The 120068-nt window shown below is 43.8% G+C and overlaps 5 protein-coding genes and 1 long non-coding RNA gene across 20 annotated transcripts; 3 read left to right on the top strand and 3 right to left on the bottom strand.

Moving 5' to 3' along the window:
• Positions 1 to 4331: 4331 nt before the first annotated feature.
• Positions 4332 to 12179, top strand: LOC112262408. The gene is made up of 3 exons (XR_006084525.1): positions 4332 to 4720; positions 10765 to 10850; positions 11079 to 12179. It is a non-coding gene; the product is annotated as an uncharacterized LOC112262408 (long non-coding RNA).
• Positions 12180 to 13672: 1493 nt separating this feature from the next.
• On the top strand, positions 13673 to 16104 carry LOC112261395 (coiled-coil domain-containing protein 86). The gene is made up of 4 exons (XM_024436692.2): positions 13673 to 14730; positions 14868 to 14997; positions 15265 to 15339; positions 15598 to 16104. The coding sequence occupies exons 1-4, from the start codon at positions 14177 to 14179 to the stop codon at positions 15736 to 15738; spliced, it is 900 nt and encodes a 299-aa protein (XP_024292460.1). The 5' UTR covers positions 13673 to 14176; the 3' UTR covers positions 15739 to 16104.
• Positions 16105 to 16184: 80 nt separating this feature from the next.
• LOC112261394 (oxysterol-binding protein 1) lies at positions 16185 to 32720 on the bottom strand. 7 transcript variants are annotated; one of them, XM_042329758.1, is made up of 16 exons: positions 32462 to 32720; positions 31239 to 31417; positions 27999 to 28207; positions 26187 to 26355; positions 25745 to 25856; positions 25200 to 25398; positions 24927 to 25041; positions 24659 to 24716; positions 24357 to 24527; positions 23626 to 23871; positions 21204 to 21324; positions 20987 to 21090; positions 20514 to 20794; positions 20080 to 20339; positions 18739 to 18771; positions 16185 to 18008 (listed from the first exon to the last, which is right to left on the bottom strand). In XM_042329758.1, the coding sequence occupies exons 2-16, from the start codon at positions 31373 to 31375 to the stop codon at positions 17866 to 17868; spliced, it is 2358 nt and encodes a 785-aa protein (XP_042185692.1). In that variant the 5' UTR covers positions 31376 to 31417; positions 32462 to 32720; the 3' UTR covers positions 16185 to 17865. The 7 variants fall into 7 exon arrangements, with proteins under 7 accessions (XP_042185692.1, XP_042185691.1, XP_042185693.1 ...); XM_042329757.1 differs by having other exon boundaries at positions 32529 to 32720; XM_042329759.1 differs by lacking the exon at positions 32462 to 32720 and adding an exon at positions 32319 to 32439.
• A 14574-nt stretch (positions 32721 to 47294) lies between these two features.
• On the top strand, positions 47295 to 86009 carry LOC112261391 (pericentriolar material 1 protein). 8 transcript variants are annotated; one of them, XM_024436681.2, is made up of 40 exons: positions 47295 to 47469; positions 51917 to 52035; positions 52868 to 53119; positions 53455 to 53778; positions 54447 to 54617; positions 55331 to 55450; positions 55795 to 55975; positions 56124 to 56233; positions 56608 to 56887; positions 57164 to 57353; positions 60785 to 60991; positions 61312 to 61475; positions 61566 to 61786; positions 62772 to 62902; positions 63031 to 63160; positions 63344 to 63529; positions 63806 to 63981; positions 64165 to 64353; positions 67614 to 67884; positions 69973 to 70118; positions 70690 to 70922; positions 71890 to 72067; positions 72604 to 72923; positions 73297 to 73461; positions 73627 to 73683; positions 75078 to 75250; positions 75540 to 75671; positions 76479 to 76614; positions 76735 to 76887; positions 77224 to 77327; positions 80365 to 80499; positions 80954 to 81178; positions 81305 to 81364; positions 83153 to 83270; positions 83563 to 83678; positions 83777 to 83852; positions 84132 to 84328; positions 84461 to 84553; positions 84746 to 84866; positions 85110 to 86009. In XM_024436681.2, the coding sequence occupies exons 2-40, from the start codon at positions 51931 to 51933 to the stop codon at positions 85133 to 85135; spliced, it is 6372 nt and encodes a 2123-aa protein (XP_024292449.2). In that variant the 5' UTR covers positions 47295 to 47469; positions 51917 to 51930; the 3' UTR covers positions 85136 to 86009. The 8 variants fall into 8 exon arrangements, with proteins under 8 accessions (XP_024292449.2, XP_024292446.2, XP_024292445.2 ...); XM_024436678.2 differs by having other exon boundaries at positions 63803 to 63981; XM_024436677.2 differs by having other exon boundaries at positions 52850 to 53119.
• Positions 86010 to 86014: 5 nt separating this feature from the next.
• On the bottom strand, positions 86015 to 91197 carry LOC112261393 (acid ceramidase). Its single transcript, XM_024436682.2, has 14 exons — positions 91047 to 91197; positions 90875 to 90921; positions 90391 to 90481; positions 90199 to 90285; positions 89993 to 90071; positions 89805 to 89879; positions 89637 to 89682; positions 89242 to 89386; positions 89050 to 89104; positions 88872 to 88953; positions 88530 to 88661; positions 87670 to 87793; positions 87409 to 87465; positions 86015 to 87277 (listed from the first exon to the last, which is right to left on the bottom strand). Exons 1-14 carry the CDS (start codon positions 91110 to 91112, stop codon positions 87188 to 87190), a joined length of 1176 nt encoding a protein of 391 aa, XP_024292450.1. The 5' UTR covers positions 91113 to 91197; the 3' UTR covers positions 86015 to 87187.
• A 1828-nt stretch (positions 91198 to 93025) lies between these two features.
• LOC112261390 (protein FRG1) lies at positions 93026 to 109663 on the bottom strand. Of its 2 annotated transcripts, XM_024436673.1 has the most exons (9): positions 109520 to 109663; positions 109241 to 109308; positions 109008 to 109130; positions 99506 to 99563; positions 99097 to 99211; positions 98714 to 98818; positions 98407 to 98498; positions 93612 to 93722; positions 93026 to 93305 (listed from the first exon to the last, which is right to left on the bottom strand). In XM_024436673.1, exons 1-9 carry the CDS (start codon positions 109576 to 109578, stop codon positions 93269 to 93271), a joined length of 768 nt encoding a protein of 255 aa, XP_024292441.1. In that variant the 5' UTR covers positions 109579 to 109663; the 3' UTR covers positions 93026 to 93268. The 2 variants fall into 2 exon arrangements, with proteins under 2 accessions (XP_024292441.1, XP_024292442.1); XM_024436674.2 differs by lacking the exon at positions 109241 to 109308 and having other exon boundaries at positions 109520 to 109649.
• Between the last annotated feature and the right edge of the window lie 10405 nt (positions 109664 to 120068).

Below are 120068 nucleotides of genomic sequence, written 5' to 3'. Positions count from 1 at the left end.
TATCTTATGGCTTGGGGGTAGAAGCTGTTAAGGAGCCTTTTGGTCCTGGGGGTAGAAGCTGTTAAGGAGCATTTTGGTCCTAGACTTGACGCTCCGGTAACGCTTGCCGTGCGGTAGCAGAGGGAACAGTCTATGACTTGGGTGACGGGATTTTTTGACAATTTTTTTGGTCTTTCCTCTGACTCCGCCTAGTATATAGATCCTGGATGGCAGGAAGCTTGGCCCCAGTGATGTACCGGGCTGTACGCACTACCCTCTATAGCACCTTATGGTCAGATGCCGAGCAGTTGCCATACCAGGTGGCGATGCAACCGGTCAGGATGCTCTCGATGGTGCAGGTATAGAACTTTGTCGATCTGAGGGCCCATGCCAAATCTTTTCAGTCTCCTGAGGGGGAAAAGGTGTTGTCGTGCCCTCTTCACGACTCTCTTGGTGTGTTTGGACCATGATAGTTTGTTGGTGATGTGGACACCAAGGAACTTGAAACTCTCGACCCGCTCCACTACAGCCCCGTCGATGTTAATGGGGGCTTGTTCGGGTCGCCTTTTCCTGTAGTCCATGATCAGCTCCTGTGTCTTGCTCACATTGAGGGAGAGGTTGTTGTCCTGGCACCACACTGTGAGGTCTCTGACTTCCTCCATATAGGCTGTCTCATTGTTGTCGGTGATCAGGCCTACGACTGTTGTGTAGCCAGCAAACTTAATGATGGCGACGGCCCGTCTGGAAGTCGAGGATCCAGTTGCAGAGGGAGGTGTTTAGTCCCAGGGTCCTTAGCTTAGTGATGAGCTTTCTGGGCACTATGGTGTTGAACGCTGAGCTGTAGTCAATGAACAGTATTCTCACATAGGTGTTTCTTTTGTCCAGATAGGAAAGGGTAGGGTGGAGTGTGATTGAGATTCCATCATCTGTGTATCTGTTGGGGCAGAATGTGAATTGGAGTTGGTCTAGGGTGTCTGGGATGGTGCTGTTGATGGCTACCGAAGTGAGTGCTACAGGGCGGTAATCATTTAGGCAGGTTACCTTTGCTTCCTTGGGCACAGGGACTACGGCAGTCTGCTTGAAACATGTAGGTATTAAAGACTCGGTCAGGGAGAGGTTGAAAATGGCAGTGAAGACCCTTGCCAGTTGGTCCGTGCATGCTTTGAGTACACGTCCTGGTAATCCGTCTGGCCCCGTGGCTTTGAATGTTGACCTGTTTAATTAAATGTCTTGCTCAAATCGGCTACCGAGAGAGTTATCACACAGTCGTCCGGAACAGCTGGTGCTCTCGTGCATGCTTCAGTGAAAGGCATTTTGCTCGTCTGGTAAGCTCGCTTCACTGGGCAGCTCGCGTCTGGGTTTGTAGTCCGTAATAGTTTTCAAGCCCTGCCACATCCGACGAGCATCAGAGTCATGTAGTAGGATTCATTCTTAATCCTGTATTGACGCTTTGCCTGTTTGATGGTTTGTCTGAGGGTGTAGTGGGATTTCTTAAAGCATCTGGGTTAGTGTCCCGCTCCTTGAAAGCCACAGCTCTAGCTCAATGCGGATGTTGCCTGTAATCCATGGCTTCTGGTTGGGATATGTAGGTACTGTCACTGTGGGGACGACGTTGTCGATTTACTTATTGATGAAGCCGATGACTGAGGTGGTATACTCTTCAATGCCATTGGATGAATCCCGGAACATATTCCAGTCTGTGGTAGCAAAACAGTCCTATGGCGTAGCATCCACGTCATCTGATCACTTCCATATTGAACGAGTCACTGGTACTTCATGCTTTAGTTTTTACTTGTAAGCAGGAATCAGGAGGATATAACTATGGTCAGATTTTCCAAATGGAGGGCAAGGGAGAGTTTTGTATGCGTCTCTGTGTGTGGAGTAAAGGTGGCCTTATACAGCTCGTTGAGTGCGGTCTTAGTGCCAGCATCGGTTTGTGATGGTAAATAGACGGCTACGATTAATATAGATGAGAACTCTCTTGGTAGATAGCGTGGTCTACAGCTTATCATAAGGTAATCTACCTCAGGTGAGCAATACCTCAAGACTTCACATTGCGCACCAGCTGTTATTGACAAATAGACACACACCCCACCTCTCGTCTTACCAGACATAGCTTCTCTGTACTGCTGATGCATGGAAAATCCCACAAGCTCTATATTATCAGTGTCGTCGTTCAGCCACGACTCTGTGAAACATAAGATATTGCAGTTTTTAATATTCCTTTGGTAGGATAATCTTGAACGTAGATCATCCATTTTGTTTTCCAATGATTGCACGCTGGCCAATAGAACGGGTGACAGTGGAGGTTTACTTACTCGCCTACAAATTCTCAGAAGGCAGCCCAACCTTTTTCTCCATCTTTTCTTCACGCAAATGATGGGGATTTGTGCCCATTCCCGAGAAAGCAGTATATCCTTCGCATCGGACTCGTTAAAGGAAAATTCTTTGTCCGGTTCGAGGTGAGTAATCGCTGTTCTGATGTCCAGAAGTTATTTTTGGTCATAAGAGAATGTAGCAGCACATTATGTACAAAATAAGTAAGAAAATAAGGTACAAACAATGCAAAAAAAGGAGCACGTTAAACTGCAGCCATCCCCTCCGGTGCCATTATCCCTCGGCCAATCTGTGTGCTATCATGTCCTGGATGTGACCGACTCATTGAAGCCCTTTGTCATGACCAAGCACATTGGGGTGTGGAAGAAGGCCCTGTTGGTGATTCTGAAAAGTAAACATATTCAACGCACCCGTGTCCCTGGGGTCAAACACCTTCTCCAGGTCCTCGGCCATCTCCACAGAGTCCGTGTCCATGCTTCTTTGCTCTTACTGTCAATCCATTTATAAAGCTGATTTCCCATGTTAACCAGTCAACTTCCGGGACCAATCTGGTGCCAGGGTGGCAGCTGTTTCAATGCAACCTATTTAGAACTGATGAGACCTATCTGAGACTTGATTCAATTATATTTTGCTGACTCACATGGAGAATATTTTGCTCATCATTTTGCATTTATTGTCAAAATGTATTTTACTTTTCTATATTTCAAAGGCAAACCAAAAAGCTTTTGTATCCATCAAAAGGTACTGTCTGGAACGTTCTGGATCTCTCCAGATTTTTGGTTTGCCTTTGATGTTCACTTCAATCACATATTTCTAGGGGAGGATGTAAAGCTTTGGTGTTTATGTTCAAAGAAGGTAAAAACATATATTTTGTATCAGTCACTGATTGCTAACCATGCTATTTGCTGTCAGTCTTGAGGTGTTTTGATGTTTGTTGTTTGGGTCTTAGAAAGTGTCCTAGGCTGCATCTCAATAGAGGCTTTAGATTTCCTCTACCTGAACTTATCTGGAAAGAGAGAGTGAAGGAAACATTTTGCTTTCCTACTAGATAATCTTTCTCACCTGCTAAAGTTAATTTCAGTGCAGATCAACGTAATTAGACGAAGAAACTCCTTAATTGAGATGCATTGTACACTTTCTTTTCCATTACTTTCAAGATGTGGATCAGACACCTGCCATCTTTCGTCATTACCCATTCTCGATGAATCTGCACAGCAAGATAAACATTTTTTAACGCATTTCAATGCCGCACTCACAAACGTAATGAAACTTGCTTCTCAATATATATTATTATAATATACAGCAGATAGTATAAATCAGGGTGGCTAAACCCCCTACTGGAGACCAACTGACTGTGTATGCAGGCTTTTTCTCTTGCCCTGCTCTAACACACCTGGTTCCACTAATCAGCTGCTCACCAGGACCTTGATTAGCTGAATCAGGTGCGTTAGAACAGGGCCGGAGCAAAAGCCTGCATTCCAAGCAGCTCCAGAATGTTGACCGCCACTACTGAAGAAACCAACCATATTTCTTAACCTTTTTGATGGGAGAAACTGGTTGAAATGAATACCTGTCTTGTACTAGAAGAGCACTGACTGAAGACTTAATATTGTACTGTATGCATTGCACAATCCCCCTGCTCCGTTCTTTGAGCTGAGGCTGAGGAGAGCATCACTCATCGAACACACTTTCCATTTAGGAATGATAGCTTTCCAATGATGAGACAATGTTTTGAACAGAGAAGGGCTACGCCGAAACGTAGTGCTTACCCCTCTCAGGTGTATTTCGACGAGGATGCGAAGTTGACAGATGTCTACAAAAGGGACTTCTTCCTCCATTTGTCTGATAGGCTGTTGGTACCCGAGTCTGGGATGTTCATGTACAGTGACACCAAGACGCTGGCCTGGTTCCCTGCAAAGGTGACGGCATGTTTAGGGAAATCACACATGGATTATGAGGTTGTTCACGCCTCACCACATTATTTTATGATTATCAATAATCATTGGACTTTCAAATAGCTTCAAAGGTGCTGGTAGTGAAACACTGTAATGTTATGTTCCTAGAGAGGAACTACTACAGAATTACTACTGTATTACTAGCCTACTACTGTATTCTAGAACCCACATTACCTTCCCTTTACTGCATATCAAGCAGGTTATCAGGTTATAAACAGCATGTCCTATACTTTCACTCATGGTGTATTTCTTGTCTCTTGTCCAACCCATCCTCACTAACAGCCTAGAGTGGAGGAGAAGCGTGATTTCCTGTTTGGGGTTCTCTATGGGATGGCCCTGTACAACAACAACATGGTGCACTTCCCCTTCACCATGGCATTCTTCAAGAAGCTGGTGAACATCAAGCCCTCTTTAGAGGACTTGAGAGAGTTTAGCCCCATTGAAGCAGGGTAAGTTTATACCATAACGTATTTTTATCCTTTAGTCAGTAATGTATTATATTACAGGCAGTTGTATTTGATTCATAGTTGATTCCAAGATGGCGTAGCAGTAAGTTGTCCTGTCTCGTCGTGTCCCTGTATATATCGTCTATTTTTCATTTTTTACATATTTTTCTTCAAAAACATTTTGCTAAACCTAAGCTTCCAAATACTCTCCTGCAACCCGCCTCACCCAATGTAGCTATTTTTCCTAAAGTATTTATATTTACTGAACCGGAACCCCTCAACTGAAGCTAGCCGGCTAACCACCAGCTATGCTAGCGGTCTTCAGCTAACCGGTCATCAGCTAAGCTAACCTTTAGCTCGGAAAGCTCTCGCCAGCTCGAACAACGCGACTCTAACCAGAGCATAACGGACCTATTTATTTTTCCATCCCTGGACTCATCCCTGGATTCCCACCGCAAACGGAACATTTCAGCTGGATCTTCACAACTAGCTATCTAGCTAAACCGCAACCCCGGATGATTACTCCTGGCTAGCGCTTCCACCCACTTAGCGTGAAGCTAGCCCGGCCAGCGCACCTGTACCACCACCGTAGCATACTCCTGGGCTACAATACCCGGGCCCACGACCGGTCTATCGATGTCACCGCATGAAGAGGAATAAACAGACTCACCCCATCGCGACGTCCCCTAAAGGCCAACTCTCTAGCCCTCGCTATCTCCCTGCTTGCTAAACTCGGCCTGCTAACTGCTAGCTTGTCTAGCCCCGGTCCGCTAACTGCTACCTTGTTTAGCCCGGGCCTACGAACTGTTAGCTTGTTAGCACAGGCCTGCTAACTGCTAGCTTGTCTAGCCCGGGCCTACGAACTGTTAGCTTGTTAGCACAGGCCTGCTAACTGCTAGCTTGTCTAGCCAGGGCCTACGAACTGTTAGCTTGTTAGCACAGGCCTGCTAACCGTCTGAATCGCCGCGTCCCAAACACTCACCGGACCCATATTTACTTTCTATCTCTTCTTGATTTTTAATCTGTTTCTACCTTTCCGGAAACCTGCCTCACCCAATGTGATACGGAATCGCTATTATTTTTAATTTTTAGAACACACTCAAGAACCTCCAGAAGCTAACCAGCTAACTAGCTACAAGCTATTTAGTCATTGTTAACTTTTTTTTCCCAACCTGGATAACACTCGCCAGTCCAGCTTCCCTGCCCCATCCACCGCTGCCCCCTGGACACTGATCTCTTGGCTACATAGCTGATGCACTCTGGACTGTCCATTAATCACGGTACTCCATTCTGCTTGTTTATGTTTTATCTAACGGCCCCGTTGCCTAGTCAACGCCATTTTACCTGCTGTTGTTGTGCTAGCTGATTAGCTGTTGTCTCACCTAATGTTTAAGCTAGCTTTCCCAATTCAACACCTGTGATTACTGTATGCCTCGCTGTATGTCTCTCTCAAATGTCAATATGCCTTGTATACTGTTGCTCAGGTTAGTTATCATTGTTCTAGTTCACAATGGAGCCCCTAGTTCTACTCTTCATACCCCTGATAACTCCTTTGTCCCACCTCCCACACATGCGGTGACCTCACCCATTACAACCAGCATGTCCAGAGACACAACCTCTCTCATCATCACCCAGTGCCTGGGCTTACCCCCGCTGTACCCGCACCCCACCATACCCCTGTCTGCGCACTATGCCCTGAATATATTCTACCATGCCCAGAAACCTGCTCCTCTTATTCTCTGTCCCCAACGCTCTAGGCGACCAGTTTTGATAGCCTTTAGCCGCACCCTCATACTACTCCTTCTCTGTTCCGCGGGTGATGTGGAGGTAAACCCAGGCCCTGCATGTCCCCAGGCACCCTCATTTGTTGACTTCTGTGATCAAAAAAGCCTTGGTTTCATGCATGTCAACATCAGAAGCCTCCTCCCTAAGTTTGTTTTACTCACTTCTCTAGCACACTCTGCTAACCCTGATGTCCTTGCTGTGTCTGAATCCTGGCTCAGGAAGGCCACCAAAAATTCAGAGATTTCCATACCCAACTATAACATCTTCCGTCAAGATAGAACTGCTAAAGGGGGAGGAGTTGCAGTCTACTGCAGAGATAGCCTGCAAAGTAATGTCATACTTTCCAGGTCCATACCCAAACAGTTCGACCTACTAATTTTGAAAATTACTCTCTCCAGAAATAAGTCTCTCACTGTTGCCGCCTGCTACCGACCCCCTCAGCTCCCAGCTGTGCCCTGGACACCATTTGTGAATTGATCGCCCCCCATCTAGCCTCAGAGTTTGTTCTGTTAGGTGACCTAAACTGGGATATGCTTAACACCCCGCCAGTCCTACAATCTAAGCTAGATGCCCTCAATCTCACACAAATCATCAAGGAACCCACCAGGTACAACCCTAACTCTGTAAACAAGGGCACCCTCATAGACGTCATCCTGACCAACTGGACCTCCAAATACACCTCCGCTGTCTTCAACCAGGATCTCAGCGTTCACTGCCTCATTGCCTGTATCCGCTACGGAGCCGCAGTCAAACGACCACCCCTCATCACTGTCAAACGCTCCCTAAAACACTTCTGTGAGCAGGCCTTTCTAATCGACCTGGCCCGGGTATCCTGGAAGGACATTGACCTCATCCCGTCAGTTGAGGATGCCTGGTCATTCTTTAAAAGTAACTTCCTTACCATTTTAGATAAGCATGCTCCGTTCAAAAAATGCAGAACTAAGAACAGATACAGTCCTTGGTTCACCCCAGACCTGACTGCCCTCGACCAGCACAAAAACATCCTGTGGCGGACTGCAATAGCATCGAATAGTCCCCGGGATATGCAACTGCTCAGGGAAGTCCGGAACCAATACACGCAGTCAGTCAGGAAAGCTAAGGCCAGCTTCTTCAGGCAGAAGTTTGCATCCTGTAGCTCCAACTCCAAAAAGTTCTGGGACACTGTGAAGTCCATGGAGAACAAGAGCACCTCCTCCCAGCTGCCCACTGCACTGAGGCTAGGTAACACGGTCACCACCGATAAATCCATGATTATCGAAAACTTCAATAAGCATTTCTCAACGGCTGGCCATGCCTTCCGCCTGGCTACTCCAACCTCGGTCAACAGCTCTGCCCCCCGGCAGCTCCTCGCCCAAGCCTCTCCAGGTTCTCCTTTACCCAAATCCAGATAGCAGATGTTCTGAAAGAGCTGCAAAACCTGGACCCGTACAAATCAGCTGGGCTTGACAATCTGGACCCCTATTTCTGAAACTTTCCGCCGCCATTGTCGCAACCCCTATTACCAGCCTGTTCAACCTCTCTTTCATATCGTCTGAGATCCCCAAGGATTGGAAAGCTGCCGCAGTCATCCCCCTCTTCAAAGGGGGAGACACCCTGGACCCAAACTGTTGCAGACCTATATCCATCCTGCCCTGCCTATCTAAGGTCTTCGAAAGCCAAGTCAACAAACAGGTCACTGACCATCTCGAATCCCACCGTACCTTCTCCGCTGTGCAATCTGGTTTCCGAGCCGGTCACGGGTGCACCTCAGCAACACTCAAGGTACTAAACGATATCATAACCGCCATCAATAAAAGACAGTACTGTGCAGCCGTCTTCATTGACCTTGCCAAGGCTTTCGACTCTGTCAATCACCATATTCTTATCGGCAGACTCAGTAGCCTCGGTTTTTCGGATGACTGCCTTGCCTGGTTCACCAATTACTTTGCAGACAGAGTTCAGTGTGTCAAATCGGAGGGCATGCTGTCCGGTCCTCTGGCAGTCTCTATGGGGGTGCCACAGGGTTCAATTCTCGGGCCGACTCTTTTCTCTGTATATATCAATGACGTTGCTCTTGCTGCAGGCGATTCCCTGATCCACCTCTACGCAGACGACACCATTCTATATACTTTCGGCCCGTCATTGGACACTGTGCTATCTAACCTCCAAACAAGCTTCAATGCCATACAACACTCCTTCCGTGGCCTCCAACTGCTCTTAAACGCTAGTAAAACCAAATGCATGCTTTTCAACCGATCGCTGCCTGCACCCGCATGCCCGACTAGCATCACCACCCTGGATGGTTCCGACCTTGAATATGTGGACATCTATAAGTACCTAGGTGTCTGGCTAGACTGCAAACTCTCCTTCCAGACTCATATAAAACATCTCCAATCGAAAATCAAATCAAGAGTCGGCTTTCTATTCCGCAACAAAGCCTCCTTCACTCACGCCGCCAAGCTTACCCTAGTAAAACTGACTATCCTTCCGATCCTCGACTTCGGCGATGTCATCTACAAAATGGCTTCCAACACTCTACTCAGCAAACTGGATGCAGTCTATCACAGTGCCATCCGTTTTGTCACTAAAGCACCTTATACCACCCACCACTGCGACCTGTATGCTCTGGTCGGCTGGCCCTCGTTACATATTCGTCGCCAGACCCACTGGCTCCAGGTCATCTACAAGTCCATGCTAGGTAAAGCTCCGCCTTATCTCAGTTCACTGGTCACGATGGCAACACCCATCCGTAGCACGCGCTCCAGCAGGTGTATCTCACTGATCATCCCTAAAGCCAACACCTCATTTGGCCGCCTTTCGTTCCAGTACTCTGCTGCCTGTGACTGGAACGAATTGCAAAAATCGCTGAAGTTGGAGACTTTTATCTCCCTCACCAACTTCAAACATCAGCTATCTGAGCAGCTAACCGATCGCTGCTGCTGTACATAGTCTATTGGTAAATAGCCCACCCATTTTCACCTACCTCATTCCCATACTGTTTTTATTTATTTACTTGCTCTTTTGCACACCAATATCTCTACCTGTACATGACCATCTGATCATTTATCACTCCAGTGTTAATCTGCAAAATTGTAATTATTTGCCTACCTCCTCATGCCTTTTGCACACATTGTATATAGACTCCCCCCTTTGTTTTCTACTGTGTTATTGACTTGTTAATTGTTTATTCCATGCGTAACTCTGTGTTGTCTGCTCACACTGCTATGCTTTATCTTGGCCAGGTCGCAGTTGCAAATGAGAACTTGTTCTCAACTGGCCTACCTGGTTAAATAAAGGTGAAATAAAAAAATAAAATAAATTTGTTATAAGGACACCAAGGACAGATTAAGAAATTGCATCTCGAGGCATTTTATTGCATCTCAGGGGCATGGCTCTTGCTCTGTGTGGATAAACAATGATGACTTATTTAGATAAATAGTTTTTTATTGATTAATGATTTATTGATTGCCCATTTATAATTGTCACATCTATTGTCACATTATTTTCAATGCTTTTTAAGGACTTTGCAGTACATCTTGGATTATCCTGATGATGATGTTGAAAATATGGACATGACTTTCTCAGTATGTAATGCATTTAAACAGTTAGATCAATGAACAAATAATATGTAACATAATACAGATGTAGGATCTTAATTTGATCACTATTTTGTTGTTGTTTCCCGTACAGCAGGAAATGCAAACTTATAGTGTATTCTAGGTTTTAAAGGTCTGGGGCGGCAGGTAGCCTAGTGGTTAGAGCGTTGGGCCAGTAACCGAAAGGTTGCTGGATTGAATCCCCGAGCTGACAAGGTAAAAATCTGTCATTCTGCCCCTGAACAAGGCAGTTAACCCACTGTTGTAAATAAGAATTTGTTCTTAACTGACTTGCCTAGTTAAATAAAGGTTAAATAATAAAATAATAAAAAAGTAATTACAAGGCTTCTAAAGTTAGTCATTTCCACTTTAAAATGACAGACTTGATTTACCCTTACGAAAAAATGAATCAACCCATACAAAAAATGTCCATTAATATAATACACATAATAATTCACATTTCCTGTTGCTGCAGGATTATTTTCATGCTGTATCAAATTGGCTCAAATTAAGATCCTACATCTGTAGTTAATTGAAGTGAAGCGGTATGAATAACTGAACATAAGATCAATTATATTATTTCAGTGTGTCTCTTCCAGATCACTCCCATCTATTTGTCCATACCCTCAGTCTGCAGTGTTGTCATTGTTCATTTACCTCACTATTTTCATTACTCACTATTTATAGGTGATGTGGGGTGACATAGCGGTGGACCTCGTCACAAGTGCTAACAAGCAAGATTATAGCAATATTTACAACTGACAAAATACAAGGTTTGCAGTATGACACATTTTTCCATTGCTACAGCTACCAGGGTTGGGGTCAATTCCATTTTGGCAAAAATCATCTCAACCTGAAATGTAATTGTATGAATGGAAAAACCATAATTGAAAGTAAATAGGTCTTCTCATTCCTTGAATTGACACCAACTGGAATTGACACCAACCTATACTAGCTACAACTCAATGGATCGCTGACTCGGTCTGTCATTCTTTTGACAGGAAGGAGTTTGTTGACACCTATGTGAACTACATCTTCAACCAGTCAATAGAGAAGGTGTTTGAAGAGTTCAGGAAAAGCTTCTTCAAGGTGTGTGACATGGACGTGGTGGAGTTCTACCAGCCAGAGGAACTGAGGAGAGTGTTGGGGAAGGAGAACGTCGACTGGGAAACGCTGAAACAGGTCAGAACCATGTGTTGTTACTACATGACTGAAGCTCAGTCCCAACTCTGTCCCTAGCCAATTGTCTTCATCTGAGAGCATTAGACAAGTAAAAACATATAAGATATGGTGAAAATGTCACCTAGCCTGTCAGAGAGCAAGAAGGAGCCTAAAAAAAACAAGTGTCCTTGGGGTTGATTTGAGATTCATGGTGAACATGTTCTGTGTAACACATTCTGCAACCTGGCTAAAATGTTGTTTTTAATACATTGATTTGACAAATGGTTTGAATCGTGTCAAGTGTCTATTGCTTCACCATATTATGGGCATCCCAACATCATCACACTCTGGGAGGTGTTTGAGGAACTGACAGGAGATTAAAAGAACGCTTTCATGTGTAAGTGTGCAACATTTTCATTATAACAGATGAACACATAAGTAGGCTACTGAGAATTTAAGTTATATTATGTCATTTACTGCCCTTCCCTCTTTTACCACCTGTGATCGTGTGCCCATCCTGGGTATGAACCAGACCAGGAAGAGGGTCCAAACCCTTCTCAACTCCTCCCAAAAGCATTTCCCAGAGGCACTGACCTGTCACTCTTTGTTGCAGCTTCCCATATACCCCTTCAAAGAGACACTACAGAGCCAGCTTATAGAGCCACAACAGAGGCTTCTGGAATGAATAAGGGTGTATAATGTTGCTGCTCTATTTTACACACCTCTCCTGTGTTCATCTTTTCATTGTTCCATAGTTGGGTTTAAGATTTGGATTGTTTTAATGTAGGGTTAATCTTAACTTCATCTGTGCGGCACTGTGTCATTTGTGTGTAATCATATAGCATTCACATTTTATTAAAAACATTTTTAAATCAAAAAGTACAGAATGGTTCATGCCTGCACATTAAACAACACTAACAAAAATCACAACAACCAAGAAATCCCAAAGTATTTGAAATAATTAAATTGAGCAAAAGAAGCAGATGAGGTTCAGTTGAACACAATCACTATTCATTTACAAGACACCCAAAATGGTTCATTAGAGAAATCTATGAAAGCATAATATCCCAGTTAGGTGGCACACAATAAGGCACAGACCATTTGGCTCACATATTCACAATAGAGGGCAAGATTTAATGGAAGGCGCTCTATAGCGCAGCGCACTATAAGAAACTTTTAAAGGTAATTTACACTGGAGCAGACATGCCAGAGTTTACCATGAATGTGATCTCTGTGAACATCGGGGAAAATGCCTTTAAAAAGGGGCATTGTCAGCTGCATAGAGCACTGGCATAAAAAGAAAACCAGCAGTACTATGGACCTCCAGGTTCATGATTTGAGCACCACTGACCTCAAGTTCATATCCCTTCTAAATGACTCATTTTCCTTAGTGAACTTGATTCAATTTCCAAACATACATACTGTTCAAATGACACATACTTAATTCACCTTTGAATACAGATGCTTGTGTAAACAAAATCATGTAGGGTTTTAAGACCCTGAACTGTCAAATAGAGGTAAGAGGTACAGCCTCCCGTGATTCATTTATAAACATTACTTTTTTATTTAAAAAAAGGTCAGTGCAAATAGATCGCATACAGTAAGTGCATTTTTCATCAGTGCTCATGAGAGATCCTCTTTATGGAACAGCGCCCTCTGGTGTTTGTGGTCAGACAACCGTGGCGTTCAGGACTAGTGTTTTGGCGACCTCCACAGTACAGGGCCCGGGGGTGCATGGGTCCCCTCCAGCTCCAGGACGGTCATGTGCTCAGGATGCTAGCGTGCACGTACAAGGTGATTTGTGGGCCGCGGATTCAGTAATGTCAGGGACCATGAACAAGTATGTTGCACCAGGGTATATGAAAGTAACGTGGTTCAGTAAACCACGCTTGTGTGATGACTAACCTTGCCTGAGATCTGAAGAGGTGTGTCTAAGGCTAATGCCTAGGCTTTAGCTCAGAAGCCTAACACACCAGTCTTGTCAACGCACAGATGACACAGGTCAGTGATATTAGCTATAAGGTCATTTGCAGTTGACTAGTCAGTCACATTATCTATAAGGTAATTTGCAGTTGACTAGTCAGTCACATTATCTATAAGGTAATAGATTATGTTTACGAACACAATCCGCTACATTTTTATTTACTTGACGCTATGCCAGCGTTGAAAAGGCCTACTTCTCGATTAAAATGAATACAGATACAGAGTGGGAAATAGGTCATTGTAATGTACATTTAGGTTATTAATTTCTATAGCTTGCAGTAGATCAACTGTGATAGGTAATGCCAGCTAAGCAGAGTTTGAAATGTTGCTAGCTTACTACTATACTTTGAAAGCAATCAATCCAGATATGCTAAATCATTGCACTAGCGGGTAAAACTTGTTCAAGGAACATGCGATTAGTTGAAGTTATAGGCTAATCTAATCATCATTCAAGTTAAGTGCATTCCAAAAACAGGCTTGAATTCTGATTAGGTAACGTTAGCTTGCTGTATGTGTCTGTTTTTTCTCTCCAACTAATTTAGACTAAGCTACTACGAAATTAACTATGTAAGTGTACTTGTAAAGAGGGAACAAAATATGACATCTCCAACCCGGCATGAGCAAGCCATATTTGAATGTCGTGATGCACTGAATGAATGACTGACTGCCTTACTGGACGTCAAGAAATGAGATGCGGAAGTTGACGAAGTCATGTGACGATGTGTTATGGCAGTACCCACGCCTTACCGGTAGGCGGCAGTCTCATGGAATGCCCAAGGCACAAACTGTATGCTCGTACTTCCTGCCATCTCTTCTCCCTCGGTGGTAGTAAGTGTCATAAACACACACACGTGGGCTTCCGAACTCTGCTCATGGTGTCGTCTCTAAAAGGTCTGTAAATAACAACACATGTATTTGATTAGTTGTGGTCACGCCATCATATAATTTTGACAACATGTCGACAAGTGAGAAAACAACACCAAACGAAGGACTGGATGCCGAAGAGGACGAGTTGCCTCCTCCGGTTGGGACTCGGACTCGTAGCGGGCGCAGAGTACTAACCCCAGCGGTGTATCTTGACTCTGAAGTACCGAAGACTCCAACACGCCGAACAAGGAAATCTGTCATTCAAGAGTTACCGAATGAGAACCAGACGGAACCCAAACCAGCGGTTGTAGTCGTGGAACCCGTTGCCGAAGAGGCTCTTTCGAAAAAACTTCAAAGCAGGGAGTCCAAATCAAATGCATTGGCAACAGCTGAGGCATACCCAAAACCAGTCAAATCAGACAAACCTGTAGGGAAATCATTAGGTACATTTATTCAAGTTGTGTCACATCATTGCACCGAGAAGGAAAACAAGGTTGGTCCCGTACCAATGGAGACGGTTCCAGACCGCCCAAATAAAACAGCCAAAAAGAGGACTCGTTCAGAGTCAAATGAGAAACTTGACCTGATACCTTTGGGGAAACCGAAATCCGGACGTGTATGGAAGGACCGCAACAAGCAGAGGTCAGTAGGGGCAATCGCCTACAATATATTAACTGCTTGCATATGCTATTACTAGTCAGCCCAGCCAATGCAAACACTGTGCCTATGGTGTCCATAAATTATGAAATGTACCTTTTTATATGTACCTTGTTTTTCAGGTTCTCTGCTCTTGTAAGAGACAAGCCACTGTGCTCCTCCTGGGAGAAGAAGATGGCAGCCAAGCGAGAGAAGGAGCTGGTGAAGAAATATTCCCTGCAACTGAAGGAGGACAAAGCCAGGGAGAAAGAGGTCTGTCACCTGTTCACATGAGTGCACTAACATCTTAAGTAGTAGTGATTAAACTGCGTTCAAAACTGGAAACTCTGACTTAAGAACGTTCAAAACAACTGGTAACTTGGGGGGTGGGGGGGTTTGAACTCTGGCCTCTTTCTAGAGCACTGACTCGATCTCGTATTTTTGAGTTCCCAGTTCTTTAACACAGAGGTTGGCAGTGCAACTGATTATTTAGGCATCCCCTAATGATGTAACTGTTTGGGTATCTTTCATCCCATACAGGAAAAGAGGAAGCGGCATGAGGAGAACTTGAAAAGGCGAGCTGAGAATGAGAGGAAGGCCGAAGTTGTGCAAGTGGTAAGTCAACACACGCAGCCCCAAATGATGGCGTCTTTGTTTCTCACTGTAACCTACGTGAGCCAGGCATATCTCTATTGCTGACATCAGGGGCTGTATGTGTCAATTGTCACGTTCTATGATCAGGTTCCCCCATGTACATGTTATCATCATTCTTGATCTAAAAGGCAATAATGATCCTAAATCAGTCCTGACGCTTGATACATGTGGCCCCAGGCTAAAAGCTACATCTTATTTTTTGTGACGTCTCCATCCCAGATCCGGAACACAACGAAGATCAAGAGGATGAAGAAGAAACAGCTGAGGAAGATTGAGAAGAGGGACACACTCGCCATGCTGCAGAAATCACGGCCCAGGAACCCAAAAGCTGCACAGAAAGGTGGCAAAGGGGACAAGTAGAGGGAGTGCTCAAGTTGACTGATGGGACATTCAGAAGCACCCCATGTAGATATGAGAGAACTGGTCATCTGCTACATGCAATGACCCGGTGTTGCAGTTCCGCCGGGATAAAAAGGTGGTGGAATTTACCATATTACTTAATCTTTCGGATGTGCCTAGGGCTGACATGGCTATGCTAACTGTGTGAGGCTGTTGGGACTGGAGAGCATGAGCAGAAAACCCTTTGAAAACAATTAACCAGCTGTGGAGCATTGCCGATGCAAAAAGTGCCTCCTGTCTCTTTTGTGGAAATCCAAACGTGAGCTGGAAGAATTCTTATCAACTTGTAATGCAATGTTCCATTAAACAAACCACATTTATACCACATCCCAACCTTTGTGGGGTCATTAGATTATGCTTTTTGCCCACTTAAATGTTGCATTAGAGGAATAATGTTAAAGCAAGTGTGCACTTCTCCAGTCAGGCTTTATTACAATCACCATGCGATGCTGTTACACTCACAGTGCACTGACCAAGATCCATAAGAGAATGAATGGGCATAAAAAGATAGGAAAGTATGATGAATGGAGAAACAGGACAGAATTATTGAAAATAAAAGACAACCAATATGGCAGTATAAACTCTGGTACAACGCATGAATGGTTTTGATACTGATATTTTTGTGAAGCAATTTTTGTATTTGCACTATTTTTTCACAACCATTGTGGTCTTCACAGCAGTGTAACTTGTGCAAACAAACTTGGGTCACAACTGTTCAGTCATGTTGTACAGGGCCAGGGATTAGGACAACAGAAGTGATCGGACAATCTCGTTTTAGGAGAAAAACTCATGTTCTCTCTGACCTTAACGCACTAATTATTACTTCATTTGATATATATACACATATTAGCGTTTAGTTTTTCCTCACACTCAAACATTAAGTACACTTGAAAATAAGATTTATTTTTGGAACTTGCACTCAAGCGCACATTGTGTACTAGCACTGCACACACACTTTAGTTCATGTAGACGAAGAGTGGCCTCACACACCCTGAATCCCTATTAATTTATAGTGCACTACTTTTGAACACTGCCTATAAGGGGTTGAAAGTAGTGCACTATATAGGAATAGGGTGCTATTTTGGACACATCCACCCAGTAAATTACTAGGCCACTATTCCAATATGTTACGATCAAGTCTGCTCCACACACTAATCCTTAAAAAAAAAAACTACAGCTACGCTAGATTGCTTTGCTGTTGGAAGAGGTGGAAGTTATCTTTGGGATGTAGGGTGTAGTAGGATCTGTTTAAATAGTATTATGGCGATACATCCTTCATTTAGACCATTACGCTGCTTTGAGATGGAAAACAGGCTCCAAGCCTAAATTATCCTTGTGCCAAGCAGCAGAGGAGCTAATGTGATGTCACCAAGTTCTGGAGGACACACACCTCTTTACAGCATTTGTGAAACTTTGAAAATCTGGCAGCCTCAAAACAGACATAAGCACCAACCCATTGCTATTATAACCCCCCTCCCCTCTTCACATACAAAACTGTCAATATCCTTTGGAAGAGGAACAAGGTAGAGTTAGTGTTAAATCACTAGAATCTATCAACCAGACCACCTATCTGCCCCCTGTCTTTTCCACAGACTAACATAGCAAGAGATGAAGTGTGAGAGAAAGAGAGCGGCAAAGGAAGAGACTGAAAGACAAAGGCCTAGCCAGTGGCTCTAAAGGGAGATATCTAATCATTGTAGTGAAGCATCGGGGGTGACGCTTTCCCTAGCTACAGATCTAGGATCAGCTTCGGCTCCCCCAATGGTGGGAAATGCAAAACAGACCCCAGATCAGCATCTAGGAGAAATGGACCCTACACAGAAGATGAAGGCAGAAGAAAACAGGTCTGTCCCGCTGTCCGGTTGCACTGTCCTGCAGGGTCTCACTGCCCCTGTGCACACCATCCCCACAGAGAGTGATAGGGGAGAGGTTGGGGGCATTACAACCCAAAATCTATCCTGAAAGAGGGTTGGGGTTAAACAGGGTCGATACCCAATGTTGCCCCTTCTTCAATTGGGGAAAAAGGGCAGCTTGTGGCCTTCCATATTCCAAATGCCTGGGTTAGTACAATTCGCTAGATGGGGGGTGTCAATATATATCGGGGCACACGTCCCAGCTGCCGTGGTCCTTCGCTTCCCAGTAGCCCCCCTTGTAGACGTGCATGGACTCTCCCGTGACGGCATCCTCGGTCCGCTCGAACCACAACGCCTCATAGTTGTCCTGGTGGACGCCTGACGGGAATAAGAGAAAAAGAAAGCCATTTAATCCATTGAAAGAACCATAGATGTTGAGGACCTGCCATGGAAGCTTTGGGACAGGGACTTCTGCATCAAGACCATATAAAAGAAGGATGAGGTCAGGAGTTTTTCAGTCACTGCTTGAGCAATGATTATGACAGTATTGGCTCATCCCTCTTTGGTATGATCCTGGAGAAGCAGAACATTAGAACAATAGGATGACAAGGACAACATTGCAGCAGTATGGTGGTGTCTAGCTACAATAGTTACCAGAGTTATCATTTCTAGTGCTATAAGATTTGACATATGGCCACCGCAAGACTTTGGGAACTAGTATTTCTCTGCAACTACTAGAGCTTCTAAGAGGAAGGAGACAAACTACAGACAAATAACAGAAAGAGACAGAAGGAGAGAGAGAAAGAACAGCACTGGTGTTACTTGCTTTTGACAGCAGCTCCATAATGACCTTCCATGTCATCGACTGGGGGGGGGGGCAAATGGAAATATGAGGGATGGTGGAATGATGGCTGATGTGGAAATTGTATCTAAAAAGGTGCAAGAATTAAATCATGGTGTGCGTGTCCCGAACAATGAATACTTGCTTTGATACTCTGAGAGGGGCGGACCACGTGGGGCTGCAAAAGGGAAGACTGACAGATGAGTATGTGAGTGTGTGGATAGAAAAACAGGGATATAGAGAGGAAAAGAGTAGAGGGCTACTTGCTTGGAGTGTGAGGTGGAGAATCGTCGGGGTCCGCTGAAGGGGGAGAGAGGAACATGAAAAATTGACAAAGGAATGAAGTTATGAAAAGAAAAGAGGAGGGGGGACCTGCAACCTAACCAAATAAATGTATTTAATATACTATGATACTTACTGGTGTGATGTGAAAAATTAAAGCTAGCCTATTTTAACTACGCTACTGAGCTGTTTGCTACCACAGGACATTGCTGCATATCAATTTAAACATTCCTCGGGTATTAGAATTCAAAGGTGAATTTCACAGCACAATAAGTCATTTCTAGGCATAGCCTGGAAATCTGGGTCGTATTCACTAGACATCTTAGGTAGACAAACATTCCAAAACAAGGGACTACCTGAACTTCTCAAATAAGAGTTTTGTTGCAAAACATTTTGTTACATTGTGCACTAATGAACACGGTATTGATTGACAAGCATATTTGCGACACAAAAAAAGCTAGCTAACTACCTTTGTATACACACACTAAACGGAAAGTGATAGCAGGATCAAGTGTCAGAAGGAGAGGGAATAAGAGAGCGAAAGGGTGGAGAAAACGAGGGAGTGTGCTAGAAGGACACAGATGGACGGAGGAAAGGGGGGAGTTTGTGGTACTTGCTTTCGTCCGAAGCCTGGCTCGCTTCCGTACCAATCTCCACTGCATCGGCTGAACACAGCACAAACCAAGGATGGATAGATGAATAAAGAAAGTGGGATATGATGGCTCGTCAGAATTATTACATACACCTACCGTGTGAAAAGTGGAACGGATTGTGTGTGTGATAGTAGTGAGACAATAGGGGGAAGAGAGGAGTACTTGCTTTTCAAAGGCGAGTCAGTGATGAAAGAGTCCTCAATGACAGCTTGGGGGACAGAGAGACAGACAAACGTGTGAAAGACAGATATATACAAGAGGAGAAAGGGACAGACAGGTAGACTATGAAAACAGACAGCTTTGGGACGACACACTCACTTTGTCTTTCCTCCAACCTGCCTCCATCTCCTTTTCCTCTCTCTAACTACAATAGAAGCCAAAGAGACCAGACTCCTCATTCAAGTTAATGGCGAGTACTTGCTTACAAGCACAATAAATGGATCTTGCTCCCATCTTGGGCATGTTCCAATAATATCCTCAATTGTGCACTTGTTTACTACTTCAAATATTGGATTGGTGAGACATAGGTTAGTGGGTGTCTCCACCATGTTTCTTATACCAGTCATTTCCTTTCAAATAAGTACAGGAAAGTGAACACCTTGGAAGGAAGGAGATAAACTGGGATATAGCCCTTCTTGCACCTCCTTCCCTCGCCCCCCTCCCTCTTTCTCACCGTCCTCCGCTACTTCCACCCCCTCTGCCCCCTCCTCAGGCAGGTTGGCTGCCTGCTGGGCCTCTCGCTCCCTCTCGCGGCGGACGCTCCTCTGCTTCTCCTCCAGCCGTTGCTTCTCGGCATTGGCCTCGTCCCACCGGCCCGCCTCCATCAGCTGCTGGTCGGGCCGTCGCCGGCTGTCGGTGGGCGCCACGCCCTCCTCGGGCTCGTTGAGTGTCAGCGCCAGCGACGAGAAGTAGTACATGGTCTCCGCACCCTCACTGCAGATGAGAGGATGGGAAATAAAGAAGGGAAATGAGAGAGAGCGAGAGAGACCAAACAACAGAAGTGAGATGATTGAAAAAGCCGTGTTCTTTGACACACCAAATGTCTTTTTCGTTTGCTGCACTTCAGCAAAAAAAAGAAAAACACACCCTCACCCACCCCCTACTCACGGTAGTGGGTTCTTCTTCCAGAGCTCCTTGGCTTTGAGCGTCTGGTAGACGGTCTTCTGTTTGCCCTCGGTGCCGTTCTCGCCCTTATTACTCTGCATCACCCTGGAGAACTCCATCTTCTCATCCCACGTCCCTGACAGCACATAGTGGGCCTTACCCTCCTTGTCTGCCACCACACCAGTCACCTTCCTGGCCACGTCTCTGGAGAAGTAGCTGTACGGGGCGAACTTGAGATGGCAGCGGTCGCCGGTCTGGTGGTTCACCACGTCTATCTCGCCCGACTGAGAAAAACAGAGAGAGAAAATGGAATTCTTTGTGTGTGTAGATCAACAAAATACATCTTGAAAGTTTTTTGGGATTGGTCTAAAATATCCTAACACCCACAGTAGGTACTGCATATGTCTATTCCAAAGATTGTTTCATGATAATGTCACTTTAACAGATATAGCCATCGTGTGTGATATTTTTCTTACCTGGTCGATCCACAATTTGCCCACAATGATGTTGTGTACTGTTGTAGTAACTTTCTTCCACGAGTAGTGATTGTTGCTCTTCTCAAACATACATTGGATAGAGCCTGTGGAAGACGGTTACACCACAGTAAAAATGTCAAATGCCAACTAAACAAACAAAGATTGAGCGTGATGAAAACATTGGCTGGCAACTATCAGTCCTCACACACTGCCTTACCCAGAGGCATGATGGAGAGGTATTTTCCCCTGAACTTGCTGGCGAGGGAGATCTCCTGTCGGAGGGTCCAGCCTCTCTCTGAGATGGCATGATGAGCCGCTGCAGGCGGGTGGTGACTCACCTGGATGGAGGAGGATTGGATAGGGCAATATTACAATTGAGTCACTAAGCACAGTGTTTTGCAACTCCGGTCCTGGGGACCCACAGAGTACCATTTTTATTTTTAACTTTGCACTAAAAACACCCGATTAATTAATTAAGACTAATTAATGAGTCAGATGTGGTTGTGCTGGGCTAAAACAACATATGTAAAAATGTATGTAAAGTGTAAGTGTGTGAATAAAGAGAGACGTTGTTTCTCACAGCTGACACTAGGGTGTATTCCTCTCCGTTTTCCTCTTTCCCTCCCAGGGAATTGAGTACCACAGTATGAGTCATAAAACCCAGAAATGGTTCCAATCGGGTTTTTTTAACATTCATTTTTTCCATTGGGATTTTATAACTAATTCCTAAGGTTTGTGTTTTGTGTAGGCTTACCCTGGCGTGACGTGTTGATAACCGCGCAAATGTCTTGGACAAGGTAACTTTATCAATAATTAGCCTAGCAATACTTTTTTTGTCAATTGAGGCAAATATTGATAAAACTCACGGCTATCAAAAACATCAAGCAAAAGGTAAGCCTACACCAAACACAGTTAATTCAATTTTTTTGTAAAACACACAATGGGAAAAATGAATGGCGGAAAAACCATTGGAACCATTTCCGTGGTTTTATGGGTATTATGTGGCGTACTGTTGGAATGTGCTACAGCAGAAGGGAACGTTTCAGCACCACAGGTGATGGACAGTGCTGGAACTCTTGACAGTTCTCTGACTAACTGGCTGTTTCTAGAGGTACCACTACCCATCGATGCCTTCCCTGTAAATGTACTGTGAGAATTGTAATGGGAAATGATATGAGTCATTCTTTTCCTGTATTTGATTTACTGTTGATATGGATTGATATGTAATAAACATAATTGTATGTGCGGGGAGACACAGACAGATGCATTACCTTGGGGAAGGGAAACAGGAATTAACCATGTACAGTACTAGTGAAATGTTTGGACACCTACTCATTGCAGGGTTTTTCTTCATTTTTACATTGTAGAATAATAATGAAGACATCAAAAACTATGAAATAACACATATGGAATCATGTAGTAAGCAAAAAAGTTAAACAAATCAAAATATATTTTATATATTTGAGATTATTTAAAGTAGCCACCCTTCGCCTTGACAGCTTTGCACACACTTGGCATTTTCTCAACCAGCTTCATGAGGTAGTCACCTTGAATGCATTACAATTAACAGGTGAGCCTTGCTAAAAAAGTTCATTTGTGGAATTTCTTTCCTTAATGCGTTTGAGCCAATCAGTTGTGTTGTGACATGGTAGGGGGAGTATACAGAATATAGCCCTATTTGGTAAAAGACCAAGTCCATATTATGGCAAGAACAGCTCATATAAGCAAATACGTCCATTACTTTAAGACATGAAGGTCAGTTAATCTGGAAAATTTCAAGAACTTTGAAAATCTATTCAAGTGCAGTCGTAAAAAAAAAACATGAAGCGCTATGATGAAACTGCCTCTCATGAGGACCACCACAGGAAAGGAAGACTCAGAGTTACCTCTGCTGCAGAGGATAAGTTCATTAAAATGACCAGCCACAGAAATTGCAGCCCAGATAAATGCTTCAGAGTTCAAGGAACAGACACATTAACAGTTCAGAGAAGACTGTGTGGATCAGGCCTTCATGGTTGAATTGCTGCAAACAGGACAATTACCCAACACACCTCCAGGCTGTGTCAGGGCTATTTGACCAAGGAGGAGAGTGATGGAGTGCTGCATCAGATGACCTGGCCTCCACAATCTCCCAACCTCAACCCAATTGAGATGGTTTGGGATGAGTTGGACCGCAGAGTGAAGGAAAAGCAGCCAACAAGTGCTCAGCATATGTGGGAACTCCTTCAAGACTGTTGGAAAAGCATTCCCTGTGAAGCTGGTTGAGAAGATACCAAGAGTGTGCAAAGCTGTCATCAAGACAAAGGGTGGATACGTTGAAGAATCTCAAATATATTTAGTTTAACACTTTGTTGGTAACGACATGATTCCATGTGTTATTTCATAGTGTTGATTTCTTTACTATTATTCTACAATGTAGAAAATAGTAAAAATAAAGAAAAAGCCTTGAATGAGTAAGTGTCCAAACCTTTGTCTGGTACTGTATGTTTAAGTAATACATCTAATTAAGTAGTTGTCACTTGTTAGTTTATATTTATCTGTTGTAACCAAGTACTTGTAACCTGTAGCCCTCACTCCCCCTTCTGTTTTTCCAATTTCCTCTCTTACCTACCAGTCTCCCCCCTTTTTTTTTTTTTTACCTGTTCACACAGTGAGCGGTAGCCGCTCTCCCTCAGCCGGTCCAGTTCGTAGGTCTCGCCCAGTAGGGGGTTGAAGGGTTTCCCTGTGCGGTGGACCGTAGTGGAGTAGGATGATACGGTGAAGGCAGCCACGTAGCACAGCTGCTCCAGAGAGCTCTGGCATTTAGCTGCCTTGTCTAGGAGCTCGTAGTACTCCAAGTCCTCGGATAGACGCTGGAGCATGGAAATTGGTTCGTTGAAGTTCACCTGAGAAGGGGAGAAAAAGGAAACTTAGAATGGACGAGTTAGGGAAAAATACAGGTAACTGCCAAAATAAAGGAAACACTGACATAAAGTGTCAATGCGCCTTAGCATTGATTCTGCAAGTGTCTGGAACTCTATTGGAGGGATGCAACACCATCATTCCATGAAACATTCCAACATTCGGTGTTTTGTTGATGGAAAACGCGGTCTCACACACACTTTAAACCTCCATGCTCCTTAACCGCTTAATAAACTCAGGAACCATGCTGTGTGGAAGCACCTGCTTTCAATATACTTTGTATCCCTAATTTACTCAAGTAGAGTGTTTCCTTTATTTTTGGCAGTTACCTGTCGATGCATTTCATTCCAGAAAGATGTTCGCTCCCGATTGCCCTCGTTCAATACAATGCACAGAGCTGAAAGCAATGCTTAGAGTGTACTGCAGTAGTCTACAGTCACACACACACACACAACCACGTGTTTCTTACAGGCATGGGGATCTTGGAGAGCTCCTTGCCGATGCAGTTCTTCATGATGCTCCAGAGGTTCAGAGAATAGTTGGGCTTGTCTGGGATTTTGGTCCGCCTCTTCCTCACTGGCTCAACCTCCAGGGACTGCGGCGACTCCGGATTGGACCCCAACGACTGCTCGTCACAAAGCTGTGGGCGGCCAAAGAAGAGGGCAGAACACAAACACATAATTTTTTTTTTTTTCAAGGGACATCCTATGTACCGTAAAGCAAGTAATAAAAAATAAATAAATACATTTCTAAACACATTTACACACTCACTGATTGGTCATCAATCCCAGTCTCAGTGCTGAGACCACTGACGTTACTTCCTGACCTTCTGGGTGGAGGAGAAAGAAACAGAGATATATATAGGAGAAAAATAAATGCATCTTACCAATTACAGTTTGCCTTCTAAAAGCTCAGTTTAAAAATCGCTCATAAAATGCCATGCCATTTGTATTGTTAAAAAGGAGGTTGAGCGAGAGAAAAAGAAAAGAGAGCGAGAAACGGAGAGCAAAAAGAAAAAAAGAGGTAGAGGCGTGCTGACCTATGATACTTGGGGTCGGCCGGTACAGTAATGAACCCCGCCGGGTCCTCCATAGCGTCAAAGAACTCGTTCTCATCATCCTCGTCGCTCGCGTCACCCTTTACTGAGCCCGAACCTGAGAGAGGGGGAGAAAACAAAATACTATAAATGAGAGCAGGTCATCGATTCAGCGGTTGACTTAACTAGCAGGCTAACAGCCAGATTGGCGTTAAGGTTCAGGGGTTCAAAGAGTTTAATGTAACAGATCGTTCGGGGTCAGAGGTGATGCCTTACTCTTGCTGTCCAAGGCGGGGTTGCTCTGGGAGAGGGGCAGTACGGTGGCCCCTCTAAAGGCCCTCTCCAGGTGGTTGTGCTGCTTGGCTAGCTGCTCCAATGTTTCCTCCAGCCTTATCCTCTGGTCCCGCTCCGAATGCAAGGCTTTCTGCCACCGTTTACTGTGGGCCTGGGCCAGGGACAGGAAGTCTCTGCACGCCTGGGGGGAGAAACGTTAGGGAAAGGTTAGAGAAACATTTTATAAAAACACCAAAAACAGTACGGTGGGTCTGGGCCAGGGAGTCTCTGCATGCCCGGGGGAGGGTGGGGGTACGTTAAGGAAATGTCACAGAAACGCTTTTAGAACATTCAGACTATACTACAAAGCCTTGTAAATGTTTGTGTAACAGTCAAGATACAGATGGCTCGTACGGTGGGCTTCAGCTAGAACGAGGTCTTTACTAAATTATTACACTGATTTATTAGACCTCGACTGTATTCTATGTACGACGCTTTGTAAACCAGTGTCGTCCTTCGCACACTACAAAAACAATAACAACACGTACGTTGATCATGGCGTTGGAGGTGATGCGGAACAACGTTGCTCTCTCCGTCACCTGCCGGATCTTGCCATCCGTGTCGCCTCCCAGCCGCACCCCCTCCAGCTCTGACAGGGACCTAGGACAGAGGAACAGCTAAGGAGAGTCAACCAGTGCCTTCAACCCATCCCATCCCTTTTGTATGTACTGTTTGTAATTTGTTTATTCACTCAGACGACTCTGCAACCAAGACACATATCTGGTCCATAACAAAATCTTAGCCCTTAGTTGGCCAACCAGTTACTATGTGCTTGTAAGGATAGAACAAAACAATAGCTTTTTGCATCCATTGATGTGTTCTATGGATGTGGGCAAAGTTCTTGTTGTACTACCATCGGTGTCTATACATGGGGATTCAACCAGTTGTTTATTGTAAGGTTTGTGTGAGCGTGATGGGTTGACCTCTGACCTTTGGAGGGCAGAGCCGTGCTTGGCGATGAGGTCGTTGCAGGTGCTCAGGTCTTCCACCTTGCTGCCCAGAGTGCGTAGTGTGGACTGTACCTCTGAGTTAGAGTTACGAGCCCCTCCGCCCTGTCCCGAGGTAGGGGGTGACGTGGGACACTCATCACCAGAGTCGTCTGGAGAAGAAGAAAAGAAAGGAAAGGGATTAACACACACACACACACACACACACACACACACACACACACACACACACACACTATAATATACAGTACCAGTCAAAAGTTTGGACACCTGCTCATTCCAGGGGTTCTTTCTTTTTCTACATTGTAGAATAATAGTTACGACATCAAAACTATGAAAAACACATATGGGAATCATGTAGTAACCAAACATGTGTTAAACAAATACAAATATTTAGACTCTTCAAAGTAGCCACCCTTTGCCTTGATGACAGCTTTGCACACTCTTGGTATTCTCTCAACCAGCTTCAACTGGAATGCTTTTCCAACAGTCTTGAAGGACTCATTGTTGGGTCATTGTCCTGTTGAAAAACAAATGACAGTCACACTAAGTGCAAATCAGATAGAATGGCGTATCGCTGCAGAATGCTGTGGTAGCCATGCTGGTTAAGTGTTCCTTCTAAATAAATCAGCCAGTGTCATACGCAAAGTCCCCCCACACCACCTCCTCCATGCTTCACGGTGGGAACCACATATGCAGAGATCTGTTCACCTACTCTGCGGCTCACAAAGACACGGCGGTTGGAACCAAAAATCTGGACTCATCAGACCAAAGGACAGATTTCCACCGCTCTAATGTTCATTGCTCGTGTTTCTTGGCCCAAGCAAGTTATTATTGGCATCCTTTAGTAGTGGATTCTTTGCAGCAATTTGACCACGAAGGCATGATTCAAGCAGTTTCCTCTGAACAGTTGATGTTGAGATCTGTCTGTTACTTTAACTCTAACTATTTGGGCTACAATTTCTGAGGCTGGTATCTCTAATGAACTTACCTTCTGCAGCAGAGGTAACTCTAGGTCTGCCTTTCCTGTGACGGTCCTCATGAGAGCCAGTTTCATCATAGTGCTTGATGGTTATTGCGTCTGCACTGATATTTTCCAGATTGACTGACCTTCATGTCTTAAAGTAATGATGGACTGTCGTTTCTCTTTGCTTTTCTGAGCTGTTCTTGCCATAATATGGACTTGGTCTTTTACCAAATAGTGGTGGTGTTCAGAAGATAGCCCATACCTTGTCACAACACAATTGATTGGCTCAAACGCATTAAGGAAAGAAATTCCACAAATTAAATTTTAAACAAGGCAAACCTGTTAATTTAAATGCATTCCAGGTGACTACTACCTCACGAAGCCGGTTTAGAGAATACCAAGAGTGTGCAAAGCTGTCATCAAGGCAAAGGGTGGCTACTTTGAAGAATCTCAAATATTTTTGGTTACTACATGATTCCATGTTATGTATAAAATAGTACAAATAAAGAAAAACCCAGGTGTCCAAACTTTTGACTGGTACGGTATATGAAGAAAAAAATAGATTATGTCAGAATGATAGCCACACCCCCTCACTCTAACTGGGGGTTATACAGTAAACCGTAATTCTTGAGAAGAAAAAAAACAATGTTCTCTCGCCATAACCACCTCTTTCTCAAAGGAACATGAACAAACACATACAGTATACACTCCACTCAGACACACCCCTCAACCCTTCTTCCCTTTCCCTCTCTGTACCCATCACAGACCGTTCTACCCAGACAAATCCCTTCCTCTCCCTCCTCCTTTTTCCTATCCTCCCTCCCTCACCAGACTCGGCCTGATTGCGGACAGCCTTGGCCTTGGCCAGCTCCAGGGCGGTGATCCAGCGCTGCCGCTCCACCTCAGAGCTGGCCTTCAGGTGGTAGGTTTGTGCCCCGCCGTTAGAGATGACAAAGTTGCACGAGTCCTCCACCGCGATGTTGGCCGTGGCCAGGTTGATGGTGCCCCGGCACGTGTGGCCCATCTCTGCCTGTGTCCTGGGGAGAAACAGAGTGAGAGAGAAGGGTGGGTTTAACCAGCTCAAACTCCTGAACCAGCTCCAACTCCTGAACCAGCTCCAACTCCTGAACCAGCTCCAACTCCTGAACCAGCTCCAACTCCTGAACCAGCTCCAACTCCTGAACCAGCTCCAACTCCTGAACCAGCTCCAACTCCTGAACCAGCTCCAACTCCTGAACCAGCTCCAACTCCTGAACCAGCTCCAACTCCTGAACCAGCTCCTCCTGAACCAGCTCCAACTCCTGAACCAGCTCCAACTCCTGAACCAGCTCCAACTCCTGAACCAGCTCCAACTCCTGAACCAGCTCCAACTCCTGAACCAGCTCCAACTCCTGAACCAGCTCCAACTCCTGAACCAGCTCCAACTCCTGAACCAGCTCCAACTCCTGAACCAGCTCCAACTCCTGAACCAGCTCCAACTCCTGAACCAGCTCCAACTCCTGAACCAGCTCCAACTCCTGAACCAGCTCCAACTCCTGAACCAGCTCCAACTCCTGAACCAGCTCCAGCTCCTGAACCAGCTCCAGCTCCTGAACCACCTCCAGCTCCTGAACCACCTCCAGCTCCTGAACCACCTCCAGCTCCTGAACCACCTCCAGCTCCTGAACCACCTCCAGCTCCTGAACCAGCTCCAGCTCCTGAACCAGCTCCAGCTCCTGAACCAGCTCCAGCTCCTGAACCAGCTCCAGCTCCTGAACCAGCTCCAGCTCCTGAACCAGCTCCAGCTCCTGAACCAGCTCCAGCTCCTGAACCAGCTCCAGCTCCTGAACCAGCTCCAGCTCCTGAACCAGCTCCAGCTCCTGAACCAGCTCCAGCTCCTGAACCAGCTCCAGCTCCTGAACCAGCTCCAACTCCTGAACCAGCTCCAACTCCTGAACCAGCTCCAACTCCTGAACCAGCTCCAACTCCTGAACCAGCTCCAACTCCTGAACCAGCTCCAACTCCTGAACCAGCTCCAACTCCTGCTTGTATGGCTGGTCTGAAAACAACTCCTAGCCCCCTAACCTGATCCTCTTCAGTGTTTGCTCATCTGATGGAACCATATAGGAAGCAATACGGCAGAAGCTTCTCTAAGCCTACTGGAAGCCAAGATGAAGACATCACTTTAATTATGCCTAACTTGTTTCTGTTGGTCTGCTAACACCAGAAACAGGGAAAGAGGTTATGGAATATGTTCAGACTGAGAAAGCTTTAGGCTAGTTGGAGTAAAATAGAGTAAACTAATTTTGGACAACAATGCTCTCTGTTCCACATTGCTTTATTTTACATTCCATTAGGTAAAGGTCTCTGATTTACAACCAGTTTAACCAGGAACCATTATGATTACACCAGAAAAGAGGAGTGGGGACCCAATACTCAGATTACAGGGAAGTGTGGCAATAGAAACCAGCTGACTCTGATGACACTGCCGAACTAATTTGTTCATATGGAACAAAGGAATCTGCCCAATACAGCTATGCTATGTCAGGGACAATCTAGCCTAGCGTTGGAAAAACATTTCATATTTCTGGTTTGGCAATTTTGCATGATTGCAAAAACCTTTGAGCAAATGTCTCACTAAATGCACTCTTGGCAAGTTATTTGAGAGAAAACAAGACTCAGAGAGAAGAACATAAAGTGTGTGAAAGTGCTTATCACCGGATTCTAAATTGTTAGGCAACCAGTACTGTTCACAACACACAGCATGCTTGGAGTGAGAGGTGAATGGTACACAGCAACATGTGTCTCCAAAACTCATTAAACAAACACGACTCATATTACACAGCCCAGTGAAGACATGACTCCTCCACAGGGCCGAAAACAGGCCAAGCATTCAGACACACATCTTTGTTGCAAGCAAAACGAAGATGAGTCATGCAATATTGTGACACCATTAAATGGCAAAGAGTTAAACAGGGACTCCACGATGACCTCTAGCTTCAATTTCTTTATGATACTGTGCGCCATAGTCAAAACTCATGATAGGCATATAAAAGGAGCAAGTTGTATTCACCTTATAGTGCAGGAGAAATGTCAACACAACACAGAGCAAATCACAGCTATAATGTAACTGTCTATACATTGACAGTGGAAAAATGACCCTAGCCATATCCCTGGATAACAATGACATTCTTCTAGATTTTTCCAATAGCGTGTGATTGCGGCCCGCAATTCAGGACGTTTCTGCATGGGGGCATTACGGCATCTGCAGGAATGCCCCCACCTCGAGCACGACATCGTCATACTTGCGTGACACTTTTGTTATGTGGGATTTCCATTGATTGTCTAGGCGATTAAAATGTGGGTCAAATAAAAAATAAAAGTATTATCAGAGTTTGTCATGGGCTAAGGACACTGTCTACCGGTATCCTATGACCTAGCTACCGGTGTCGCCCCCGCCTGCTGTGTACCAGAGTCCTCCTAGCTAACAAGCTAGCTTGCACAGTGTCCTTCGCTCCCACTGGCACAAACACCTGCCCTTGTTAAACAGAACTGCTGGAAAGCAGTGCCTAACAGGCGGGGTGCAGTACATTGTTTACTGGTGTGCTAGCTAGCTACTTATCCCGCCTGCTGTACCGGATTCCTAGCTAGCTAACTAGCTAGAACAGTGTCCTTCACTCCCACTTGTCGAACACCTGCCCTCGCCGTTGTTTACAGAACTGCGGGAAAACAGTGCCAGACAAGCAGAGGCGAAGGACACAGACTACCTTTGTCCTAGCTAGCTACCGACGTTGTCGCCCCCGCCTCCTCTTCTGTGGGGTTAATTGGCGGTTGGCATCCAATGTTATGGTGCATTACCGCCACCTACTGTACTGGAGCACCCTACCTCCTGCCTGTGTACTGGAGTCCTAGCTTAAAAATTGACCAATAGAAGTATAAAGAGGGGTTCCTGCAGATGCAGGAATGCCCACAAGCAGGAACGGCCCTGAATTACAGGCAGCAAAGATTGCTGGTAACTGTTAGTCTTATCTGTTACAGAGGATGCGAAGAGGTACTATATCATGCCACCCCATCTCGCCCCGTTCTTACCTGTAGTAGGATAGTAAACCGTTGCTCAAGACAAACCATCGTCGCTGGTAGCCCTTGATGTAATTTGTCCATTTGAATAGCCATCCTTTGTATGTGTCTCCAGCCGGAGTCGGGGTGAGTGCCTTGGGCTCCGACATTACGACAGTCTGAGCCTCCACAGTAGGCTAGTAGATTGGAGCCTAAGGGAGGTGAAAAACAGTAAGACAACCTGGAAATGGCATGGGAAAATCTACAGACTATTTACTAGCCAACTAATCCATACATACTTGGGATACATACTAGAAGACCACGTATGCTGTCAGTGTCAAGTCAGAACAGTTTCGACAGTCACTACAAATCAGCATAACCCAAAGGCCGGCAGATGACGATATTGAGTCATTTCGATATCGCCATCTACCGGCCTTTGGGCGACAATCAGTGACACTAGCCTACCTGTCAGTGTCAACTGCCTGGCTTTGGTTAACAGTATCATATTGCGTAAATTGATATAGCAAGTCATATCAGCAACTTAGCTAGCTAGCTAAGCTGGATAAGTTGTTGGAGACCAACTGCTGCTAGTGATTTTAACAAGACTTATCTTCCTAGCTAGCCTGCAAACGTCGCGCTAGATAGGCTAAACAGGTAGCATTAGCTAAACTAGTTACAGTAGCTAACGTTAACGGCATAGCCAGTCTTGTCGAGAGCAAGAAGATAAGAGCAATAACGTTTCCATCCAAACTTTGGCACGAAGCTAGAGGGATATTAGTTACTACTACACAATTTGCAATGACTATACACTTTACACATTCAGCACTGTCAGTGCAAAATCAACAATAAGCTACTAGCGGCCTAACACAGCACAGCCTGGCGCTAAAGTGCAGCATCACACACCGCACTCACGACAATGACAGGCGGATCCACCTCGGCGCTAACGACCGTCGACCGAGAGTCGATGCCTTGAGCAGCTTATCAACTCAAGTTTTGCAATAAAAATACACTTTATTATGCTCGTATAGCTAGTAAATTAATGAGCCATACAATCAACCAACCTGTATCAATATGTCGAGGAAAAACTGACGCAATTTCCTTGGGCTACTATACCTTGACAACTTCAACATCCGACTGGACATTTACTTTTGCTTAAAAAAATGAAAGTAGCATGACAAACGTAGCTATCAAGCCACCACCTTCCCAATCAAAGTTATTATTATTTTTTTTTACAAATCTTCCCACCTAACGTTTACCTTGTATCAATGGGCGGGGTGTGCACATTGTAGACTTCATTGGGACCTAAATTAAATAGCCACCCACCTGGGGAACCGGTCCATGCAAAAAGAACTAGTCCACTCACTGGTACCACCTGTGTGCGGCCAGAGACGTTCAACAAAGTACACTCGCTTCAAAACGTGAACACAAAAATAAGAATCATCGTCAGAAACCTTATGATTTTTTTTGATTTTTTAAGGAACTCATGTAATATTTCTCAACTCTGGTGGAACCTTCAAACACAGTCATTGGGTGGAACACTGGGTGGGGCGTACAAGGGTGAATTCATTACGGAAACCGTTAACCGTTTTTAGAACCAAACAGAGCAAAACTAGAGTTTCCATTGGACAAATTCGGGAAGGTCCCGCCCCGCTTTGTTCCTTTTGCTCCACTTAAGAAGCTTTTTGCAACATAATCGGCATAATGAATACACCCCTGGTGTTTTCTGGCTCTTTCGGGGTAGCAGTTTCCCTTAACCACAGATCTTGGAACAGATTACCATAACCCCAATTCCAGATATTTTATTGGTGATGAAAAACATCTCACCCTGTATCTTGACCAGCCTCCTGTCCCACTAGTCTGTGCCATGGGTCCACAGTCTGTTAGCAGTGTCAGCTTCAGTTGACCCGTAGTGTCCTGTTCTAGTCCGAGGCACTACCGTATGTCTCATGCCCAGTTAGGTTCCAAGTCGCAGTTTGTGGCCTTAGTAGCAGCTGCTTTGAGTCCCCTGCCATGTAAGGCCCTAGGACTCCCACCCAGCTAGGGTCTCAGCCACCTGACTTGGGGTACCCACCACTTCCTGACCCGGTGGGCCTGTTGTCTTCAGCTATGCGGGGGGCACGTCTGCCACCTGCCATGGATGCGCCTCACACCGGGGAAGCCACCCAGCCTCACCTCAGGGGCGCAGCTTTCCTCATGCTCTGGATACCTTATAGGCCTTCTTCAGAGCAACGGTCCCCTGAATCTTATCTAACCTGGGAGCCATCTCCAGCTGGTAAGGTACTATGTCAGTTGGATTCTGCTGGAGCCATGCCAACTCACTAGGAGCCAATCCTCCCAGTTCGAGCATTCAGAGGTCGAGAGAGAGAGGAGGGAGAGGGGGCCCAGGGTCGAAACAGCAGGTCTGGGACAAGGTGGCACGTCCAGTGAAAATAGGACACTGCTTACGAGCTGCCACTCTAGTTTTATGTCCAGACGCACCTTGACTGGTCCCTTTGTTGCTCTGCCTACATGTCCTGACATTGCCTGGATGGTTAATAGATTTAATGTTGAATAAATTAATTTGAAAATGTATATTTATGAATCTAGACATCCGCCATATGTTTGAGCACATTATTAGGTGTATAATGACACCAAGATATTGTCTGTATTATGTACGATTCACAGATCATAAACTCTTACAGGAGGCATGTGCAGTATGCTGTAGGTCTAAAAAGAGCCTAAAATGCCCACTTTCATCATGATTTTCAGAAACGTTTTTGAAGTTTCTTTGTGAGAATTGACAGCAACATCTGATACCCAAAATATTTTCCGCTCCCTCTGGTCTGGAATCGCCCCAAAGGGATGAGGGTGAAGTCCACCTTTAGGTAGTGTACGTTTGTCGTTTTGAGAAGAGAACGCAAACCATTTTCTCAAGGACCAGAAATGTGTGTGTCCTCTTCCTCTTGGACAAGAAAGAAATACAAGTTTTGCTGTATCCACATTTTAACCATTTTATGACAAGCAAATTCACACTCTCCATCTTTTCCTCTTTGTCTTTCCTCCTTTCTAGGGTTAATCATAACTATGGAGACACTGAACTAAATGGGATATCGCCAGGCGTCTGGCTTTGGTAGACCCTGGCCCACACAAGCCTTCATCTCCTTCACTTGTTCTCCCACAACACTGAACAAAACTATAAACGCAACATGTAAAGTGTTGGTCTCGTGTTTTCTTGAGCTGAAATAAAAGATTACAGAAATGTTCCAGAAATGTTCCCTATATCCCTGTTACATCCCTGTTTTTGAGCATTTCTCCTTTGCCAAGATAATCCATCCACCTGACAGGTGTGACATATCTAGAAGCTGACTAAACAGCATGACCTTGTGCTGGGGACAATAAAAGGCCACTCTAAAATGTGATTTTTTTTCACACAACACAATGCCACAGATGTCTCAAGTTTTGTGGGAGCGTGCAATTGGCATGCTGACTGCAGGACTGTCCACAAGAGCTGTTGCCAGAGAATTGTATTCTCATTTCTCGACCATAAGCTACCTCCAATGTGGTTTTAAAGAACTTGGCAGTATGTCCAACCGGGCTCACAATCGAAGACCACGTGTATGGCGTCGTGTGAGCGAGTGGTTTGCTGATGAACAGAGTGCCCCATGGTGGCGGTGGGGTTATGGTATGGGCAGGCATAAGCTATGGACAACGAACACAATAGCATTTTATCGATGGAAATTTGAATGCACAGAGATACCGTGATGAGATCCTGAGGCCCATTGTTGTGCCATTCATCCTCTGCCATCACCTCATGTTTCAGAATGATAATGCACGGCCCGATATCACAAAGATCTGTGCACAATTCCTGGAAGCTGAAAATATCCAAGTTCTTCCAGGGCCTGCATACTCACCAGACATTTCACCCATTGAGCGTGTTCCAATTCCCACCAATATACAGCAACTTCACATAGCCATTGAAGAAGAGTGGGACAACATTCCACAAGCCAAAGTCAACAGCCTGATAAAACTCTATGCGAAGGAGATGTGTCACTCTGCATGAGGCAAATGGTGGTCACACCAGATGCTGACTGGTTTTCTGATCAACGCCCGTACCTTATTTTTAAGGTATCTGTGACTAACAGATGCATATCTGTATTACCAGTCATGTGAAATCCGTAGATTAGGGTCTCATTTAGTTATTTAAATTGACTGATATCCTTATACGAACTGTAACTCAGTGAAATCTTTAAATAGTTGCATGTTGCGTTTATAGACAGCGCGAAACCCTCACGATGAAGGTGTTTTGCTCCCACCGCTTCTTCAACAACATAGAAGACGGTGATGGCCAATGTTACCAACTGCTCCTAGACCAGGGTTTACCGTACTAAGAGGTGGGCAATCTGAATGAACCAGAAGTCTGAGAACCTGCCAGATTGTCAACAAAAACCACACAAGACACAATGACTAATATATTGGTAGCACTCTGAAGCGGAGGGATACACCCCAGGCGAGGATTTAGAGATTTACTCCCGTGTACACCTGTATCACGGCTGGGGTCCGCCCCATGTATAGACCCCATGGCCTCGACACACGTTCTCTACATCATTTTTGGAGGTGCCTCTAGTATCAGAGGAGGAGGAGCAGAGGATTGGAGTGATCCATATAGCTCACGTAACCGTGGTTCCATACGTAACCTTCGTTATGTTTCACTATATTGGGTTACTCCAATACATTGGTATATCCGTACCAGATTTAGTCGGTGCTAGAGGGACATGGCCAGCCAGCGCGTCAATATGGAAGGGGGTTCCCGGCACAGTCCCTGGAAGGGGAGGCGATGCCCAGGCCTGATGAACCAACCGCAGAGCCAGGGGCCACATTTACCCGATAGTACCTAGCAAAAGGTGCAAGAGGAAGCCCAGCTGGCCGCAGCACAGATATCAGTGTGGGGCACTCCTTTCAGTAGAACCCAGGAGAAGAATCCATCCCTGGCCAATCTTGAGCCAGAGTATCCAAGCCCAGAGGCCCTGGTGGCTCCGACATGGAGTACCACAGGGGGCAGTGTGCATTGTCCAGGGAGACAAAAAGGTCCACCAGCGCCCTCCAGAACATGTCCCACAGGTGCTGCATCACCTGGGGATGTAGGCTCCAGTCCCAAGGTGGCAGGCCCCCCTCAAGAGAATATCTGCTGCCACATTCAGGATGCCAGGTCCGTGCGCCGCGCGTAGAGACACTAGACGTCCCTGAGCACAAAGAAGGAGCTCCCGTGCCATAAGATGGAGGAGGTGGGACCTCAGTCCACCCTGATGGTTGATGTAAGCCACCACTGTGGTGTTGTCCGTTCTTACCAGGACACACCTTCCCTTCAGATGTGGAAAGAAAGACTGCAGGACCAGCAGCACAAGTCCTTAAGGAAACATTTACAATAAAAGGATCATATAATGATTGAGTCTATGGCGAGGTTATTTTTAACTGCGCTTTAGTAGAAGGATAACCATAGGTTCATTGTCATCGAATACACAGAATTAAGCATTTATTTACAGAAAACCATGTTCTCAATGTTATTAAATAATGTTAGTACTCTAGAGGCAAAAAAAAAAATCTTTCCGCAGGTTTTCAGCAGAAATCGCAGCATAAAATAGAAAACAAATCCCTACACATTCCATTTGGGTTTGATCATCAGCCTGCAGTCAGACCTGGTGTTGGACAGGATCTACGTGACCCAACATGATCATCACAGAGGTGCTTTTGACCCCAAGCGCACCTATCACATCAGTAAGGGGTATGTCAGTATCCCTTACTAGAAAATAAAATAAAAGCGAGCCGCACACTCTAGGAGCTCAGATGCAAAACTTTAATTACCAACGTTTCGACAGCCAAGCTGTCTTCATCAGGGTATAATCACAAACACTGCGGGATGACTTGTTTATATAGTGTCAAAAGACACAGGTGTCTGTAATCATGGCCAAGAGTGGCCTAATATCATTGGTTAATTATCAAATATTAAAATGTCATACAAAGAACAGCATACAAACAACAAATGGATAGCATACAATCATAGTCTTTTTGCGAGACTGACCTTGAAAAAGGTCATGTCTCGTTTTGTTTTGAATTTTCTCAATGGCAATATTAATCGGATCATTCTTGTAGCCCCTCTCCTTGAACTTTCTTTGCGTCTCAGCAGAAGAAAATGTTCCATAGCTTCAATACCACCCTCGTGTGGAATATTAGTGTATAATGACTCAAAATCAAAAGTAACTAACAAGGTATTCTCAGGGAGAGGATCAACCGATTCAATGATAGAGATCATACTGCTGGTGTCCTTTACAAAGGAGGGGAACTGTTCTGCTAGTGGTCTAATAAAAAAATCAAGAAAAGTAGATAGAGGGGCCATTACTGCATCAATGCCCCCTACAATAGGGCGCCCTGGAAGTTGTGTAACATTCTTGTGTAATTTCGGCAAAGTATAGAAAGTGGCAATTTTAGGGTGTTGAATAGCCAAAAAAGCATGTTCTTTTTTGGTTATCTGACCAGAACTTAAATACCCATCTAGGACAGTAAAGATAGTATTCTGAAATTGGGAAGTGGGGTCACTTCTGAGTTTCTTGTAAAAGGTGTTGTCAAGCAGCTGTCTATGACACTCATGTACATAAACTGTCCTATCCATGAGTACAACCGACCCACCCTTACTAACCTGGAGCTGGATTAACTCCTGGAGCAGACTGGATCCTCTTAAGACTTTCTCCTCAGGCCAAGGTCATAAAGACAGAGGCATCAGTACACTTAATTTATTTTGAGACTAATATCCGATGGTCAAATTCAAGATCTTTAAAATGAATGGGTTTTTTTCTTGTTAAAAATTGATAACAGGCATGGTTCTGAAAAAAATGTGGGAAATTTTGATAAAGGGTCTTGTTTTCAGATCTTTGACATCCTGCCACAGTTAATGTTTTTTAGTGTGTGTGTTCTGATAGGCGTAAGAGAGAACCAGATATAATTTGTAACGGTTTATGCTCTTTAAAAAAAACTGATCTTAAATCAGCATTTGGGGATAATTTCATCCTACTCCATACAACACTCAGCTGGAGGGACAATGCTATTCCACAGACCCATGAGACAAATTAACGGTGATATGTTTCATGGTTTTTTCAAGTCAATAGAGATACTGTGGATTGCTGGCAGATTCCTATGGTAAAACTACCATCCTAGACTCTGACGTATATTGTTAAAGGCCTAGTGCAGACAAAACTGTGATTTTCTGTGTTTTATATATTTCCACATTGAGGTTGGAATAAAAAAAATAAAAAAAATAGTGAAATTGCCCTTTTAACGTAAAAGCGGTTTTAAAAGGCCACCTGAAGTTTGTTTTGGTGGGATGGAGTTTCGGCCTGCCTGGTGACATCGCTAGTTAAGAGCCCAATAAGAAAATCAGTTCCAAACCTCTCTGCCAACAGCTCGTCTTCAATTTTCCCCTACCCACTCAGATCACTCCCAAACAGTCCCAGCTAAATTCTTGCATGAGAAATTGCTCTTTGCTTGAAAGTTATTTTTGTTTCTTTGACCATTTTAATTGAAAACAATCACAGTAAGGTACTTAATTGTTACCCTAAAATGATTTGATATTGAGATGAAAACATCTACATTGGGCCTTTAAATCTAGACTTGAGAACATAATAGAACAGTGGTCCTAAAGTCATTCCCAGGGGACCCACAGGGAGTGCACATTTTTGTTTTAGTGCAGCACTATAATACATGTTTCTAATACAATACTTTATTAGTTCATTAGTAGTTTAAAAAAAAAAAATGTTGAATGTATGAATAACATCAGTCTCACCATTCTCTCATCACCCCGAGACCGGGAAACTCCTGTTTCTAACAACGTGAAAACATCCATACCATTCTTTAAACAATAGCATGTACTGTGTACTGTTTGATCATTATTCAAATACAATCTATCTTTATTTACATAGAACATTTTACAAAAGTGAATGAATCACATATCCATGTATTTGAAACCTACAAGATTAATGATTTAGAGTTGTTTCGCTAAACAGTTTTGTCCACATCCTGCTTCTCATCTCCTGACAGAAGATCTGTCTTACTTTTCTTTCTTCTTTTCACCATCTTCCTATTTTCTTTCTTTGTGGATGAACAGTATATGCCTGTTGAGGTTAACCTTGTAATTGAAGCTTTTTCCACATTCTCCACATTTAAATGGTTTCTCTTCCATGTGAATCATTATATGTTTGGTTAAGTCACTCTTTTGCTTGAAGCTTTTCCCACAGTCAACACAGCTAAATGGTTTCTCTTCTGTGTGAGTCAGTAAATGAGAAGTTAGGTTCCTCTTCCTATTGAAGCTTTTCCCGCAGTCGCCACAGCTAAATGGTTTTTCTCCTGTATGATTCTGGATATGATCAATGAGGGTCTCCTTGCGATTGAAGCCTTTCCCACAGTACCCACAATGAAATGGTTTTTCTCCTGTGTGAATCATTTTATGTCTGTTCAGGGTCTGCCTACGAGTGAAACTTTTCCCGCAGTCACCACAGCAAAATGGTTTCTCTCCTTTCGTTGTTCCATTTTCGTACTGTGTCCCTTCTTTGTGGACAAGCAGTATATGCCTGTTAAGAGTAAGCTTGCGATTGAAGCTTTTCCCACAGTCACCACAGTTAAATGGTTTCTCTCCAGTGTGAATCACTATATGTTTGGTTAGTTCTCCTTTCAGCTGAAATCGGTTCCCACAGTCTCCACAGCAAAATGGTTTGGCCTCTGAATGAATCCTCGAGTGCATCTTCAGTCGGCTAATCTGAGTGAAGCATTTGCCACAGTCAAGGCAGCAATGAGGTTTTTTAGACAGGGTGTTGCTTTTTGTTGGTTCTCTCAATGGTGGGCTGCTGTCAAGTCCTAATGGGACGCTGCTTACGGCTGAGCTGTGGATGGAGGTGTTGCCTTCATTATCCGGAGGGTCACACGAAATGTCGAGACCCTTTATGTGATCCAACAGTTTAAAGTCACTCCCTCTGCCATCCACAGTCTGGGTTTGGGGAAGATCACATTCACTTTTCACACAAGGGGTGAATACGAACTCAATGGTGTCAGATTCCAGGCCTTGGAGCTGCTCTACCTCCTGACTGGTCCAGGTTTCCTCCTGTTCCTCTTTAATCTGTGTGGGCTCTGGTTTCTCCTGCCTCAGACTGGGGCTCCACTCCTGCTCAGGGGTTTCCTCCTCTTTTATCTCTGTTGTGATCTGCAGAAGTCTCCGTAGCCGGTCGTTCTCCTCTTTAGAACGGGAAATTTCCTCCAGGTACTCGGCTACCACTTTCTCTACAACGTCAAAAATCTCCACAGCAGCCACTGTTAAACGCTCATTAACAAATACACTCAAAGACTGTAGTTTAGCCATTCTCAGAAAACTGAAAATTCCGTTTTAAGTTTCGTGTCTTCCTTGGTCCACACAATGACTGTAGGAAATCAAAACAAACTCGCTTCCAAACCGATTTCCGTGTTTTCTTTTACTTGTTTCAGCGGGTGCCGAGCACAGAAACGGAAGATAGCGCCGCCAGCTGGATGGAGTTCTGGGCTGCAATAGGTGATATGGTGAGTGTGATTCAATGACTGCATAGAGCAACACAATGGAGGTGTCCTAATACCCGTATTCCTAGCGATCAAACAGTGAAATGGTTCCAATCGTTTTCGACCATTCATTTTTTAGAATTTTAGAAACAGTTAAAAGAAGGGCTGTGTTTTGTGTAGGCTCTCTAGGACAAGGGGACAACACAGCACCATCACCAGGAGGAAAAGTAATTGATATTGGCCGTTTCATGGTTATTTCTTTGTAAATCAACAGAGATACATGAGTGCACATTTTTTGTTTTAGCCAAGCACTAGACCTGTTTAACATTAAGGACTTGATGATTGGTTATTTTTTATATATATATATTTTAAATGTCTTTATTTTTGCCTAAAGTATACAATATTTTACACCAAGAACATCAGTATCACCATTATCTCATCACCCTGAAAGACATTCCAAAACAAAGCATAATTCTGGTTTCTTTAAAAAAATCAGACTTTATTATGGGAATTATTATTTTTTGTTTGTTTTGATTACAAATCAATTCCCAGATATTATTAGATTAAAGCATGAAAGGGATATAAAAAAAGAGCCACCCCACCCCCTGGGAAAGCAGAGACTATGACCCCCGGCCCTCCGACCCAACCCATCACCACCCCAACTACCTTCATTCCCATCTCCTGACAGAATATCTGTCTTAAGTCTTAATTTTCTTTCCACTTTCATCCTGATTTCTTTCTTTGTGGACTACCAGTATATGACTATCCAGGTTCACTTTATGTCTGAAGCTTTTCCCACAGCCAGAACAATTAAATAAAGTCTCTCCTGTGTGAGTCAGTATATGCTTTTTAAGCCTATATTTGTGTCGGAAGCTTTCTCCACAGTCACCACAGCTAAATGGTTTCTCTCCTGTGTGAGTCAATGTATGCACGTTCAAGTGCTCTATGCGATTGAAGTTTTTCCCGCAGTCACCACAGTTAAATAATGTTTCTCGTGTGTGAGTCTGTATGTGCCTGTTCAGATGTCCCCTGTGTCGGAAGCATTTTCCACAATCGCCACAGCTTAAAGGTTTCTCTTCTGTGTGAATCATTAGATGTTTGGAAAGGTCTCCCTTCTCCTTGAAACTTTTCCCACAGTCACCACAGTTAAATAATGTCTCTCGTGTATGAGTCAGAATATGCCTGTGAAAAGTCCCCTTGTGATTGAAGATTATACCGCAATGTCCACAGCTAAATGGTTTCTCTCCAGTATGAGTCTTTATATGCTCATTTAGGGTTCCCTTGTGTTCTTTAGATGTGGTGCTGGGTTTCTTCAATGGTGTGTTGGTATCCAATGGTGGGCTGACGTAAAGTCCTACTGGATTGCTGCTTGCGGCTGAGCTGTGGCTGGATGCATTGTCTTGACTATCTGGAGGGTCACAGGGATTGTCAAGGTGGGTTACACTGACAAAAGGTTTTAAATTCATTGGTTTCGAGTCACTCTCTCTGTACTCCAACGTCTGGGAAAGAGTCAAGGACTGAAGTTGATCCACCTGATCGCATTCACTTTTCACACCGGGAGGAGTGAATATAAACTCTATGATGTCAGCCTTCAGCCCTTGAAGCTGCCCTACATGCTGACTGGTCCTGATTTCCCCCTGTTCCTCTTTAATCTGTGTGGGCTCTGGGTCCTCCTGTCCCAGACTGGGGCTCTCCTGCTCACAGTGCTGCTGCTCAGGGGTAACCTCCTCTCCAGAGACAGCGAGCAAGAACTTTTGGGAGTCTGTTCCACATAGTTTTATCTCGGGTGCGATCCGCAGAAGTCTCTGAAGCCGGTCATTCTCCTGTTGAGATCGGGAAATCTCTTCCCGATACTCCTTTATCACTTTCTCTACTACGTCAAAAATCTCCACTGCAGCCACCATTAAGCGCTCACTAATAAACACACTCAAAGACTGTAGTTTAGACATTTTCAGAGGACTGAGAGTTCGGTATTCAGTTCAATGCGTCTACGCCAGGTGCCTTCTACAAAACAAAACAATGATCAAGTATACTTCCGTGTTGTCTTCTTCGTTTAAGTTTGTCAGCGGTTGAGTCCCAAAACAGATAACAGCGCCCCCAGCAGTTGTGAACTGGGATAGATAAGAACAAACATTTGGTTGGAAGGTTACCTTGCTGAATGCATTCAACTAAAATGTATGCTCATGTAAAATATGATATGTCCGTTATACAGTAATATAAATTTAAACATAAGGCTAAGATAGAGATACCGTTCAAATAAAAAATATTGGGCATAAAATAACCAGTGGTGGAAAAGTACCCAATTGTCATATTTGAGTAAAAGGTAAAGATACGGTAATAGAAAATGACTCAAGTAACTCGAGTAAAAGTCTAAAAGTATTTGGTATTAAATATACTTAAGTATCAAAAGTATCGCCATTTTTGGTAGCTGCCGTTGGACGTGATGCAGCGTGTGCTCTCGAGTGGTGCAGCGGTCTTAGGCACTGCCATTTTGCCATTTTGGTTTAAGATTCACAATCATGAAATACCCCTTAAACATATTACATAATGTTCTCACTACAATTTAGGACTTACAGTGGTGCACTTTTTAAACTTTTTTTTTTTTAAATAGGCCAATAGGCTTTCAGCTAGAGTTGAATATACTCGTCAGTAAACTTGGGAACGCCTGAATCACTACATGGGCAAAGGTTGAAGATACTCATCATATATGCCAGGCTACACATATTCATATACAGCATACATAGGCCTAAAAATTGTAGGTCAAAATAGTTTTAGGTCAGAGGCATGGTGCCGTGAGGTGTTTACTCACTTGAAGCTAACGGCTGTTCGCCTGAGTGACCCGTGATAGAAGGGAGTTCTGTATGACCATCTGAACTCTATGTATGACCATCTGAAATGTTCAATAACAGGCAAAGTTGCACCTCATTAGCTCATTGTTATGGATGTCACTAGAAATGTCTCTAGAAAACAGCTTAATCCATGCTTTTGTTACTTCTAGGTTAGACTACTGCAAAGCTCTACTTTCCGGCTACCTGGATAAAGCACTAAATAAACTTCAGTTAGTGCTAAATACGGCTGCTAGAATCCTGACTAGAACCCCCAAAATTGATCATATTACTCCAGTGCTAGCCTCTCGACACTGGCTTCCTGTTAAGGCAAGGGCTGATTTCAAGGTTTTACTGCTAACCTACAAAGCATTACATAGGCTTGCTCCTACCTATCTCTCTGATTTGGTCCTGCCGTACATACCTACATGTACGCTACGGTCACAAGACGCAGGCCTCCTAATTTGTCCCTAGAATTTCCAAGCAAACAGAGCACCATTTTTATGGAATGGTCTGCCTACCCATGTGAGAGACGCATACTCGGTCTCAATCTTTAAGTCTTTATTGAAGACTCATCTCTTCAGTGGGTCACATGATTGAGTGTAGTCTGGCCCAGGAGTGTGAAGGTGAACGGAAAGGCTCTTGAACAACGAACCGCCATTGCTGTCTCTGCCTGGCCGGTTCCCCTCTTTCCATTGGGATTCTCTGCCTCTAACAGGGGCTGAGTCACTGGCTTACTGGTGCTCTTTCATGCCGTCCCTAGGAGGGGTGCGTCACTTGAGTGGGTTGAGTCACTGATGAGATCTTCCTGTCCGGGTTGGTGCCCCCCCCTTGGGTTGTGCCGTGGCGGAGATCTTTGTGGGCTATCTGCAAATATTTACACATGTTAAGTTTGCTGAAAATAAACACAGTTGACAGTGAGAGGACGTTTCTTTTTTGCTTAGTTTATTACTGTCCATGTTCAGTTAGTGTCTGAAGCTTATCCCACAGTCATCACAGCGAAATGGTTTCTCTCCAGTACCTTTGAGTATGCATAAGCGCAGGTAGGTTTTCCTTGAGTATGAAGCTTTTCCCGCAGTCATCACATGTTAATGTTTTTTCTCCTGTGTGTGTCAGTAAATATACAGCTAGGTTCCCCTTCTTGTTAAAACTATTCCCACAGTCATCACAGCTAAATGGCTTCTTTCCTGTGTGAATCAGAGTATGTTTGGTTAGGTCTCTACCTTACGCTTGAAGCTTTTCCCACAGTTACCACAGCTACATGGTTTCTCTCCTGTTTGAGTCCATATATGCCTGGTAAGGCTAACCTTCTGTCTGAAGCTTTTCCCGCAGTCACCACAAAAAAATGATTTCTCCCCTGTGTGAGTCAGTACATGCCTGTTAAGAGAAACCTTTTGATTGAAGCTTGTCCCACAGTCACCACAGCTAAATGGTTTCACTCCGGTGTGACTTCGGATATGCTCAGTTAAGTTCTTCTTGTGTCTGATAGCTCTTCCTGCAGACATCACAGCTAAATGGTTTATCTCCTGTATGAGTCTTTATATGCTAATTTAAGGTCCCCTTGCGATTGAAGCTCTTCTCGCAGTCACCACAGCTAAAGGGTTTCTCTCCTGTATGAGTCTGTATGTGCCTGTTCAAGGTCCCCTTGCAACTCAATCTTTTCCCAGTGTGAGGTTTTTTTGGAAGTGGTGCTGGGTTTCTTCAATGGTGTGTTGGGATCCAGTTGTCGGTGGATGTCAAGTCCTACTGGATCGCTGCTTGCGGCTGATCTGTGGCTGGAGGCATTGTCTTGATTAACTGGAGGGTCACAGGGATTGTCAAGGTGGGTCACAGTGACAAAAGGTTTGAGATTCACTGGTTTAGAGTCACTCTCTCTGTACTCCACCATTTGGGGAAAGAGTCAAGGACTGAAGTTTATCCTCCTGATCACATTCATTTTTTCACACAGGGAGGAGTTTATATTAACTCTATGACGTCAGCCTTGAGTCCCTGAAGCTGCCCTACATCCTGACTGGTCCTGAGGGGGGGAGGTCCTCTTCCTCAGATACAGTGAGAGAGAACTGGAGGGGGTCTATTCTACATCGTTTTATTTCGGGTGTGATCCGCAGCAGTCTCCCAGACGGTCATTCTCCTCTTTAAATTGGGAAATCACCTCCTTGTATCTCGCTACCACTTTCTCTATTACTCCCAAAATCTCTACTGCAGCCACTGTTAAACGCTCACTAGCAAACACACTCAAAGACTGTACTTTGGCCATTTTCAGAGGACTGATAGGTCGACATTCAATTCAAAACAAACTCACATCGACTTGCAGAATTGTTTGCATTGCCTTCTTCTTTTGTGTTTTCAGCTGGCGGCGAGCCCAGAAATAGACAACAGCGCCGCCCGCTGGATAGTGTTTTGAGCTGGGATAGATACAAAAGCTCATTTGAAGGGTTTTATTGTGAGTGTGATGTAAACGGAATCAATACAATAATATTTTTCCAGTACATATTTATAGTTCAGATGATTGACGAGGCTGTACAGCTACCGTTGAAATACAATCAATTTTATTGGGCATAAAATAACATAGAGAAGATGCTACTGTGTCATTCTGTATTCACTATTTTACAACTTGATGTTAGATGGTTCCTCACCCTGAAAGTAGTCTATGGGCCAAGAGAAACTGTAATCCATGGTTCAGTTTTCTTTAAACAGTCACTACAACTTGTGTAAAGCATTTAAGTAAAAATACTTGAAAATACTACTTAATTTTAAGTAGTTTTTGGGGGTCTCTGTACCTTACTTTACATTTTATATTTTTGACAACTTTACTTTAGCTTCACTAGATTCCCAAATAAAATGATCAGCAGCACAGGAAAATGGTCTAATTCACACATTTATCAAGATAACATCCCTTGTCATCCCTACTGCTCGTCTGTCTGAGTGTTGGAGCATATCCCCGGCTATCCGCAAATAAAATAAAAACAAGTAAATAATGCCGTCTAGTTTGCTTTCGTCCCAACAACGAATATTCAACATCAAAATAAACTCGGCAACCACTGATGTATGCTCGCCTCCAATTATATTTCTGCGTCGTCTTCTTTTGTGTTTTTCATCGGATGTGGCGAGCCTCTAGCTGGATGGAGTTGTAGCAAAGAGTGCAGTTGTGAATTGGTGGTCGGGCACATCATTCTGTAAACTTAAGCAGATCTTGCGGTGTTTGTTTTAATACTTTTCTCCAGTCTCAATGTATTATTAATATAGATTATAGGGATTTATTTTGTTTTTATGTGTCTGTGCGTTGCAAACTTTCAACTCAGATGATAAGGGTAGGTTCTATTGATTCACAAAGGGGCCTGTTTGTTTATCATATAATTAGAGCTAGTAACAGTTGGAATATTTACACATTTCCATGACACTAGTGTGAGTGAAAACTGTAAGTCGTTGGCCAATTTGATTAAATTTAAATAAACTTGATCTGTTCAAAAGGCAACTTTTAGGCAAAACACTGACATTATTGCAACGTAACGTTAGTTAACCATCCGAGAGCCCAAATAGTACCTTATTCAATCGGGGTGCCATTGCCTGTACATTTTGTAAAAAAATATTGTACACAATTGGTCACTTTGATATACTATTTACATGTGTGTGTGTTTATTTGAGGAAAAACATGACAGTATTGATGATGAGGGCTCTTGTGCGTGTCGCACTATTTTATATCATTCCGCCTCCGTGAAACAGGGACTATAATGGCTGACACTGGGCCGATAAGTGTACATTGACTGAGGGGATTAATCAACAACACCGAAACGACTTATTTGTACTTATTGAGACACAGTCTTCTCCTGGCTCTTAGAATGAGTCGTTGACCATAAAGTGTTACGATAATTTCTCAAAAAACACTCACTGAGGTAATTCATTTCTTTCCACTACTTTTGTTAGCCAAGGCAAGTGGCTAGTTCACCACCAGCTAGCTAACGTAGCATCATCACGCAGTTCGCTAGCTACCTTCCTACCCAAAACAAAACTAGGTTGGTGCTGTATTTTCGAGTAGACATTAGCTAATGTATTTAACCAGCTACGTGTACTTATTTTGAAACTGTTATAGCCAACAATAACTATCTAGGCATGCAATCTTGTCAGGCCGTGAAATCCTTTGTTTTTAGTTAGCCAGCTAGCTAGATAGGTCACGTTAGCTAACATTACTAGCAAGTTGACGTTACATACGCAAGTGTCTGCAAGGTACTGTAATTCCTAGCTAACTGTAATTCCTACTAGATAGTGACCGTACTTTCCTCTCCGAATTTAACATGAGCTTTTGTTTTGTACATCTATTTTTCAAACTTTCAAAGGGCAGTGAAAGCAACAATTGTAACGTTAGTTGGTCTTCGATGCATTTTCCATTGTCGGAATTTCACCCCCAGTTTTCGCGGGGAAGGTAGGGGGGGGGCTCATGCGTTACCATGGCGTGCAACTTCATGTTGCCAAACAGTGACCAAGCCAAATGTAAACTAGTTTAGATTTGCATTGCCACATTGGTATCCCAAATGATGAATACACCTCATCGATAGGCTATTGGAGTGTATATTGATGACGGTTTTTGTCCCCATTCTTATTTTACGTTAGCTAGAAGTTCTCAGAGGGGGGCTAACATTAGTTCTTGCTAGTGACAGTTGGCTCCATCGAACTCGCTGAAGTGGAGGGAATTTCGGAAACTTTACCGGGAATTCTAGCGGTCTACAACGCGGGTTTAACGTGAATCCCTCTTGACTAAACACTGCCTTTTGTAGGGAAGTTAGCTAACTACTGTTAGTCAGCAAGAAGTCCTTACTCAGTCCACGATCTCCAAAAGCAAACCAACAAATTATTAGTGGGTAACTGAATACACCGCACAGGTACGTAATCGATCGGTAACGTTATTGATACGTTATTGATATCGGTACAGTTGTATTATCTATGTCATAAATAAGTCATACAATGGTTTGTAGCTAGCTATGGTGTTTTGGATGATTAACGTTATGCCTCATGTTATGGTTTAGTTTACTGTAATACTTGTCATACTTAGGGAAAGGTCTGTGAATGTTGACTGTTGCTTAGTTGCAGGAACATTCCTCCAAACAAGGCACCGTTTCTGACTGGAGGCTGTTTCTGAAAGCAACAAACACCTCTAGAATCATGCACTCTGTTAATGTCATAACGATGTAGATACTTTGGAAACACACCTCTGTATATTGGTTTCCTTGTTTGTTTTGAAAACGTGTGTGTCAGGGTTTCCATTAGGAAAGTGTGGTGCCAGACAACGTGACCCTAAATATTTTAATTAGCTGTCAATTAGTAAAATGTACCTGACCCATAATGTTATGCATTGTGTGCATGATCCATTACAACATCCACCTACGGTGCTAAGAATGACAGACATTTAGATTATGGTATTCATTTTAACAGAACATCCAACGCCTGTAATGAAGCAGACACTAAAGCATTATTTTCAAACATTTGCCAAAATGCAATTTGTGGTCAAACAACACTATTCCAAACATCGCACCTGATGCCATAGGTTCCATATGTGACAGAGATAAATCTCTGTTAGAAACTTAGGTTGCTAATATAACTGGGATTGTGCCTTTGGCTTCTGGACAATAAAATAAAGAAGTATATGTTTTCAAAATGCATACTGCTGCCAGCTCACATTGCAAAATGGTGGGTGACGTGCTGATAGCATGCCTACCTTTGCACTTGATTGGGAAGCATGTTTCAATTGCCAGTTGAGAAATAAAAACAGTAGCGCTTTGTAATCGTGGCCATCAAAACTGTTTTCAGGTGACTGCTTTCAGAATTGTTGCCCACTGAGTGGTCTTATAAAAGTACATGTTTTACTTCAGCAGCAATGAGCTGAGGAGCTGCTGCGCAGCATTGTCTGACAAGCGACATTCCGCTCAAAATAGGCTATGTGCGCAAGTAAGAAATTATACATTACGACCCAGGTTCCTTCTAATTTTTTTTGTCACTGAGCAAATTTCAGGTCTGCTGAGCTCAAACTTGAAAGTTGTAAAAATTCTGTGCAACTTCCTGTGTGCGTTTACTCAACACTGAGGCTGTACCTGCTTTAAGTTAGTTTGAACAGTGGCCAAGTATGTAGGCTACTGTGGCTATTTGATCATAATGTAGACCTACGAGTGGCCTACCATCAAACAATGAAGAAAATGCACCGCATAACATTGTAACACAGAACCGCTTTTTCCATCTTTCAGCCTACAGTAGCAACCAATGTGTGGTGTTCAATGTAGGTTTACATTCCATGAGACTTTTGAAAAAAACATGCAGGGCTTGACTATAACCTGTTCATCAACTTGTCCTTCAGACAAGGTGACTGAAAATGCTGTTTGATCTAAGAAACCACTTTACAAAATAAAATACATTATTGTCATACCATTATTACAGAGCATCAGATGTCAGACTGCATCAGACTGCCTATTGGCTACTTAGCTTATTCAAGCCCATCTCAAAATACAACACTGCCCTTTTTTAAGACAAAGCCCTTTAACTGACTTGCTTTTCAAAGATGTCTAGAAATGTACAAGTTTTGTGCTCTTGGCGGATACAATCAATCACCCATTGCTGACTAGAAATGAGCTATTACTGACTACTAATTATCTATAACTGGACTAATAACTCACTAACTAGCAAAGGATATGAACACAATGTGCACACGTGGCTGCATGCAGCTCTTGCCTTGATCTCAAAACAAGCACATCTACTCACAACCGCTGTAAACACAATCCAGTTCAAAGTAAATGGCACAGATTCGTATATGGCAATGGTTTAATTGCATGTAGGTCTACTGTAGCTCACACTGTTTATGCCGCACAAGTCTGTATAGAGTTTTATTTAACTAGTCAAGTCGTTTAAGAAAAAAAATATTTAGAAAAGGGCTAGGAAGAGTGGGTTAACTGCCTTGTTCAGTGGCAGAACGACAGATTTTTCCCTTCTCAGCTCGGGGGTTCAATCTAGTAACCTTTTGGTTACTGGCCTAACGCTCTAACCACTAAGCTACCTGCTGCCCCAGGTACGGGCAGAGTAGTGTGTCAATGCAATAGAATCCTAATCCGACGAGTTCTGCCTACAACAATCTCTTGCATAGTTTTTTGCTTTGTTATGTTGCATTGAAAATGGATAATATTGCGTTGATTCAATCACAATTTCCACAGTAAAGGGAAACGTTGTTAGTGTTAACAGGGGGAAAACTCTAGAACAATTAGGTTTGTGCAGTAAACTATAGGCCCAAAACATTGTCACTGCATATTAGCTTTGCTTGAATTGCTCTGTCAACGCATTGTTGTTCGGGCCATTTGAAAAATATAAATATTTCAATTTGAGGTAGGCTATATGGTCACACCGGTAATGGAGCCGTTGACATATTACTAATGTAATTAGAATTTTACTGGGCTGATGGTGCCTGCATCTGATGGTCAGTCTCAGCAGAGGGGAGAGGGCAGCAGACTGAGCGTCCGCCTCTCAACATCCCTCCACTCTCCCTTTCCTCCACTGACCATAAAATGGACACTCTTCCGGCTGATGGTGAAACTCGAGTCACACCACATTATTTCTGCCTTGTGCACAAATTCATGTTACTCCTATGGACAGAGTGAAATATTCCTCTGTATTAAAAAAGACCCAAGCTGCTAATAATGACGCATGCCTATAGATCCACTTTCCTACTCATTCATTACTGCTGCACTGCTTGTTGTAGCGCTGAGTGGAAATGGGAACCTGCATTTCATGGCCTATAAAAGTGTTGACAGTGCTGAGTAAGAACTTTAAAATGAACTCATTCACATAAACAGCAGCTCTTTGCTGTATTCGTTGACAGTTTCTCTAGTCTGGGTTTTAAGTTTTAATCTCACAGTATCTTCTTTCTTTTATGCACAGAATGGCAACAGTTTGCCTACCCGGCGTGTAGGTGAATTGGGTGCACCTACCACCAGCAGCCCGAGACCTATAAATAAATAGGAACACAGTGCTTTATCATTGGGTTTTTTACAGAAATGTTTTAGCGATTGACTAGGAATGCATTGGAGGTCGATCGACCAGTTGGTGACAATTGTATTCCCATCAATTAATAAAAAGCATTATTATTTTTTTGGTCAATTTGGCTGACCACAATTTTATCGGCTTTTCATTTTATTTCATGTCCAAAAGCCGGCAATTACCCGCAAACGGAAACCTTGGTGTGTGCGTGAATGAGTTGTGCACAGTATGCCAGTATGAAAGAGACCTACTGTGTGCGTGTACATGCTTTTGTCTCTAGTCCAAAGCCGTTCTTGAGTGTTGACTGACTGCATGTCAACAACCCAACAGGCGCGGAGTAGGACATGGCGACAGGGGGCACTCCCTTTGATGACTGCGCAGACGAGCAGGAGCTGCACAACTGGACCGTTACCAACGGCAGCAGCCTAGAGGACAGGCTCAACAACATGGTACAGAGGAGACGAGAGAGACAATGCCTGTGTCCCAAACGGAACCTTATTCCCTATGTAGTGCAATGCACAACTTTTGACCAGAGCCCTATGGGTCCTGGTCGAAAGTAGGGCACTACTGGAATGGGGTGACATTTGGGACCATTGAGAATGGACACTAAAAGGTTGAATCCTAACTGGAGATTTGCGAAAGTAATTAAAATCTTTGATTGCATGAGTTGTTTGTGCATATAGCCCCACGGTGGAGATGTTATAAAACCTAGAGATCAGGGAAATGGTTCCAATAATTTTTCCACCATTTCATCTACACAATACACAGCCAGCCCTTATATGAAGTGTTTCTAAAATCCCTTATGGGGAAAAATGAATGGTGGAAAAACTATTGGAACCATTTCCCTGTTTGACCGCTAGGTTTTATGGGTATTATGACTCTTGCTGTGGTACTCTATATCTTTAGTAAGGATTCAGCCCCCTCACTGTCTAGCTCTAGAATTTGTTCGTCTACCTACAATGCTGACCAAAACATGGATGTGAAATGGTGTATTACAAGTTTATTGTAATGTGTCCCTTTTGAGGAACCACGATGTGCTTATCATCAAGCAAGTACAGCATTATACAGTACATGGTATTACATAAAACATGTGGATATGACCTTATGTCCTTTTTTTAAAGAGTGAAGTTTCCCCAAGGTAAATGTCAAGGATCAGCTTCCCCACCCCAAATCCCAACCTGAACCATTTGTGGTTGGGGAAATGCAAAACTGACCCAAGATCAGTGTTTAGGGGTGACTTCATCCTACACTCCTTTTTCAAAGCTTCCTGTCCCCTCTCAGGACTGGGGCATCCAGCAGAAGAAGGCCAACCGCTCGACGGAGAAGAACAGGAAGAAATTCTCAGCCGGCGGCGTGGCGGAGAGCCGGCTGACCAATGACATCTCCCCGGAGTCCACACCTGGCACGGGGCGGAGAAGGACAAACACCCCTCACTCCTTCCCCCACATCAAGTACACCACCCAGATGTCGGTGCCCGACCAGGCCGAGCTGGACCGTCTCCGGCAGAGGATCAACTTCACTGATCTAGACGAGGTGAGAGGATTCTCCCTAGAGCTTTCTTAACTAAGCATTTCTTCTTTGAGTATTCGTCTGTGATTTTTGGTGTCTGGAGGGGGGTCATAGTTAATCCAGAAATGTGTAAAGTTCACCGAAGATGTTGTGGAAGGGTACTGTTCATGTAAAAACGCACACATTTCTTAGTGTGTTGTCTTTACGAATGTGAAAGTTTTAAACTATTCAATGTTCCAAAGGACCTTCTTTCCAGCTTTTTATATCGCAGAGGTTCTGCTGCATTGTTCTGTTTCAGAGTACTGTAATTTAGACTGGAAGCCAGGTTATGACACATCCCTCGCTCTCTCTTTTCTCAGAGGAGCGTGGGCAGCGACTCCCAGGGTCGTGTCACAGCAGCCAACAATCAGCGAGAGCTGGCGGCGGAAAACAAAAAGCCCTTCAAATTCCTGCCGCTGCACGTCAACACCAACAAGAGCCGGGAGGCGGCCTCGGCCCCCACAACCCCCTCCGTCGCCGCCACAGCCAAGAAACAGAGCCCTGGCCTGGGTCTTGGTCTCAGGGAAGCGTTCACCCCCTCCCTGCCCAGCAATGACACCCCCAGGCAAGGTAGAAGGGCCGAGAGAGGGCTCCTTCACTCTAGGGAGGATGGGAGAGGAGAGCTCAGCATCGACAGTAGCCAGGTAGGTAACGTCTAGGCACTTGGGTTTACTGGATTAGGGCTTTTCAGCACTTGCATTTTATACTCTCTGTATGTAGTCTGTTTTGTTTGATCAGCCACTCATTGCACAATGCAAATGATTGAAGTTTGTAGTTTCAATACTTAATTAAAATAGAACAAACATAGGACATGCTTACAATAAAGTTTGTTTAGTTGTGGGTACATAGAGGAAAAACTGACTCAGTAACCCATTTTGGACAAATCTATAAATAGCATACCTTGGAACAGCATTTTCACCACTCAAGTCTGTGCTTGCGCTGAACTGATTGTACTGTCTGCAAACTGTCACATGGCATGCTGTGCTCTCGATCTTGTAAGAAAATAAATGGTAGAACAAGGATGGGAGACTAGGCAGGCAAGATGATGATGAAACCAGTGCTTATTTAGGGCAATTTAAAAATATGCCACCACCGCAGGTTCCCAAGTGAGTTCTGCCCTCGTTTAGCTCGGTCTGCAGTGAGCGGACTGGTATCCGCGCTCTCCCACACCATTTCTCTGTCTCGCTCTCTCTATCATTTACACTCACAGACATGCATGCACACATGCTTTCTTTCTGCTGTGCCACTATCTCATACACACTCTCACACACCCTGTCTCTCACACACCCTTACACTCTGGTGTCCCTATCAGGTGGTGAGCAAGTTGGTTCAGATCCGGGAGTATATCGGCAAAGCCAGCTCCATGAGGGATGACCTGGTGGAGAAGAACGACATCCCGGCCAACGTGGAGCGCCTCACCCACCTCATCGCCCACCTCAAGGAGCAGGAGAGGTCCTACCTCCGCTTCCTGCAGAAGATGCTGGTCAGTACAGTACGCTGGCTTATCGGGGCTTTCTCACTGTCTCTCTCTATCTGTTTTTCTCCTTTCTCTCTCTTTGGCTTGATCTGTATGTCTTTATTTTTCTCTTTCCATCCTTCTGTCATTTGAGGATGAAAGTGGCTGCTTTCGAGAGACTTTTAGTTTGAATTCACTCTATGGTATTTATAGTAAAAACAAGCTACGGCAGCCTTGGGCTTTTCCCTTTTAAAGAAGCCTGCAGTCCACTGCTTTTTTTCTCACATTGCTGTTGATAGTTCAAGGTGTTGTGCTTGGGAACTTTTCACTGCACCCTGGTCATGTATTTTTAATGCCAAGGCGTCTGAAAAGCCGGCAAGATAGTCGTGTATCTTGTTCCATTTGGCAGACAAATCTAGGACATGACACACATTGCTTCTGAACTGCTGGATGGCACGTGTCATTTTATCTTGCTATCAATATTCTATAGGTTATCCCCCTCCGGCATTTATGTGCGAGTAGTTATGACTATTTCCATTGTTGTATACCAACTTTTTCACCAAGCACTGTTCAAGTATTACATTGAAAGTGGGGTGGAGAAAGGGAAGGAAATGGTTGAAGACCCGTGTTCCCATAGCCACTACACCCTCCGTGTCAATGGAACCATAGTTCGGGCTGAAGAGGGTGACCGTGCTTGCAGTCCGTGCCTAATATTTTACTGATCGCTGCCTCTTCTGTAGGCGAGGGAAAATGAGGAGGACGAGGCGGGAACACTGGACTCGGCCTTGGGTTCAGGCTCGTTGCCAGAGAGCACCACCCTGAACTTGGAGGTGCGCTCCTCGGATGCCTCCAATGCCACCGTAAGTAGCCCTTCCTCTAGTTCTGAACACCACCCCCCCTGCTAGGTTTTTGTTTTATAGAGGAGTTTGGATTGGTCACAAACGACATCATCTGATATGTGCTTAGGGATACGCATTACAATCTCTACCAGATAGTAAGACACTTCTTCTAGAATTCGTCACCCAAGTAGACCAAGGCTAATTGTATTGCTGCCATCCCTCCCTCTCATCCCACTCCATCCCTCCTCCCCTTCTCTCCATCCCTTCCTTTGCCTGTGTAACACCCTGAAGTCTGCACTGTCAGCATCTGAGGCACAACCAGTTCTGCTTGTGCTGGAGATTTCTTATTTGCGTGTCTCCAACAGGGCCGCATTGCTGGCCGCAGTGACCAGAAGGAGGAGCTGGAGAACTTGAAGAAGCAGCATGAGCTCCTGAAGAAGATGCTGGAGCAGCAGGAGCAGCTCAGGGCTCTACAGGGCCGTCAGGCTGCACTACTGACGTTGCAGCACAGCTCCCAGCAAGCCACACAAACCATGGCTGACACCGGTGAGACATGGGTCACGTAGAAAGAGAGCGCGTATGCAGAGGAGTAAATGCGCACTGGACACACAAGCGCACATGCAGAGCTGGTAGCTACACACATACGTAACCTTATTTCATTTGGTGTGTGTGTGTGTGTGTGTGTGTGTTTCAGTGCCGACAGAGACCACAGGCAGTGTGTCAGGGCTGAGCATCACCTCGGAGCTGAACGATGAGCTGAACGACCTCATTCAACGCTTCCACAACCAGCTGCACGACTCCCAGGTACCAGCATCATAGAATACTGGGTCGTATTAATTAGGGCACACCATAGTCAAAAGTATTAGCGCTTTCTTCTGCCTGATGCCTAATGAATACAATCCTGGCAAACGTCAAAAGTTATAATAACATGGTATTGTTTACCCCTCTATTACAGACCTGGTGTATAACACTGTAACTAATAATGCTTACATTTAATGAAGGGATAACTGGGCAAAATGAAGTCTTCATGTTGAGTAATTAGAACTTGTTTCCGTGTTATCACCACTTTATCCTGTGTGGTAATGTAAAGTGCTACCCATCAAAGTAATAAATGATGAGTTGAATGTTTGTTCAACTACTAACACCTACTAACATCCTGTGTGCCTTTCCTTCCTCAGACCAAGGCAGCAGTCCCAGACAACCGCAGACAAGCCGCGAGCCTCTCCCTCTCCCGGGAAGTCTGCCGCTCTCGCTCCTCCCAGCCTTCCCATCCTTCCCGCTCTGCCTCCTCCTTCCTCCATCCCAGCCCTCTCACTTCCCTGACCTCCATCACCCCGACGTCGGCGGCGAGCGCCAAGCTGACCAAGTTGCAGGAGCTGCAGGACAAGAAGCAGACCATGGACAAGATCCTGCAGGAGCTGCACTCACTCCGCGACCAGACCCTCAACAACAACTCCTGTAAGTTATGGTTTGTCTCGGTAACTGACTAGGAGTAGGATAACACTGTCGGGGGGTGTATATATTTTTTTTTGTGAGATTCTTGCTTGTTTAAATGCCTACACATGCCATTTCCTGCAAAACATTGCCTTTAATGATGACAAACTTGTATTTATTTATTTGTATTTGTTTTTGCGCAGCTCCCATCTTACGTTCTTTGCGGTGGAAGCCTGGTGCATATGATAGAAGCTTGTAAGTTTGCTGCCGTGCATGTGTGAGTAATGTGTGTTCTGTCAGGTCGCGGTGGCAGTGTGTCCCTGTCCTCTCAGCATAGACTGGCTCTGGGCGCGGGCCCCTCGGACCGCCCCTCTGCCCTGTACCGGGAGCCCAACGGGGCCACAGCCATGAGACGGGATCCCTCTACCTACCATTCCTCCACACACACCCATCAACCCCAGCATGAGGACGCTCCAGCAGATAAACTCCGGTACTAAACTTCAACAATTATTACAATCGGTGCACATCACACCACAGTTGTATTCATAAGGAGCCAAATGGTAGAAAACTGACTGAAATGCAGAGGGACTTCCTGTACTTGCCCAAATCACATTTTATTGGTTGCATACACATATTTAGCAGATGTTATTGCGGGTCTAGCGAAATGTAGCAACATGCTTGTGTTCCTAGCTCAAACATTGCAGTAATATCTAAAAATTCCAAACAATACACACCTCTAAAAGAATGGAATTAAGAAATATTAGGGCGAGCAATGTCTGAGTCCGGCTTATGAATATGTATGCATGCATGTATACAGTACATTCGGAAAGTGTTCAGACCCTTTGACTTTTTCCACATTTTGCCTTATTCTAAAAGGGGTTAACTAGTTTTTCCCCTCATCAATCTACACACCCCATCATTACAAAGGAAAAACAGGTTTTTAGACATTTTTGCAAATGTATTAAAAATAAACTGAAATCATATTTGCATAACTATTCAGACCCTTTAGTCAGTACTTTGTTGAAGCACCTTTGGCAGCGATTACAGCCTCAAGTCTGCTTGGGTATGATGCTACAAGCTTGGCACACCTGTATTTGGGGAGTTTCTCACGTTCTTCTCGGCAGATCCTTTCAAGCTCTGTCAGGTTGGATTGGGAGCGTCTCTGCACAGCTATTTTCAGGTCTTGCCAGAGATGTTGGAGCGGGTTCAAGTCCGGGCATTCGCTGGGCCACTCAAGAACATTCAGAGACTTGTCCTAAAGCCACTCCTGCGTTGTCTTGGCTGTGTGCTTAGGGTCGTTGTCCTGTTGAAAGGTGAACGTTCGCCCCAGTCCGAGGTCCTGTGTGCTCTGGAGCAGGTTTTCATCAAGGATCGCTCTGTGCTTTGCTCCGTTAATCTTTCCCTCAACCCTGACTAGTCCCCCAGTCCCTGCCGCTGAAAAACATCCCCACAGCATGATGCTGCCACCACCATGCTTCTCCGTAGGTGGTGCCAGGTTTCTTCCAGATGTGACGCTTGGCTTTCAGGCCAAAGAGTTGAATCTTGGTTTCGTCAGACCAGAGAAGTTTGTTTCTCATAGTCAGTCCTTGAGGTGCATTTTGTGTGTACTCCAAGCGGCTGTCGTGTTCCTTTTACTGAGTGGCGGCTTCTGTCTGGCCACTCAACCATAAAGGCCTGATTGGTGGATTGCTGCCAAGATGGTTGTCGTTCTGAAATGTTCTCCCATCTCCTCAGAGGAACTCTGGAGCTTTTTCAGAATAACCATCGGGTTCTTGGTCACCTCCCTGACCAAGGCCCTTCTGCCCCGATTGCTCAGTTTGGCTGAGCGGCCAGCACTAGGAAGAGTCTTGATGGTTTACAACTTATTCCATTTAGGAATGATGGCCACTGTGTTCATGGAGACCTTCAATGCTGCAGACATTTTTTGGTACCCTTTCCCCAGATCTGTGCCTCGACGTAATCCTGTCTCGGAGCTCTACAGACAATTCCTTCGACCTCATGGCTTGGTTTTTGCTCTGACATGCACTGTCGACCTTACATAGACCGGTGTGTGCCTTTCCAAATCATGTCCAATCAATTGAATTCTACATCTGGTGGACTCCCAAGTTGTAGAAACATCTCAAGGATGATCAATGTAAACAGGATGCACCTGAACTCAATTTCGAGTCATAGCAAAATGTCTGAATACTTATGTAAATAAGGCATTTCTGTTTTCTCTGTCATTATGGGGTATTGTGTGTTTGAGTACATTTTTGTATTTAGTACATTTTACACTAAGTCTGTAATTGATCAAAATGTGGAACAAGTCAAGTGGTCTGAATACTTTCTGAATGCACTGGATGGGATGTATAGACATGGATAGTAAACTCAGCCAAATAAAAAAGTCCTCACTGTCAACTGCGTTTATTTTCAGCCAACTTAACATGTGTAAATATTTGTATGGACATAACAAGATTCAACAACTGAGACATAAACTGAACATGTTCCACAGACATGTGACTAACAGAAATGGAATAATGTGTCCCTGAACAAAGGGGGGGGGGGGGTCAAAATCAAAAATAACAGTCAGTATTTGGTGTGGCCACGAGCTGCATTAAGTACTGCAGTGCATCTCCTCCTCATGGACTGCACCAGATTTGCCAGTTCTTGCTGTGAGATGTTACCCCACTCTTCCACCAAGGCACCTGCAAGTTCCTGGACATTTCTGGGGGGAATGGCCCTAGCCCTCGCCCTCCAATCCAACAGGTACCAGACATGCTCAATGGGATTGAGATCCGGGCACTTCGCTGGCCATGGCAGAACATGGAGGGATTGTGCGTTCCTGGTGTAACTCGGGCAGTTGTTTTTGCTGTCCTGTACTTGTCCCGCAGGTGTGATGTTCAGATGTACCGATCCTGTGCAGGTGTTGTTACACATGGTCTGTCACTGCGAGAACGATCAGCTGTCCATCCTGTCTCTCTGTAGTGCTGTCTTAAGCGTCTCACAGTACGGACATTGCAATTTATTGCCCTGGCCACATCTGCAGTCCTCATGCCTCCTTGCAACATGCCTAAGGCACGTTCACGCAGATGAGCAGGGACCCTGGGCATCTTTCTTTTGGTGTTTTTCAGAGTCAGTAGAAAGGCCTCTTTAGTGTCCTAAGTTTTCATCACTGTGACCTTAATTGCCTATTGTCTGTACGCTGTTAGTGTCTTAATGACCGTTCCACAGGTGCATGTCCATTAATTGTTTATGGTTCATTGAACAAGCAAGGGAAACAGTGTTTAAACCCTTTACAATGTTTGGATTTTTACAAATTATCTTTGAAAGACAGGGTCCTGAAAAAGGGATGCTGAGTTTGTGGATAGAATATTTAGTGTGTCTATAGAATAGTATATATTCAGCAATAGTTGAATAGGATGGCATTGACTCAAATACAATATATGGAATGATTAAAACGGTATGTAAACATTATTCCAGTGTTCAATTTTCTATTGGGACTACCTGGACTTAATGAATACAACCCATTGCCGATGAAGCAAAGGAGACGAGTAGAGGGAACCAACTCAGTCTATTAGCTTGCACCCTTTGTATCTCTCTGGTACTGGCAGCTGAAGATCCATGCTGTACTGTTCCTTCATACAAGCTCTACCATCCATCACCCTTATCCCTCTTATTCATTAATTCGTCTGGTGAATGAACAATAGATCCAATTAGTGAAGTGTCTCTCCTTCATTGAATCAGTTGTCCATGTATCAACCTTAGTCTCTTTCCCCCATTCCATGTCTCCCCATTCATTCCTCCACACTCTCTGAAATGTGACTCAAAAGGAATAGACTGCTTGAGGTCTCACTTATGGTGCTTTTAAGTCGTTGAGGTGGAGACATTTTAAAACGGAATCAGGCCTAAGTCTCTCTCTCTCTCCCCCCCCGCCCACCACAGCAAGCTGAAGGAGGTGCACAAGCGTCTGAACGAGCTGCGTGAGCTGGTGCAGTACTACGAGCAAACATCAGACATGATGGTGGACACAGTCAACGAGAACGTGAAGGAGGAAGAGGAGGAGGAGGAGACTGAGGAGGACGGCTCCATGCTGGAGACCATGTTCGACTCGGAGCAGGAGAACCGCCGGCCCCCCATCACCAACATCAGGTACTTTGGAAGGACACGGACGGAGTAGGGTGCAGTCGTTATTATTTCTCATTAGATCTGTTTATTAGTGGACCATGTCCAATTCTGATTCTAAGCATCACAGACCTGGGATTCGAACCGGCAACCATGGACAGTAACGGGTTAGTTTCGAGCCATGCATATAATCTGTTCCTTTCATGTACCCCAAATTACCAGGTTAATTTCAAATATAGTTTGTTCTCAATAACTTTCCTGGATAAGAAATGTTAAAGGTTTAGATAATATAATTCCCAAGGGCAAATCACACCGGGGAGTGAAATTGAGACCTTTCCCCTGGTCAGAAACCCACAGCGTTCTGGGAACTGGACAGAAATGAACAGTCTGACCAACGGCCGAGGAGGCGGCAGCACCAACAACCACGTTGACGGGAGGCTCAACGAGTGTGAGATCAACAACCGCTCTGCAGCAGCCAACCTCCGCAGCCTCAACATCCCATCAGCCATAGGTAGCGTGACGCACATTACATGTGTGCAACCTGAATACACACACACAATCCACTCATCTCACTAACCCTCATTGTTTCTGTCTCCACCAGAGTGCCAGTACAACCGCCCCTACAACCAGGTCGATGATGACGATGCCCTGGAGGATGAAGAGGAGGTGCGGGGGGCCGGGGCCCGGGACAGCGATGGCTCGGGGTCGAGCAGAAGGAGCAGCCTGGAGAACGAGGACGCGGACTTCGCCCACAAAGTCCACCGGCTGCAGACCGCCAAGCAGAAACTACGGCAGCTCCAGGAGCTGGTGGCCATGGTGCAGGTGAGAGGACTGACTAGAAACAGAGAAACATAGCATATGAGAGAGATATAGAATCTGAAATAAATTGTAGGCCCCATAGTGCAAGTCAATAATGGGACCAATCTCGTCCAAAAAGTTGACTCAAGTTTGCCAAAAAGCACCTGGATGATCATCAAGACTATTGGAAGAATGTTCCATGGGCAGATGATTCAGAAGTATAACTTTTTGGATGATATGGGTCCCATTTATTCCTGGCGCAAACCAAACATTGCATTCCAAAGTAAGAACCTTATACCATCGGTCATGCATAGTGGTGGTAGTGTGATGGTTTAGGAATACTTTGCAGCCTCAAGAACTGGATGACTTGTCTTAATGGAAGGAACCATGAATTCTGTTCTGTATCAGAGAATTCTACAGGGAACTGTCAGGCCATCTGTCTGGAAGCTGAAGGGCAGGACTTGAAACGAGCAGTTCATGCTTGAAAACCCACAAATGCTGCTAAGTTAAAGCAGTTCTGCATGGAAGAGTGTGCCAGAATTCGTCCACAGTGATGTGAGACTGCTCGACTGCAGGAAGCGTTTGGTTGCAGTCTTTGCAGCTGAAGGTGGCACAACCTGTTATTGAGTGCAAGGGGACAGTAACTTTTTCACACAGGCATTGGGTGTTTATTAACTTTGTTTATGAAATAAATGAAATTAGTATGTCATTGTTATTTGTTCTCTATCTCATATTAGGTTTTGGTTGAAGATCTGATAACATTCAGCATAAAAAAAATATGCAAAAGCAGAAAATGGAGTAGAAACATATCAACACACACATATAAGCCAATAATACAAAATAGAACACATGCTATAGAATCTAAAATGACCATGGTGCAGCTAAGTGGTCTAGACAGTTCAGAGTGGAAGAGGACCCTTTTGCAGTCCAAGAAAATAGAGCTGGAATTTGAGTCATTTATGGGCGATAGCTTTATGGAATAGTAACCGTGTGACTTCCTGCCTCCCAGAGTGACGATACAGATGCCACCACAGCCGACGAGGGTCTCCACCAGCAGCCCAACAACACCAGAGGTGCTGCTGCTGGCTCCTCCTCCACAGGCAAGAGCCCCAGAGACCTCACCCTCACAGACAAGGCCAGGTAGGAGACTAACCATAATAAGTGTATGAAAGTACCTGTGTCTATATCTAAGTGAGTGCTTTTAAGCATGTGAATTACACAGCTGGTGATTCTGTTTGTGAATCTAAAATATTTTGTATGTGTCTCAGGGAGAAGCTGTATGAGGAGAAGCTTTGTCAGCAGCAGCAGGAGTTGCAGCAGCTTCACGAGGAACGCCAGCGGCTGATGGAGATCCAGGACAAGATCCAGGACCTGCAGTGGGCCTGCCCCGATCTGCAGGTAACACGTGCACGCACAGACACTGAGAGCTGAGCACACACCACCCTATTTCCTGATTGATTGTGTTGAAAGGCTTTGGAGTCAGAACTTATTTCTGACCCCTCTTAACCATAGTGTTCTATATTGGTAATGGGGTATTATTTGAGGCAACCTCTCACACACACTCTCCCATCTTCTCTCCAGTCGTCAGTGTCCAGCAGCACAGTGAGCCAACAGGCTCTGATGAGGAAGCCCCCAGCTGCAACTTCGACCCCGGCCCCTCCCCCTGCTCCGGCTGCAGCCCCCAAAGCCAACGCTTCTCCTGCTGCCACCGCTGTGCTCAAACCCACAGCCCAGGCCGCTACTAATGCCTCTGTCACCGACAACGAGGTGGGTTCTTTATTTTGATTTGACAGGGTCAGTTTACTGTAACATCAAGGATAGTATGCTCATCCCACAGACTTAAAGTGCTTGCTTGCCAAAATCAAATGGAACACTTGTATCACCCGCTCAGTGCAAGGCTTTTCTTGAGGGTTAACTGGTAAGGGTTAGCGTAACCGAGTTAGCCATGGCTGGATGTTAGGGAGCTGTATAGTAGTGTGGGTTATTTTGCTGATGTAACCATGAAAATGACACAGCTCATTTACCTTCGTGGTTCTCCAGCAGCTGTGGTGTGAGATGCGGCGCCACCAGATCCTGCGGGAGGAGCTGCGCCAGCGGAGGAAGCACCTGGAATCCCTGATGGCCGAGCACCAGAGGAGGAGCGGCCTCAGCGACTCCCCCTACAAGATGGAGGACCCAGAGGGACACGCCGCCTCACAGCCACTTAGCAGGGACAAGAGGTGGGCGAAGCGTTACCCCTAAATAATCTGGGAGTTCCATGATGTGAAACATTCTGAATGTTGCAGATACAAGTAGAATGACGCTTTTAGCTATTGTGTGCTTTCATATATGCATGACGTGCCTTGAGAGATCGGTTTAGTCTCTGAGTGGGGCCTTAATTGACTTGTTTCCCTCCTCCTTAGGACCATGGCCACGTGGGGCGGCTCCACCCCCTGTCAGCTAGACGAGGACGGCTACCCCTCTGAGATGGGTGCTGAGGAGGAGGAGGAGGAAGAAGAGGAGGACGGAGTAGAGTCCAGCTCCAGTGATGACCTGCATCTCTACTCCACTAGGAAGCAGAGATCCTACAGCAATAGGAAGACACTGGGCAGGTCTGTGAGAAATTCATACAAAGATACCCATTTTTTTTTTTGCCTATTCAGGATAAAGATACAGGGCACAATAGTCTTAACCTCAAAGTCTAAGCTGTGGGAGGGGACTAGGCTACATATGGAATTGATTTAAGATGGTCATACCATGGCTCATTTAGTTATTTGATTTAGAATTTTAGGACCACTTTGGGTAATAAAAAAAGATATACAGTTAGGAGTTTAAGAAAGATCAGGAAATGTTTTTTGTTATTTTTGGACACATATTTAACCCCTTATTTTTGTTGCTACTAAACTACCTCCATACTTCTATTTGTTTGCATGGGTTACCTTCAGACGAGTCCTGTGACACTTGTATAGCAAAATGGAGAAAACCATCGTAAGAGTCGCATCTTTCCATAGTCGTAGTAGTTTTGTAGGCCTAACTGTTCCGACGCTTGTAGGCCTATGCATATATGTAAACAACAGCTGGTGCATGATATCTAAGGAAGGTTTTGCTCGTCTGAGGTAGAGTATCTCATGATAAGCAGTAGATCACACTATCTACCTAGAGTTTTCATCTGTATTTTTCATAGCTGTCTACATACCACCACAGACCGATGTTGGCACTAAAACCGCACTCAATGAGCTGTACACCACCATAAGCAAACAGGAAAACGCTCATCCAGAGGATGCACTTCTAGTGGCCGGAGACTTTAATGCAGGGAAACTTAAATCAGTTTTACCTCATTTCTATCAGCATGTAAAATGTGCAACCAGAGGGGAAAAACATTCTAGACCACCTTTACTCCACACAGAGGCGTACTAAGCTCTCCCTCGCACCTCAATTTGGCAAATCTGACCATAATTCTATCCTCCTGATTCCTGCTTACAAGCTAAAATTAACGCAGGAAGCACCAGTGACTCTATAAAAAATTGGTCAGATGAAGCAGATGCTAAACTACAGGACTGTTTAGCTAGTGCAGACTGGAATATGTTCCGAGATTCTACCGATGACATTGAGGAGTACACCGCATCAGTTACTGGCTTTATCAATAAGTGCATCAAGGACGTCGTCCCCACGGTGACTATACATACATACCCCAACCAGAAGCCATGGATTACAGGCAACATTCGCACTGAGCTAAAGGATAGAGCTGCTGCTTTCAAGGACCGGGACTCTAACCCGGAAGCTTATAAGAAATCCTGCTATGCCCTCTGACGAACCATCAAACAGGTAAAGCGTCAATACAGGACTAAGAGCGAATCGTACTGCTCCGACGCTCGTCGGATGTGGCAGGGCTTGCAAACTATTACAGCCTACAAAGGGAAGCACAGCCGAGAGCTACTCAGTGACACGAGCCTACCAGATGAGCTAAATAATTTCTTTGCTCGCTTCGAGGCAAGTAACACTGAAACATGCATGAGAGCATCAGCTGTGAGGAAGACCTTTAAACAGGTTGACATTCACAAGACCGCAGGGCCAGACTGATTACCAGGACGTGTACTGTGAGCATGTGCTGACGAGCTGGCAAGTGTTTTCACTGATATTTTCAACCTCTCCCTGTCCGAGTCTGTAAAACCAACATGTTTTAAGGAGACCACCATAGTCCCTGTGCCCAAGAACACGAAGGTAACCTTCCTAAATGACTACTGACACGTAGCACTCACATCTGTAGCCATGAAATGCTTTGAAAGGCTGGTCATGATTCACATCATCAACACCATTATTCCAGAACCCTAGACTCACTCCAATTTGCATACCACACCAACAGATCTGCAGATCTCTATTGCACTCCACACTGCCCTTTCCCACCTGGACAAAAAGAACACCTATGTGAGAATGCTATTCATTGACTACAGCTCAGTGTTCAACACCGGAGTGCCCTCAAAGCTGGACCTCCTGATGGGCCGCCCCCAGGTGATAATGGTTGTTAACAACACATCCACCATGCTGATCCTCAAAATGGGGGGCCCCTCGGGTGTGTGCTCAGTCCCCTCCTGTACTCCCTGTTCAAACGTGACAGCACGGCCAGGCACGACTACAACACCATTAAGTTTGCTGATGACACAACAGTGGTAAGCCTGATAACCGACAATGATGAGACAGCCAATAGGGAGGAGGTCAGAGACCTGACCGTGTGGTACAAGGACAACAACCTCTCCCTCAATGTGATCAAGACAAAGGAGATGATTGTGGACTACAGGAAAAGGAGAACCGAGCACGCCCACATTCCCGTCGACAGGGCTGCAGGTTGAGAGCTTCAAGTTTCTTGGCGTCCCCATCACTAACATGCTCCAAGCACACCAAGACAGTCGTGAAGAGGGCATGACAAAACCTATTCCCCCTTCAGGAGATTTGGCATGGATCCTCAAAAGGTTCTACAGCTGCACCATTGAGAGCATCCGGACAGGTTGCATCACTGCCTGGTATGGCAACTGCTCGGCCTCCGACCGCAAGGCACTACAGAGGGTAGTGCGAACGGCCCAGTATATCACCGGGGCCAAGCTTCCTGCCATCCATGACGTCTATACCAGGCAGTGTCATAGGAAGGCCCTAAAAATTGGTCAGACTCCAGGCATCTAGTCATAAACGGTTCTCTCGACTCCTGAACAGTTAATCAAATGGCTACCCAGACTATTTGCATTGCCCCCCCTCTTCTACACTGCTGCTACACTCTTATTATCTATGCATAGTCACTTTAATAACTCTACCTACTTGTATATATTAACTCAATTACCTCGACACCGGTGCCCCCGCACACTGACTCTGTTCTGGTACCCCCTGTATATTCCCCCGCTATTCTTATTTACTGTTTTTTTTTCTTTCTTAACTACATTGTTGGTTAAGGGCTTGTAACTAAGTAATGTCACTGTACCTGTTGTATTCGGCGCATGTGACAAATAATATTTTATTTGATTAATCAGTTGTAGTAGTTATGAGGGGTTAGGGTTAATCCTAACCCAACTCCAGTCCTAGAGAGATACTGGGTGTGCAGGCTTTTGTTCCACCCCATAGGTTTCTATTGATATATGGTTACATACGGTATTGTTCTTCCATTTACTTGGTTGTTATTGTTGCATTGTCGAGAAGGAACCTGCAAGTAAGCACTTTGTTGGATGATGTTGACCATACGTAGCCTGTTTTTATAAGACTAATAAATCTTGAATCTTGGCATCATGAAAGTTCTGAGGGAAAATTGGGTCATGCATTCACAGCAGCACCCACAACTCGTTGGACACCCAATAATACAAATATATCACTCTCCCCCTTCTTTCTCCAGCAACGTTCTGAAGCCGCCCCAACAATTTGCATCTGTAGCTAGTGGACGACCCTCTCGAGCCAAACAACAACAACAGTCCCAAGCCCATGGCGGCATCGCAGGTGCGAGGCGCCAGGAGAACCTGCGTTGGGCGGCTGAGCTGTCCTTCAAGGAGGGTTCTGGCACTGGGTCTGCGTTAGCATCACACCACTGGCAGGAGCAGGTGGGCACACTACAGAGGCAGCTGGACTTCAGCACCAGCATGTGTCAGACCCTACTGCAGGACCAGCAGGTTGGTATAGCAGTTCAGTCACCTCACACCAATACATAGGCTTATCTAAAACATTTGACATGGTTGAGGCGTGCCTGATTTAGCTTGTCAGGTATGAGGCAAGCTGGCATGAGGAGTTTGATTTCTATGTACCTGACAAGTGAAGCTATATCAAGGGTACCTCGCATGTCAACCTTTTGGAATGTATTGATTTTAGCTTGTCTGGCATGAGGGATTTGTGTGCAATTCAGACTATTCCATTGTTTTCTTTGTACCTTCCAAGCTAAATTAAGTGCCTCCAAGTATTTCAAATGTTTGGAATACGTATCGAACCATGTCTGAATTCACCGAACCAAAGGAGGTATTTGAGGTTAATTTAGCTTGCCTGACATGAATATTGTGTATTCACGCCTGGTCTGTGTCGTGACTTTACTTTCATTAATCTGATGACTGTTATTTATCTAATCAAATAACTGTTTAATTGTTACCCAATTTAAATTCTCATTAACAATTAACTCATTAGGAATTGGGGCACCAAGAGAGCGGTTCTTGAAAGAGTTACCATCTCCCGAATTAAACTTTAAGGGTCTTTACCAATCACATTCATAAACGGTCAACATATTAATGATAACCTTCTATCATATCATTCTGAACAGTTGTAACCTCTGCAAAAACCCCAGCCTTACTTATGATTCAGTGCTACACAAATTATTTTAATTATTTACTAGCTAACTAAATACAATACTAAATATAATACTAAATAAACACAGGATAAACATACACACTTAATACATTAGCAAAAGGTCCTGAGTGGACTGACATAATATGGCGGCTTGTTACAACGGGAAGGGGGACATTATACTGTGGTACATTTAGTAACTACTCTCACAATAATCATATACTTTGCACACGAACTGCCACGCGTTTGGAGTAAAGTCATCATGAATGTATTTACGTGTAAATGTCTTGGTTCGTCATGAACACATGCTTTGTTTGTAAATTATGTTGGAATATACCTCTGGCTCTCCGTAAGTAAAACAAAACAAGAAAATGGTGCCGTCTGGTTTGCTTAATATAGGGAATTTAAGTATATTTTAGTAGTATATTTTAAACCAAATACTTTTAGACTTAGACAGTATTTACTGGTTGACTTTTACTTTAGTAATTTTCTATACATTTTTCCTTTTACTCAAGTATGACAATTGGGTACTCTTCCAACACTGATACATTTCAAGTTACAGTAGTTCCTTGATAATTTTTTTATGACATCACAAAATAACAGCCAAATGACATTAGTGGTCTTTTAGGTCACATCTGCCCATTCCCCACGTTGTATGATAGAAATATTGTTCCAGTATTTGCTTTAGAACGTGTTAGCGTTTCGGTGGGAAATGTCTTTGTAGACAAAGGCACATTCCTGTGTGAACATTGGAGAGGGATGTTCTCTCCTTGATTGACTATTTCCCCCCCCACCAGCTCCCTTCTCTCCCCTCTGTGTGTGAGAGGGGGTCCGGCTGAAGTTATTTATTGCAAAGCTTATCTGATTTTGAGTCAGGACATCAGTTTCACCCAACCTACAGAAAAGGTAGCTGCAACCTAAGGCTTTAGGCACACCGCCAAATAATGTTTGGCATTTCTGCTCGCTTTCCTTTCTGTTCAATATCTATTACATTTCACTAAGGTCGATAAAGTAAGTTAATAAAGAAATGTATTACTCATGCCAGTCTTGTGTTAGAGGTGCCTAAATGGATTTTCGCCGCATTGTCATTGATATAGCACGGTGACGGTGACACTTAACCTATAGAGCATGGTGTTGAATTTGAATTTATTCAGCGTGCGTCGCCCTGATGGAAATGCAAACACTGCTATTCCTTTTATAGACATCAGCCGTTGGCTTGAGATCCTTTTTGACTGGGTGTCAGAACCTGTATGGGGAAACCAAATGACAGACAGGTTCATGAATACCATTTTGTTCTCTTCTTTCTATCTCTTTCAAACTTTCTTTCTCCACACACACACACACACACACACACACACACTCTTTCTACATCTCTCACTCTTCTACCTGTTTTCCCTGTCCCTAACTGTTCTCCCCTACCCCCTCTCCAGATGTTGTCCTACATGCTCCAGACCCTGCTGACAGGACCGTACAATGCGCTGCCCAACAACCTGTCCTCCCCCCAGGTCCACCTGGTCATGCACCAGCTCAGCCAGTGTTACACACAGCTGGCCTGGCAGCAGAACAACGCCGAAAGGTAGAACAAACACGCAAAAAAAATCAACTAGAATCTATTGGTTTATTTTCATTTTTGTCATTTAGCAGAGTGATTTAGTTGTGTGTGTGCATACTTTTTCATACTGGTCCAACCGTGGGAATCGAACTCACAATTCTAGCGTTGCAAGCGCCATGCTCTACCACCTGAGCCACACAGGACCCATTTGCACAGATAATGTACAACAAACATTGCACCATATTTTAACTATATACTGTAGCTAATTCTCATCTGAAGTCCCCAGATACTTAACTAGTTTACTGATATGTTAATGTCACTGGCTCAATGTATGGCATGAGGGAAATGATCAGTGTCTGTTTTCCAGACCTTACAATTCAGTTGAACATTTATTCATTGCAGCTTTCGTTTGTTAGGTTCACACCCATGTCATATTTACATTAGTTTATAGCTCTAAGTGCATAGCCAATCATGGTTAAATGACCATCTGCAGTATATGTGAACATGACATCAGGTTTAAACATGACTTGTGAATACAAGAATGTGGTTAGGTTTTAACACTCGACTTGCCTGTATTTGTCCCGTTTGTCCCCAGACTGAAATTGGTGCTGAGCGACCTGCTTCGTCAACAACAACAGCAGCCGCCCTCCTCGTCCTCAGGTCAGCAGGCCCAGAACCAGGGCTCCACGTCCCGGGACTCCGGCAGTGCCTGTCCCCCCTTCTCCCCCACCAGTCTCTTTCTCCCCTTCCTCTCCTCCATTCCCCCCTCTGTCAACCAGGCCCTCAACCTGCCTCCTGGCCTGGCCGGATTCACACCCCTTTCTTCCGGTACGCCTTCCAACACCCCTTGATACATACATCTTCCATCCATTGTTTTTCGACCCTTCCTCGTTGATGTTATGACATATATTTTGTATGAGTGAAAGTTCTCAAAGGAATGTATACCAAACATTAGGAACACCCCCTCAGAACAGCCTCAGTTCGTCAGGGCATGGACTCTAAGTTGTCAAGTGTTCTACAGGGATGCTGGCGCCCATGTCAACTCCAATGCGTCCCACAGTTGTCAAGTTGGTTGGGTGCCCTTTTTTTTTCTCCGTTCAAAGGCACTTAAATTCTTGCCCATTCACCCTCTGAATGGCACACATACAAAATCCATGTCTCAAGGCTTTAAAATCCTTTAACCTGTCTCCTTTAAAGCTTTCCCCTCATCAGTCTGTCATGGCAAAAGCAGGTGTTCTTAATGTTTTTGTATAGTTAGTGTTCAAATAATGTCTCTTTCAGGGACTGTGTGTGCAAAAATGTATCAATTGATTTTGTAATAATGTCATGGAAGGCACTCTTCTTTAAATACTTGTCACCTTGACCCAGTTCAATTCAGAGGTTAGCTTTAGAAATTGAGAAGCTCTGGCACATGAGTGTTATTTAGGAATAGAGGGCATACTGGAATAGTAGGATAAATTCCTGATTTGATATGTTTGTAACCAAGTGTTTTCCAGATCACAATATACGCAGTTTGACGTTTATTGTCATCAGTCTTGTCCTGGAGGCAGAACTGAACAATTTCCCCTTAAATAAGCCAGTCAAAATTGTCTTTTGTAAAAATTCATAAAATTTAAAAGCTTTTTAAGATTAGGGTTAGCAAGTGGGGTTAGGTTTAAAATCAGATTTAATGACTTTGTGGCTGTGCCAGCTAGTGACCATGCTGCAGATTTGCCTCCAGATTCATGATGGAAAAACCACTAACCTGCACAATATACCTCTGTGTGCTCACTTCATTTATTTTTCTCCTCCACAGGGTTTAATTTCAACCCCATGTTCCCTTCTGCTATGGGGGAGTTCCCTCAGAGTACTGGTGGCCAAGTCAGCCCAGACAACCACCAGCAGCAGCTGGATCCCAACACCTCAGTCAAGACCGAGTACTTGAGCTTCCCTCCACCCCTACAATGCTCCCCACTCAACACTGTAGACAAAAGGTGTGTGTGTTAGTGATTGATTGGCAAAAATCAAGTAGTTGCAAATCGTGATATTATTTTTGGATGATATTGTATCGATTATTACTGACGTTTGACTCCAAGTATCGATTTGTAAAATCGATGTAGGCTGTACCTGTGCCAAAACTCCAGTATTTATTCATCCTATAGCATGTTCTCCGTCTTTTTAAAATAGTGAGCCAACATGCTTTCAGTACTTCTATTTCCCTGACTGATCAAAACAAATTCTCTCTTGCCCCTCTGCAGCAGATATATATATATATATATATATATATATATATATATATATATATATAGTGAGCAATATGTTTGGAACATCAAATCGCAATACAATCTGTGTCGAATCACAATACATATCGTATTGGCATCTAAGTATCGTGATGTCCCTTGCAATTCCCAGGCCTGTGTGTGTGCAAAGAATGAAAGGCATACTTCATTGCTACTTAGTTCTCTCTTACTCACACATTTTTTCCTACTTTAGTCTAACCGTCTTTCTCTGTCTGTATCCATCCCACCAGGCCCCAGAGGCAGAATGAAGGAACCGGCAGTCGTGGCCATGAATCTGGCTGGCTCAACGTCTCCCAGCCTCCAGCTCCTATCACTGAATCCCCCTCCCCTCTACCCCATAGAGGGGCTAACAACACCCGGCCCCAGGCCTTCGACCAGGCCTCCCAGGAGAGCTTCAGCAGCATGCCGGACCCGGCTGACCCCACCATCATCACCAAGGCCTTCAGGGCAGGACGTAAGGCCTCTGCCCAGGCAAGCCTGGCCTCCCGCGACAAGACGCCCAACTCCAAGAGGAGGACCCGGCTGGTCAAGGGATACCACAGGAACACTGGTACGACATGGGATACTGTGTAGGGACCTGTAATGATTTATATTGAGTGCTTTTTCTCTAGAACTTGACATTTCCTTCCTCTCCAGCAGCTCAGTTAGGAAGGCCGGGAGGTAACTCGCTCCAACCACAACCACCTGTTGATATATTTACAAGATCATAAGACTAGAGATTTGAAGACCTCTCAATATTTCGGAGACACAACTGAAACAGTATTGCTCAAGGCGACTTGGTCAACACTATCTATTCAAAAGACGAATGCACAAATAGGGTATTTTTTTTAAACATATGTGTAAATGTTTATTTTTGCATATCTCACACTTTCTCCCCTCTATTTGTTTTGTGTGTTTCTCTTTCCTTGCTTGTGTATCTCCAGGAGTGGAGAGTGACAGTGTGTCCAGCACGGCTGACTTTGTCCAGAAGAGGGTGCCGCAGCCCCATCGCCAGCGGGACCAGAACCAGAGCCTGCTAGACAAACTGACCCAGGAGAAACTGGACACCAAGACCAAGACGGGCAACAAGCCCAACGACCTCTCCTCCGGTACAAAACCTTGACCCGATCACACTACACCGTGTCCACGCACATCTTCAGTTTCATTATTATTGTTATGAGTTTAATTGGTTTTATGTCCTCACCTTTTTGTAACGTGACCACGTTTTACTTTTTTGTTTATTTATGTCGTTGCTTTTTTGATTTTCCTCACAGCCTATGCTTGGAGAACACCTTTCCTCTCTAACAGAATTGCATGCACTGAAGCGCAAGGTAAACTCACCCCTAGCACACAGCTAAGCACCAGCTAACACTGTCACTGATTTGAAGTTTGGGGTGTTTTTTTCCCCACAACTTTTGTGTAATATCGGTCATTCAAGCACCTCAGGCATGTTGTTACGAATCCCTTTTGGCCCGACAGTCTAGGGGGGATGGTAATGAGACCCGTAACATAACTCATGCAATTTATAATAGTGACAAAGTAAAAGTGAGAACGAAATAACCACGACGACTGAAATCTGTCAAACTCGGGGTTTATTGTAAAACACACGGTAATGGGGGGAGCAGGAAAAGGGGCTGAGCTGGACCCAAGGAAAGAAACAATAAGTATTCAAAAACACCCCTAAGCTAGACTAGCCTACTTTAACAACAGCTAACTAACTAACCAAAAATACAGTGGGTGGTCCACCCAGTTCTAACTAGTGTATTTAACAAAGTTTACCTACGGGTAGTGTATACCCATGGGCGACTTGTCTTGGTTCCCCCTTTTCCCACCAGCAAACAAACAAACACCATAACCAAAAACAATACTCACTGGTGAGGACAAAGTGATATGGAGGTGCTCAAACAAAAGATGGCTCAATACATAAAGAGAGTGACACAGAGAGATCTACAGACATGGCATTTACAGAGACATTGAGCTCCAGAGCAAACAACTGACAGGGTTTCTAAACCAAGGGAAAGGAACTGTGATTTGGTAGGAAACAGGAGGAGGTGTGTCTTCTGATTCATGATTGATTGGGGAGTGATGATTTTCACCTGTGAGGGGAGAAGGAGAGAAAAGAAACACTCTCACAGGATACACACAGGATACTTGTATCCGTAACACATGTAATAGTTAAACTTTTAACGGACTCAAACTAGATCCCAACCTTAGTGTAACCTTCGAGTCTCTCGCTTGATCTAATGGACTTGGCGAACAATTGAAAGAGAAAAGGGGATACCTAGTCCGTTGTCCAACTGAATGTATTCAACTGAAATGTGTCTTCTGCATTTAACCCAACCCCTCTGAATCAGAGTAATATGTTTGGCATTCTGATTGGCTTAAAAAAATTTTTTTTATGCAATTGCTTTATCTTTTACATTTAGGAATTTGTTAGAATGTGTTCCATTGTACAGTATCATTGCCTTTGATACATTACTCTTAGAGAACTACTAGGTGCGCAGGCTTTCCCTCCAACTCTACTTTAACACATCTGATTCAGCGAATCAAGGTCCTGATGAAGGTATGTTTCAGCAGAGTTGGAGCCAAAGACTCCACCGCCACCTGTGCAATACTGGATGGATATATATAGATATATCTCCCCAATAGACTGCCACATATGACTGCTTCTTATACTTGAGACAACATCTTCTTGAGTGTCTGTCTTGCATTTTAACACCTCCAGATGCCAGCAGTGACTTCTCCCTGTTCGAGGCCCTGAGGGAGACTATCTACTCGGAGGTGGCCACGCTCATTTCCCAGAACGAGTCGCGGCCCCACTTCCTCATCGAGCTCTTCCACGAGCTGCAGCTGCTCAACACGGACTACCTGCGCCAGAGGGCACTCTACACCCTACAGGTAAACACGTCCGAATGAGGATTTACTGCTGATCCTAGACCAGCACTCCTACTCTGAGACTGCAAATAGTATTTCATACAATCCATGGGTAAACCTCATAGGAATGGATTCAAGCCACAAGGAGCTGCTGATAAAGACTTGAGGTGCCAAAATGTTGTTGATAAATCCCGTAGGAGCATAGAAAAAAACACTGGATTCTTTCTTCTAAATGTACAGCTCATGATTGTAACCCTCTTCCTTGCTGTTGGATTCTCATGTTTAACCATGTCTTTTTGCTGTTGACCTCCAGGACATAGTGACCAGGCACCTGACGGAGAAGAGTGCGGCCGAGGACCAGGCCTCCACCCTGGGCCCTGTGGCCTGGGCAGCCGGCTCCCAGTCAGAGCTCACCCCCAGTGAAAGCCTGGCAACCAGCGACGGGGTGAGACAGACGGATTTACACACACACCTGCCTCTTCATTAAATCACTTGCCTGTCATATCTCTCACTCCCTCTTTTCTCTTCTCAAGCTTTCCCCATCTCTCGCTCTTTTCTCTAGCTCATGTCTCATTCCTGACACCTCTCACTTTCTCTCAACATCTCTCGCTCTTTCCAGCCATCCATCTTAAACACTGTCCATCTATTTTTATTTCACTCTCATCCATCTTAAACACTCCGTCCATCTCTTTTTCTCTCTCCCCCTACCTCCTTTGTTCCCCCCCTCGTCTTTGAAATCCAGTGCTCCAGTTGTCAGTAAGGCTGTGCCTTGAGGCCCATCCGTCACTCTGAGCGAAGCGTTGCGGTTGCTGCCTGCTGGACAGATTAGATGTGTGTGGTTGTGCAGGTCTTTGTTCTAGCACAGGTCCCCGGATGTTTTGCTAAATTATAACAATCCCTTTTGTCTTTGTAAATCACTCCTTTGTTCCCCAGTGATGGATGAGATGCCGGATTTTTTTTTTTTCCCCCCTATGTTTGGAGAAAAGGATACAAGGGCAGAAGCGCAGCCCATTGTTTTTAGTCTATTGCATCCCGAGATGGAACAGACGCAAAATCGGTCAAGGGAGTTTAGCAGAGCGGTCTCTGCAATGAATCAATGTTTTTCTTTTGTTCTCTCCCCTGTCTTCCTCATTTGAACAATGAATGATGAATGGGTTCTCGTTTAGGATTTTTTTTTTTTTCTAAATTGTGTTTGTTAGCCCCCAATGGGTGAGTGGTGTGTGACTGAATTCCCTTTTTACCTCTCTCTCAGGATGTGTCGGAGAAGAACATCCGGGTCATCAAGCATCATGTCCCGAGTAAGAGGCGGAACGACGCAGAATCGGTAGACAACGAGAGCACCCTGTCCACCACCTCCAACCTGGAGCCGTTCGCTAACGATGACTTGGGTATAATTTTTTAGTTGAGTTGAGTTTATTGTCCCGCGTTGCTCTTCTAATATCCTTCTCTTGTGTTCTCTCGCTCTCTCTCCCTCCCCTCTCCTGCCACTTGCAATGCTGTGCTGCCAGGTAACACAGTGATCCACTTAGACAAGGCTCTAGCCAGGATGAGAGAGTACGAGCGCATGAAGCTCAAGGCTGAGTTTAGCCCCAACACCACCGCTGCTACCGCCTCTGAGGCCTCTGCTAACTCTTCTGCTAGCGCTGCTCAGCTGCTGGAAGGTACACATCTCTCTCAACTTCTTTCTGTTCTACGTCTCTCTCTGGTAGAAATGCGTAACGCTTGCTCCCCAAAGCCATGTGCTTCGTCCCACTCGACGGTGTTGTGGTCGGCGGGTGTGAACACTCCCACACACGTGTTTCCAAGTGCAAAGCACTTTGGCTGTCTGCGGTCTCATGTAGAGTCCTTGAAGTGTGCAGTCGCGCCCTCACGCACTTAGTAAAGAAAAATGGGATGTGGCAATGGGGTGCTGAGCTGTTTTGATTTCTCTTGGTGCCAGCTTACAAAACACACCTCAGATGGGAGATAATAATACATCTCTGTGTGTGTGTGTAAAGGTGCGGGAGTCTGGTCAGGTGATGTCCACTGTCCCCAGATCGACACCCAGCAGCTGGACAGACAGATTAAGGCCATAATGACCGAAGTCATCCCCTTCCTCAAGGTAGGAACCCAGGACCCGCCTCAATACCCTATAGTGGTCTCCCTTTTGTCTCCTGTCCTTCATTTATACTAGGGGTGGTCAATCCTTATCCTGGAAAGCTACTGGTCTGGATGTGCCCAAGCCTAGCTCAGATAATCCCTACCATTGTGTAAGCAGTTGTCCTAATGCTTCAGCGTTGGCAGACACAATGTAAGTAACTTAATTTGTGTCCCTCTAATTGCCCTGAATGCCTCTGTTGATCCTACAGCTATTGTAGGCAGAAATCATGTACCTATGAACCAGTTATACTGTTAGCACTGAGACGGTGTGCCCTAGTAGGAATTCCACTGTGTGCAGCTCACCCTGCACTATCAGCTCAAACATAAATAACATGAGCATGTCTACTTATGCTAAGCTTCCCATTAAATCAATGAAAACAATCAAGCATTCCAGAGAAGTGCTAAAAATAGCCCACATTAACATATGTAGCCTAAGGAACGATATTCTATCTCTGAAACACACATTGATAACACCTTTGATACAGTGGCAACAATACATGGTTATAACATATACAGACATGCCAATGGTGGAAGTGTTGCTGTTTTATATTCAGAATTTATGAAATTGCTTATTCCAGTTACAAAAAAGCATGCACCCATTTTTAAGAAAATAACTAAAAAGTGTTAAATCCCCTTGGATTGATGAGGAATTGAAAAACGGTAGGGTTGAGAAGGATGAGGCAAAAGGAATGGCAAGTCTGGGTACTGAAAATTGAGAAATCATGTGACTAAACTGAGTAAAAAGAAGAAACTATAATATGAAACACAGATGAATGATAGTAAAAGGAAGAAACTATAATATGAGACACAGATGAATGATGGTAAAAAGAAGAAACTATAATATGAAACACAGATGAATGATAGTAAAAAGCTTTGGAGCACCTTAAATGAAATGTTGGGCAAAAAGGCAAACTCTGCTCCATTCATTGAAACAGATGGCTCATTTTTCACAAAACCCACTGTTATTGTCATTGTCATTGGCAAGATTAGCTAACTTAGGCATGATGTGCCAGCAACAAACGCTGACACAACACATTCAAGAGAAACTGATTTAAATGAGGAAAGACGAGCGTTGTAATTTTGAATTCCATAAAGTGGGTGTGGAAGAAGTTAAAAAATGATTGTCTATCAACAAGGACAAGCCACCAGGGTCTGACAACTTGGGAAATGACTGAGGATAATAGCAGACAATATTGCCACTCCTATTTGTCATATATTTTGTGTGTGTGCACGTTTGTTTTCACCTTTATTTAACCAGGTAGACCAGTTGAGAACAAGTTCTCATTTACAACTGCGACCCGGCCAAGATAAAGCAAAGCAGTGCAACAAAAACAAACGTACAGTCAATAACACAAAATAATTACAATTTAGCATTAACACTGGAGTGATATATGTGCAGATGATGATGTGCAAGTAGAGATACTGGGGTGCAAAATAGCAAAAAGATAAATAACAATATGGGGATGAGGTAGTTGGGTGTGCTGTGTACAGTGATTGGTAAGCTGCTCTGACAGCTGATGCTTAAAGTTAGAGAGGGAGATATAGGTCTCCAGCTAAAGTGATTTTTGCAATTCGTTTCAGTCATTGGCAGCAGAGAACTGGAAGGAAAGGCTGCCAAATGAGGTATTGGCTGGAGATCCCCTCACTAGCTTTAAGCACCACCTGTCAGAACAGCTCACAGATCACTGCACCTGTACATAGCCCATCCAACTATCTCATCCCCATACTCTATTATTTATTCATCTTGCTCCTTTGCACCCCAGTATCTCTACTTGCACATTCATCTTCTGCACATCTACCATTCCAGTGTTTAATTGCTATATTGTAATTACTTTTCCACCATAGCCTATTTTTTTGCCTTACCTCCCTTATCCTACCCCATTTCAACATACTGTATATAGACTTTTTCTACTGTATTATTGACTATGTTTTTTCCATGTGTAACTCTGTTGCATGTATTGAACTGCTTTGCTTTGTTGGCCAGGTCGCAGTTGCAAATGAGAACTTGTTCTCAACTAGCCTATCTGGTTAAATAAAGGTGAAATGAATAAATAAAAAGAGAGCAGCGCTTTATTATGGACTTCTCTTTGTCTTAACAACATGATCAACAAGGCAGGTCCTACAGGCAACAACTGTTGTGTGGTCAGGTGCCACAAAGAGGGACCTCAGAAATGTACAATTGGCTCAGAACAGGGCAGCACGGCTGGCTCTTAAATGTTCACAGAGAGAACATTAATAATATGCATGTATATCTCTCATGGCTCAAACTGGAGGAGAGGTTGACTTCGTAAGAAGTGTTGACATGCTGAATGCATAGAGGTGTCTGTTTTTAAACTACTAGCACACAGGTCGGACACCCATGCATACCCCACAAGACAAGCCACCAGAGGTCTCTTCACAATCCCCAAGTCAAGAACAGACTATGGGAGGCACACAGTACTATAGAGAGCCATGACTACATGGAACTCTAATCCACATCAGGTAACTGATGCAAGCAGTGGAATCGGATAAAAATATAAAAATACACCTGGAACAGCGGGGACTGAAGAGACACTCAGGAACAGACACTCATACGCACACACACACACACGCTAGCACACCCACTCTACACACACATACGTTATAATATTGTTGTATGGTGGTATTTTACATTTTGTATTGTAGTGGTGTAATAATGTTATGATGTACTGTTTTATCTTTGGTTTTATGTGTGATGTAAGTGCCTTTATGCGTTTGGACCCTGGGAAGAGTTGACAGCAGCTAATTTGGGATCCCTAATAAATACAAATGTGTAGACTCATGCTACATTTGGAGTGCGATAACATAAGAATATTGTGACTGACTTGAGCAATTTTACACTATTGGCAATGGAAAAGCCCTGGTTTTGACAAACAATTTGGCAAACTAGCATGATTTGAATCCAGACACAGTCAGGTACCCAGGCTAGCAATATAGGCAAAGAACTGAAAGAAGTTGTTTTTGTTCTTGTGGTCTGTCAGGAGCACATGGACGAGGTGTGTTCCTACCAGCTGCTGACGTCGGTACGGCACATGGTGCTCACCCTCACCCAGCAGAATGACGAGAGCAAGGAGTTTGTCCGCTTCTTCCACCGACAGCTGGGAGGCATACTGCAGGTATGATAAGCCTTATGATGATATAGCAAATTTAGAGGTTTTCCCCACTGTGACTCAAACCTCAGATTAGTCCGGTAACTGTTTTATTTTGGTGTAAGAGCTGAAAACGTCCACTCGAACAAGTTAACAAAGTGCAGACTAACATAAGAATTTATATCCAGAAATATTGGTTCAGCCATTTTAAAATTAGTATCAGCGAATATTTTTATAACTAAGCCAAGATAGACCACAGCCTGTTGTTTCCATGGGAACAAATGAGCTATAGTGGGCAGAACAAGCAAGGAGGGGGGGCAAGAGCCAAGCACGAGCTTGTGAATCTATTGATTCAGCCATTTTTTTAAATAAGTATGTGTGCAGCTTTCTTAGACAGATTTTCTCAACACCTATTCTATCTAGTACTGTTTTTAGCTTATCATTTTCAAAATGGAGTCCTAAGTTTCTCCCTCCCCCTCAGGACTCTCTGAGTAAGTTTGCAGGACGTACTCTAAAGGACTGTGGCGAGGACTTGCTTGTGGAGATCTCTGAGATCCTGTTTAACGAGCTGGCCTTCTTCAGACTGATGCAAGACCTGGACAGCAACCGCAGTAGTACTGCTACTATAGCTAACTCCCAGGCCATGCACAAGAACCACAAGAGACCTAATAATAACCAAGTCAAGCAGGAACACAGGAATAATGAGGTAGGTGGAGGGGATAGGGGTGTGGGTGAGTATTTTCATATTGGATTTGTGTGTGTGTGTGTCATTCAATCTAATACAAAATGAGTGAATACATTTCAAGACTGGTGAACATTTGACTACTTTCAGGAGAACAAGTCTCCGGAGGTCGAGAAGTCCTTTTCCCCAGCATATCTCGATGAAGACAAAGTGAGGACATCAACATTCAACATATGATTTTCTTGTGTGGTTTCAAGCCAGATGTCTCTTTAGACTACACTTAGTGTAGTCCAGGGGTCTCAAACTCAGAAAATGTTATTTTGTTGCTGTCGACGCTCCCGAACTGTCTAGCTTTCATTTCAGTGATTTATTAGCAAGCTGGACATTGTATGAATGTACGTCCATTATAATTTCTACAGTTTCAATTTGGTTTAGTCATTTTAGTGTGTGTATGTATGTACTCAGCAAAAAAAAAGAAATAGCCTCACTGTCAACTGTGTTTATTTTCAGCAAACTTAACGTGTAAATAGTTGTATGAATATAAGATTCAACAACTGAGACATAAACTGAACAAGTTCCACAGACGTGATTAACAGAAATTGAATAATGTGTCCCTGAACAAAGGGGGGGGGTGGGGTCAAAAGTTAGTCCGTATCTGGTGTGGCCACCAGCTGCATTAAGTAATGCAATGCATCTCCTCCTCGTGGACTGCACCAGATTTGCCAGTTCTTGCTGTGAAATGTTACCCCACTCTTCCACCAAGGCACCTGCAAGTTCCCTGACATTTCTGGGGTGAATGGCCCTGGCCCTAGCCCTCCGATCCAACAGGTCCCAGACGTGCTCAATGGGATTGAGATCCGGGCTCTTCGCTGGCCATGGCAGAACACTGACATTCCTGTCCTGCAGGAAATCACACACAGAATGGCTGGTGGCATTGTCATGCTGGAGGGTCATGTCAGGATGGGCCTGCAGGAAGGGTACCATATGAGGGAGGAGGATGTCTTCCCTGTAATGCACAGCATTGATTGCCTGCAATGACAAGAAGCTCAGTCTGATGATACTGTGACACACCACCCCAGACCATGACGGACCCTCCACATCCAAATCGATCCCGCTCCAGAGTACAGGCCTCAGTGTAACTCATTCCTTCGACGATAAACGCGAATCCGACCATCACCCCTGGTGAGAAAAAAACACAGCTAGTCAGTGAAGAGCACTTTTTGCCAGTCCTGTCTGGTCCTGCGACGGTGGGTTTGTGCCCATAGGTGACGTTGTTGCCGGTGATGTCTGAGGACCTGCCTTACAACAGGCCTACAAGCCCTGAGTCCAGCCTATTGCGGACAGTCTGAGCACTGATGGAGGGATTGTGCTTTCCTGGTGTAACTCGGGCAGTTGTTGCCATCCTGTACCTGTCCCGCAGGTGTGATGGTCAGATGTACCGATCCTGTGCAGGTGTTGTTACACGTGGTCTGCCACTGCGAGGACGATCAGCTGTCTGTCCTGTCTCCCTGTAGCGCTGTCTTAGGCATCTCACAGTACAGATATTGCAATTTATTGCCCTGGCCACATTTGCAGTCCTCATGCCTCCTTGCAGCATGCCTAAGGCACGTTCACGCAGATGAGCAGGGACCCTGGGCATCTTTCTTTTGGTGTTTTTTAGAGTCCGTAGAAAGGCCTCTTTAGGCCTCTTTCATTTCTGTGACCTTAATTGCCTACCGTCTGTAAGCTGTTAGTTTCTTAACAACCGTTCCACTGGTGCATGTTCATTAATTGTGTGTGGTTCATTGAACAAGCATGGGAAACAGTGTTTTTAACTTCATTGTAAAGGGTTATTTGGATTTTTATTAATTATCTTTGAAAGACATGGTCCTGAAAAAGGGACATTAATTTTTTGCCGGGTTTATATATTTATTTATTTTGACACCCCTGGTGTAGTCTAAAGGTTGGGATTAAGGCGTGTAAATGTTTTAACTTTTTACATCTCACTCTGTGTGCCAGGATGAAGATGAGACTGAGCAGAACGAGACCGAGAGGGGGCAGCACGGAGGAGAGGGGAAAGACAGCAGGAGCAGCGAGGCCTCTGAGATGGAGGGAGAGGGACTGCTTCACTCTATTAGTGAGTGAACACAATGCGAGGTGCCTCAATTAGCCTAAAAGCTACTCTGTAAAGTGAGTTAGTTCAACCACGGACAACCTTGCTAGTGACCGTAGCTACTAGAGGAAGCTTGTGATCGAGTGTTCTGCAGGTTCACAATGGAGGATTTGTTGTGAATCTTTATGGTCACGTCATTACAACTGTCGCCAACCTATTTCCAACAAAGTAAACTCCTACTACGATTATGACGAGTACCACACCTTTGACTTGTTCTCCTAGTGCTAACCCTTCGTTGTTTTGTGTTCTTTGCCAGGTCTGTCCAAGGCAGAGACCCAGGCCCTGACTAACTACGGCAGTGGGGAGGATGAGAACGAGGTGGAGATGGAGGAGTTTGAAGCTGAGCCCCAGGACGTCCAGACCTCCCTGCAGGTTAGCAATGATGGTGGAGAGCAACGGGTTAGGACACACACACTCAGTACGCACACTTCCGTTAGACTGTCTAGTTACCATCTTCTCCTGTATTTCAGGTAGCAGCAAATGAAGCCCCATCAAATGGAAACCGAGAGATGAAGTCTGACCAAGAAAGCTCTGAGAGTAACGATGGTAAGAACGCTCACGGTTGTTTTTCTGTCTCTTGGCTTTTAGGCAGCCAAAATAGTACCTGTTTTTCATCTACTTTTTGCTGTGTACATAGTCCACATTTTTGTAAATGGTTGCCAGATGTTTTCATTATAGCAATTTTTGGTCTGATGGATGCCTGTGTTTTCAGCCCCTCTGATTCTCTATTTCCTGTCTCTCCCTCCTTTTTCCTTCTCTCTATCCCTCCTTTTTTCCTTCTCTCTATCCTAAACTTCTCTGCTTGCTTATCGCCCCCACCCCTAGTCAAGAGCAGTAAGTCCGAGTCCATCGATGTGGTGGACTCCCCAGAGGAAGAGCGTGAGGGTGTTGAGCATGGGAGGCCGGAGGGGGAGAGCCAGGGAGGTGCAGTCTCAGCCACCACCAACAACCAGGAGGGCTCCCACGGCTCAAACAGCAGCGGCAGCCCTGACACAGAGTCACCTGTCATGCTCAACATAGATGTAACACCACTACATAGACCTATGATCCTTTTTAAACTACAACATTCTTTAATAGTTTAAATGTGTATTCCAATGTCTTTATTACTTCTCCAAACCCTTTATAATGTATATGCTTTCATTTAATTCATGCAGGAGGTGGGATCAGGAAACATGAGCCAAAAGTCCGACGAGGAAGACTTTGTGAAAGTGGAGGATTTACCCATGCAGCTGAGTGTCATATGTGAGGTGGGATGAGCCAGAATGACTCCATTTCCCCTGTTATCAATACGTTCACTTACTTTTTTCCCCATCTTCTTACAAACTGTCTGATCATTGGTCTTGTGAAATCTAGTAATGTTCTCTCTCTCTGTGTGTGTGTGTGTGTGTGTGTGTGTGTGTGTGTGTGTGTGTGTGTGTGTGTGTGTGTGTGATGAACAGGAGGCGCTCCAGAAGAGGGTAGTTGAGGAACAGCAGAATAATAATCTGTCTGTTGAGATCCTCAATGGGAACACTGACACTAGTGGACTCGTGGGCAATGGACACACGCTCAAAGAACCAGGTAGGTACATACAATATCTAGTGACATGATTCACTGTCTGGCACAGTTTTCAAAATTGTTTCATGAAACTGGTAGAGCGCAACTTCACAGAATGTCCAGGGAAATAAATGTATGTTGCAGAACCGATATTAGTCTGCCGTGTAGACATGTAAATGTTGGCTATGTACTATTGTATCCATCTGTGTTTGCGATATCTCTAGGAAGACAATGATTCGTCTACTTTTTTTCTCATCTTTCTTACAGAAATGATAGGTGCACAAAGTGCATAAAAAGACCGTCTTGTACAAACGTTGTCGAATGAACCACTACAGAATAATCCTAAAGATGTTCAGACTCCTATTGGTACTTAATGATTGGATGGTCGCAAGGGTTGGCGAGACAATGTTGTGCCAGTGACTAAGCTTAGCTCGAAACCGTTAAAAACAACTACAACTGTAATGTAATCAACACTGTTTTGTTTTGTTCTACTCCTGAGGCTGTATCTATTAAGCACATCAGAGTAGGAGTGCTGAAGATCTAAGATCAGTTTGGTATTTTTGATCATCATACATACTGATTGTTTGGACAAGACCTGATCCTAGATCAGTACCCGTTCTGAGACACTTGATACATACAGCCCGATTACTGAATGTGTTCTTTGATTTGGGGATTTAGGGTGGGGTCTCTCTCGCACTCTGCTGCTGTGTTACGTATAAAGTTTTACAAGCCTCGTTTGAATCCTCTAGTCTAGCAAGCTTGTTGAAAATTGCCTTAGTTCTGTTTTCTGCGGATATGGGATCAGTTTGGAATCGGTTTGTCATTTTGAATAATTTTATTTGTTCATCTTCTTGGCCTTGTCTTATTCTCTCTCGCTCCCATGCTTCTCAAGCATCTGACCTTTTTGAACTCTTAACTACAACACTAATGAACTACAAGTACGACTTCAAACTTGATTCAGGCTGCTTGCGAGTCATTTCCTCACCTTTGGCTGAAAAGACTACATTGACACCTAACATCTTTTCCCTTATGTCATGGGGGTGTCGTCACCTTTTACTGCACTCTTAATGTTACCTTCCTTTTTGTTTTCTCTGGGCAGTTTTCCATGTAATTAAAGATTAAAACTACATACAGTAGTTAAGAATAAAATGATGGAACTTTTCAAAACGGTGGCTTGTCTTTGTGTTTAACAAGTGTAGTTTACTGGAAGGCTGTAGACATAAGACCTAAAATCAGATTACTTGAATGCAAAAGATGTAAACTGATTGATCAATGCTTTCATGAGCCCAGTTTATACCTGGTGCTGACATGTGTCCTGGGCACTTTCTCAATTGTGTAAAAATCTGTCCTCTACTGTGTAAATAGATTTGGTAAATGGAGGCGTTTCCTCACCAATCATCCCCTACCAGCGGTAGAAAGGCTCTATCGTTAATATAAATTACAGGCTAATTCACACTTTGTTCCAAATGAACATGTATGGCAAAATGTTTTCAAAATATTGAGTTGCCATTTAACCCTTTACACTTGTGAGAATTGGCCTATTGAAATGTTTCACATGCATGAACATGGTAATTGAAAGGGAACTGTGTGGAAATTATTAGACCAAAGGGAGTACACAAGTTCAACTGAATGCAAATTTTACACATGATTTGCATTTGAGCTTTGTGTAGATTCTGGTAATAAAAATAAACTCCAGATACATCCAGTAACAAGACTATTGGGAAGTGTGGGGTAGGTGCAACAAGACATGTTACACTTTCACAAGGCAATTCAGACATTGTAATTTTGCTGCGCATAGAAAGGATTCAGCAGCAAAACAAATTCAAATGGGCTCAATTTTTTTTCAGAAAAACCAAGGGTATGACATCTTAACTGTACATCAAACCGTGATCATAAACATGAGTTTTATGATTTGGAAATGTACAGTGCACATTTGGACTCCCAGGTGTTTGGGTTGCTTGTATGACATCAAAGTGGTATTAATTATAATCCCCTGTCATCTTTAAAAATACATAGTCCTCTTAATTTACAGCATTTCTCACTCAGACAAAGTTGCCCAATTACTGGGAAGGCAACTTTGTTGCGTAATGCTCAAGTTCAGAGAACGTGATCTCTGACATGTTCAGCCCACTGTTCCAATTTTGGTGCTTAACAGTGCCCAAATCTGCCATTTTCAACCCATGTATGAGTGTTAAGGGTTAAGCAATGTTGAGGCAATATTTCGATTGGAGCCTTTAGTTACAGCGCAAAGACTTGAAATATGTATAACAGGATTCTCCAGTTGTTTCTGAATCAGTTAAGCCCATCTCGCCACCACCGTTCTGTTAGAAACCCATTTGGAGGCTTCACCAGGGCATACAGGGGTTGGGGCAGTCACGGATGTAGGATTCCAGTTTGCCCTTGTTCACGTCCATCAACGTGGTGTATGTGGTCAACTGCAATGACAAGTCAGCATTTCTCAAAAGACCGCCCGAGTGACTAACAGGACACTTGCATTAGACAGATTTATTGAATCGATAAATGCCTTGAATGGTTCATAATGATAAAACAGTAAATAAGGGCTCACCTTGTTCAAGACTGGTTTTGTCGACAGCACATCGTACACGGTCTTCAGTGAGATGTTCTGAGGAGAAAGGATAGGGGAAAAGAATCTTACCACTTTGTTTAGCACAAAGATACCTTTGAATTTGTACAGGAAATTGAAACAAACATCCAGAAATATTAAATTAAGGAGCAGAGCCAAATTATAGTTGACTTTGTATTCAGCCATGGAATGGTTGTCTGCCCAACTACATCTATATGGCTTATCTGTGGTTGTAGTACTCACTGCCTGTGTGGTCTGGTTCATACACTTCATGGCTGGAGTCCTGCGGTTGTCCAAGAACAGAGGCTCCTTCCAGTGATCGTAGTTGGTTTCCAGAACGTACCAGCGGTCCAGCTTCAGCTCAATCCTTCACAACAGGAGTACAGTGTTTAGGAATGTGATGCTTCCTGATTTAAATCAGGAATATCTAGGCCTCCTGCGTTGCGTAGTGCTAGAAGTGTCACTACAGATCCGGGTTCGATGCCGGCCGCGACCAGGAAACATGAGGCGGCGCACAATTAGCCCAGCGTTGTCTAGATTTGGCCGGCTGGGATGTCCTTGTCCCATCGTACTCTAGTGGTGGCTGGGCGCCAGCTGTACAGTGTTTCCTCCTACACATTGGTGCAGCTGGCTTCCGGGTTAAGTGAGCAGTGTGTCAAGAAGAAGTGCGGCTTGGCATGGTTGTGTTTTGGAGGACGCATGGCTATCGACCGTCGCCGAGTCCGTACGGGAGTTGCATTGATAGGACAAGACTAACTACCAATTTAACGTAAAGTAGATTTGTTTTACCCATTTCGTGACATGTATCCTTATGTAATAGAAATGTACCTGTTGGCTAGACATTTCAGATTTCCCTGTTTTTGTAGTCTGGATCACATCCCTGAATGTTAAACCATATGATTTGTATGACCAGTGTGATGCAAGGTGATCTTGTTCCACCCCAGCACCTTTTCAAATCAGGCATGCTAGTGCTGAGCTGGAACAGAACCCTGCACAGCTAGTATTTCTCCGTAACACAAGTTAGAGACCCCTGCTGCACTAGTAGTGTGTTTAGTATTTAATTTCAGTAGTTGAAATTGGATAGTAATGTTTTAGCCACTCACTCCCAGATGTCGAGGCTGAGGACTCTGGAGCGGGTGATGACACAGCCCTGGCCCGTCTGGTTCCCTCCCAGGATGAAGTAGGCCGGGGCCAGCAGCTTGGTCTGGGCCAGGAGGTTCTTTGCCTCCTCGTAGCTGGACACACACAGGGTTAAAGAAAGGGTGTGTTTTCACGAGACGAAAGAAATGTCTGTTTCATAATGCTGGTCTTGAATGTGCTCAGGTTTTCCTCCATAATACAGCACTCATTAAAGCAAGAATGTGTATTATTGCCTTCAATAACAAAACATGTCAACTGTAGTTAAATGACAGTCATTTGATACTTCTATGAAAGTAGAAAGATACCTGGTAGCATTCTCTAAGACAGAGCGAGTGAGGAAGCTCATCCACATCCCATCTCTATTCCCCAGGATCCACTCCACGATCCCTGAGAGAACAGACACACTTAATAGTCCCCCCTCCGCATTCATAACAGGTCTATAAATGTACTGATTTGAGAGACCAGGAGAGTTGGGTAGCTCACCGATGTATCCTCCATCAAGGCTGAAGCGTTCATTCATGGTCAGAGTGAAAGCATGCTTCAAAGAAAATGAGAAATGTTTTAGTCAAATTACACTTTCACAACTAACATGATGCTAAAAATGATGTCACGTTCAAAAGGGATTTGTTTTTCCCATTTGAAAATGTTGCCTGCTGAATGCAGCCCAGAGCTCACCGGTTTGATACCAGTCAACATGCCCACGTAGCCGGCGAAGTTAGTGGACTTGAAGACTGTCTTGTTGCCTCTCTGGAAGTCAATGTTGACCACCAGAGGTTTGAGTTTCTCTGTTATCAACCAGGACCTGTTCTTCATGTCCCAACTGGTAGAGAAAGAAACAAGGGGGTTTATTTTCAGTAAAGAATTAAAGGTGTAGCAACTGGAAAAATGTTTACAGAAAACCAGCAAAAGTAATTAAAAATTGGTTAAAAGGTATTGTTCACCCAAATTGACTGACTAGTAATTTGGGTTTGTAATAGCTAGTGTCCTATTAACACAATGGAGCACAAAGCAATGCATGGTAGGACCCTTGATATCCCTTTGTCACTAAACCGTAGCAGTGACATTCTTACCCCATGAATAGTCCAAAGTCCATATTCCGCCCATGGATAAGGTTACCTATGACAATGCAAGGAGAGAAACCAAAATGCTGTGTGTGCATGAACATTTCAAGCATCACGTCCTACCATGATGACATGTACATAACTAAAGTATTGATTCAAATAACATGAGCTACTTACCATTTGAGTCCTCTGCCACTAGAGAAGTGCACACCGTAAAGATCTCATAGAAGATGTTGTAGAGGACAACCTCGCCTGGAGTGAAACCAAGTGTAATAGAATAGAGGGAGGTGAGAAACTAGAAACTGAATGATAGTGCCGTTGCGGTCAGGGGTTGGAATAAGCAATTGTGGGTTACTGTATATTACCAAGGGGAACACCCGAGGCAGTCGCAACTCCTTTTATTTCCTCATTGAATGGGTAGGGTAGGGTATTCACTATCAAAGGCTGCAGAACACAAAAGACCATTAGTAATGGATTAGAAACGGTTACATTATCAAATTAAATCATCACTGAAATTATTTTATGAGATGAGGTGTAATAGTTTCCCAGTGAAATGATCAAACGCTCTCACCAAGTCCTTGTCGACCAAATCTATCAGTTTCCCACTAGGAACAAATGCGTTGGCCAAATCCTTGATAGCCTGGATCATGTTGACCAACTGAAGAAAACCAGACAAATAGTGAATAAGAAAATAGTACGAGAGTTGATCCTACAGTAAATACATTTACATAATTGATACGAACAAGACATGTTAAACTCTCACCTCAGCTTTCTTGTCAGTGATGATTAGCTTCCATCTTTCGCTGGGGGGCAAATCCAGGTCTATTGTGTACCAGGTGACAGGCCCTTTGAATCTGATCAAAATCGTGACATGAGAGATGTTAGATGGATGCATAATGACATTGACGTCACTTTACTATCCCCTGCAAGTGGTATTACACAATAGTGTCATGTGAGATTCATTTTAAGGCTACAGTAGTCACTACAGTAGTCAAAAGTTGCCCCAGTCTAATGACAATGGACAGAGGCAGGTAGCTAATGACTAAATGCACCTGGTTATACACAATACAAACACTTCTTGTTAACCTGGCATAAGTGTGCCGCTTCACGCATGAGCCATGAACTGGGACCGGCCGGGTATTACAAAACTTATGCAAGTTGTTTAGATGTTATGGACATTTGACAGCACCTTGGACAACTAGCTAACTTAGCTAGCATACTGTGACAAACTAATGGCAAATACTTACGTTGGACCTTTGGGAGGGTACATGCCCGTCTGGCATTCTTCGGTATACTGTTAAGAGGGCAAAAGAAACCAAAGCTTTCAGGTGAAAATGCACTTTCTAGCTAGAACTCAGACTAACTAATATTTGGCAGACAGTTTACGATTACAGAATATTCATTATTTGGATCACTTACCGGTGGCACAAATTGTGCCGATACTGCAGATAAGGACACCAAAAGAAGACCACACAACCTATCCATCTTGTGTCCCGTTGTTTGTGTGTAAAGCTTCTTCTGATTTTTGGTCAGCTTCAAAATACGGAAGTGTATTATTTCCTCGTGATTTGAGAGGGAGCGTACCATTACACTATGGGCGGGCGGCTACAACATATTTTATACTTGCATTTTTCTCTGATTCAGATACATTGTTTTGTTTATGTCACGTATTACATATATAAATGAACGTGTATAAATAGGATTCTACTTATGTAGAATGATATGTCCTCCCACACGATACTGGTACATTCCTGATTGTTATACTGAAGTGAAAACAAGTGCACACATGACATGACTGGCAATTAAATATCAATGGAATGGGATTATTGTAGTTAAAATTGGGCACAGGTTACTCATAAAACAACTGAAAGCACATTTAAGGGGTTGCGACAAAATGACTTTTTAAAGCTAATTCGCTTGTCAACAAATCCTGTTTTAAAACAGTTTGAAAAAGATGAGGAAAAGCTGAGGAGCCTTGTCATATTCACACGTTGACGCTGTAGGGGAGCGTGGGGTAAATTGAGCCGAACACAAAATTCTAAATTTGACCAAATATGTAGAAAGAGGTCATCATTTCATGGAGTCTGTGAAAGAAGAAACCACATGGAAAAAGTAGTAAGCAAGTTAGGTCCCAAAAAATGTAACAAGTCAAATTAATGTGTTAGAGGTTTCATGATGCTTTTATCAAAACCAAAGTAAATCATTGTTCTACACATCAGTTGGTGTCTCCTATAATCTTCAATATGAGGACATAAAATTAGCATTAAGGTACATCCTTGTAGCTGTGTGGGTTAATATAGTCAAAATGTTTGTCTTGGGATAAGTTGAGCCAATGGCAAGTTGAGAAAATTAAAGTTTGTTTTCTTCCCAGGTGAAATGCAAGGCATTATGGCTGGGATGAGGTAACAGGGCCTGCCTGGCCTATGTTAAAAGTACAACATGTTTGTAAGACTGTGTTAAAAGATACTTCAAATGATTAAAAGACTAAGCAATTGTGTTTGGGAAATAAAGATAGACATGGTTTTAAAATGGTAGTGGTGATATTTCATTCAGTAGACATTTGCAAGCAGTTTAAAGGATCCAACCCTTTTTTAAATGTTCACCTTAAAATGACATAGCCTGTAGCTCAGGACCTGAAGAAAGAATATGTATATTCTTGATACCGTTTGTGGAAATGTGAAATTAATGTAGGAGAATAACACATTTGATCTGCTAAAAGATAAAGAAAAAAGCATGCATTTTTTTTTTTGTACCATCATCTTTGAAAGAGAAAGGTTAGAATCTATTATTCCAGCCCAGGCACAATTTAGATTTTGGCAACTAGATGGCAGCAGTGTATGTGCAACGTTTTAGACGACTGATCCAATATAACCAGTGCATATCTGTTAAATGTATCAAGACTGCCCAAAATGAGCCTAATTGGTTTATTAATACATTTAAATTCATAATTGTGCACTCTCCACAAACAATAGCATGGTATTATTTCACTGTAATAGCTACTGTAAATTGGACGCGGGGGGATACCGATTCCATAGAGGTTGACTTATCTTGCCCTGCGGCTCAGTTTACCACATATCAGGGGTAAGTTGTGCCAAGAACTTTTTTTGGACAAGCTGTTTTCAAAACTAAATGGTCACATGAATTTGGATTATTTCCAGGGATACACAACATCCTGAAATATGTAGATTTCTTTGCTAGAAAGAATACTATATTTCCCTTGACGGAGTGATGCTGTAAGCAAAGACTGGCTCAACTTACCCCCCTCTTTCCGACAGTATTCCCTAACAAACAAACATCAATGGACTGTCCCAAACATCTGACAGGTCTGCTGATCTGGGCAAAACAAAGATAGTGGTGGTAGGCATGTTGGCAATGATTTACAGGAAATACAATCCAGCTCACCGTAACCACAACTGCAGTTTATTATCTGAGCGATAACGCACAGGGAAACCCAGTGAAACAAGCTAATCGGTCTTCTGAGCAGCCAGCTAGGGAAGGGGTTTAGGGATTGAAATTACACAATCCCACAAATGACTTTCTCTTACCCAAATAACATTTATTCATGATAAAAAATGAAACCCTTTTTGATTTTAACACAAGGAATTCAAAGACGAGTGGACAATCCATAAACTCTTGTATCTTCACTTGCAGTATCGGTCTGCTTTCATCTTGGCTCTCCTGTGAAAAAAATAACATTTAAAAAAAGTCACAAGTGGTTATTTTTAGTCCTTACATCACCACTATCCACCAGACAATGTAAATAGCTATCATGTGACAAGTCAACAGTCATTTGGACCAGTTCCAGAGTGATTTTATTGGAAAGGAAATTTGAATGTGTTGATCATTAAATCCAGTTTGTGTGTTGTTGTTTCGTTTGGGGCAGCTACAGCCACTGAAATAAAATGTCATTCATATATTGATGTCAATGGGAGACTAAATGAAAATTTGTTTAGGATTTGCCTCTTTATGAAGATGTTCTCCCACCTGTCTAACAGCTCTTCGTGGAACTTCCCGTCTTTCCTGGCCATCTTCAGTGTGGTGCTGTCCTCCTCGTTCACCCTCAGCCGCCTGTCCTGGAAACTCTGGAACTTCTTTCTGTAATATCAGAAATCCGTGTTCAGTGAGACTTATTGCACACGCAGTTATCATACAAAGTCTCATGATAAGACACAGAAGGACCAGTCACACCACTGTCAAACACAAAGAATAGCGTCAGTGAACAAAAATCAAATAAAATGTTATTGGTCGCGTACAGATGTAATCACAAGTGTAGTGAAATGCTTATGTTCCTAACTCCAACAGCACAGTAATACATAACGATACAAAACAAAACACACTCAAATCCCCCAAATAAAATAATTAAGAAATATTAGAACGAGCAATGTCTGAGAATATAAACAACATTGCACTCTCTGGGGCATAAACCAGACTACCATTAACAATGACAAATGTGTATGGTATATAGCGACTTACGAGTGTAAGTACTGTGCTATTTCCATTGAAGTAAACAGTCCTGAAAGTAGATACATAGAGTGCAACAGGACCGCAAACAAACACAGATTTTTACAAGGCGCGCTAACGACATTTAGGCCCTCTAGCCGTGGCTACAGTCTGTCATTGGTTTATGATTCACGGGCAGTGCTCGGTTCATGCAACACGCTCAGGGATGCTACGCACTACATCACGATGACGGGCTCAAGAGCAGCCATTATCGTCACGTCAACATGATGAGTCCATCTCCCCCGTGTTTCCCTCCAAAATAAAAAAAAACGATGGAGAGAGGGGGGGTAAAAAAAAAAAACGGAAAACGAAGTTGAAAGGGGAAGAGGAGAAACGGAACACAATGACAGCCTTGTTCACGCTTAGCCCTCAGAACTTAATGGGCCCCCGCAGGCCGTAAAAGCGGCAGCGGCGTTCCGTTCTCGTTTCCATCCCCGCAGCTTTGGCCCTTCAATCAGCCTTTTAAGGGAGTGGGATTGATGAAGTGGCGCCCCTATGCTTCCCCCACCTTCTCCTCGCGCATCCGGGTCTGTGATTTAGTTGTCAAAATCTTGCCGGAGCGGAATGTTGTCAGGTGAAAACTGGAGGGAAATCACTGTCTGTCTACGGAAGGTCACAGTGTTCAACCCCTCCACCTTCCTGGCTGTCTTTCCTACATAAAATACTTCACCCACCACTATGAGAACTAGTAGGTGAAGTTTAAAGGAAAATTCCACCCCAAAATGTTTTGCATGTCAAAAATACATTAACTCAGCAACAACAAAAAAATACCTTCCATTTTTCAGTACCCTGTCTTTCAAAGATAATTTGTAATCCAAATGACTTCACAGATTTTCATTGTAAAGGGTTTAAACACCGTTTCCCATGCTTGTTCAATGAACCATAAACAATTAATGAACATGCACCTGTGGAACTTCATTAACTTCTTGGTGACAGGGGGGCAGTATTGAGTAGCTTGGATGAATAAGGTGCGCAGAGTAAACTGCCTGCTACTCTGTCCCAGATGCTAATATATGCATATTCTTAGTAGTATTGGATAGAAGACAACACTGAAGTTTCTAAAACTGTTTGAATGATGTCTGTGAGTATAACATAACTCATATGGCAGGCAAAAACCTGAGAATGATCTAACCAGGAATTGGGAAATCTGAGGTTTGTAGTTTTTCAACTCTTTGCGTTGTTTTTCTACAGACAATGGAATTCTCCGGTTGGAAGATTTATTTATTTTTTGAATTTTACCCCCTTTTTCTCCCCAATTTCGTGTTATCCAATTGTTAGTAGCTACTATCTTGTCTCATCGCTACAACTCTCGTACGGGCTCGGGAGAGACGAAGGTTGAAAGTCATGCGTCCTCCGATACACAACCCAAACAAGCCGCACTGCTTCTTAACACAGCGTGCATCCAACCCGGAAGCCAGCCGCACCAATGTGTCGGAGGAAACACCGTGCACCTGGAAACCTTGGTTAGCGTGCACTGCGCCCGGCCCGCCACTGGAGTCGCTGGTGCGCGATGAGACAAGGATATACCTACCGGCCAAACCCTCCCTAACCCGGACAACACTATGCCAATTATGCGTCGCCCCACGGACCTCCCGGTTGCGGCCTGTTACGACAGAGCCTGGGCGCTTCATTATTGAAGATTTATGATAAAAACAAAAAAATAATTTTGAACCTTACGTCCGACTTTCGGCTGGACCTGAACGCACATTTGGATTTGTTTACCAAACGCCCTAACAAAAGAAGCTATTTGGACATAAATTATGAACTTTATCGAACAAATCAAACATTTATTGTGGAACTGGGAGTGCATTCTGATGAAGATCATCAAAGGTAAGTGAATATTTATAGTGCTATTTCTGACTACACAATATGCCAGATATATTTTTGGCTGATTTGTTGTCTGAACACTGTGCTTTTTCCGTAACATTTAAAAAAAAATCTGACACAGCGGTTGCATTAAGGAGAAGTATATCTCTAATTCCATGTATAACACTTGTATTTTCATCAACATTTATGATGAGTATTTCTGTAAATTGATGTGGCTCTCTGCACAATCACCGCATGTTATAGAACTACTGAACGTAACACGCCAATGTAAAATGAGATTTTAATATAAATATGCACTTTAGCGAACAAAACATTAATGTATTGTGTAACATGAAGTCCTATGAGTGTCTTCTGATGAAGATCACCAAAGGTTAGAGATTTAATTTGCTTTATTTGTGCTTTTTGTGACTCCTCTCTTTAGCTGGAAAAATGGCTGTGTTTTTCTGTGACTTGGTGCTGACCTAACAATCGTTTGTGGTGCTTTCGCTGTAAAGCCTTTTTGAAATCAGACACCGTGGCTGGATTAACGAGAATTCCATCTTTAAAATGGTGTAAAATACTTGTATGCCTGAGGAATTTTAAATTATGAGATTTTTGTTGTTTTGAATTTGGCACCCTGCACTTTCACTGGCTGTTGCGGAGGTGGGACGCTACAGTCCCACATATCCCAGAGAGGTTAAGACACTAACAGCTTACAGACGGTGGGCAATTAAGGTCACAGAAATGAAAACGTAGGACACTAAAGAGGCCTTTCTATGGACTCTGAAAAACACCAAAAGAAAGATGCCCAGGGTCCCTGCTCATTTGCGTGAACGTGCCTTAGGCAACTGCAAGGAGGCATGAGTACTGCAGATGTGGCCAGGGCAATAAATTGCAATGTTCATACTGTGAGACGCCTAAGACAGCGCTACAGGGAGACAGGACGGACAGCTGATCGTCTTCGCAGTGGCAGACCACGTGTAACAACACATGCACAGGATCAGTACATCCAAACATCACACCTGCGGGACAGGTACAGGATGGCAACAACAACTACCCGACTTACACCAGGAACGCACAATCCCTCCATCAGTGCTCAGACTGTCCGCAATAGGCTGAGAGAGGCTGGACTGAGGGCTTGTAGGCATGTTGTAAGGCAGGTCCTCACCGGCAACAATATCGCCTATGGGCACAAACCCGACTGTCGCTGTACCAGACAGGACTGGCAAAAAGTGCTCTTCACTGACGAGTCGCAGTTTTGTCTCACCAGGGGCGATGGTCGGATTCACGTTTATCGTCTAAGGAATGAGCGTTACATCGAGGCCTGTACTCTGGAGCGGGATCAATTTGGAGGTGGAGGGTCCGTCATGGTCTGGGGTGGTGTGTCACAGCATCATCGGACTGAGCTTGTTGTCATTGCAGGAAATCTCAACACTGTGCATTACAGGGAAGACATCCTCCTCCCTCATGTGGTACCCTTCCTGCAGGCTCATCCTGACATGACCCTTCAGCATGACAATGCCAGCAGACATACTGCCTGTTCTGTGCGTGATTTCCTGCAAGGCAGGAATGCCAGCGTTCTGCCATGGCCAGTGTAGAGCCCGGATCTCAATCCCATTGAGCACGTCTGGGACCTGTTGGATCGGAGGGTGAGGGCTAGGGCGATTCACCCCAGAAATGTCAGGGAACTTGCAGGTTCCTTAGTGGAAGAGTGGGGTAACATCTCACAGCAAGAACTGGCAAATCTGGTGCAGTCCATGAGGAATAGATGCACTGCAGTACTTAATGCAGCTGGTGGCCACACCAGATACTGACTGTTACTTTTGACCCCCCTTTGTTCAGGAACACATTATTCAATTTCTGTTAGTCACATGTCTGTGGAACTTGTTCAGTTTATGTCTCAGTTGTTGAATCTTATGTTCATACAAATATTTACACATGTTAAGTTTGCTGAAAATGAAGTTTATATGCAGCCAGAATCTTGTAGTTTGCATCATATGATGCAAAATGAATCACACCGGCTGTATTTCTGATTTTGAAAGTTACATATCTTAAATCTGATAAGATTTTGGGACTATATTAACAATAGACGAATGAAACAAATACCAAAAGATAGTTTTTGGGTGGAGTTTTCCTTTAACTGTGATGCATGCATTACTGAACCGGTATATGGTATAATTTCAGTACTGCACTGTAATTTAGGTTACAGTTCAGTGTTGATCCTTGTTGGGCATATCTGACAAAGGTCTGTCTTCAAGTTTTTCATAAATGCATAAAACATTGTTTGTCATGATATAGGGCAGGCCATTGCATTTCCTATACCTTTACCATGAATTAAGTTCATTTGGACATGACCAGCCGTACAACAGGGGTTACAACCTCTCTAGACTAGAGGGCATGGAATCACCACCTTGTATGATTACCGCTGCAAATGTTGCTGCCACTGTGACATAGGTAGACAGACGGTACATACACGTAGTTGAGCTCGCAGTTCTTCACATTGCCCCTGTCCTCGTCGGCAATGTCGTCGTTCCGCTTGACCTCCCTCTCCGCGCATGACCGGATCTGTTCATCACCATTTAGAGAGGCAGAAGGAGAGAGGGGGAAAACACAAAACAGTTGCATGTTGAATAGCAATATCCTGGCTCCCCCCTATGTTCAGAGACATTTTGTTTTTTTTCATTCTGTCACCAACTTCAGACTCCCCGATAGTGATGTAATTTCTATATTATAGATTGGGGGGGGGATTATGGAGTGACCTTGTGAAATATATACATCACCTTAACCATCTCGTCTTCCCCCGCCAACTTGCTCTTGGCCTCAATGTCCCCACTTTCACTGTAGGAGATGAAACAGCTATTTGCTGCCATGAGAGCCATTTTGCCCTTGGGAAAAAAATGGAAGACAAAACAGAAATGAAATGAAGAGATTAAGTTGACAGATGAGTTTCACCTCATGCTGATACACCATTTGCGAGGTAAAAGCTCAATTATATGCAGAGAGCGTCAAGCTTTCTCTCCGATACGCATCAACAAAGCAACAAGCTGTGAGGAAAACGAGCCTTATCTATATCTAGGGTTACAATGCAACAAATTCTATATGATATGGCATTATATCACAGTCTTTGTATGCATTGACTTTGACTGGCAGTTGCTTCACTCACTTCCTGGAAAACAGGTTCCCACTGTTCCCGGGAGCCGATGGCGTCGGAACGCCCCACCACGACCCCCTCCGAGGTGATCCCTAGATACTTCCCATAGCCAGACTTCAGGGCTACCCTGGGGGGGGAACACAGGAGAACAAAATTCATTCCTGGATAATGGCAAGTTGATTTGAGTGTCTAACAACTTTTCCAAAGTCTATTCAAAGATCATTTGAAGAACAGAAGCGAAGTTCCTTTATAACGTTGTAATTAAAATCCAATTTTGTATTTACAAAATTGTATACCTGCAGAGACTAAGTGTTCTTCCAAAGTCTATTATAACTCACCAGGATACATTCCATTCAGATTTGGGGGGAGAGGAAGTCAACATAAAATGTGCGTAGGTGATATTTACTCCTTTCATACGCACCTAGAGTCTGACAACTTGATGGCAGTGAATTGCTCCGGGGGGTCTGGCCCTTCGTCGTCTGCAAATATCAAAGAGTCACAAATCACTTTTTGATATTCTAAAATCAGAGCATTCTCTTTATCATCCCAGAGGAGCCTTCGTTTTGGTTTAATGAGGATTAAAAACAAGATGACTCTTTACTATCACTTCAAACATTTGGGAGCTTGGCTCTGCCGACTTAACAGAGTGTCGAGACGTTGTGTACGATTAGCATTTCTCATGTTCTCTCGCCAGGTTCGTGATCTTGAGAAAGAAAAACGAAAATCTGTTGCAGTGGTGCCAATACAATGCATTTTGATCACGGTGTGTCATTCTGAAAACAGACAATTTGCATAATTTCCTCAAGCTGCGGGTCTACCCTTGAGACGTACTGACGTAGAGCCTTCATGTTTTACTCATGCTTCATGGTCATTTATAAACACACAACCTCGGGCTACACGACGTTGCTGTTGGGTGCTATTGATCACCTACACCGACCCTAATCTCAGAAACCCAGACCTCAAATCTTGCGTAATTCCATCAGATGCTCGATTAGGTTCTGGGGTGAGATGTATGAGAACAGATACTATAAGACTAGAGAAGTCTCCAACCCCTTAAATGGAAACTCTCAGCTAAAGGCTCCATCCACCCTTTCAGAAATTGTTCCACCTGTAATCATTTCTTGAAATTCCCCGCCCCAATTTAAGCACCGGCGTCACACAATCCTGATCTGGCCAAATAACCAGCGACGGAAAACCAAAGCACCGGGACTACTATTGCTCGTTAGTCATCGTAGTCCATCCACATGAGATTAAACCCACCCTGACCGATGTAAAATTACAGGCAATCCTTATCCTGAGTTCCAAAACTCTTCTCTGGCTTTGTAGGCTCGGCCCTAATTTGTGTTCTCTGTCACCTGGAGCTGCATGGCAAATTGTCCAGGAACAAAGGACAATTCTCAAGGACAAGTCAGTCCTTCTCCCCCTAAGGGGCCAAAATGTATATCTGTTACAGTATCCAGAGGACTGACATTAAAATGAGTGATAGAATAATGCTTTAATATCTATGTTTGGTATCTATCTGAAACCTGTTCACTGAGGATAACTCTGATGCTAACTATATGGATATATCTTGTATAAGGTGAACTCTGAATTACTATATCCAAAAAGGTTTTATGGTCCTCTGTCTTATTTATGTTGGTCTCACCCCCACACAAGCCTTTTTTAAATGTGACACTGTGGAGATTGGGCATGGGGGTGTGGTATTCTTGGTAACTTGGTATCGTTTGATTGGTTAACGTGGTTGGTTTTTGGGTTTAAAGGTTACACCTTCAGATGTTATAAATGGAATGAAATGCCTTTGTTCTCCCTCTTATCCTGTATCCAGTCCATGGAGGAAGGTTGTATGATCAATTCTCATTTCCTAGACTTCTAGGCCCAACGTTGTTCATGCGTTGTCCTGTAAGTTAACCTTAGGATCTATATGCTTGGAATATTGCCTAATGCTTGCTTGTATATATTCATTATCTTTATGGAGTCAGAAACATTTTAATAGGCTAATTGCTTAGCATGTGATGTATAATATACTGAATATTTACATGTCAAATATTACTGCCCAATATAGCTTCATGTCCTACTGTCCTTTCTCATCAGTGATGGATAAAAGTTCTTGATGGATTTCTACCCTATTGCTTTGACCCATCATGTTTTTCTCTAAGTATAACCTTTATTTATTTAACTAGGCAAGTCAGTTAAGAACAAATTCTTATTTACAATGACGGCCTACTCCGGCCAAACCTGGACAACGCTGGGCCAATTGTGCGCCGCCCGATGGGACTCCCAATCACCGCCGGATGTGATACAGCCTGGATTTGAACCAGGTACTATATTGACGCCTCTTGCACTGAGACGCAGTGCCTTAGACCGCTGAGCCACTTGGGAGCCCTGACAGATCAGTGGCACTGATGAAAGGAAGCTAGGTAATCACACAGAGAAACACTCCGTAAGGATGTGACCATCACAGGTTCTCACAACATTAGGGAAAGTTAAAGAGGGGAAAGTCTGTCAATTTCAAGGACAGATTGATGCATATTGGGAAACCACACCGCTGTGTGCAATCATTTGGGCATTCGGATAGCGAATAAAATCCCTAGGCTCACATACCTCCATGTTTCTCAGACCACAATAGTCAGATAGACAGGTTATAGTCTAATCATATTTCATCCCCTAAAGCAGGCATACAGCTCCCTGTGACCCTTGAGTTTACTCAGAGGGCATTCACAACGTCTCCTGAATCCAGTGACTAAGCACCTCTAGGGCTTTTCTCAGCTTGAGAGGGCTAAACTATTCTAGATGGGTTTCCTTCTTACTGAAAATCCCATAAAAGTGCAGAAACATCATCTCTCTCTCTCTCCCTGTAACTCTATTTCTCTTTCATCTCATTTAAAATGTGCCTGCCTCCCGAGTTAGAGCCTCACCAAGGGAATAGGAATGGTTGATGTTTTTATCTCCTGGTGCATTTTCCCCTCTTTCTCCCTCTTCAATAAAAAAAACGTGAGCTGAATCCCAGGTCTGCGTTTCTGTCTTCAGAGGGTGGATGGGGGGTTTTATTGAACATTTCTTAAACATGTCTCGCCTTAGGGCAGAGAATCTTTGCCTGGAAACTCCCATTTAGTCTAGCTTGGCTAGTTAGGTTAGGTGCTCCACCCCCAAGTCAAGTCCTTTTGCCTGAGGCTCAGGGTCTGGTGTAATGGGGCTCTGGCTTGCTAGTCAGTGGGGCTAACTGTGGGGAGATGAAGCATGTTGTCTGTGAGCCTTTGATTCAAAGATGTGATTCCAGCACACGTTGGCAATGTCCCTCTAACTTGTCATGCACGCCAACTTGGAACGGTAAACATACTATCGAAATGAAATGGTTTGTGCTGATCTTTCCCGTTCATTTTAGATTTTAGATGACTGTTTTCACCTTAGCCTACCATGTGGGTCCGGATACTCGCAACAGATGCCATCTATCGTGGACCCCAGACACAATTCCATTTGGTGGTATGAAAACACGTGACCAATTTAAAAGTTGTGCTGCAAAACTATCCATTTAAGAGGCAAGGAATCACAATGACATTAGTTCAATGATACTCATGTGGATCTTTGCCTGTTACCTTGTTGCATTCTAACCCATCACAGAGCTGTGCAATACATTTCCTCCATGTAAATGATTTCATTGTCTGCAAGTGGATGGGCACCATAAATCGTAGCTAGCACCGGATTCATATTGATGATATCCAATAACATGCTTGAGAGGACAAAGAAATGGATTAATGCCTGGTGTGTGTGTGTGTATGTGTGTGTGGAGGAGCAATTCCAGCTTCCTCTCTAAACCATTACCCGGCAAGCTGTGCAGAAATGAATGTCCTAATAGCTTCTGGAACAACATAGTAGTTCAGTTCTCCCTTTCATTTTACATGTCCACTCTCTCAGAGTGTGATTTCAAATTGATTTAGAACGAAAACGCCACTAAATCTTATACCGTTTAGGACAAAATTGGTTTTGATTTCAAAACGCTTGGTACTTCACGCAGGCAGCCATCGAATGCGGCGGTCTTCGAAAAAGCAAGAAAATGGAGGAAACAATTAGGGAGTTCCCCCCCTTATTCTCCACAAATTAATGACACTAAAAATTGCCTGCCGCTTTGCCAGGCTATCCACGCTAATGGAACGCAATGTCCATTACAGCTCTTAAGGTTTGCTCTCTTCGTATTAGAATAGAATGGAACATGAGAGAACTAGGATCTTCCTCCATTCTCTTATGGGATTCACTCATTCCTGACAATTTCCAGCTCCATTTACTCTGCCTATAATGCCGGATTACAGAATCCGTTGCAGACAAAAAAAAATTACTTTAAAAATGTATTTTTTCTCCCCAATTTCATGATATTCAATTGGTAGTTAGAGTCTTGTCCCATCGCTGCAACTCCCGTACGGACCGCACTGCTTGATTTGCTTCTTGACAAACTGCTCGCTTAACCCGGAAGCCAACCGCACCAATGTGTAGGAGGAAACACCGTACAGCTGGCGACCAAAGTCAGCGTGCATGCGCCCAGCCGCCACAGGACATCCCTGTCGGCCAAACACTCCCCTAACCCAGATGACACTGGGCCAATTGTGCGCTGCCTCATGGGTCTCCCGGTCACGGCCGGCTGCGACACAGCCTGGGATCTAACCTGGATCTGTAGTGACGCCTCTAGCACTGCCTTTGACCGCTGCGCCACTCGAGAGGCCCTGATGCAGACAATGTAAGTAAATGCAAGCGACATGCTGGGCTGGCTTGCATTTCAAAAATGACTTGATAAGAGGGAACAATCAACAGGACCACTTCAGATTTTTTTCTCTCTAATCTTGTTAGTTTGAATTGCAAGGCTTAACAAAGTGAAATCATTTATGAATTTACAGTAATTTTAGAGTGACTTATTCTGACAACTTGAGTGACGTTGCCATCTAAAATGGTTGAACCGCCTTGACTTAAGCCATTTAAGTTCAAACAATGTGTGCTCAAGCTACCAGTTGAGAGACCAAACCTTACTATAACCATAATGTATGATGATTATAGGCAAATCAAGTTCCAATTGAAACTACGCTCCAATTAGTTTTTCTGAGGCACGAAGATGCCTTTAATTTAGTGGGCCAACCTGTTTTGAGTTGTGCAGACCACCCAAGTTGGAGATACCCTGGTTAGTAACATTGGTGCAAGTCACTTGAATCACAGTTGATTTCAGCAGCTGAGTTCCTAGGGATTCTCCAGAAACGAGGGGATTAAGAAGTGTTTCGGCGTTAGCTTGCACAACTACCCTCTCAAAGATCCTGCAACATCTGGCTGACATTTAAACTGTGTCCATGGTTACTGGCCTGGTTCCACAGCTACACCAGCGGAAGAAGGTAAAGGATGCCGGCGAATTTAGCCCCACGGTCAGAGGCCACTTCCGGTGAGCCACAAGAGGGCGTGGTCTCACCACATCCGTTTCTCCTTCACATGTCCACCTGAAAAGTTGTCTTCAGTGACACTGGGTATGCTGATGATGTGGGGCTGTCCCAAGCCATATACCACTAACCAGCATCCAGGAGGACACTTCCATGGGCTTGGAGGCAAAGCAGCTGGATGAGTTGGCTACATCCAACAACATGCCCCTGACCGGGAAAAAGTCTATGGAAATCCGGACATGCTTTTAGAGAGACCCTCCACAACCTGTACCATTCATCCCAGGAGGACAGGAAGCACCAGTGGAAACAACAACCAAGTATCTTGATTTTCATCTAGACTCTAACCTCAGTGGTGACACACACGTGGAGCAGTCAGTGAGGGGAGGCCTCAAAACACCTGCACTTTTTGACTGTTCTTGACAGAAATGGCCTACCCACTGAAGATCTGGTCACAGTCTATACTACCCTGTTGAGGACTGGTCTGGAATATGGTGGAGTGCTGTTAGTTGGATGCAACAAAAAGCAGCAGGCCCAACTGGACAGGGTGCAGAGGAGGGCCCTGAGGATCATCTCCAGAAGTGGAGCAGTCCAACCACAGCTCCAGTCACTGCAGAGCAGGCACCTGGCAAGGTACATGCACACTCAAACACACATCTGCTCCATCTAATAAATGGATGTGAGTGCACCACCAGGCTCAGAGAAACAGACTGTCCTGTAATTACTGCCCGTATTATACATTTAAAAAACACCACACTACCCACTGCTGTCAGACTGTACAATAACATGGAACCCAAACCAGCTGCGCACGTGCACAAATTTATTTTGTCCCCCCACACCAAACGTATCACGACACACAGGTTAAAATATCAAAACATTTATGGAAATTTAGCTAGCTAGCTTGCACTTGCTAGCTAATCTGTCCTATTTAGCTAGCTTGCTGTTGCTAGCTAATTTGTCCGGGGATATAAACATTGAGTTGTTATTTTACCTGAAATGCACAAGGTCCTCATCTCCGACAATTAATCCACACATGAAACGGTCAACCGAATCGTTTCTAGTCATCTCTCCTCCTACTAGGCTTTTTCTTCTCTGGACATTATATTGCGATTGGCAAGTTTCATAAATTAGGTGCATTACCACCACTGACCTCGTTCGTCTTTCAGTCACCCACGTGGATATAACTAATGAGGAGATGGCACGTGGGCACCTGCTTCTATAAACCAATGAGGAGATGGGAGAGGCAGGACTTGCAGCGCGATCTGCGTCACAAATAGAACTGACTTCTATTTTAGCCCTCGTTGGACGCTCGTTGGATCGCCCGAGCAGTGTGGACGCAATAATTGAATAATATACATTTCTAAATTTATTTTGCAACGCACGCGATGCGAGCGGTGTAGTCAGCCTGTAATTCTAGCTCTTACATATTTTCAAAGTAGACCTAATCTCTTTTTTTAAATTCAGTTTTCCATCATCAAAAGAAACTGTCCAGGAATACACTGCGTAGTAGAGGTCGACCGATTATGATTTTTCAATGCCGATACCGATTATTGGAGGACCCAAAAAAGCCGATACCGATATTTGTGATATACATTTGTAATAATGACAATTACAACAATACTGAATGAACACTTATTTTAACTTAATATAATAAATACATAAACATTGATTCCGTCTCAAATAAATAATGAAACATGTTAAATTTGGTTTAAATAATGCAAAAACACAGTGTAAAAGTGCAATATGTGCCATGTAAAAAAGCTAACGTTTAAGCTCCTTGCTCAGAACATGAGAACATATGAAAGCTGTTGGTTCCTTTAACATGAGTTTTCAATATTCTCAGTTAAGAAGTTTTGTAGGTTGTAGTAATTATAGGACTATTTATCTCTATACCATTTGTATTTCATATCATATACCTTTGATTATTGGATGTTTTTATAGGCACTATCGTATTTCCAGCCTAATATCGGGAGTTGATAGGCTTGAAGTCATAAACATCGCTGTATTCAAGAAGCTGTTTGAAAGAATGCTTACGAGCCTGCTGCTGCCTACCACCGCTCAGTTAAACTGCTCTATCAAATATCAAATCATAGACTTAATTATAATATAATAAACACACAAATACGAGCCTTAGATCACTAATATGGTCAAATCCGGAAACTATAATTTCGAGAACAAAACGTTTATTCTTTCAGTGAAATACAGAACCGTTACGTATTTTATAAAATGGGTGGCATCCATAAGTCTAAATATTTGTTACATTGCACAACCTTTAATGTTTTGTAATAATTATTTAAAATTCTGGCAAATTAATTATGGCCTTTCTTAGGAAGAAATGGTCTTCACACAGTTCGCAACGAGCCAGGCGGCCCAAACTGCTGCATATACCCTGACTGCTTGCACAGAACGCAAGAGAAGTGACACCCTTTTCCTAGTTAATATTGCCTGCTAACATGAATTTCTTTTAACTAAATATGCAGGTTTAAAAAATGTATAATTGTGTATTGATTTGAAAAAAAGGCATTGATGTTTATGGTTAGGTACATTGGTGTAACGACAGTGCTTTTTTTGCGAATGCGCTTATTAAATCATCACCCATTTGGCGAAGTAGCCTGTGATTCGATGATAAATTAACGGACACCGCATTGATTATTTACAACGCAGAACAAGCTAGTTAAACTAGTAATATCATCAACCATGTGTAGTTAACTAGTGATTATGTTAAGATTGATTGTTTTTATAAGATACGTTTAATGCTAGCTAGCAACTTACCTTGACTCCTTGCTGAACTCGCGTAACAGGTGGTCAGCCTGCCACGCAGTCTCCCCGTGGAGTGCAATGGAATCGGCCATAATCTGCGTCCAAAAATGCAGATTACCGATTGTTATGAAAACTTGAAATCGACCCTAATTAAATCGATCGACCCCTAGTACGTAGCGCGTAAAATCCGTCAGTCCTAATAAAATGGGTTTCCATGGCCGAGCAGCCATGCGCAATGCAAAGAGTCGGCTGGAGTGGTGCCATTGGACTCTGGAGCAGTGGAAACGCGTTCTCTCTGTTTGGCAGATGCCAGGAGAATGCTACCTGCCCCAATGCATAGTGCAAACTGTAAAGTTTGGTGGAAGAAGAATAATGATCTGGGGCTGTTATTCATGGTTCGGGCTAGGCCCCTTGTACCAGTGAAGGGAAATATTAACGCTACAGCATTGACATGCTAGACAATTCTGTGCTTCCAACTTTGTGGCAACAGTTTGGGGAAGGCAGTTTCCTGTTTCAGCATGACAATGCCCCCATGCACAAACCGAGGTCCATGCAGAAATGGTTTGTCGAGATCGGTGTGGAAGAACTTGACTGGCCTGCACAGAGAGCCCTGACCTCAACCCCATTGAATATCTTTGCGAGCCAGGCCTAATCGCCCAACATCAGTGCCTGACCTCACTAATGCTCTTGCGGCATTAGTCCCCGCAGCAATGTTTCAACGTCTAGTGGAAAGCCTTCCCAGAAGAGTGGAGGCTGTTATAGCAGCAAAGAGGGGCACCAACTCCATATTAATGCCTGTGACTTTGGAATGAGATGTTCGACAAGCAGGTGTCCACATACTTTGCTCATGTAGTGTATGTATCCAAGTGTTCTGCAGTATGTTTATGCCATGTATTATGTATCCAAGTGAATGTTTTCTTTTGCTATTTTCTATGCAATTTTTTTATGACGTAAATTCTGCATTTCTTTCAGTTTTTCTGTGATGAATAATGTCAAACTAAAGGCTACTCAGTGTTCATGTCTTGTGATGAGTAACCCTACCCCAAAGATTTGTGTTCACTTTCTGAGCACTTCTACAATGGGCAAATAGGTATGGAAAGTTTAGTTCAAATCAAACGGGGTGCTGTCAAAAAGTGAGGGAATTCAAAAGGATTTACCCATAGGTCTTGAATTGTGCAGACATCTACTATTTGACACCCGTGGTTTGCAATCTCTCCAACTCTTTGTGTTTCATAAGTCTCAAACAGTAATCTGTATGTAAACAAATCAAAAGTTCCACTACGTTAAACCTCCCTCACTGCTCCCTGGTAACAGGTGGAGCAGGAGAGTGAGAGCTGTAACAGGGACTCGACTCCTAACTCAAGCGGTGCAGAGGTGAAAGCCTAACGGACTGTACCACAAAAGCCTCTGGGTTGAGGCAGTACAACGCTCCCATACACCACTTAGTCAAGCATAACATTTTAGGATCACACACATCACCAACACTTCAAAATGAACCCTGTCGACAGTGGTGTATCAAAAAGCAAAATGACTCTCAAAACACTCCCCCCTTTCCAATCAAGTAGAATAACAACCTAGTATGGCACACAGCAAATTGTGTGCATCATCATCATGCATTAATGACAAAACACATGACACCCTACTCCCTATATTATTGTGCACTACGTTTGGCCAGAGCTCTACGTGGCTCTGATGAGATGTGGTGCACTATAAAGGAAATAGTGGGTAGATTTAGCTAAAGACATACTCCTTTCTTACCTTGATGTGGTGCACCAACTGTGAACAGACCAGTATCCAGGGCATGGATGTAGGAATTAGTCTGCATCTCTATCGCAACCGTTCCTGAAATCTCCCCAAAGCCACTAATACACCACCATCCACCTAGAAAGCAGAAATAAAACATAGTTGTTTACTACTTTGTGTAATATCATAATGACCATTTTAGCTACATATCTAGCTAGCTGCATAGATTGACCAGCAAACAACATTACCAACAATATCAGGTTTATCTTGCGCATCATCTCTTTTTCTCTTCTTATCCTTGTGCTTCTTCTTCTTTCTACAAGACAGTTGTGGATCAACATTAGCAAGGTCAAATTAGAAATCGGGGGGGAAAAAATAAAATAGCAAAGAGTTAGCTAGCTAACATTAGCCAGTAGCTGCCCGGCCAGTCAATGAATGATAGCTAGCTAGATAGCATTATTAGCCAGCTTGATTCGTCATATTCTACACAAACAAATATTGAATTCGATGTTGAGAAATAAACGCACCCATTGTTCAGTCCTTTCAAAACAAGTTTTGTTGTTTTCACTTTTGAATATTCAGCCATATCTTCAGATTATGGTAAACTAGCTAACAACATACACAAACGAAAACAACATGGGAGTACGGTGCCCGTCGAGGTAAGAACGAATATCACTTAACAAACGAGCGACATCTATTGTTTGGAGAATATATTACATTGTAGGTGTTCGGAAAAATACATTGAATGTGTTCAGATTCGGAATAATGCCTAGTTTGTTTTTCTTTTGTGCTATTTAAAAGTTGGTGTGTAACTAATTATGTGTTACTAGGTGTGACAGAGTGTCGCACACTATATATATAATTTCACTGTTTGTCTACATAACCTGGTTCAAACATTCATGACATTACCCTGAAGAAGGTACAGTGATGCCAAAACGTTTGTGGTTTACCCAATAAATTACTGGAAGCTTATATATAGTGTGACTTTCTTTACTCGCTGTTGGTCGGCAGTCAGCACCTCTACTAACTTTTTAGACTAGGTGTGCCAGAGACAATCACACACACACACGTGCTCTTAAACTTGCACATGCACACACTCAAAATATCACCCCAACTCACACACACACATGCATGCCGTAGTCAAGGGGCAGCTTAAGTGCCCAGTCTCACATAGAGTGGGTCTCTGTAAACTACCTGAGTCCAGGCCAAGGCTGGCAGTGTGAGGGAGATTGACTGTCTGTCTCCTGGCTCAGAGGGGTACTGGAGTTTGGCTTTTCTCTTAATAGACTGTGTGTCTGCTGTCCCTGACCAGCAAATTACTGTAAATTACTTCCCAGACGTTGGTTCTGTTTTTTCATTCACCAAGACTCCCGGAGGGGCTGAAAGAGAGCATGAACACAGACCAATGCACACACACAAATGTATTCCACTTCAACGAACATGCATATGTGTGCTGCTCAACATCACACAATGTGTCAGAAGAGTTATTCACTGACTCCACCGACTGCTAGCAGGTACATGGCATTGTGTCAAATTCCTGCACCAATTCCTCCCAGAGTCTTCGTTGAAACAATCAACCTGTGAGCCATAGCAGATATCAACCTCCCGAGAAAGGGGTGCGCTCAAACTAATGTTTTTACTAATGACACCCCATTAAGGAAGAATAGCCCAATCAGGAAGCCTGTGACGGGAGGTAATAAATCATTGGATGACAGTGTCAGGAAGTAAAATTAATGAGACAGAAGCTTGTGCAACCTGCCCTTTGTGGCAGCTGTGTTTCTCAGAGCTTAAAAGTCACACAGACAAAGAGGAGAGACTCTGAAGTCAATTAAATGCTTTCCGTGATGATAAATGGTCATTTTAGGGAGTTGTATTGGCTCCTTGTTAGTTGATATTACAATTTACAATCAATAAATCAATCAAATGTATTTTATATAAAGCCCTTTTCACATCAGCAGTTGTCAAAGTTCTTTACAGATACCCAGCCTAAAACCCCAAAGGGCAATCAATGTAGAGGCAGATGCACAGTGGCTTGGAAAACTCCCTGGAAGGCACAGAGCTATAAGAAATCTAGAGAGAAACCAGGATCCAAGGGTTGACCAGTTTTCTTCTGGCTATACCGGGTAGAGTTTTAAGTAAGACAAATCAAATCAGCAAGGACATGTCAGGTGCAAGCAATATGGTGAAATTCCCTCACACCCTTCTACTTTCCCTCACTCCCTTCCACTGTAGTTTGGAAAGAAATTAGGCAATTCGATTGGATCACAGCCCATTAACATTTCTCAAATGGTAAGATTGTAAGGGAAAGTTCTCTAGATGCCAGACTTTTAAAAATTATTCAGATATTGCAGCGATAACAAAATTCGATAATAAACATTGCTGCTTCTGAAAATGTTTTGACGAGTTTGAGTCGGTGGAGCGAATAATACCAAATCAATTTGCAAACACGAATGTTAGTCTTGTTAAAGAAGTCACCGTAGTTTAGATTTGACTGTTTTTGACACAACTATTAAATCTGTTTCAAGCAAACACACAAATGAAAGCGCTCTCTGTGGATGTTTAGATTGGCTGTTTCCCAAAATGTACCACATTCCCTTTATAATGCTCTACTTTTGACCAGAGCCCTATAGGCCCTGGTCAAAAGTAGTGCACTACAAAGGGAATAGGGTGCATTTTGGACTCAGACTCTTATCTCTTTGTAATTGAGCCCTGTGATTTTCTCTTTCTGTTCTTTGCCTCTTTTTCGTGTACTTAAAATGCATTTTATCTAATAAGTCTTCCTGCCCCATTAGCTGCCTTTCAGCTGTGAAGGAAAATTCTTCGTCCTTTACGTGACCAAGACACAAAACAAGGATAACAAAAAAATTGGTTTAAGAAATTGTGTTTCAGAGAGAAGAGAGACGTTAGTGGAATTTGGTTGAGTGGCATTTTAGTTTGACTTCTAAAAGTGAAGGGATTATGACAGTAAACTATGACAAACCCTTTGAAAGTTAATATCAAAGTGCAAGCACGCGCATGAGCACACACACACATACGTACCCAAGCACACACCACAGTAAACTATGACAAACCCTTTGAAAGTTAATATCAAAGTGCAAGCACGCGCATGAGCACACACACACACACGTACCCAAGCACACACCACAGTAAACTATGAACCCTATGATGATGGCTATGCACACAGTAAGTAGTTAAATGCCCAGGAAAGCAATCCCTTTTGTAAAATGATGAGATTGACCAGAGGTGTTCCTAAATAACAGCTATTCAGTAAAAAGCATCTTGAGGACTGAGTGCTCCCACGTCAGATAACGGCAGACAGTACGAGACGTCACAATTGATAGGAACTGACATGCAACCCTCCCTTCCCTCTCTCTCGTTCTCTCTCCCTCTCTCTCTCCCTCCTTGTCCCCCTCCTCTCCCTCCGTTCCTTTCCCCCAAACCATTAGCACTACAGTCCCTCAACTCCTGTTCAGCCCGCCTTGCAAACATTAAGTGCCGTCTACTCTCTCCCGCAACCACCTCCTTCCTCTCTCTCCCATGTCACTCAAATCCTTCCTGCGAGGACTGGGGTGGTTCGGGGTAAAGTGACTGACAGCGCCCAAGCAGGTGTCCCTGGCTCTCTGTTAAGTGACGGCGTGCAGTTATGCTCCTCTATGGGCCCCGCTGACTTTGTCAATGTCACTGGGCCCCGCTGACGGCTGCTCCTCAGGGATTACGACTGTGGTGCAGATGTACCAACTCCTGGAGTGCTCTTTGATGTGGGTGACATTGGAGAGACGGCAGAGAGTAAAGGATTCTTAAAACGTGGTCCCAAGGGGCCCACTGAGTTAAGAATGACACGGTGATGTCGTCTCCTGACTAGATGGGGGAGGGGGTGGGGGTATTTTTGTCATTTGAGAGGGGCGTAACCTCTGACCTGATTATTGAGTAACCATGTGGAGCGGTCAGGGCTTCCCACCCTATGGATACATGGCCCAGTCGGTCAGGGCTGCAACTTGTCACACCCGATCTGTTTCACCTGTCCTTGTTATTGTCCCACCCTATGGATACATGGCCCAGTCCAAAAACAACCTCTAGCCTCTAAATCAAAGGCACTTTCTGTAGATCTGAAAAAACTGTGGGAGTATTCGCACAATATGGTAGTAGCTCCACCTTGTACTCTTTGGGAATTTGGCCCACCAAGATTTACATGCTGAAATCGCCACTGCTTAACTTGTCACACCCCGATCTGTTTCACCTGTCCTTGTTATTGTCTCCACCCCCTCCAGGTGTCGCTTGTATTCCCCGGGTGTTATTATCCCAGGGTGTCCTGTCTCTATGTGCCAGTTCGTCTTGTATGTCCAAGTCAACCAGGGTTTTTCTCCCCAGTTGTCCTGCTTTTGCTATTTCTCCTTTTTCTAGTCCTCCTGGTTTTGACCCTTGCCTGTTTCTGGACTCTGTACCAACCTGCCTGGCCATTCTGCCTGCCTGCCACTCTGTACCTCCTGGACTCTGATCTGGTTTTGACCTTTTGCCTGTCCACCACCATTCTCTTGCCTACTCCTTTTTGGATTATTAAACATCTAAAACTCCAACCATCTGCCTCCTGTGTCTGCATCTGGGTCAGATTTAGACTTGGACAGATTTTGGACAGACATCAGTTCAATGTCTATTTTTGATTTACATTTGGTTGAGTTGTCAACTGACGTGAATTCAACATGAAATAAATAAAACAATTTGCCATGTCATTGAATTTAGGTTAAAAGTTGGGTGAAAAAAAATGCAAATTCCCTTACGTTAGCTTTTTCAAAATCCAATCATTTTCCCACGTTGACTCAACGTCATCACGTAGAACGTTTTAGTTGAAATGACGTGGAAACCAAGCCTCGCCTCCCTCTCTCTGTTCGTACCAAGCCTTCCAAAAAGAGAGTGGTCAGCAACACAAGGGTGGACCCTCAACCACAGACTCTATGGGCTGGGCTATATAAGCATAGCAAGCTGTAAACCATGCTTTTTCATACGTTTTTGATTTATGTTGTGTTACTGTAAATTCACTTCTGCAAATGAGAGTCCAATGAAAGAAAAAAATCTCCAGAAATACATTTAATTCAACCTTCAATCAGCTCAGACAAAGCTATCACTTTGTGTCCGTGGGCCCTGCATTTCCAATTCTGTTTCAAGATAGACGAGAGAGCACAAATCAAAAGCTAATTAAGGTTCAACTGAAGATGTGCTGCGCTGTATACTCTCAAGTTGGAAAAAATATTTACCTCGGGAAGAAAAAGGGGTTCAGACGATAAAAGAAGTAAGAAGCAGTCTAGGGGCTAATGTTTTGGAGTGAGTAGAATACTCCTCTCGTGGTGTGCTGGACTGCGGTATTACCAGACTTCATGGGGCTCTACTTCGGGAAATTGACTACAGTCTCTAGTCATTTGTGGGGCTTGTGGCAATTCCGCCGCAGGCTATGGAAGATGGGAGTTCAGCAAATGGATAAACAGCCGTGAAATTTCCTTTCAGCACCTTGTTGGAGGTAACAGACAACCCCTTTTTCTGCTTTGTTTCTCTCTCCGCCGCTCATTTTCCCACCTGTCTTTTTCTCAACGCTCACTCGGAGCCTAGAGAGGATGAGAAACGTTGCACTCCCTGGGGACGAGTGTTGCTAGCGACGCCACAGGGAGGAAAACAGAGGTAGCCACTTTATGGGTTCCACGTGAAGAGGTCGGATGTTGGTGATAGGGGGGACGAGTAGTAATTCTCATAAAGGCCAAGTGAGAGACAAGTCAACGGTGGTCTGACTTCGCTAGACATGCCATTTCACGGTGGCGCACCTGACAAAGCTGTTTCAAACAATGGACTTGATGGAGAACTGACATATGAATGGCTGCCAAACAAAGGTCCGTGGTGAAAATTGTAATTATCAAAATGGCCCCATCCACAGTCATATAAAACAGGGTCGCTCTTTATTTGAAGGATTCCTACACATTCATAATCCATACATTATGCATTCATGACAGTAGCCTACTTGAGCATTTCATAACTATCTCGTTCCAGGCGACCAAATGAGGATGGCTCATTTCATGAAGGCTTATGTCAACAAATGCATACAGATAATTGCAGTAGTAGTGACATTGATGGAACAAAAATATTAGTTGCTCATACTAAGGGGTTTGGAGAAAAACAGTGATTTGAGAAAATCCCTTTAACAATCATCCGCCATCTCCGATTCCATATAGTGCCATGGACCACAGTTAAATATAGGCCCGTAGCTGGCTCTCTGTAATTACAAATTGTGTGGTGGAGATTGAAGAAACCAGTCATTTTGGTGTCCAGTAAAAAACATGTAAAAAAAAAGAATAAAAATGTCTTCCCTTCAGAGCACAGTAATACACCATTGGACACACTAGTGACACTCAGGTTTCTGGCAGGTCACCCTGCGGTAGATGTCCTACGCATGCACACAGACAGGCACACACACACACAGACACACACTCCCCAGGTACACTTCAGCATGCCTTCTCCCTGGCAGGTGCTTGCTGTGTGGGGACTCTGTGTACCGTTGGCACACACTCCCGTTCCCGCTACACAACTCCCTCACCCTCTCCTTCTGTCACTCTCTCCTTCCCTCCCTTGTTCCACCCGCCACCTCTTCTGCAGGTCCCTCAACCCTTTCATCCTCCCAGACCTAGAGGTTGTGCTTCATCAGTTGTGAATGTTAAAGATATTAATTTAGCAGCCAAATGGGTCTTCTTGCTGCTGGGCCAATGAGATTAGGCTGTAGAGTCCAGTCAATGTGTGTGTGTGTGTGTGTTTTTTGAGAGAGTGTGTGTCTGTGTGTGCTAAAATTCAGTTTCAATATTTAATCATAGTCTGCCCTCAGCACTGTCTGTCACGTGCCAACACTAGGGGGCAGTGTCACCTCATAGATACTGTATGTACTACTAATCACTAGGGTCAGTGCTATCCGAGATCCTTGCGATGTCCCAACCCTAACCTTAACCTGGCCTTACCTAACCCTCACCTTAACCATTTTACATTTCAACTTCAATGGGGTAGGGATATCTCAAGGAATCCAAGACTGCAGAGATCTAACCACTACCAGCACAAGTCAAGTGAAATTGCTCATGCACAGTGCTTCGTGCTGCCAGCCTGCCACTGTGCCACTGAGATTTAGGAAGGATTCCAAAGTAAATCATACTGAAATTTATTTGGGCTGTGCATATCTGAATGTGTAATTCTGAGGAACATCATTATATTTCAAGGAAACCTAATATGGCTTGAGATTGGAGTGTTGTGGAGTGTGTAGAGGGTGCAGGACGAGCCACCTGGGATGAGAGGAACTGGTTTAAAAAGCACACATGATATTCATTGAGGTCATTTTTAATGACATAGGTACAGGTAGTAGGAGGTGAACACATCCATGTTGTGATACAGTTTGAGTTTGTCTACTGCTGATTCTTATTAAACGGTTAGTTCCAGACACACAATCTGATTGTTCAGTTGAGGGTCCAGCTGTGATTATATATTGCAAAAAAAAAAAAAAAACTAACAGGCCTACATACATTATTGTTGATGTCTTACGGACATCCTTAAGGTTTTGAGATAAATATTGCATAGGGTGTTCAGTAGAGCCTACTGCAGCAAAGGGTTTTGCAACAGAATGTATGATCCTCCAATCAAACAGTCCTCCACTGTAGGAGGTACTGCAATCACAAACTTTCATTGTGTGTGTGTGTGTGTGTGTGTGTGTGTGTGTGTGTGTGTGTGTGTGTGTGTGTGTGTCTGTGTGTGTGTGTGTGTGTTTGTAATCGTGTGTGTATGTTAGGGTTGAATATTTTCTCAGTATTTTCTCATTTCATCCGGGAAACCCTGTATTTCCTGCCAAAACCGGAAGTGTCATTCAAAAGCATTATCAAGCATATACAGTACCAGTCAAAAGTTTAGACATACCTACTCATTTCCGTTTTTAATTTTAAAAAACAACTATTTTCTACATTGTAGAATGATAGTGAAGACATGAAAACTATGAAATAACACATATGGAATCATGTAGTAAGCAAAAAATTGTTAATCAAAATATATTTTATATTTGAGATTCTTTAAAGTAGCCACCCTTTGCCTTGATGACAGCTTTTCACAATATTGGCATTCTCTCAACCAGCTTCAGGAGGTCACCTGGAAGGCATTTCAATGAACAGGTGTCCCTTGTTAAAAGTTCATTTGTGGAAGGAGGAACCAGAGTTACCTCTGCTGCAGAGGATAAGTTCATTAGAGTTACCAGCCTCAGAAATTGCAACCCAAATAACATTTTCAGAGTTCAGGTAGCAGACACATCTCAGCATCAAATGTTCAGAGGAGTGTGAATAAGGCCTTCATGGTTGAATTGCTGCAAAGAAACCACTACTAAAGGACACCAATAATAAGAAAAGACTTGCTTGGGGCAAGAAACACGAGCATTGTACATTAGACCGGTGGAAATCTGTCCTTTGGTCTGTGGTCTGATGAGTCGAAATTTGAGATTTTTGGTTCCAACCGCCGTGTTTTTGTGAGATACAGAGTAGATGAACGGATAATCTCCAAGTGTGGTTCCCACCGTGAGGCATGGAGGAGGAGATGTGATGGTTTGGGGGTGCTTTGCTGGTGACACTGTCTGTGATTTATTTAGAATTCAAGGCACATTTAACCAGCATGGCTACCACAGCATTCTTCAGCGATACGCCATCATATCTGGTTTGCGCTTAGTGGGACTATCATTTGTTTTTCAACAGGACAATGACCCAACACACCTCCAAGCTGTGTAAGGGCTATTTGACTAAGAAGGAGAGTGATGGAGTGCTGCATCAGATGACCTGGCCTCCGCAATCACCCGACCTCAACCCAATTGAGATACTTTGGGATGAGTTGGACCGCAGAGTGAAGGAAAAGCAGCCAACAAGTGCTCAGCATATGTGGGAACTCCTTCAAGACGGTTGGAAAAGCATTCCAGTTGAAGCTGGTTGAGAGAATGCCAAGAGTCTGCAAGGATGTCAATCAAGGCAAAGGGTGGCTACTTTGAAGAATCTCAAATATAAAATATAATTTGTATAAACACTTTTTTGGTTATTATGTGTTATTTCATAGTTTTGATGTCTTATTTTACAATGTAGAAAATAGTACAAATAAAGAAAAACCCTTGAATGAGTAGGTGTGTCTGAACTTGTGTCTGGTACTGTACATGTCTGGATTTGATTAGAGCTTTGACAATTCAAACCTGATGCTACCTGAGCTTGATGAGCCCTACATTAAATACATTTTATGAGCCCCACATTAACAACATTTAATGAGCCCGAGCCCAAAAAAGGCCAAATGATTGTGCCATTATCCAATCGATATTTAATATAGGCTACCTCACATTATGCACAAAATAAAAACATAAAAGCCCAAAGATGTAGCTAGCTATATGCTCTCTTAGGTAAATAAATGAAACTAGCTCCAGTAGGCTAATCTTTTTGAGTGTGAACTGTATTACTGTACTATTTGTATTATACTGTATTATATGGATAGGAATTACACGTTCAAACCATGACACAACAGAAGAAAACGTGATTCTGGTGCAGCACATGCGGCCTACAAAAGGTACAAGTATAGGCTCCACATTGGATTTTAATTTAATATAATAGGGCCTGTTTGTATAATTAGTAGACCGACGCATATATACTTTTCATAATATTTCCCCTAATGTTATTAGCCTACCTCCTCTTTCTCTCTATTGTTGCTTCAATCTTTCCTCGCTTTCGACAGTTAGGCTAGATTAAATACGTTTCGTTGTCCTTATCTTAATCACTCTAATGGCATCCTTGAATAGTATACGATAAGAATTGGATGCAGAAGGCTTTCACTTCTCTTCGCAAAGATTGAAGGGCTATGGGGTCTGGATAAATAACTGCTATAGCCTACCTCCATCGCGTGTTCACTCTACTTTCAAACTTCCCGTGAGTTCTATTGGCTGCTGCATTTAACATTCAGCAACAAAAGACCTTGCGTTCCTCTTCGAATAGTCTATTTGTATAAGAAATGCAACAACAACAACAACAGAAATGATGTCCAGCAAGCTATCCTAGTCTAGTTTTTCCTGCATGGGACTCCAATAGCCAAGGAGGGTTTTTAAAAGGAGAGGCCATTGGAGCACAGATGCTTGTGTATTTTTGAAGCTACAGAGGTTACAAGTTAGATGCTTATTATGCATAACCCATCATGAATGAACTAAATATGAGGCTAATACTGAATTTAATTGATTACTTGAAAAAGGCAAGCTAGGTCATCTCTCTCTCTATATATATAGGGCTATATGTCAATTTAGAACAGGATGATCTATTTTGAATGGAGTTGATGGAGAGAGAGAAAGACGCACTGATTTAAAGCAACGGTGTATGATTTGATAGGCTGTTTTAAAACTCTGCAGCAGCAATAAACTTTTCTTTTTTTTAAGTACAATTAAAAAACAAGCTGAACCCCAAAAGCCAGGGGGATTTGGGTAAATAAGACTCACATTCAATCTTTATACGACTGTAGCATGGACTATGGGTCTACCAAGAAAAAAAGTCACCAGGAGATGAGGTCCACGTAGGTCTACATGCACTGTGAACCGTGCTTCATATTTGAGATGGGTCTGTCCCCACCCTGCTGTTGATTCGTCATGCAGAGGCCGCAGAGGCCTTAGAGAAGCCAGATTTAGACATTGCATATAATTTAACAGTTCCATTTCACGCTACGCTGTTCATATAAATCATTTATTATCATTTACCGGTTCCTTGCAGTTATTTAGCTCTGGAAAAGGGAGTGGTTTTGGCCTGTAAATCTGGGTATCTGGGTCCCTGCCATTCAACCCTAGTGTGTGTGTTGCGTGCATATGTATGGCACTGTGTGTGTGTGTGTGTGTGTGTGTGTGCAAACCTGGCCTGAAGTGAAGATACACTGAATGATTAACAGTATGTCAGTCCATGGCAGCTGGAACGTGATTCACATCTCTCTGAATTATACATGTATGGAGAGGTTTGAAAGTACACAGGTTGGTGCATAATTCAGCCCCTCGCTCTCACTCCGAGTGTTTTTAGCCTGAAA

This window comes from Oncorhynchus tshawytscha, linkage group LG11 (genome assembly GCF_018296145.1).
Source record: "Oncorhynchus tshawytscha isolate Ot180627B linkage group LG11, Otsh_v2.0, whole genome shotgun sequence".
NCBI lineage: Eukaryota > Metazoa > Chordata > Actinopteri > Salmoniformes > Salmonidae > Oncorhynchus > Oncorhynchus tshawytscha.
Note: the sequence above shows the minus strand (reverse complement) of the source record. Positions and strands in the feature narration are given on the sequence as shown.

Excerpts from the sequence above, each read along its gene's own strand:
- LOC112261395 (XM_024436692.2), top strand. The coding sequence starts at position 14,177 with ATGTCGACAAGTGAGAAAACAACACCAAACGAAGGACTGGATGCCGAA. Across the intron at positions 14,731-14,867 it reads AAGGACCGCAACAAGCAGAG|GTTCTCTGCTCTTGTAAGAG; the intron begins GTCAGTAGGGGC and ends CTTGTTTTTCAG. Across the intron at positions 14,998-15,264 it reads ACAAAGCCAGGGAGAAAGAG|GAAAAGAGGAAGCGGCATGA; the intron begins GTCTGTCACCTG and ends CATCCCATACAG.
- LOC112261394 (XM_042329758.1), bottom strand. The coding sequence starts at position 31,375 with ATGTCGGAGCCCAAGGCACTCACCCCGACTCCGGCTGGAGACACATAC. Across the intron at positions 25,399-25,744 it reads CCTCCAACGCCATGATCAAC|GCGTGCAGAGACTTCCTGTC; the intron begins GTACGTGTTGTT and ends TTCTCCCCCCAG. Across the intron at positions 20,340-20,513 it reads TGGAAGAAGAACCCACTACC|TGAGGGTGCGGAGACCATGT; the intron begins GTGAGTAGGGGG and ends TCTCATCTGCAG.
- LOC112261391 (XM_024436675.2), top strand. The coding sequence starts at position 51,931 with ATGGCGACAGGGGGCACTCCCTTTGATGACTGCGCAGACGAGCAGGAG. Across the intron at positions 73,462-73,626 it reads GCCCAACGACCTCTCCTCCG|CCTATGCTTGGAGAACACCT; the intron begins GTACAAAACCTT and ends TTTTCCTCACAG. Across the intron at positions 73,684-75,077 it reads TGCATGCACTGAAGCGCAAG|ATGCCAGCAGTGACTTCTCC; the intron begins GTAAACTCACCC and ends TAACACCTCCAG.
- LOC112261393 (XM_024436682.2), bottom strand. The coding sequence starts at position 91,112 with ATGGATAGGTTGTGTGGTCTTCTTTTGGTGTCCTTATCTGCAGTATCG. Across the intron at positions 89,105-89,241 it reads TGTTGACTGGTATCAAACCG|CATGCTTTCACTCTGACCAT; the intron begins GTGAGCTCTGGG and ends TTTTCTTTGAAG. Across the intron at positions 87,794-88,529 it reads CTCAGCCTCGACATCTGGGA|GATTGAGCTGAAGCTGGACC; the intron begins GTGAGTGGCTAA and ends CCTGTTGTGAAG.
- LOC112261390 (XM_024436673.1), bottom strand. The coding sequence starts at position 109,578 with ATGGCTGAATATTCAAAAGTGAAAACAACAAAACTTGTTTTGAAAGGA. Across the intron at positions 98,819-99,096 it reads GGGAACCTGTTTTCCAGGAA|GGCAAAATGGCTCTCATGGC; the intron begins GTGAGTGAAGCA and ends TTTTTTCCCAAG. Across the intron at positions 93,306-93,611 it reads CACGAAGAGCTGTTAGACAG|GAGAGCCAAGATGAAAGCAG; the intron begins GTGGGAGAACAT and ends TTTTTTTCACAG.